General features: G+C 54.0%; 8 protein-coding genes and 1 pseudogene across 9 annotated transcripts; 3 read left to right on the top strand and 6 right to left on the bottom strand.

Annotated features, from left to right (window-relative positions):
* The first annotated feature begins 4,035 nt into the window (after nt 1-4,035).
* RASL10B (RAS like family 10 member B) lies at nt 4,036-14,130 on the top strand. Of its 2 annotated transcripts, none has more exons than XM_028521139.2 (4): nt 4,036-4,259; nt 7,156-7,512; nt 12,486-12,610; nt 13,076-14,130. In XM_028521139.2, exons 2-4 carry the CDS (start codon nt 7,297-7,299, stop codon nt 13,344-13,346), a joined length of 612 nt encoding a protein of 203 aa, XP_028376940.1. In that variant the 5' UTR covers nt 4,036-4,259; nt 7,156-7,296; the 3' UTR covers nt 13,347-14,130. The 2 variants fall into 2 exon arrangements, with proteins under 2 accessions (XP_028376940.1, XP_035889953.1); XM_036034060.1 differs by having other exon boundaries at nt 7,151-7,512.
* Nucleotides 13,528-24,186, bottom strand: GAS2L2 (growth arrest specific 2 like 2). Its single transcript, XM_028522122.2, has 6 exons — nt 23,305-24,186; nt 21,648-21,889; nt 20,562-20,669; nt 19,402-19,498; nt 18,567-18,816; nt 13,528-18,000 (listed from the first exon to the last, which is right to left on the bottom strand). The coding sequence occupies exons 1-6, from the start codon at nt 23,720-23,722 to the stop codon at nt 16,443-16,445; spliced, it is 2,673 nt and encodes an 890-aa protein (XP_028377923.2). The 5' UTR covers nt 23,723-24,186; the 3' UTR covers nt 13,528-16,442.
* Nucleotides 24,187-28,173: 3,987 nt separating this feature from the next.
* C8H17orf50 (chromosome 8 C17orf50 homolog) lies at nt 28,174-29,229 on the top strand (the record flags this gene model as incomplete). The annotated part of the gene is made up of 2 exons (XM_036009068.1): nt 28,174-28,496; nt 28,578-29,229. Coding segments are annotated over 2 exons (753 nt in total), but the record flags the coding sequence as incomplete, so codon positions are not given.
* Nucleotides 29,230-30,043: 814 nt separating this feature from the next.
* On the bottom strand, nt 30,044-52,769 carry MMP28 (matrix metallopeptidase 28). Its single transcript, XM_028521461.2, has 8 exons — nt 52,323-52,769; nt 43,018-43,094; nt 42,587-42,771; nt 36,704-36,928; nt 34,202-34,447; nt 32,390-32,539; nt 31,887-32,054; nt 30,044-31,060 (listed from the first exon to the last, which is right to left on the bottom strand). Exons 1-8 carry the CDS (start codon nt 52,431-52,433, stop codon nt 30,651-30,653), a joined length of 1,572 nt encoding a protein of 523 aa, XP_028377262.1. The 5' UTR covers nt 52,434-52,769; the 3' UTR covers nt 30,044-30,650.
* Nucleotides 52,770-63,441: 10,672 nt separating this feature from the next.
* On the top strand, nt 63,442-93,771 carry TAF15 (TATA-box binding protein associated factor 15). The gene is made up of 16 exons (XM_028519548.2): nt 63,442-63,579; nt 70,109-70,148; nt 71,633-71,684; nt 71,768-71,852; nt 71,937-72,042; nt 75,118-75,308; nt 76,761-76,881; nt 84,168-84,202; nt 84,823-84,855; nt 86,244-86,353; nt 87,903-88,032; nt 90,185-90,277; nt 90,835-90,916; nt 91,239-91,327; nt 91,450-92,038; nt 93,431-93,771. The coding sequence occupies exons 1-16, from the start codon at nt 63,573-63,575 to the stop codon at nt 93,468-93,470; spliced, it is 1,803 nt and encodes a 600-aa protein (XP_028375349.1). The 5' UTR covers nt 63,442-63,572; the 3' UTR covers nt 93,471-93,771.
* On the bottom strand, nt 89,141-89,802 carry LOC114502524 (annotated as a pseudogene).
* A 7,425-nt stretch (nt 93,772-101,196) lies between the features above and the next one.
* On the bottom strand, nt 101,197-111,485 carry HEATR9 (HEAT repeat containing 9). The gene is made up of 15 exons (XM_036034059.1): nt 111,398-111,485; nt 109,735-109,784; nt 109,051-109,232; nt 108,671-108,797; nt 108,396-108,452; nt 108,134-108,190; nt 107,377-107,434; nt 106,869-106,999; nt 104,737-104,919; nt 104,305-104,397; nt 104,076-104,195; nt 103,050-103,123; nt 102,539-102,590; nt 102,005-102,091; nt 101,197-101,765 (listed from the first exon to the last, which is right to left on the bottom strand). Exons 1-15 carry the CDS (start codon nt 111,483-111,485, stop codon nt 101,382-101,384), a joined length of 1,743 nt encoding a protein of 580 aa, XP_035889952.1. The 3' UTR covers nt 101,197-101,381.
* A 1,359-nt stretch (nt 111,486-112,844) lies between these two features.
* On the bottom strand, nt 112,845-118,097 carry CCL5 (C-C motif chemokine ligand 5). Its single transcript, XM_028522048.2, has 3 exons — nt 117,874-118,097; nt 116,620-116,731; nt 112,845-113,323 (listed from the first exon to the last, which is right to left on the bottom strand). The coding sequence occupies exons 1-3, from the start codon at nt 117,947-117,949 to the stop codon at nt 113,236-113,238; spliced, it is 276 nt and encodes a 91-aa protein (XP_028377849.1). The 5' UTR covers nt 117,950-118,097; the 3' UTR covers nt 112,845-113,235.
* A 10,828-nt stretch (nt 118,098-128,925) lies between these two features.
* Nucleotides 128,926-129,721, bottom strand: LOC114503990 (60S ribosomal protein L7-like). The gene has a single exon (XM_028521600.2). The coding sequence runs from the start codon at nt 129,611-129,613 to the stop codon at nt 128,987-128,989; it is 627 nt and encodes a 208-aa protein (XP_028377401.2). The 5' UTR covers nt 129,614-129,721; the 3' UTR covers nt 128,926-128,986.
* Between the last annotated feature and the right edge of the window lie 7,255 nt (nt 129,722-136,976).

Genomic DNA, 136,976 nt, shown 5'->3' with positions numbered 1-136,976 from the left:
TCTTGAGGGTCAGGGTCAAAGCTCTGAAGGGGGTCGGGCCTTACCGAGGTCACCTTGGCTCGCTCACCAGCTAAGCGCTTCAGTGGGGCCCAGGGAGTCTCCGTGGGGCAGAGGCGCTCAGGTGCACGTGAACGTCTCACCTGAGAGCCCTCGGGACAGGCTGGCGGTTCTGTTTAGCCAGGCTGGGGTGGGCTCCCCCCTGGGGGGGGTCTGCGCTCTACAGAACCCCACTTCTGAGGAGTGGCGGGGCCGAGACCACCGCCGCCGCCGGCCGGATGGGGTTTGTCCACTTCGGCTTCCGCAGCGAGGCCCACGGGTTTGCGGGGTTGAGAGCGGCAAACACACTGTTATGCTCAGGATAACCTGACCGTCCCGTAAACTGAGCATTATCTTTTTATTTTAATCCTCGCCCGAAGATATGTTTATTAATTTAGGAGACAAGAGGAAAGAAACACAGATGCGAGAGGAAAACATCCATCGGTTGCTTCCCTTATGGGCTCCAGCCAGGGATCAGACCCCCACCCTCTTTGGTGGACGGGGGGGCGATGCTCCAGCCAGCCCAGCCGCCTGGCCAGGGTGCAGGGTGCGAGCATCATCTTCATTTCCCGGGAAAGGTGCTGCAGAGCCATGCCTCCTGTGTCCTCGCCCTGTAGCTGCCCCTTCCTTCCCCTGAAGGTCCCCTCACAGGCCCTCCCCTCCCTGCACTCGGCCACCAGCCAGCGGCCACCCTTCCCAAGTCCCCAAGACAGCGGCACATCCCCTCCCCAAAAGCGGGGCCCGCCAGCTCCAGACTCCACCTGCGACTGCGTGATCCTCCTCCGCCTGCGAAGGGCCAGCACCGCAGTACCGAGGCCCGACCACAGCCGAGGACTCCTGGGCCGGATGGAGCCTCCCCACTCCCACCACACACACGGATGCTTTTTCTGACGCTTCGGGGACCCAGATTTCTTCTCCCTGCCACCCCCGGCTCCAGGAGGCAGGAGCCTGTTTATTTTAATACCTGGTGTGGCGCCTGGGAGAGAGGACACCTCCCCCGCGGTCCCCCATCGCCATCTCCTGAGCACTAACCCTGGAGCCCCAGCCAGCCCCCGTGCATGTTACCAGGAACAAGGATGATGCTTCTTGACAAGTTTCCAGACTCGCCGTCTGGGTTTCTCAGCTCGAGTTGGCCCTGCCATCCGGGATGCTGCCAACGAGGGCAGAGCTCATGCAGAGACGCTCCTGCGATGCAGAGGGACCTCACTTCCGGCAGTGCCCTTGGGAGATGGGGGCACCCCAATACTCGGGCACTGAGAGAATCCCGCTCCTCCCCTGCCCCCTGCCGTGCTGGTGATGGAGGAGGATGTTCAAACCCAGCCCCTGACTCTCCCTCCCTTGTTTCACTCTGTCCCCACTCAGTGGTCAGAGGCTCCAGGATGTGGCTCGCGGCCTCTGGAAGCCGGCGGGGTCCTCAGCCGTGGCAGAACAGGGCAGCGTGGGCAGGCTTGGCCTTGTCTGTCCTGTCCCGCTGTGCGTCTGGGTCTCAGATGCCTCGGGTGGGCCCGCGTGTCTCCTGGGGAACCTGGGCTTGTGCCTCAGCTGTCTGGTGTCCTCAGCTGAACCACGGCCACTTGAGGCCTGATTAAGGTCAGACAGGCCCAAGGACCGAGGGCAATGAGCAGGCCACCGGCTGGCACAGGTCCTTCGCCCAAAGTGACTCTCAGAAAGCCAAGATGCCATAACTGCATCTTAAATTCAAGCAAATAGCATTTTAGGTTAATATGATGGATTTTTTTTTAAGATTTAGAGAGAAGGGAGAGGGGGGAGAAAGAGAGGAAAAGAAACATCAATATGTGATTGTCTTTTGAGTGCCCCCTACTGGGGGCCTGGCCCACAACCCAGGCATGTGCCCTGACTGGGAATCGAACCAGCAACCCTTTGGTTTGCAGGTCGGCCCTCAATCCACTGAGCCACTCCAGCAGGGGCTGATGGTGTTGTTTTTTTTGTTTTGTTTTGTTTTGTTTTTAAAATAAATAATAATGTTTTAAATGACCTACCACCAGAGGCCAGCAGGAGGCTCCGTAATTAACCCGTGGCTCTGTGCTCCCTCATATAACAAGTCAGGAGCCTTGGAGAAGCCCGGCCCCCAGGCACAAGTGTTGTCCAGTGTCTCACTCGCAGTCCACTTGGCCCGAAGTAGACCCGGAGTGGAGGGTCATGGCCCCCGGGGAGTAGCGGTAAAGCTTAGGGTCCTCCAGAGAGTGAGGGTTAAAGACTTGCAGATACACTGGTGGGCTGGATGGTGCCCTGGGCGGTTGAATCAAATCAGGAGGCACTCAGTGACCACTGTGGTCCCATGGGGCCAGTAAATCTGCCCCCTGCCCCCGCCACGCGCGCACACACACACACACACACACTCAGAAGCCGCACTCCAGGGGGAAGCTGTGTCCTCCCCTGACCTGCGTTTGCTTTTAGCTGCTGCCCTGAGCTTCCTCCTCCTGCCCTCACGCTCACCTCCTGGGAGCCCACCCAGAGCACATGGAAACTTTCCAGCGTTCAAACTCCTCTGCGAATGGCCATGTGGCCCTAAGAGAGAAAAATGAAATAAAATGAAGGCCACACATTGAAACTCCCGACACGCCAGGCACGGTGTTCAGGGCTGCGCACCCCGCAGCTTGGTTTCACGGTGGGGATCCCCACTTTATGAATGAGGCCGTTGGAGTTGGGGGAGTCCCAGTCAGTCGCCTTGGGTCCATAGGAAGTGGCCAGGTCACGATTTACATCCAGGTCAGCCTGCTTCTGAACCCCGGCTCAGAGCCGCTGTGCTTTCTGTCGGGACAGGAGGGAACAGGGAGCCGTCGGGAAGGTGCCCAAAACGCAGAGCCCCAAGGGAGGAGGAAAACTGGGGTCCACGAGGAAGCCGTGGCCCACAATTAATAGAAAGCTGTAGTGGGGGGTGCTGGACCCAGGAGGTAAAACACCTTTCAGAACGGCCCCCTCCCAGCCCTCCAGGGAGCTGCAGTGGTACAGCTGTGACCAGTTGCGGCCAGCCTCAACCCCCCCCATGCCTTTCAGCCCCGCACAGGCTCCATGCAAGTTGGCCGGCAGTCAAGGCCTCTGCGAGGTGGCCCCAACCAGCCCCTGAGCCTCCTGTCACTCTCCGTGGTCCTGCCCCCTGGGCCAGGTCTGGCTCCGGGACTCACTGTCAAGCCTCACCTGCAAGCGGGCCCCACCCCACCCCCCAACCCCCTGCTTCCAACAACGTGCCCCACCTTGCCAAGCCGAGTCCATTTCTTTCAAGGCTCCTTCCCTGACAGTCCCCTCTCATTCGTCGGGCCACGCCCTCTGCGCTCCCCCAGATCCTTGACGGTTCACGCAGCACCCGTCCGCGAGGCGGGGCTGCTCCTGGTCACCCCGTTGGCCTGTGAGCACCCGTCCCACGTGCAGCGGGTGCCCAGCTAGGGACTCGCAGCCTTTGCGTCGCGCCTCATGCACTTCAGTGACACGAGTTACTCAGCCTCTCTCGGCCTCAGCTGTCTCCTCTGTAAAACGGGGGGGAGAGACTGGACCTCGCAGAGCTGCCAGGATGAAATCTGGGGATACAGGCAAAGCTCGGAGCACGCCGTCTGGCACGTAGCAGATGCTCGTAAAATACTAGCTATTGATAATAACGCGCTGAAGACGATTGTTTTAGAAGAAATACTTGAGTAATTCTGCCCTGAGCCCCCTGGTATCTCCCAGGCAGGAGAGGAGAAGGTAGCGGTCGCGTGTAGGGCTGCGGAGGTCACCAGCTTTGCTCTGAGCTGCCTTGGCCCGGAGTGAAGCGACAGGCACTAGGGCCCCTTGGGTCCCTGTCCCCCCACCCCTCCAGGTTAGAGCTACAAATATCGTAGGAAGGGTCAGGGGGTGAAGGTCGCGTCTAGGGCTTAGAGAAGAATTCGTCTAGGGTCGCCCAAGTAAATGTGTCAGGCTCAGGGACCCAGCGGAACGCCAGCACCCCCCCTCCCGCGCCCCGCCCCGCCCCGCCCCGTCCGCGCTCCCCCCGCCCGGCTCCTTCCAGCGCTCGCGGGCGGCGCGCTCCGCAGGGAGAGCGGGGCTGGAGGTGTCTACCCCCTGGGCGCCCGCACCGTCCCCGCGCCCGCCTCGGAGCCCGCCCCCACTGCGCAGCTGGGGCGCCCCCTCCCCTCTCCCCCCGGGCCGGGGAGCCAGGGCGCAGCGCCGGAGCCCGGGGGGAGCGCGGCCCCGCCGGCCAGGGCTAGGGGCAGCTAGGACAGCCCCGGGTAAGCGGCAGGAGGAGGGGGACGCGGGTGGGGCCGGGCTGGGTCAGGCCGGGGGCGGCACGGTGTCGGGGTAGGTGAGGGGGGAACGACCCGGGCGACTGTTGCCGCGGCGAGGACGGAGGAGGGGGCCGGCGGGCAGGCGGGGAAGCGGCGCGGGGCGGCCACGTGAGAGCTGGAGCTGGGGGTTGGGGGGTGCTTGCAAGGTGCTGGAGGCGGAGAGCAGACTGGGCTCCGGCATCCCCCCGCCCCCCAGACTCCCACCAATCAGGTCATGGGGAGCCCAGCATCCTTCGAAGCCCCCACCCACCCATTCCTAAAGGAACGTGGTGGGGACAAACAGCAGGCAGACGTGTGACTCGGCCCATCGGGACAAAAAAGGAGGCCCGGTCCTCAGTCCGAGGCAGAGACTCGGGTGTCCAGGTGGAGGGGAAGGGACGGGCTTTGGCCCCTGTGTGCGTCCCGGGTTTCTCGAAGCGGACCGACGCTGTCTGCAGACTCACTGCAGAGCGCGCAGGCCTTGGGGAGGGAGCGCTCCGGGGCTGGGCCCTGCTTCCCTGGGCAGCCCCCTTTCACCTCCACCCTGCTGGGCAAGATGGGTTAATAGACACTTGGACCCAGGAACCCCTGCCTGGGAAGAGGGAGGGGGCCCCGTCACCTGGGAGTCAGGGATAGGGCCCCACTTGGGCCTGGTGAGTTCCAGGAGGCGGCCCCGGCTCAGGGGCCTCTCCTGCATGCACCCTTCCCTGCTCCAGCACCGGCCCGCATTTATCCCCCTGGCCGTTCCCCCAAAGGGGCTGACCTGTGGGCAGGAAGGGTGGTGTCCACGAGAACCTGCAGGTGGGGAACATCCTGGATCCCTCCAAGTTGCCACACCCAGAGAGGGGCAAAGGACTCAGGGTTCCTCGGCCTCTCCTCCTCCCCCAGGATGTCCCCCTCCCCACCTGCTGGTGCTGGTTATGTAATTAACCCGGCTGAGGCTCTCTGTCACGCGACCGACCGTGTCCAGGGAGGCCTGAGGGGCTGAGGACCCGGAGGGTGTGATGGGGAGGAGGTGCTCTCATGCTTCCCCCTTGGGGGAGCCCGGGAGCACCTGTTGAGGAGAGGCCCCTGCACGGGGCAGGAAGGGCATCGAGGCCCTGGCCTTAGTGGACAGCTCAGCTCCCTCTGTGGTGTTGACTTCCCTAAGTCTCTGTTTTTTTGGTTCTTGCTTTCTTACCTTTAATGCAAAGGGGAAAGAATCTCTCTCACACACACACACACACACAAACACACACACAGGAGTGTATGGGACAGCAGTGGATAGGGGCCCATCTCGGGGACAGCTAGCAGGCCCCAGCAGCCTCCGATGAAGGAAGGACTGTGTACACAGCAGTGGCCACTCCTCATGGAACACCCGCTCTGCGCCAGGCACCGCAGGCCCCGGGCTTTACCTGCACAACCTCCCTCCAGCCTGGGAAGCTTCTTGCCCAAGGTCACACGAGAAGCGACGGGCCGAGCTGGGACTCCAACCTTGATGGCTCTCACTGCACGTCCTGCCCTTTGTTGATACTATTTCCGCACGTCTGGTGGACCGGGCCCGCGGAACCAGGACGAGCCCAGGCGCTTTCAGCTAGCTGTGCACTGCGCACACGTGGAAAGAACATGTGTCCACACGGGAAACACACACAAGCCTGGCGAGCACGGCCCTACCGAATCCCAGCAAACCCACCTGCCCGGGGCCCATGTAGCAGGCGCTGGTGTCACCCTTCCCGGGAACAGTCCCCAGACAGGGAGTCTCAGGCATGCAGCCTCCCTGGTCACCATCGGCCCCCCGAAAGGAGAAGGCACCCAGCTAGGAGATTTACGTAGATTATTATCTCAGAAGTTTGGGCCGCTGACCCCCAGTTAAATACATGTGCAGGGCATGCCTCCGGCCCGGCGGGTGACTCGCGGGCTGATTCACAGCTGGGAACATCACAGCGGGGGTCCTCGGCCAAGCTCTGAAGTCGCTGAAACGGAGCAAGCAGGGAGCTAAGGAATCGATGGCAGGGCCAACCTCGTAGCAGCCCTTTCCTGGCTGCCGGCACACCTGCGCTGTGCCAGGCCCTCCGCGCTCGGGGGCTGCCAGGGAGTCGGACACGGCCTTGGCCTGTGGGCACGGGCCAGCCGGAATCACCGAACGGGAAGTTGGAAGTGCTGTGGCGCTGTGGGAAGGAGCGGCTGGCACTCCCGGTGGTGTGGCTTTGGGTCCGGTCCTTACTCCCTCTGAGCCTTCTCTCGGGATGGGAATGCCCAGCGCTTAGGCACGCTGTAGTCACTGAGGACGGGCTGTGGGCACGCATGCTAACAGAGCAGGTGGGAAAGCAGCGGTGTCCTCCGGAGCCAAGTGGTCATCTGTGCAGGGGCTCTCAATGGGGGCATGGGGAAATGGAGGGGGGGTGGGCATCTGGGGTCGTCATGGTGACCGGAGGCTGCTGGCCGCTGTGGATGTAAAACCTCCTGCAGCATGCCAGCAGTCCTGCCCAACGACGAACTCACGCCCTAAGGCGTGCCAGGAGGGCCTCCCCTGAGAGGCACTGGTCGGGCCTCACCCCTGAGGAGGAGACCAGGCCTGGCCCGGGCTCGCGGGCAAGCTCAGCTGTTAGCGCTCTGTGCTCTCTCCGCTGCTCCGCAGCCTGCCTCCGCGGGCCTGTAGTCAGGTCATGATTCAAGTCATGAAAGATGGATTTCCTCTGGTGGAGGGCAGGGGGGAATGGAGAAGGAAGGATGGAGAGGGTTTCGGTAGATGAGACGGGGGCTCTGGGCAAGGGAAGGCGGTCCGAGTGGCAGGAGCGGCTACAGCGAAGGTGGAAAAGCGCGGCCGTGCCCCCCGGAAAAAGCCGGCCCACCCAGCGCACCTCTTGTCCCCACAGCCCAGGTGGAGCCTGCAGAGGGCCCGGGGCGGGCAGGGCAGCAATGATTGGAACTGACGGAGGCTGAGCCCGCAGCCCCTGGAATATGCAGCCCAGGGGAGCCCCACGCATCGGCGAGGACTTGGTGGCGGCACGGGGCGGGAGGCATGGTCTCCACCTACCGGGTGGCCGTGCTGGGGGCTCGAGGCGTGGGCAAGAGTGCCATCGTGCGCCAGTTCCTGTACAACGAGTTCAGCGAGGTCTGCGTGCCCACCACCGCCCGCCGCCTCTACCTGCCTGCTGTGGTCATGAACGGCCACGTGCACGACCTCCAGATCCTGGACTTCCCGCCCATCAGCACCTTCCCCGTCAACACGCTGCAGGTAGGCGGGGCCCCGGAGGGGGCGGGGAAAGGCTGAGCTCCAATCCTCTCCCTGCTCGCCCTGGCCCGTGGCCAGGCCTCCATCTGGGGCTTGGAGAGCTCTGCGCTGCCCTATGGGCCACCCTGCTTAGATCCATCCCAGGAATCCGTTCGTGTGCTGGTGAATTCCACCAACATTTTTTTTAAAGATTTTATTTATTCATGTTTAGAGAGGGAAGGGAGGGAGAAAGAGACAGAGAGAGAAACATCAATGTGTGGTTGCTGGGGGCCGGGGCCTGCAACCTAGGAAAGTGCCCTGGCTGGGAATTGAACCTGCGATGCTTTGGTTCGCAGCCCGCACTCAATCCACTGAGCTGTGCCAGCCAGGGCTGAAGTCCACCAACATCTGATGAGCGTTTTCATGTGTGCCAGGCCCTGTAGTAGGCTCCGGGGTAGGATGGTCTGTAGAAGGGACAGCAGAAGAAAAGGCCGGCACCTGGTGAAGGTGTGTTTCCAGAGACAGGTCTCTTGCCCGAGGGCCTTAAGCAGTGCTCTGCCCCTGCCCTCAGGACTGGCCTGCCGTGCCCCTCCCTGTAGGGGGAGGTTCCAGATGCCCCCAGGGCGCTGGCTGACAGCGCTCCTCCCCTGGGCTGCAGGGACTAGGTCCTCCTGGCCTCTCTCTGCCTCTGGCCAGAGAGGGGGAGGGTGCGTGGGGAGGCTGAGCTCTGAGACACGTTTGCCCACCGACGGCGGTCCCTGACCCAAGTGCGCAGAGGCTTTGCTCAGAAGGGTGGGCACAGTGGTGGGGACAGGAAGGCGGGGCCATGGTTGGCTCGTTGTGATTGTGCAAAGGCAGCGATCTCTCAGGTAGCGGCTGGGGAGGGGCGGGGGCTCAGCCCTGCTCCGCAGCCCTGGGCAGGAGGGCCTTGGCCCAACCCCAGGGACCCGCGTTTCTGCCGTCCCAGGTGCAGGCGGTCAGCACCAAAGACGAACACCTGACCCACGCACCCCGCCACCCCCATCCCTTGGGAGCAGCGAGGTCAGGGCTGCGGGTCTGGGGTCAGGGCCTAGTTCTCCACGGGAGACTTGAACGGCGGGCAGGCTGACACTCAGATTGCACTGCGTCCTGCACTATGAGCTTTTCGTAGTTTTCACTTGGCGTAGTTTTCACTCTGTGTTGTGTAGTTACTTTTAACTTAATTTCAAGTGTGGCAGAGGTGAGGCACGATGTAAAAGTGCAGACTTGGTGGAAAGGTGCAACGAGAAACCTCAGGCCGCCCCTGCCCTCCTCACCCTGGTTCCTGCCCCTCTCTCTGTCGGCTGTTCTGATTGTTGCTCTCAGCTCACTCTTCCGGCGTGTCTTCACACCAATGAGGGAGAGCAGTCTCGTTCCTCTCCCTCTCTGCCGTTCAAGAAGAACTCCTCTGCCGCTTGCTTTTTCACCTCCCGCTGTCACCTGGAGGGCTCCCCACATCAGTACCCCGGGGTGGGGGGGGGCATCTTCATTCTTTTCTCCCGACGGTGCTGGACCCCGCTGCAGAGACCAGCTGTGGAGCTCCCCTCCTGCTGGACAAGGGGGCTGTGTGCGGTCTTGGGCTGTTTCAAACAGTGCCACGGCGGGGTAGCCTGGTGCGTGGGGAAGAGTGTTGTGGGGCGGATCTCTGGAGAGGCCGTGCTTACATCAAGGGGCAGATGCCGCCGGAGTTTGGGAGGTGTCAGAGTCCCCTCCTGGTCCACAAAGTTCCAGTGTATGTGAGCGCTGCTTCCCCAAAGCCTTGCTTCCAGACTCTGTTGTCCACCTTCTGGATTTTTGGACAATCTGATGAATGAGATCTGATCGTTTCGGTGTAGTTCTTATTCGCATCTCTGATTACGAGCGAAGTGGAGCATCTTTTCTTGTGTTCAATGGCCTTTGAATTCCTTTTTCTGACAACTGTGAGTGCCCTTTGCCCATCGTTCCACTGGATTCTTGGCCTGTTTCTTTCTGCCTGAGGCTTGGATTCTTCAGGATGTCCAAGACCTCACCCCTAGAGCACAGGTAAGGGACGCTGAGCAGAGATCAAAATAAAAAACCCCAGGAATCCTGCTGGTCACCATCTGAAAATAGGATAAAAATACATTCTTCCCCAACTCCAGTTGAAAAGCAGCCCAGGGGAGTGCTGTTTCCCGGGTCTGAGCCTCGGTTGCTCCTCCCACAGCCCCTCTCCTCCCATCAGAGGAGGAGTCTGAAGTTGGCGGTGCAGCGACCCCCAGCGGTGAGCGGGAGCCGCGTGGTGTTGAACCTGCCTCATTCCCCCGTCCTTGGAGGGGCCCCCTGCCTCCATTGCTCCTTCCCTGTCTCCACACAGCCCCACGGTGATCCTTTATTGGGCTGGCCAAAAAGCCCCTTACGTTTTTTCTCATACAATGGCTCTAGTGGGGCTTAGCTGTCTTTAATTTCATTTGAAACACTTTTGTTAGATTGTGTTATGACAGCTGTCCCTCCTGTCAGCGTCCATTGGAAAAAAAAAAAATCAAAATTGGTGTTTTTTTTGTGTAGCCATTTTAATATTGAAGATGGAAGAAAATATGCAACATTTTCAGCGTATTTTGCTTTATTATTTCCAGAAAAGTAAAGATGCAGCTGAAATGCAAAAAAATAAAAATAAAAAGACTCGTGCAGTGTACAGAGAAGGTGCTGTGACTGATTGAACGTGTCCAAAGTTTCTTAGTACTGTTGACATTTTAGCCAAGTAATTCTTTGCTCTGGGGCTGTCTCATGCACTGGAAGATGCTTAGCAGCACCTCTGGCCTCTCCCGCTAGAAGCCAGTAACTGGAGATAGCCGCCACACTCAAAATATCCAAATGAACAATGTTATTGGTGAAGATGAAAAGTGTGTCTTTTGTTGTACGTAACAAATGCACCAGACTTTTTGGCCAACCCCAAACAGCCTGGAACCCTGCGCAGAGTGAGGCGGAAGGAAAGTTGAGCTTTCTTGCTCCTTCCCGTCCACCAGGGTGAAGGGACAAGCCAGCCATCCGGGAGCCATCCTCCTGTCCCTCTTAGGAGCCCCCAGAGACAAGTGGGAGGGAGGCAGCCTGGAGGCCTCCCCAAGGAGGCGACACGCTGGGGAAGAGGTGGGCTGTCACCCCGGAAGGCTGGCAGCTGTTTCCTCTCCCGGCAGAAGAGGGTGGGAGCCGCTGTGCCCGTCTCCACATCCCTCCCACTTCCCACTATCCTCCACTCGTGTGTGGGTGGGGGGAGGGGCCACATACACGTGCCGGTCCTGCGCTGCCGGATCCCACTGTGACCTGCGGAGTGTCCTTTTCCCTGGCCTGAGACGCCGGTGAACGGTTTCCCTACAGTTTTAGATTCATCCTCGGCATCTCCCCCCTGCACCAAAGTTAGGGCTCGGCACAGAGAAAAGATGCCACATCATCTCTCTAAGGAAATCGGCTGCACCAGCTGCTAAGCGTGTGAGTTGGGAAGTCCTTTCCTGGAGTCAGACGTAACTCTGTCGCCGCCACCAAAGTCTTTTCCTTTCCACTCGCTCTCTGAGATGGAAAACCAGCCACAGTCTTCCTGCATGCCAGCTCTTTGCCCCAACTCACGAGCTGGCCCAGGAGACATGCCTGCCTCTCCTTCTCATTTTTTTTTTGCCTGGCCCCTCAAGGGAGAAGACCCTGGTTGCCCTTGTCCTGGAAAGCCTCCACCTCCCACAACTTCAGAGTCCACCTTCTTTCCACACACTGGCTGCCTTCAACTGCTCCTGTAATTGCCATCTGCTGGCAAGTTAATTAGCTAATTAATTCTCGAGGAACCTTCTCTTTAGTGCACTCAGCCTTTCTAGGGGTCTATTCATCTCGAGCTGCAACCCCACCCTGAGAATTTGTCATAAGCACGCGGGAAGCTCCGGCTCCCTGGAGCTGGCCTCGGGCCCTGCTCTGCATCAGCCCCCATGATGCATCCGGTCTCGGTCTGTTGTCCCCGGGCCTTTTCTGTCTCGGCGTTGCGGTGGAACGCACAGAAGGGGCACATCGGGCAGCAATCCAAGGGCGGGAATTACTGGCAGGAGTTGCATTGATCCCAGCATGGCCCGGCTGGGCTTCAGGACCATGGAGAGCTCACCCAGTCAGGCGGCTTTTAAGGAGCCCGCTAAAAAAAGCCCACACAGTGCAAGGCACTAAGTGGGGATGAGGGGGGGAGGCATGTAGAAATGAGGATGGCTTGGCTCTGGCCCTCTCAGGAGTTCACAGCAGGAGAGGGGAGCTGGGGATGGCAACAGCCCTCACCAGGGTACGCTCACAGAAGACAAAGGGAGGAGCCTCCTGCTTGTAGGAAGGCTTCGTGGAGGAGGAGGCATTGAGCTGAACCTTAGAAGCTAGAGACCACTTCAACAGGCTCAATAGCTAGCTCAGGGCTGGGTTCTTTTTTTTTTTTTTTAAGATCTACTTATTTATTTTTAGAGAGGGAAGGGAGGGAAGAAGAGAGAGAAACATCAATGTGCGGTTGCAGGGGGCCGTGGCCTGCAACCCAGGCATGTGCCCTGACTGGGAATTGAACCTGTGATACTTTGGTTCAAAGCCTGTACTCAACCCACTGAGCTACGCCAGCCAGGGCTCAGGGCTGGGTTCTTAGAGACACTATAAATATACCGGAACAAGGATGGATGGATGGATAGATGGATGGATGGATGGATGGATGGATGGATGGATGGATGGATTGAGGGGCAAAATGGCACAAGGCAGGCCTCAGCCCCATACAGGCACAGGGCCGTGCAGTGGCCCTCGAGGTCAGACCGTGTGACCTGCCCTGTCCGAGCACGGGGTGGGGAAGCCACAGCACTGAGCTCCACTCTGCTGCACTGGCCCTGGCCTCCTGGGCATGAGTGGGTGCAGAAGGCTTTGGGTGCAGTGGCTGCTGAGGGTGCTGTAGGTCTGTGGCTGGAGGTGGCTGGGGCCCGGGGGAGCCCTCGCGGCCGCCCTGACCTTGGCACTGCCTGGGCGTGTTGCAGGAGTGGGCGGACGCCTGCTGCAGGGGACTCCGGAGCGTGCACGCCTACATCCTGGTCTACGACATCTGCTGCTTTGACAGTTTTGAGTACGTCAAGACCATCCGCCAGCAGATCCTAGAGACGAGGTGAGGGCCCGGGTCCGGTCCGCTGCCACCTCAGTGGGTGCCCCAGCGCCAGCCAGCTCCCATGAAAAGGGTGCAGTGGAGGTGGGGGGCGGTGCAGACGAAGTAGCCTCCAGTTGCCCCCTCCCCCCACACACACACTCGTGACATTTGGCTATGAACTCATTTTGGGACCCTTACACCGGGTGGCTAGTCTGGTGCGGCAGTTAGATGGGGGGCTCCGGGAACGGGACTTCAGGCCAGTGACTGCGAGCCTCAGGCTCCTCGTCTGTAGAATGGGGATAACCGTGGTGCCCATCGTTTGGATCAGCCGTGCAGCTCCGAGAGCATAACGTGTCTCCAGAGCCGAGCCCTGCTCCTGGAACAGACACGTGGTAGTTCTGTGACTGACTAGGCACAGGCTGCCCTCACGGAAGTCCCGAGGCTGCCACACGGGGGGAGTTCTGAGAGTCCCACCTCGTTCCCCAGGGTGATTGGCACCTCCGAGACGCCCATCATCATCGTGGGGAACAAGCGGGACCTTCAGCGCGGACGTGTGATCCCGCGCTGGAACGTGTCTCACCTGGTGCGCAAGACCTGGAAGTGTGGCTACGTGGAGTGCTCGGCCAAGTACAACTGGCACATCCTGCTGCTCTTCAGCGAGCTGCTCAAGAGCGTCGGCTGCGCCCGCTGCAAACACGTGCACGCCGCCCTGCGCTTCCAGGGCGCGCTGCGCCGCAACCGCTGCGCCATCATGTGACGCGCGCGTCCCGCCAGCCCCGAGGCCGCCCGCGGGCTGTGGCCGCCACAGCCCGGGCCGCCTCCTGATGGCACTGCGGGGCTGCAGCTGCGAGTGGCGGGAAGAGAACTCTCCAGTGCCGGGCCTGAAATGCCCCCGTGGCCACGCGTCTCCCCGTGGGAGGCAGAGGGCAGAGAGGGAGCCACCCCGTAACTGCCCAGTCCTCCCCTCTCTCGCATCTGTCTTCCTGGGACGGCCTCCCTTAGGGCTGTGGTTAGTGCAGTTCCCAGCCCGGCCCCTAGGGGCACCACAGCCCCGCGGGATTGGGGTGAGCGCCGGAAATGGAGGGTGGGGATGGGGCGGTGTTGCCTTAGCTGGCCCCCACCCGTGTTCTCCGAGAGTGTGTCTGTCGTTTCCCCGTGTATTCCTTTCCCGTGTCCATCTGTCTGCCCAAGTGTCTCTCGGTCCTTCGCGGTCTCATCCACCCCTTGGCGCCCCGCCCCGCCCCCAGCTCCGTTCACAGGGCTCGCCTTTCGTCCACCCCGTTGTGGCACACCCTGGCGGCTTCTCCGTGAGGTCCGCCTTCCCACCCGTCGGCGCCACCGGCACAGGACAGAGAGATGCGGGTGGCCCGAGGCCCGACCGCAGTCGGGCCTGAGGGTTGAGGTCCCAGATCAGTCAGGGGGGCAACACTGAGCTGTACCCCCTCCAGGGAGACCTCCCCGCCCAGAGACACAAAAACCTACCTTCCAGCCTTAACTCGATGGTCCGTCCCTGCCGGGTGCCCCTCACCCCTTTCCTGACCCCAAAGCCAGATCACCCCCTGGGTTAAAACTTTTTTTCTTGACAGCGTGTGGAGAGGGACCCCCCCCCCGCCCCCCGCAAAGGGTAGATTTAGTTCCAGGACGCCGGGCTCTAGCGCTGGGTGGTCTGTTAGAGTGGGGGATGCTGGGCTTGGGGGGCTATAGGGGACAGGCTGATTCCGTGGGTGGGGGTTTGGAGGCCAGGGGGTGGGAGTGCAGGCTCTGTCTCCCCATGCCACCCCAGGCTGACGCCCCAGACTCCGCCCGCTTGAATCTCAGATTACCCTGATTCGTCTGGGGAGGGGTAGGGCCAGAAAAAGAATTATGGGGACCCCTTGCCGGAGGGAGAGGTGCCTGTGTTCCCACCTCTAGATGGAGGCCCCCAGGACCTACGTGTCCTTGTCCCGACCCCAGTTGGCTCTGTTCCCCGGGCTCACTCCACCCCCTTTTCTCCGGCTGCCTGGCCGGGTTTCTACCTCTCCTCCCCGGAGCTGGTTACTGTCAGTTTTGCACCCATTCAGAAATAACAAAAATAACGGAGACACCGGGAGCAGCCTGAGGGGTTCCTGGGGGGCTCGGAGGGCACAAAGCAGTGCGTGTCCCCTGCTCCGTGGCCAGAGTTCTGGAGGATGAGCCCTTTGCCCCGGTCTGGTGACGAGGGAACAAAATCCCCGGTGAGAAGAGAGAGGCCCATGGAACAACCCAGCCTCGGCCTGGCCCTGCTGCGCCGTGTAGACCAGGAAATCGGAGCCTGGAGCCGTGATAGAGAGGAATCTGGGGGAGGCACCCAGATCCAGGGGGAGAGGGAGTCTGTGAATGCCCCAGCTGATGCCCCTCCACCCACCTGGGTAGCACAGCCTTGCAGTGACCACCACGGCCTTGGCTGGGCGGTCCGGCATCCCCGGGTTCTAGTCCCTGACGTGCTCCGTGACAGGACGAGTGACTGCCCTCTGAGTCTCCCTCTGAAGCAGAGGAGGTGGCTCCCCTTCCCCACACCTGGGAGTGGTGGGAGGGTCCGGGAGAGGGCCTGCCCCCCTCCTTCCCCCGAGTCCTGCTGCCTGGTTCTCCAGGCGGGTAGGGGATAGGATGGCAGCATCTCACGGTCACCGCGGTCCCCGGCTCTGAGGCACCGGAAGTGGGGGTGGGTGGGGGCCCAGGCCTCTGGCTGCCCCTGTGGCAGCCACTGGACGGTACTGCCTGGCTGGCCCACCTCACCCCCTCCGCTTCACCCCAGGTCTTTGATTTTGATTTCCTGCACCCTCATTCTGAGTCTCTCTGTCCTCCCCGCCCCCTCCACCCCCCCACAGGGTTCCCCGCCACCACAGGGTCTGGATGTGTGTGTGACGCCCATTGCGCGATGATCGGAAGTCAGATTAAAAATCAGGGAGTGTTTTCCCTCGTTTCTGTACCCAGGCGTTGGCTCGGCTTCTCGCAGTGGAAGGGAGAGGGCTCTGCTGGGCAAGGAGGGCGAGGGTGATGGGGTGGCCCTGGAGCCTGACGCCCAGGTCACCCAGGAGAACTGCGGGCACGAGTCTGGGACTCCTCCCCTTCAACTGCCCCTGAGTCCCCCTCCCCCTGATCCAACCCTGCCAGAGGGGAGGCGTCCCGTCTCCCTCCGCTACTGTCTCAGGAAACCTTTTCATAACTGCCCTCGGCCCTAGCCTCTGCGCCTGCGTCCTTGTCTCACCTGCTGCCGAGCCGCTGTGGCCTCTGTCCTCACTTCGAGGCTGTGGACGTGTGAACTCTCTGGACCGTCCCTGTGGACCGCTGTGATCTGCGTTCCCGAGCCCCAGAGCGCAGCTCTGCAGCCGCGCAGGAGGAGCCGGCGGCCGTGGCCCTGTCCGTGGTGCTGACGCCCCAGCCGCTTCCCCCGGCTCGGCTGTGCGGGGCCACGTTGGACTGGCTACCTCACCCCCCAGCTCCCTGCCCTGGCCCCCTGCCCCTGCGCTGGGAGAATGTCCGAGGCCGCACGTTCCTGCATCGCTGCGGTCCTAGAGAGAGGGACTCGAGCCGGATGGAGACTCAACGACAGACCCTCGAGTGTTTGATAACTTACAAGGGTCGTGGGAACGAACGGTGGGCGTGGCCAGAAGACGGGGGTTCGGGGAGGGGCCCTGGGGCGGGGTGGGTGTTGATCGCACAGAGGGTGGCCCCGCTGCCCGCATCCTAACTGCGTTGGCACGGGAGTGATGGGTGTCCCGTTCGCCGGTCCGGGCCGACGGAGGCTGTGTCTGCCTCCCCTGGCCAAGGCCCCGTGTCCAGGCCTGGGACCCTCCCTCTGCTCCCGCAGGCTCCAGGAGGAGAAGCCCCCCCCTTAGACCCAGGACTCCTCTTCAGGAGGGCGTGGGGCTCGGTCAGGCTGCCCAGGCCGCAGGCCCGAAGGTTGGCCTCTGCTCTCCAGGGGAGCGAAGCGCTCTTTCCCCTTTCCCTCCTCCTCCTCCCCCGCCGAGGCCCCACCCACCAGGGCCGCCTCGCCTCCCCGGCCACCCAGCGCCGACGCTCTCTCCAGCCCGCCCCTAGGGGGCGCCCTGGCGGGGCCCAGGCGGAGGTAGGCCAGGGGCTTGGGGATTCGTGAAGGCTGCTTCTCGGGCCTGTGGTCTCTCCGGGGCCGGATTCTGGGCCTCAGCTTCAGCTTGTAAATAGACGGCACTCTCCGGGGCTTCCGGAGTGTCCTCCTGCCCTTGCCCGGACAGGCCGCGCCTTTGTCGGAATCTGGGTCCGGGGGCGAAGGTGTGGGGGCCTCCAGGCTGGCAGACAGAGTCGGGACCGGGCAGTCCGGCCCTCCTGGAGCCGGGACCTTCCTCGTCCGGGTGTCCCAGGTGCTCTCGGCTGCCTTTGTCCTTGGCGCACTCTCGCTGGCTCCCGGCTGCCCTTGTGGGCTTCCCGGGCCGGTGGTAACAGCCAGCTTAGGGGACCCGGTACAGGCAGCCTTCCAGGCCCCCAGGTCGACTTTATGGAGGGGTGGGGGGCCCTGAGCCAGTTCTTGGATGACTTTGTCATAAGGACCCCCAGGCTCAGGCCACCGCGCACCCAGGCTGGGGACGTAGACCCCACTGCGAGGGATGAGCCCAGACCCTGGGCCCCGGGGACGAGCGGGCCCCACCTCCAGCAGCTTCACGTGGGTCGAAAGCTCCTCCTCAAGGCCATGGTAGACGGCTGGCTCCTTGGTCCCATCCGAGGTCGGGGCAGTGCACCCCCGGCCCTGCTCCTGTGGGCTCCGGCCCCGGGACTCTCCAGCTCCCGCAGGCACCCAGGTCTCCGGCTTCTGGGCCCCTTGCCTCCCTCCCACAGAGTAGCCCCCGTGTCTGGACCCAGCTGAGACTCCAATGACAGCTCTTGGTGTGACGGAGCTGATTCTCACTGATTTTGTCTCGGGACCTCTGCTTGCAGTACCAGGGAAGCTTCCTCCTGGAGTGGGCGGGTGGGCTGGGGGCTGCTGGACAGGGGTCTCAGTGGGCCCTTTACCAGGGGACAGAGAACAGACGGATGCTGGCTCCCTGAGCTGGAAGGAGGCACCCTCAGCTTCACCCTGGGGTGGCTGCCTGGGGCCCAGGGGCGTGGCGAAACCAGAGTAGCGAGGCAGGGGGGATGGTCCTCTTGCTGGTGTCCCTGTGGCGGTGGCCTCAGGAGCTCCAAGTCGCTGTGGGGTGGGGACCGTGGAGTGGGTTTCCCAGCCGTCTGTGTCCTCACGAATCCAAGCTGTAGGGGTCCTCCTCCTGGGGAGTTCAGAGGGTCTCCCTCCGCCCTCCCTCTTCCCTGAAGAGGGGCATCGTGGGTCTTGTCTCCTAGGGGTGGGTGAGGATTGGGGGCTGGGTAGACTGTCCCCAGCTGCCAGGTGCTCCCGAGGTGGGACGAGCGGCTTCTCCTGGCACCTGAAAGGGAGAATGACCAGGCTGGCAGGGCCACCCAGTCCGGCCCCCTGGCTCTGGGAGGGGAGGGCCTTTTCCCAGCCAGAACCCCCAGGGGGCCAGATTCGTGAAGGACACAGACGCTCCTCCCTCTGCCTCTGTGCCTGTCCAAGAGTCTCCCTTATGGCAGACACTGTTTAACTTCATGCTCCACCCCTCCCTGTGTAGCAGGCAAAAAGCAGCCTGGTCTGGACCCTGGGTCACTTCAAGTGCAGCAACCACAGGTCACCAGACTCGGGCGGCAGGGGAGTCTTAGTGTCTGCCCTACCACGAGATGGCAGGAAGGCCTTGGGTGGGCCTGTTCCCCGTGTGGGCCTCAGCTTTCTCACCCGTGAAATGGGAGGGCACGTGAAGTCACTAGATGACCCCAAGGCACGGGTGCGTTTTCTGTTATGAACTCCTGAGGTCTGGCTGGGGGCAGGGGCACTGCCAGGAGACCTGCCCCCTTTGTCTGGGGGGGGGGGGGGGGGGGCCTCTGAGAATGTGGACCCCCAGGGAGAAAGAGGCCCTGCCCTGCCCCTCCCTGGTACCTCAGGAATGGTGCTGTCTCTCGGGGGAGCCCCGCCCCCACTCCCCAGGCACTGCGGGGTCTGGGGGAGGAGGCAGGGGGCCTCAGCTTTCGGTTGCCAGAGGTGTACGTCTTCCAGTCCACGGGGGGCGGCGGGCTCTGGGAGCGGCTGACGGTCATCGTGGGCTGCGGCTGCCAGGGCTCGTCCTGCACCCTCACCTCGTGCTGCGCCGGCGGCCCCGGGGGCTTCAGGGAGCTGCCTGGCTTGTGTGCTGCCAACCCAGCCCCCAGGGAGGAAAGGAGGACAGGGTTCAACTCCTGCTCCACACCCCGCATCAGAGACAGGGGGCCCACGGCGGCCGTGACGGGGACAGCCCCCGTGCCAGCATCTCCTCACGGCAAGGGGGGGCGGTGCCAGGGGATGAAATCTGGTCAGAGGGCTTAGCAGGGGGGTCTTGTTTAAAGCTGCGTTTGTACTGCAAGCCCACGCGTTTTACTTACACTGCGTGCGTATTTGTGGGCTGGAGGCGCTGATGGGCACTGTTGGAGGCTTGGTGCCACCCCTGTGGGCGTCAGAGCCGGACTAAGCCCTGCCTAAGAGGCACCCCGAGCAAACGCTGATTCGCTGGGTGTTTGGCGCCATCCTGTGGCTATACTGGGTATTGCACACGATGCCAGCTCGGCTTTCCTTCTAGGGCTGCGGCCGCGCCACACCTGTACCTCCTACACTGTAGGATCTGCAGCACCTGCCAGTCTCCGTGCACCCCTCCACACCTCTTGCCCCTGGAGGCCCAACCTGACTCCCACTTTCGACCTCCCGACCCACAGCACAGGCAGGGGACACTCCAGGCACTCACACAGGGATGTACACCGGCAGGGGTCGTGTTTGTCCAGGTAATGGCTGAGTGTGTCCCAGCCGCCCCCCACACGCACCATCACATGGTTCCGGAGGACCTGCAGGGGGCAAGGGTGAGATTCAGGGCAAAGTAGGCAGTGTCCCCTCTTTCCGGACCAGCCTGCCGTTTTCCAGCGCACACCCCCGTCCGAGTACGTGTGCACGTGCAAACGCTCCCTGGCACGCGTGTGTGGCTGCGTCTGTCTCCTCCGTGACGGCGTCAGATGACACACGTTGTCCAGGGTGGGGGCGGGCTGACAAACACAAGGTGGCCCACAACCAGACAGGGGCCCTCACAGCCCTCTCTTCTCTCCCTCCGCTGCAGGGTTCCCCTGCACGTGCCTGTGTTAGGAATGGGGCCCTGGCTCTGCCTGCAGTGTGTGTGTGTCAGAGAATGGGGGGATCTCAGCCCCACGGCGCTCTGGGTCGCATCGCCTCTCCAGGCTTCCGTCTCCGTCTCCGTCTCCGCAGTCCCTTGCCCCAGCCCACCTCCCGGGGCTGTTGGCTCAGGGTCAGGGAGGCCGCCGGAGCTGGCTCCGCCTCCTCCCCCCGCCCCCTCCGGGGCTCGGCCACGCCCCTGGGTAAGGAGCTGCCGACCACGCCCCTGGGTACAGGCTGTCTCCGCGATGGATAGACCAGCGCAGGGGTTGGGGAGGCAGTGGGCGGCACGTTTTGGCTCCTACTCCCGCTCACTCTGCAGAATGCACCCAGTCAGGCCTCAGAGGGGGGACCGTGAGGTCCGCGTGCCTTGGGTCCCGCACTACATGCAGACTTGGGGTTCCCAAGCCCCTCACTCTGAATGAGCCTGTAGCCGGGGTGGAGATGATGGGAATAAGGAGTACCCCTCACACCCCGCTTCTGCCTGGGGACCCCTGAGAGTCAGGCTGAGCTGCAGGCAGATAGTGGGGGGGGGGTGGTCCTGGCTGCCCTCATGGGACCAGGGGGATAGATAGGCCTGCCAACTGTGAGGAATCTTCTGGAATTTTTCCAAGGAGAGAGAACAAGCCCCAAGGGGTGAATGGTGACTTCCTGTCCTTACCCTCCGGCCTGGGCAGGGTTCCATGGAGGGAACCCCGAGTCTGCTGACCTTGGGGGCCCTACCACCTCTGTCCCCGCACTTACCCGGATAAAAATGAGGGTGTTGGAGTCCCCCACGCGGTACTTCCCCTCGGACACCTTGACCATGGAGAACTGAACTGGGCATGTGCAGTGGCTCACGAGGTTCTGAACCTGCGGGCAGCGTGCACGGGCTCAGCCCTCCCTGTGCCCCTGTGCCCCAGCTCCCCACCACCCACACCAGGTCAAGCCCAATGGGATGGGGGGGGAATCTGCCTGCCCCCCAGAGCCACCCCAAGGCTTCCAGAGAGAAACATCAATTGGCTGCTTCCCACACACGCCCAGGACCAGGGACCAAACCTGCCACCCAGGCATGTGCCCCGACCAGGAATCAAACCCGAGGCCTCACGTGCAAAGGAAAAGCTCCACCCAAATGAGCCACACCAGCCAGGGCTGGGTGGGGGAGACTTTTAACGACCCAGCCAGAACGAGACCTATGGCCCAGTGCCCTTGGGGTCAGGTGATGACGGCGGTGGTGGGGTGTGACGGTGAAGAGGTGGGCCTTGGAATCCCACGGGGTGGGTCAGCGCCCCACTCGGCTGTAACAGGCCTCCCCACCCCCAGCTCCGCGGTGGTGGCACGGGGTTCATCCCAGCGAGAGCGAAGTGCTCCGGCCGACGTGCCCCTCGATCAGACACTGCCCCGAACACTGCATGTGTGGGTAGGAGGCGCTGGGTACTCCTACTGCACCCTCGCCGCAGGGAGGGAACGGAGGCACACAGGGGTTAACTAATTAGCCCCAAGTCCCCCTGTTGCGAAGCAGGGGAGCTCAGGCTCGACCCCAGGGGCCAGAGACAGTGCCAGCGGCTGGGTTCTTACAAAGCGCGCTCCCGGGGGTCGTTAGGTGCGGGAGGTGCGGAACACTGGATTTGTAATAAAAACGTACCAGGCGGCTTAGCTGCTATTATATGTATTAAGACTGAGGCTCAGAGCGAGACAGGACTTAAAGTGACGCAGTGGATTGGTATTGGGGTGCGGAGTGGAGTTCAAGAAAAGGGTGGCCGGCCGGGGGCGGGGCAGGAGTGGGGGGGAGGGCAGAGGAGGGCGGGCCCAGGGGGGCGGGGCCTGGAGGGCGCATCCCCAGAGGCTCACCATCTGGTCCAGGTTTCGGAAGTGGCAGGGCCGCCGCCTGGGGGGCGCGGGCGGCGGGGGGTCGGGCGGGGGCAGGGCCAGCTCCTGCCGCAGCTCCTCGTCGATCTCGTCCTCCAGATGCACCAGGGTGGGCGCGGCGACGCCGAAGCGCCAGGCCCGGCGACCCAGCTCCAGCAAGCACAGCACCACGTTCCTCACGTTCTTGCGCCGAACCAGGTCCTCCGTCTCGAACAGGAGCACCTCTGGGGGGGGGGGGGGCGAGGGGGGCGTAGGGAGCGGTGGGCAGCCTGCGGCCGCGGCTGGCCTTCCCGGAGCCCAGCGGGCCGGAGAGCCCTGGGGCCGCTCCTGGTCCGGGGCGGCAGGAAGTCTGGCCCTGGGGCTCCCCAGGCCCTAGGGGAGGGGTCCGGGCAGAGGGGCACTGAGGGTGGGAAGAGGTGACACAGCCAAGCACAGGACCCCGGGGCCTGGCTGTGAGCCGCGGTGAGAGAAGGGTTAACTCCACCTCCTCCCCCCTCGGTTGCCAGGACGGGCCCAGGAGCGGGAAGCAGTTTGTTCTGCTTGCTCCTCTGCCCTCAGTACCTGCCAGGCACCTGCTACTCAGCCTGCAGCCCACGCACAACCAGGCGGGTGGGGTGCAGGCCCTGCCTCCCGGCTGCCAGGGGCCCCTGACACTCCTGCCCACTAGCTGTGCCACTTGGGGCCAGTCCCTGAGCCTTGGTCTCCTCCTCTGTGCAATGGGCACACAGCCTGTCTCACCGGATGGTTGCGAGGACAGTCGCTAGTGTTTGCAGAGGAAGCGAAGCACGTAATAAGTGCTAGATGAAACCCTGCCTTTGCTCACCCCTCCAGTCCTGCCCCTTGCGGCCTTGCCACCAGCCAGTAGCCCCACCTCACCCTGCCCCCACACACACACCTTGTGGCCTTTGACCTGGAGGATGTGACAACATCTAGCTCCATCCCACTGCTGGGTCCAAGGCCAAGGAGACAAGGGTCCCGACGGGTCGCTTTCCTGAGTCTCATGAGCCCCAGCGCGCCTGGCCCCTGCCTAACCCCCAAGTCTTCGTCCCCTGCTTTCTCGCCACCGCAGGCCGGCCGGGCCCACCCCCACCGCAGCCCAGTCACCAAACGCCTTTGCCCCTGCGGTTCCCCTGCGTGGAATTCCCTTCCACGTAACTTCTCTTTATGCCTCAGGACCCAGCTCACATCCCCTTCCTCTCTGTGGCCGCTCTCCGCCCTCACATTCCACCCCACCGGGTCACCGTGTCCATCCCGGCCCCCCAGCCCACACGCCTCTGCTCTGAGCGTGTGTCACACGCGGCTGGGATTTGCGAGTCCACTCCCTCGCCGCCTCCCTTCCTCCACCCTGAGCTCCTGGGACGCTGGGTGTCAGTGTCCCGTCCTCAGGGCCCAGCATGGCGCCTTACACCATGGAGAGGGGCACTCAGAATGTGCTTGTTGAAGGAATGAATGAATCATTCAATGAACACATCGGTTTATCGAGGATTTACCAGGAGATGGGGAAACCGAAGAATGAAAGGAAAGGGGTGAGCTGGCCCAAGGCAACTCTGGAAGGAAGACCCTGGCTGTAGCCCTCAGGGCAGCCTGGGCCTCGGAGGGGAGATGGGCGCCCAGCGAGGTAAGGGTCCGGGGCGGGTACCTTGGATGCCCATCTCCTTGCGACACCACTGGATGAAGTTGGAGACGTTGTCCCGGGCCTGGAAGGTGCCTGGCTGGGCGGCCCCGTTGCAGGAGACCCCAGCCCGAGGCATGGGGGTCCGTAGGGCCCGGGCAGGCGCCTCCGCCAGGAAGGCCAGGGCAGCCTCGGTGACAGCGTTGGCATGCCGGCACAGCACCAGGCCCGTCTCCAGCACCTGCAGGAAGTTGGCCGCGTCGATGTCCAGCCCGTAGAGGTCCCGGAGCCACTCGGCCAGGTCCTCCTTCATGGCGTCCAGGTACTGCTCGCTGGACTTAAAGGGCCGGATGCTGCACAGCGGCGGCCCTGGGGACCTGGGCCTCCTCCCTCGTGCCCCGGGCTGGGACATGGCTTGACCCTGGGCAGGGGAGGAGGTGGGCATCTCCTTTCTCCTGCTGCTTCGGCTTCAGCCCCGCCGCCTGCCGTGTCTTGGCTGGTCCCCCGGACTCCCGGTTCCCCTCGGAGGGAGGGCCTCAGAATCGGGCTCAGCCACTTGCCCCTGGTTTCCGCTGCTTCCGCCAGGCTGGCCGGGCCCCTGCCCAACCCACGCTCCCTGGCATTCCTGTCTCTGCCGGAACTTTCCCCACTGGGGGGCCCTCGGTGACCTCAGACCCTTCCAAGGCCACCCGCCAGGACGGATGGAGGTGAGGACACTCCTGTCTCCCCTCTGGGCTGGACAGGCCGCTCTGGCTGCCTCCCACCCCCCCAACAGCCAGCCAGGGGGCAGCGGAGCCTCTCCACTCTCCACTCTCCTCTCCCCTCCTCTCCTTGGAGACGGCGGCTGCTACAAACACTCCCTCGGGTCAGCCCTCCCTGGCAGGCGAGGGCTGCCCTGCAGTGCCGGCCAGGAGGAGAGGTGGGGTTGAGCACGGTGGGGCTCCTGAGGAGTGGGGGGAGGGAAAGCGGGGCCGGGGGTGCTGTGGCCCTTGGTGTTGAGTGAACCCTGCAGAGTGGGGATGAACTAGACACGGTGATGGACTCTAACGACAGGAGTTCAGCCCTGGACCCTTGGCTAAACCCTTCTGTGACACTCATGTGCTACCTAGCCTCTCCGGGCCTTAGTTTTCTCAGCTGTAAAGTGGGAATAATAATTTCTACCTCTCTGGGGCGGTGTGGGTGTGAGGAATACAGGTATAATGCATGTGGCCCTGACTGACATGGCTCAGTGGGGTGGACATTGTCCCGCAAACCGAAAGGTCGCCGGTTTGATTCCCGGTCGGGGCACATGCCTGGGTTGCAGACCAGGACCCCGACTGGATGTGTGTGAGAGGCAACTGATCCATGTTTCTCTTCCTTTCCCTCTCCCTCCCTAAAAATAAGTAAGTAATAAAAGGTATAACATCCATGGACAGTGTCAGGCTGAGAACACACACATGCCCAGGACTAGGCGGGTCCCAGCTGTCAGCGACTGTCCCGGCACCCCTGTCTGTGCCCCCCCAGCCCCCCCCCTTTCCCAGGAGAGCCTGCCCACCCCCCCCCCACTCTAGGTTCCCCTGCAGTGGGCTGTCGGTCTCAGTACTGTCACCCAGGACCACAGCAGCGCACTCACTCAACCAATATGTCTTGAGCACCTACTGTGCACCCGGCACTAATACAGGCCTAACCACGGAGAGGAAATGAGCCTCGTGGAGGCTGCCTGCATATCAGCGGCTGCCGGGTGATGGGTCACAGGGAAATCTGGGCTAAGTCAGACGGCGATCCATGCCAGGGGGCAAACCGAAAGGCTCCGGGAGATGGGGGCGTGTGCCGAATCTCCCGTACGGTGGCCGGGAAAGGCCTCCGGGATGCGACGGCAGTGAACGGGGAGAAAGACGGGAGCAGGGCCCCCTCCCCCCCAGCGGCTGTCTGCGGGAGGGGCGCTCGGGCAGAGGGAACAGCCAGCGCGAGCGCCCCCCGGCGGGAGCCTTGCATGGCCTGCTCCGGGCACAGCAAACACGAGGCAGAGAGGAAGTGGGTCTCAGATGATGCGGGGCTTTTCTTTTTCGTTGAGAAGGGAAGTTTCCTTCTTTTATTTTTTTTTTTTTAAAAAGATGGTTCAATATCTTTACATTTTTTAAAAAATACATTTATTGATTTTAGAGAGATAGACATCAGTGTGAGAGAGAAACATCCATTGGTTGCATCCCATATGCACCCCATCCGGGGATCGAACCTGCAGCCTAGGCATGTGCTCTGACTGCGGGCAGACCCCCAACCTTTTGGTGCACGGGGGTGATGCTCCAACCAACTGAGCCACACGGGCCAGGGCTCAGGGACCTTCCAAGGCATCCAGACATGGTTGCGGTGCCCGTGGTGCAGATGAGGGACCAAGGAAACCAGAGCGGCCGGGAGGCCTCAGCTCCTCACGTTCACGACCTTCTCCACAGGGTCGACTGCGCGTCCTCATGACCGGGCGGGGGGTCTCCCCTGAGCTAAGGCAATGATCCAGCAGTGGGCGGAGCGGGGAGCGGGGTTGAGGAAGGACGGGGGTAGAACAGAAAGGGGGGGAGAGGAAAGAATGGTACCAATAAACAAGGCTCTACGTGGTTTCCGTGGGCCAGAGGAAGTGGTGCGCACCCCCCCATCCCCGCCCATCCCTGACTCACAGAGGAAGAGACAGAGGGTCAGAAGGGTAACACATGGAGGCACAGACACCTCTCTCGTGTATGGGGCGAGTGTGAGCCCCTTCTATTGGGCGCCAAACCCACCCTCTATTCTCTTTGAATGCCTCTTCCCGAGGGGAGGTAGGGGGCGCCTGGTTGGAGTGCTTTGGGAGGTTCTAGAAAAGGCTGATTGGAACCCTGGGGGCAGGTGAGGTTCTGGCCCCACCCCTTGTGACCCGACAGAGGCCCTAGAGACCAGACAGGTTCCGAGGGCTCTGGCTGCCCGCTCTTACCCTGGGCTCCGGTCAGGAGAAGAGGGTGGCACGGCCTTGGGGAGGATGGATAAGCACGGTGAGTGGGCTGCAGGCAGGGCGGGCCCAGGGGACCAGGTCCCCTGACCTAGCGGGGTGGACGCTGCAGCTCACCCCCAGAGTGGACGTCAGCCTTTTTTCGATGCTGCCCCTCCACGCACAAACCCTCTCCTTGCTCTCTCCGGAATGTCTCGATATCTGCTCCCTCGTCCTGACCTCCTGCTGCTCAGGCCTGTGACTTCTCCGGCCTGGACCGCTGTAGCGCCTCCTAAGTGGGTCTCCCTCTGCGGGAGGGAGCGACCTAAAACGCAGCTCTGAGTGTGCCCCTGCGTCGGAATGCCCCGTGGCTTCCCACTGCCAAAGGGCCACTCGGCCTCCGGGGTTGCGTGAGCGCTGTAGGGCGGGCGTGGAACAGACCCGGCAGGGGAGCCCAGGCACGCGAGTTCAGCTCTGGGCCCTTGGCCGGGTCCCCCCAGGAGCTCCAGAGGCTGCTCAAGCCCAAACTCCACGGCCCGGCACCCAGAGCCCCAACCTTCCTTTCCCATTCCCCCACTCCCAAAAAGGGCCCAGCACCCACCCCTTTCTGGCCACGCACTCGGTCCAGCCTCTCACAGCCAGAGGGCCCCTAGATATGGTTTCCTAAATAAAAGCAGAGTGGGCCCCAGGTCTCCCACTTGAGCAACACCAAGAGCTGGCAGAGTCTTGGGAGTAACTTTTCCTGAAAGGTTTCCCAGAGTCTCGGAGGAAATTCAGAGGCCCCTCTGTGACCTACCTGGTCACTTGCCCGAGGGGTATGAAGATGAGGGGACCCGATGTGTGAATGAGGTTGGGGCGGTGACGGCCTGTGGTGGGTGCCTAACACCCGTGGGCTGGAACACGAGTTTCACTGTCATTCTCCTTTGTCTCCAACCTCTTTAGGCTGGGCAGGGTCCCTGGCAATCTTCCCGGACCTTTTTGGGGCGAACCCCAGGGGCCGTGCCTTCTCTGCCCTCCTCCCCCTTCCTATCACGAGGCCAGCTCCCCAGATGCGGCCGAGGGCCAGTGTCTGCGGGGGCGGTGGACCCCTCCCGGTGAGGCAGGTTACTTTCCCTGGGGGCCCAGGAACTTCCAGCCTGCAGGGGCCACCACCTGGAGTCGTGGGGTTCGTGCCCTGGACAAAGGCATCAGCTAGAGGGGTCAGCGGGGGCTGAGATCTGCCCAAAATTGGGCTCAAGCCTGGAAGGAAAAAGAGACACCTCCTCCTAATCGGTCTGCCCACAGGGGACACGTTTTCTGATTATTCTGCCCATGCGAGGTGCCTTTTTCCAGTCCCAGGGAAGTGCTTCGCGCCCACCTGTCCACCCACCCTGCCCCAGGTGATGCCGGGCTTCCTTAAGGCAAGACCTACTTTAAAGAAGGAAGTCCCATCTTTAAAGAATTAGAATTCTGCCACATATTAGAATTCCAACCAGTGCACTTCGTGTTCATTGACAAGCTGCACAGGGACCAGTGCCCACTGCGGGCCAATCAGAAGGAAGGGGAGGAGCCTCCCTCGGTCCCAGGGCCACACCTCTCATTGAGGCCCCCGGTGGATGGCTTCCCGCAGGCCCAGCCCCTGGCTGGGCCCCTTACCCACAGCGACCTCGTACCTACCTCACACCTACCCTTGAGATAGGCACTACTCCCCCCATTGCACAGATACGGGGAAACGGGGCTTGACAGGAGCAACGTGACTCCACTTAACCCTGGGACGTACAGAAACCCGGGAAATCGCGGCGGGCAGCCTGGCGGGCCCTTCTCGGCCCTGGAAGTCCTGGGCACTGTAACCCTCTTGGGGTCCTGCTGGCTCGTAAGCACCATCCTTTAGGTGCCTGACTTGGGGGAGAGGGGCTGGGGGACGAGGGGAGTCGGGTCCTGGGTCATGGTCAGGGTACCCAGGGGCAGTCAGTCCGCACTGATCTCTCCGCCGGCCCGCAGGCGTGAAGACCCCCTTGTGGAAGAAGGAGCTGGAGGAGACCGGGGTCAGGGAGGAGGAGGCAGCGGAGGAGAGATCGGAGGAGGAAGACGAGGGGAGGCCGTCGCAAGAGAGCACAACCGAGAGCGAGGCCGAGGGCCAGGAGGCGGAGGGCGGCGAGGGCCGCGAGCAGGGCTCGGTGTCCTACTGCCCGCTGCGCCAGGAGTCCAGCACCCAGCAGGTGGCGCTGCTGCGAAGCGCCGACCTCGGCTTCTGGGGCTGGCTCCTCCCCTTGGCGCTGCTGGGCGGCCTGACCGCGCAGGCCGACAGGTGAGGGAGGGTGCGCCCCTCCACTCCGCTGGACCAGAGGGGACGGCGCGGCGCCCTGAGTGTCAGGGTCCCTGTTCGCAGGAGGCGGAGCCTCCCGGAGGAGCAGTGCGTGTTGCAGACCAGGCAGCGGCCACCGCGCGGCGGGGGCTGCGGGCTCTGCGAGATCCTTTTTTGCAAGAAATGCGGGAACCTGCACAGCAACCCGGCCTACATAGCGCACTGCATTCTGGAGCACTCGGATCTGGGTAAGGCGCGGGCTTGGGGCGGGGCGGGGGCGGCCGGGGACCCCGGAGCGCCCCCCTCTCAATGCCTTTGTGCCCTCCATTCTCACCGGATCCCACTCCCTAAAACTTCCTCCTGTCCCCTGACGCCGAGCGCTCTCCAGCACGTGCCAGCGCCGCCCCCTCTCAGAGTCGCTCTCCGGGAACGCCCCCTCTTACACAAGCTGACCCACCTTCTGTGTGGCCAATGGCGGGACCCAACGTCACCTGGAGCTCCATTCCTCCCATAGAGCTCCTGGGGGCTCCCGTCCCCTGGCAGCGCCCAGGGCCGACTGCCCACCTGACTCGCGGCCCCTGGCAAAGCCTCACGTTCATCTCTCCGGTGTTGCAGGACCTTCTGGCCCGCTGGGCAGAAGCATGCCTGGAGAAAATGACCTCGGGGCCGTCTCACTCCTCTGAGAAACCTGCTCCTTCCGCTCAGATCATTCAATAAAGCTGTAAGCGAAGTGTCAGTGCCTTGAGGTGGGGGTGAGGCGGCCCCCGGGGGGGGGGTGGTGACATTGACCCTCCTTGCCCTCTGCAGGGCTTCAAGCCAGAGAGAACAGGGCGCGCGGAGAGCCTCCTCCCTCCGCCTCCCCCAGGGCAGGGCGGCGCAAAGCACTTGCATCCAAGGGCAGTCAAGGGCCATGGTCCCCACTGCACAGAAAAATAAAATAAAAAGCGAAGGCACAGAGCCAGGAATGCCCGTGGGGAGCTGAGGGCTGAACCTTGCCAAACCATTCTCCCCGTTCTCTGGCTGAGGTCAATGAGCGCGCAAATGAGGCACCTGCAGATGTGGCGGGCGGGGGCGGGGGCGGGGGTGCGGGAGTGGGAGGTGGAGGACCTGACAACCTGATGCTAAAACGCTGAGACTGGCTGAGGCTGAAGGCGCGGCGGCGCCGGGAGCTGGTTCCTTCTCCAGGAATCCCAGCTATTTTTGCGCAGCCAGCCGGAGCTCCCAGAATGCAGCGTGTGCGGCCTGGAGAATGGGGCGACTGTGCGCACCAGGCCTCCCCCCGCCTGCAGAGCCCACAGCGCCAGCAGCAGTGCAGACCTCCGGGGAGGCTCCTGCCCTCTCCCTGCCACACGTGGTTCTCCATCTGGCCTGAGGGCTGGGGGCGGCGGTGCAGGGCAAGCACATTTCGCTTTTTGAAGAGAGGCAGGCCCCCTCTCCCCATCAGAACCACCCCGCCCCCCCACACACAGCCTGCCAGCCCTTGCTTGGTGCAAAGAGCATGGTCTCCGCCTCTCCAGCATCCATGCCCACCTGCTCGCACCGGAAACCAGTCCCAGGAAGGCTGATTGGTGCCCTCAGGCCCACCAGCCGGAGACACCTCTTTATTCCAGGCTCCCGCAAAAAAACTGGGGCCCAGCCGCACGGCAGGTGTCTCCCTCTTGCTCTGGGTCCTGATCCTCCCCAGGGCCTCTGAGGTGGGAAACCCTTGTACCCAACCCTCCAGGCTTCCTGGGGGCCGGGCCTCTGATTAAATACAATACAGTTCTCCAAGAATTGAGCCCAAAGGTCCTGAAGGGAAGGCGACAACCTTGCAGAGCGGTCCCAACCCCTCTGCAGACACTTGAGTCCTCCCTGGTCACCCAGTGCTGCCCCCTCACGGACAGGAGCTGCGCCCTTCCCAGAAGAAAAGAGCAAAATCCCCAAGGCCTGGGGAGGAAAGAGTATCCGGCAAAGAGGCTGTGGAGTCTGGGACCCGTTTTGGCTTCTCCTGGGATTGATCCTGGGATGGGGACAGCACCAAGACGATGCCACATTCTCCAGGGAGCAAACACGGACAAACTTCCGTGCTGGGTCTTCGGCAGGGAGGCTCCGAGGCTTCAGCAGCAGCTTCTGCCCCCAGGGCAGGGAACCCACGTTGGCCACCAGAGCACCCACAGTTCACCGCGAGGCAGGCGAGAACAGGGCGCCCCCCGAGTTGACGTGCCAGCAGCCCATCCAGGGCAGCTCTGCCGCCCAGTGGCCGGAGGCGGTCACCTGTAGTTTGTTCTGGTCCAGGCGCCAGTAGCGGTCATCTCTGAAGAAGATGACGGAGCCGTCTGGCCGGGGCAGGGCACCGCTGACCTCTTCGGGGACACCGCCCCAGTCCTGCAGGCCTCGGGGGTAGTAGGGCTCCACCTGCAGGCCCCCCCGGGCCAGCACGTAGTAGCGGGCGCCCTTGAAGAGGACGAGGCGGCTCAGAGGAGGAAAGAAGAGGGCTGCGTCGGGGTGACGGGGCAGGCCCCCTGCACGGCACGGCTGTGGGGACCCCCACACTGGCTCGGAGCCCCGGAACCTCCAGCATCGACTCCCTGTGGGGCATTGCGAGAGCTGGGGTGAGCTGGCAGCTCTCAGCCTTTGGTCCTCGCCCCAACTCTGTGCCCAGCACCCCCTACTCCCTCTGGTGTTGGAGCCCAAGGTGGTTAGTATTGGTGATAAAATGGGCCACGCTAATATTTAGTTACACGCTAATATTGGAGAGTAGGGGACCGACTATTGTGGCCTGGACTTCCAGCAGGTGCCAGCAGAGGGCAGACAGCACTGAAGGGACATGTCTGCCCCCAGACCCTGGGTAAGGGCTGGACTCCAGGGAAGGCCACAGGCTCCCCTCACTGCCATCGCTACTAACAGTTCCAGGAGGGCAGGGAGTTTTGCATAGTTCACTAATGTATCCCAACACCGCCATTGTGTCTAGGGCATAGAGGGCATTCGATGTTTGTTGAATGAATGAGTGAACTATTTACTGAATGGGCTGCACACTGCTCGGGCACTATGTTCTTTTCATCCTTCTCCCCCACATGCCTGAGGGGCTGGTTTCCCCATTCAAGAATGCCAGGCTCCGAGAGCTAAGTGGCACGCCCGACCCTGCAGAGCCAGAATTCCAAGGAAGGTATGACTTTCTGCTGAGTTGCAGAGCTCAGGAGTGGCCCTTGGCTTCCTTCTAGAGTCTTCTCTGAAACCCTCCCACCCCATCTCTTTAGGACAACCTTGACACCCCCCTCCTCAATCCACCACAAAAGGAACCTCCTGGTAGCGTCTCCCGAGTCGCAGACTCGGGCTGGAATTGAGAGCCCTCCCGTTCGGCTGCACGCCTTTCCTCTCTGGTCTCAGCTTTCTCACCTGCCCCGGGGTCGGTACCTTTGAAGAAGTAGAAGTCTCCGCTCTCCAATGACACTGCAGCAGCCTCGATGTTGGGGGGCAGCCCGGCCCACCTTTCCTGCAGGGGACGGGGCTCTGAGACGTTGCCATCAGCTGCCACCTCCCAGAAGTGGCTCCCTTGAAAGATGTACAGTCGCTGTTGCCCGTCTGCCCAGAGAGACGAGAGGGGGGGGGGGGGGGAGAGAGAGTAGAGCTGTGAGCCGCAGCCTCCGGCCTTTCTTCCAGGAAAGGTACATTCCTAGAACGCAGTTCCCCAAACTGACCAGAGAGGGCGCCACGTGCACGGCTGGGGCAGGAGGGAAATCGCGCAGGAGAAAGCAAGAGGATTTGCCTGGCTTGCTACCTTGCAGAATCCTTGCGGCTTGGGATTTCTGAATTTTATCATTTGTACCTTCCCCTACCTTGAACTCCAGCTCTGCAGACCCCTGGAGATGTGGGGCGAGGAGGGAAGAAGGAAGGAAGGCGGGGGTGGAACCACTTACCGACAGTAATGGCATCGAAGGAAGAGTGGCAATATTTAGGAACTTGGGTTTCTGGGTGCCGTCCCTGAGGTCTGTGGGGGTTCCAGGCCTCAAAGTCCGTGAACAGCTTTCCTGGGAGCTGGGTAGTCACAGAGCGGCCCTGGGGCTTTCCTGCATGGGTACGGGGAAGAGGGAAAGAATGCACCGTGTTTGGGGTGGGGGTGGGGGTGTATCCAGGGCTCAAGAAAACCCATCCTTGGTTCCTCTCATCCTTCTCTGAGGTGAGGGGCAGGGAAGGGGAGCAGGGGTTGGGGGGTACCGATGTCTTCGTTTATGTTAGCCACAGCACTGCATTCCGAAGCCTTCTCTCCTATCCAACAGTCTGGGAAAGGGGCGCCAGCTGAGATGACATTGGAGGGGGACCAAGCAAGGGTTTGGGACGGAGAAGGGCAGCGAATACTCTCCCCCGAGTCCAGGACAAAGCGGACGGCGTGAAGGCAGGGTTCAGCGGCCCAAGCTGTGTGGAGGACAGCACTTAAAATAATCACAGCACTACACTTAGGAGAGTGAGGCAGAGTACGATAAGCTTAGAATGTGGCAGCAGCTCCTGAATCCTGGGCTGCAACTTCCTAGCTGCGTGACCTCAGTCACCTAACCTCTCTCACCCCCACTCTCCTGGTCTGTGGACAGAAAGACCCTTGCCTCGCGGGTGTGCTGTATGTGAAGGGCCTGGCCCGTGGTAGACACTCATGACATACCCATATTTTTGCCGTGCACAATGCGCACTTTTTTGCCCCACTTTTTTAGGGAAAAGTAAGGACGTGCATGATACATGGGTAATACTAATTCCGTACCGATATAAATGTTTTTAATTCTTTTATGCTATGCATTAAAAATGTAACGCTAGAAAGCAATAACAATAACTGTATGCAAAATAATACCCTGGAATAGGATCATCGGTTTTGTTTTTAAATATAAATAAATAATTGGATTAAAAAATTGAAAGATTTTTTCCCTCTGAAAGTTTGCGCCCAAAACGCGGCTGCGCATTATGCCCGGGAGCGCATTATACACGGCAGCCTACGGCGCGGTGGCAGCTGCTACTGCGTTTGTGCCGGTTTCTTGGGCCACGGCGCACGTTCATACTCACGTGAGTACAACGAGCTTGTGAGGTTCCCAGGGCCTCAAGTATCATCCATTTTCTCAGAAGGTAAAACTTTCTCAGAGGGAAATGCTTTGCCCCAAAGCAACTACGGGTCGGCAACGGCACTCGGAGGGAGACGGCCCCAGACGCTGGGGCCGGGCCGGTCCCCGGGCGGCAGAGCCGGCCAGTTCGTTACGGGGGAGCTCTTTCCGAATCCACCACCAAGCAGAGGCCCAAGCTTGGGGGAAGGTTGGGGACTAGACAGAAAGCACAGCGGGAGCAGGAATGAGGGTCCCGGGGCCTCGGGTGGGGGAAGAGGTGGGGCTGAGGATTGGGCCTGGGTGGTGGGCAGGGCCGTGAGAGGAACTGCGGTGCGGGGCAGGGGGAGCGGGGGGTGCAGGAATCAGAAACTGGAATGCAAAGGACTGTGCAGAGGAATTCGCTGGCGTTGATGGGGGCAAGCGTGGAGGCCACGCAGGAGCTCGAGGTAACTCTAAGTTTCTCAGATTTCAGTGGAGCCTGCAAATTGGGAAGGACCCGTGACGGGGGCGGCCGGATTCCTGAGCCGAGGATGGGGGATCCAATCCGAGGAGCGGGCACCCAAGCACTGCAGGCAACAGTCGGGGTCTGGGTCGGGGTGGGGGGTGGAGGCAGGGGCGGGACCACGGCGGGCACGGCCAGGGGCTCACCGTAGAGGCTCTGCACCGCCAGCACGTCGTCCCAGCTGAGCAGCGCGTCGCGGCCCAGCCTCTTGTAGTAGGGCGCCATGAGCGCGCGCGGCGCGGGCGAGTGGGCCAGGCCGAGCGTGTGGCCGATTTCGTGCGCCAGCACCACGAACAGGTTGCGCCCGCGGCAGCGGCTCAGGGACCAGTGCTCGTCTCCGTCGAAGTGAGCTTCGCCCCGGCGCGGCAGAAAGGCGTGCGCTAGGGCGCCCCCTGCAGGCGGCGCGGAGAGTCAGGGGAGCCAAGGCCCGCGACGCCCCCAAGCTCCCATCGCCCACGGGGTGTGCGGGGCTGTTTTCTGCTGCATAACTTCCCTCCTCATTAAGTCTGGCAGAAGCTGACGTGTGGAGCAGTGGACACATGGCTAGGCTGTGGGGGATGGACGCGGAGAGGCAGCGTGGTGCACGTACAGCATGGGGTCAAACTGCCTGGGTTTGGGTTCCAGTTCTGGTTTTACCATTTAGTAGCTGTGCGACCTTGGGCAAGTGTCTCAGCCCCTCTGCGCCTCTCTTCCTGACCTGAAAGTAGCAGTGATGATAACAAGGTTCTTCCTCACAGGGTTTGTTTTCCGGAGGATTCAAAAGGGACGTGTGTATCTGCGTGTGGCACATATACTTAGTGCCTAGCACACAATAAATACATAATAAGTGCTACATAGAAATTAATTTCTCAAAGATCTAGGAGTGGGCACAGTGGCTACCCCCAAATGCAGCACAATGGGACCATCTGGGGTGTCGATAATGCTTGTTTCTTGATCTGGGTGCTGGGCGTGTGTGTGTGTCTGTGTGTGTGTGAATAGTTTCTTTTACAAAAAGTGTCCATATTCTTGCCTTCCCTCTGGCACGGCCCCTCTGTGGCTCCCTACCTCCCTGCTGGGGGTAGGAGCGAGCGGAGGGAGTTGGGCTGGACCAGTGATTCTCCAGCCTGCAGGTGCCCCCCGCCATGGGGCTCATCAGTCATGCAGTTTTCAGGGCTCGCCCTCACAGTCCACTTTGCGCAGGGGTGGGGCAGGGGCAGGGGCAGGGGCAGCAAGCTGCACTGTGGTGATGTTGGCCCACAGGCCTGTTGAGGCTCCTGCCAGTGAGTGTTGCCTCCAAGGGGCCCAGGCCAGCCGGGACTGACACAGGCCGGGAGGCCAACCTCAGAGGAAAGCCTCATGGCCCTTCGAGGTGGCTCAGTTGGTCCTGTGCACCAGCAGGTTGTGGGTTTGATCCCTGGGTGGGGCACCTACCTAGGATACCCAGCTGGGGCGTGTACAAGAGGCTACTGATCAATGGTTCTCTCTCTTTCTCTCTCTCCCTCCCTCCCTCCCTCCCTCCATAAAATCAGTTTTTTAAGAACACACATCCTTAAGTGAGGAGAAAAAAAAGGTAGAGAGCCTATGGGGCATGGAGAGCCAGCCCTGTGTGGGAGGGATACGCGCCTCCTGTTTCAAATGGACAGTTGGGAGCAATGCTCTCCTCTCCATTCGACTGTCACAGTGACCTGGAGGCACAGACCCGCAGGCAGGGTTGTGACTGAACTCAAAAAGGCAAAGTGCCCGTCCCACACCAGAGCCCTGACTCCCAGCCCGGTGCTGTCTTAGCTACCAGCCGCCCCCTGGGGACGGACATAAACATCTCACTCATGTAGATGTCACGGGGTGAAATGAGTCGCACGCACGCCTGTGTGTGTCCTACGTTGTGGATGCTCAAAAAGCCCCGATTTCTGCCAGCCCTACCCTGGTCCCGGCCTGGAAGTGGCTTTGCTCTGAGTGGGCTTGATGGAAAGCAGGAGAGTGTGGGGGCGTGGGGGCCCGAGTTCCCAGGCCACACGAGGGCGTAAGTCCCCACCGAGAGAGGTCTGACCAGGTTTCTGCGTTCCTTAGTGGGGAGGCGCGGGAGGGTGCATAGATGACCTACAGTCGGCTTCTGAAGGCCAGCGTTGGGCTGAATGGGGGAACAGTTTAAATTTAAAGAGCCAGGAGCCTTCAGGCTGGAGGCAAACAGGAGAACCAGGTGGGTTGTGGGCATGTGGAGCACCTCTGTGGCAGGTAGCGGGCTGGATGCCTCTTGCTCTGGGGCAGGGACAGTGACAGCAGGTTGGGGGAGGGCAGGAGGAGTGTAGTGACGGCCTTGGGACGTTTTTAGGGCCTCGGTCTGGGGAACGTGCACTCCTGGAGAACAAGAGAGGCACGGGCTTGTCTGGAGGCAGAGGATGGATGTCTGGACCTCAGGAGATTCCCCGGGGTAGCTACTACTCTTCTGAGTTTGCAACGCACGTTCCGTGCAGAATCTCGCCCGACCCGACAGCCGTAGGGCGCGTGACGGGGCAGAGGCCGCCATTCCCACCTGAGAGACGAGGAGACTCTTTGCAGGGGGTGCAGCTCGGCCAGGGCCACAGGGAGAGCAACGCCCCACCGCCCTCCGCGCACTGCCTCTCCTGGCTGGGCTCCCCTCCTGCCACGCGGGAGGCAGGCTCTGTCAGCACCTGGGCCATCGAAGGCGTTGCTCAGCCCGTCGTTGTGGTCCCCTTGGAAGAAGGTGAGGCGGATGTCAGCGGGGCCGGTGGCCGGGGCCTCCCAGAACTCCAGCGCCGAGACGTTGCTCCACACCTGGAAGGCGGCGCGCACGGCCCCTCGGACTGCCGGCTCCGGCAGGTGCTGCGGCCAGTTCACCAGGCGGTAGGAGAGGTGCTGCTTGTACCACTTGTTGCCTGCCACGGAGAGAGGCCCCGTCAGAACCCGGGGCTGGGCCCAGGGCAGGTTTGACAGAGAGGTAACCACTCCCCCCACCCCGCAGGGAGCCCCTGATCTCGTGGGGGAGACTCAGCCGTGGCCCCGGGAAGGCCCCTCGCCTGGCCAGGGAGACACTGCTCTCAGACAGATGGGGCTACCCTTGTCCCGGACAGTCCCCAGTCTACTGGGTTGGCCTGAGGAGGTCCCTTAGGGCCTTGGCCAAGCTGCCTCCGCCTCCCAAGCATGATGGGGGAGAAGCAGCCTCGGCCCAGGAAAGTCCCCGGCTTGAAGGGCACTCAGGTCCCGCTCTCCTGCCCCACGGCCTGGGCTCGGCCCGAAAAGCCCCCTGCACCTCCTGCTGTAGCAGGGAGTCCCAGCCCCTGCCTACTGTGTCAGGGTGGAGGAGGGTGGGGGGGGGTGCACCAGGGTCACAGCCTGCCCCCGCCCCCTTCCTCCTCTCCACCCCTCACGCCCTCCCTCCCTCCGCCTCCCTTTCTAGCGCCTGGGGCAGCGACCACAAGACCCGTGTATGCGAGGTCCTCCCCTGACCCCTGGCCCTCGCCCTCCCCCTCACTTCCTCAGGGACTCCCCAGCGAGCTCCGAGGTAAAAACAAGTAAGAACAAAGGGTGTGTTGGGTCGATGACCCAGAGAAATTTTTCCATCTCCCCTTAGTGAAGTGTTTCTATTCCTTTGCCCAGAACTGCAACGGGCCCCCCGAGGCCTTGAGACTCAGGCCTGTTGCCTGAGAGCCCCAGGTCAGCCAGTCCAGGCCCAGCTCCGGCCCACCGCCGCTCCCCCGGGACCAGGGTGCTCAGGAGGTCCGTGTTCTGCGTGGTGTTTCTCGGACTGTTTCTGAGCCCTGCAAGTGCAGGGACTGAGACTGCGGCCCCAAGAGGAAGACTCCCAGCTTGGAGGCGGGACTCCCCGGCTCAGGATCACACAAGACTCATGCTTTTGGGGCCTCCGTTTCCCAAATGGACCACATCCCCGGGGCACGGGTGACAAGTGGGCAGGGCAGGCCTGAATGTCCTAGAGTGGGCTCGTGGGCACAGCTCCCCGCCCCCTTGGCGGGGCTGCTGAAGGTTCTGGCCTCCTGCCCTTTGACCCAGGGAGCCCTTGCCTGAGCCACGCGAGGGGGGTGATGTCCCAGAAATCCAGCCACTTCCTGATTCCACCTCTCCACTGTTGGGGGGACGTGAGACCAGGGAAGACGTGTCCCCAGGGCCACAGATTGAGCAAGAGCCCCGGCCCTGCAACTCAAGTCACTGCATTTTTCTGCACACCACGCAGCTCGCAGGCGTAACTGCTAAGACTCACGGCTCGTACGTTTGCCTGAATAAGGCTCCCGTGGGTCAGAGCAGGGGCCGTGCAAGTGCTAACCTTCTCTGGGTGGGAGGGAGGGCCTTAGGGAACGGAGGAGCTGGGCACCCTCTCCCTCTTCCCATCCCCTGTGGGGGTGGGGGAGGGGAACGTCCCTTCTCTCACCCCTGAGCCAAGCTCCATTCAAGGCAATGCTGCCTCCGGAGCCTGTTTGGCCTGGCAGCCACCCAGCCCCTCCCAGCCAGTGACCGGCCCTCAGGGAGGGAAGCGCGGAGGACTCTAAGGGAGGAGAGGCCCGGCGTCCAGAGGCTCCGCCACGGACACTCCTAGTGCGTTGTGAGTCTTCCCTGGGCGCTGGCTAGGCCGGGCCCGGCTCCTCCACACCCTGCCGTGGGTGACCGACGCCCAGACTCCCCCTCCCCACCCCCAACTTTCCACACAGTTTTCTAGAAAACTGTGAGGCAGCTCCTGCAGCCTCTTTGCAGTTAGGGGTGCCCCTCACTCCAAGGGCAGGAACAGGGAGGGAGAGCAATCCTGTCATCCTAGGTAGCTTTTGAAGGTGACAGCCCTCAGGGTAAAACTTCTCTGTGAATCTGTGTGTGTGTGTTGGGGCCATGGGGGCAGGGCAGTGGCAGGGATAAGGAGGACAACTAGGAACAGGAATGGAGAGAAAAGGACTGGTTTTCCTCGGGACAGGAGCAGGGTGGAAGGTTGCTGGGATGCCTGCCAGGAGGGGAGGAATTCCCTGGCCAGCAGCCTGAGCCCTGTCCCCTGACTTGTGTCCCTGGAGCAGCCTGGCCACCCTGGGCCCCATTCCAGTCTCCTGGCCCAGCAGGGCTGGTTTCCACGGCGACCCCCAGGCCACAGCAGCACCCCACACCCTCAGTCCAAAATCCAAAAGGGAAGAGGAAAGAACAAAAGATGGGGAGGGAGGAGAGCTAGATTCCTTGCGGGGGGAGGACCTGGGCTGGGGTCCTGGCTCCCAACGGGCACCTCCTACTGTGGAAAGAACAGGGTGGGAATCTCAGTACCTGGACTTACAACCTTTATGTAACAAATTATAGAACCCCCCCACCCCGCCAAGCCTCCGTGTCCCTAGTTGCAAAGTGGGGTTGATGAGACTTATCTCACGGTAGAAATGAAATAGCAACCTGCAGCTGCCTGGCACGGGCTGGGTGCTCAGGGAGTAGCCATTTTTCCCTTTTCCCTTTTCCACCCCTTTTGCACCCCTGAGCCCCCCACCCCCACTCCATGAGGGGGCGGGGGTTGAAAACCAGTCCTGCAGGCACAGAGGGCCGCAGGCACTGGGACTGAGGTTGCCAGACTGAGCAGATAAGACCATAGAATGGCTGGTTCCATTTGGATTTCAGACCGACGACAAGTAATTTTTCTAAGTATAAGTACGTGAAAACAAGCCCCTTATTTGTTGTTGACCTGAAGTTGACTTCGACTGGGAGTTCCAAGTTTTATCTGGCAGCACCACCCCGGAGGCCGGCTTCATCAGCACGGCATTCACCGGCGTAATGGGTAGGGAGCCACGTCATTTTTGAAGCACCCGCCCATATTCTGGGGGGTTCCACCTCTGGACGCCCACTTAATCCTCCCAACGACAAGGAGGCTCTTCGGCCCTGGGAAGGTCGCCCGTCGGGCTGCCCCTCTGTACGCGAGGGTAAAACCAGCAGCTCTCCCCCAGCGTGGTTACAGGGGCAGATGAGTTCATCTACTTACGGCTGTGCTTGGCACGTCGCAAACGCTCAGTAAGTGTTCGCTGTTATTACTACGTTGTCTCTCCTCCCGCACAGGAAGTGCTCAGCGCCTGCCAAGCCCACAGCTTCCTTCTAGGAAATATTTTCCCACCCAGGAGGGAAAGAAGAGAAGCTGCCGTGGGTCATATTGTGACCAGGAGGGAAATTCTCTTCCCCAACCTGGCCACCGGCCACCGCTGTCTGGACCAGGGGTCAGTGTCAGACAGGGACATGGGGCCAGGCTGGTGGGGGGAAGCCACTTGCCTGGGAGGAGCCTTAACACAAACCTCCATCTAAAAGGGATGCTTCAGCCCTGGCTGGTGTGGCTCAGTGGATTGAGTACAGGACTGCAAACCATAGGGTCACCAGTTCAATTCCCAGTCAGGGTATATGCCTGGGTTGCAGGCCAGCTCCCCAGTAGGGGGCGTGTGAGAGGCAACTACACATTGATGTTTCTCTCCCTCTCTCTCCTTCCCTTCCTCTCTCTCTAAAAGTAAATAAATAAAAATAGCAGGGATGCTATTTTTAGGGATGCTTCAAAGTGGACAGTGATGGAGACTCCATCACATTCTCCCTTGGGGCATGAGAAGATGAGATGTTACTATGAGGAAGCACCCCGGGTGCTCAGGCGATGCCCAAAATGCCCAGGAGGCATGGTGCCAGTTCTCCACAAACTCTAGCCTGGAGGTGTCGGTGATACTGAGACTGCATCTGGCACTGCCCCGTTTTCCCCTGCATCCTCACAGGCCCCTCCCCACTGGTTGCCAGGGCTCAGCTCTCCTTTGCGGTCTGAGAGGGCCTGTGTCTCAGATGAGGAACCGGAGCAGAGAGACCAGCCCACGGCCATCGCTCTTCCCGCTCTGCAGGCACCTCCCGTGCTCCTGCCTGGCCGTCTGCTCTGCTGCCCAGAGCACGGGGGTCAGTACCCGGGACCCAGAGTGGCTGGGGGATAGCCACAGTCGCACTGGACTCGCAAACGCCTGGAAGCAGCCTCCTCCCACAGCTGGGGTGGGACATGCCCACGACTTCCTTGCGGATTAGCTAAGAAACAAAAGCAATGCGCCCTCTGCCCTGGTTGTCGCCGGTAGAAGCCATTAACACAAATTCAAAGAGGCAGCAGTCCAAAGGGCTGGTGGTAAAACGAATTACAGATGAAAAGCTGACTCAGGAGCCCCATTTTGTTAGAAATCTTGGAAATTGCAAAAATTGACTAGAGGAAAATTTAGAATTTAACACAAGCAAGATGTGAAAATCCTACACTGCAAACTTGGTGACGAAGAATTGACAAAAGAATATAAGCTTTATAAATCTTAGATCAGGCCCTGGCTGGCGTAGCTCAGTGGATTGAGCTCGGGCTGTGAACCAAAGCATCGCAGGTTCGATTCCCAGTCAGGGTACATGCCTGGGTTGCAGGCCACGGCCCCCAGCAACTGCACATTGATGTTTCTCTCTCTCTCTCTCTCTTTCTCCCTCCCTTCCCTCTCTAAAAATAAATAGATAAATAAATAAAATATTTTTTAAAATCTTAGATCAGGAACATTTGACCTTGGAAGACTTAATTTGGCCAAAAAAAGAGGAAGAGGAAGAGAAGGGAAGAAAGAAAACTAAATCCCTGCAGCAGGAAGCATAGTGGGTAATATGTGTTGTGATGAAATGTCCAGAACAGACAAATCCATAGAGACGCAAAGCAGATGAACAAACAGTTACTAGGAGCGGAGGGCAGGGCACATGGGGAGTGACTGCGAATGGGCCTGGGGTTTCTGTCTGCAGGGATGACAATGTTCTGGCATTGGATTGTGGGGATGCTTGCACAATTCTGCAAACACACTGAAAGCCCTGGATTGTATGCTTTCTTTTTTTCTTTTCTTTTTTTTTAAAGACTTTTATTTATTTACTTTTTAGAGAGGGAAGGGAGGGAGGGAGGGAGAGAGAGAGAGAGAGAGAGAGAGAGAGAGAGAGAGAGAAACATCAATGTGCGGTTGCTGGGGGTTATGGCCAGCAACCCAGGCATGTACCTTGACTGGGAATCGAACCTGCGACACTTTGGTTCGCAGCCCGCGCTCAATCCACTGAGCTACGCCAGCCAGGGCGGATTGTATGCTTTCAATGGGTAAATTGTATGCCATGTGACTTGTGTTTCGATAAAGCTGTAAAAAAACGTGCCATGGACAAAGTCAAACTTATCGATGAATCACATCTTTGTTGCATAATTCTTAGGAAAAAAGAACGGATTCTGATGAAAATAACTCCGGTAAAATAGAAAGGAAAATGTCGACCACCCTTTAATGGCCACGCAGGGCGAAGTGATCCGGGAAGTAAGCGGACTCGATGGGGCTCACTCTGGAAAACACTTGCACCGTGAAAACTCGTCAGCACAGGGAGAAGTCTGGTTTAAATGTCTGTGCTCGCAAACGGGGTCTCCAGTCGGAGGTGCTCTTTGCCCGCCTCCCCTCCCCCTCCCCGGGGAAAGGGGTTCCTGACCACGCCCAGTCCGAGGCTGAGCCTGTGTTCAGGCCGCTGGGCTTACAGGTGGCGGGGAACCATCCTCGCTACATTTTCACAGCGCTCACCTGGCTTTGCAAAGCGCTTCCTACGCATTTTGGCCCGGCGTCCAGCAAACAGGGCACTGACCCTCTCGCTCCAGGCTGCCTGACCGTCGGTGTCCGCAACCCCGCAGCGGGGCCGTGCCATCTGGCGCAGCGTGGCGGGGTCCAGCACGCCGCTGACAGGCAGCTGGGACAGCCACTGGAACTCCCTGTCAGGGGGAATTGAGTGAGAGGAGCACGAAGGGAGGGTGGGTGGAGGGGGTGGGGGCAGGGAGCTTCCCAGGAGACGGTAGGAGGCTGGGACAGGGTAGGGCGTGAGTGGGTGGATAGGTGGGAAGAAACAATGGGAGATGGCCCCCTGGACCCACCTGGGGGGGCAGCCTTCCCTCCAGAGGGAGGAGGCACCCCACGCTTACACCCCGCCACCCCAAGTGCTCCGTGCCCCTTCACCCTACCTGATGGCGTCGCTGAACCGCAGGGAGGGAGACTTGGAGGCCTGCTCGCTGAGGTAGCCGTACCTCTCCAGGAACGCCTGGGGGAGAGGGGGGAGCATTAGCCTTCCCCGCTGCGCGGCTCCCTTTCCCGCCCTTGGTTTCCGTGCCTCGTCCGTGCTGCGTAACATCATGCCTGGTCTCACCCCTCGTCCCAGCGGGGTCTAAGAGCCCAGGCAGAAAAAATCCTGGGACCAACGGCAAATGGACCTGGACTTAGCCCCAGGCCGCCAGCGGCTGACAAGCTGGACGGTCTTGGGCAAGTCACTCGATATTTCTGAAAGTTAGCTTCTTCGTTTTTAAAACTGGCCAAGCAGCCCTGACTGGTTCGCTGGGCTTTGTCCTGCAAAGTGAAAGGTCGCAGGTTCGATTCCGGTCAGGGAACGTGCCGGGGGTTGCAGGTGTGGCCTCCCCATCGCAGCACCACAAGAGGGGCAACTGATCGAGGTTTTTCATGGATGAAACACATCCATGTTTCTCTCTCTCTCTCTCTTTCTCCCTCCCTTCCCCTCTCTCTAAAAATAAATAAATAACATCTTTAAAAACTGCAAGGTAACTAGCCACGCAGCAAGGTGGGAAAGGGGGTTCCGGGCAGGGGGAGCGGCAAACGCCCCCGCTGAGCTGGGAAGGGCCCTGCCTGTTTAGGGAACGGAAGGGAGGCTGGAGCGCAGGGGGCAGCGTGAGCAGCCGGGCACGTGACGGCGTCGGAGAGAGAGGTGGGCCGCTGCCGGGGTCGGAAGTGTGAGTTTTATTTTCGTCTTCCTGATGGATGAATTGTGGCGAGTAAAAGGAAGGGAGGAGTCCTGGATGGCTCCTAAACGTTTGCCTGGGAAGATGGGGCCACGGACGGTGTGGGAAAGCCCGGAGGAGGGGCGGACTGGGGCGGCGCGGTTCAGACCGACTCTGCCTAAGTCACGTGGCGCTTGGCTGTGTGGCCCTGAGCTCAGGGGAGAAGCTGGAAACCCAGCTTTCAGGGGTGGCCGACCTTTTGGCGTCTCTGGGCCACGCTGGAGGAAAAAGAGCTGTGTTGGCCCACGCATTAAATACACGGTGACACGTCATCGCACGCACGAAACTCTCACAATGTGTTCAGTACATTTACGATTCTGTGCGGGGCCGCATTCACAGCCATCCCGGGCTGCACGTGGCCCCGAGGCCGCAGGTCCGATGCCCCTGACTGTGGGGTCTGGCTGCGATGCTGCCGGGAAATGAGTATAACAAGAACGCCCCGCCCCCACACGCCTGTACTCCCCGCCCACCCCCGTAAACCCGGAAGCTGCTTTCTCAGGGCCCACGTGCTTGGAAGCCAGTGGAGAGAAGCTTGTGACTCGTTGCCCTTACCTGTCCCCAGGCCTGCCCCGAGGGGGAACCGATGCAGGTGGGTCCCTGCAGGCCCTTCTCAGGACGCAGCTCTGCGAGTAGGTTCTCCAATGTCCCCTCGGTTGCCTAATTCTCGTACAGACACATGTCGCCGCTTCCGTTTTACCCCTGCTTGCTGTGTCACCCATACAGAAACGATCTTCTGATCTCTGACTCGCTTTTCGTTGCCGCGCATCTTAGCTCAGATCACCCACAGTCGCAGCTGCTGCCCCGAGGAAGGGCACGGAATGGGAGAGAAGCTAGGCACTGGGCCAGGATCACCAGCCCCTCCAGGTCCGCAAGTATCCAGCCTTCTCTGTGTGGGTTTCCATCCTCCGTCAGCGACCTCTGACCTCTGCAGCCTCTTCCCAGTAAACCCGCTTTCCATATGGGGCCCTTATCCTAGACAACAGGACACTCCCCAAGTCTGTTTTATTGTTTTTCTGTGCTACCTTATTAGAATTTCAGCACCATTGTTTTGGGTTTTTACCCTCTTTGCTCGCGTGCACTGTTGGGGTGTGCAATAAGTTAAAGGGGTTCTAGATACTTAATCTGGAAGACTGTTTCCTGCTTAAACTAGTGTGGCCTCATGGAATAGCCACCGGGCTCGGAAGCCAGAATCTCTTCCTAACCTTGACCCTGCCAGGTGGCTAGGGACAGATTCCTTAAACTACCTGAGTCCCCATTCCCTGGCCCGCAATGTGAGAACAAGGGTAACCCCCAAAGGATGCTCAGAAGGAGTAAATAAAGCAATGCACACCCAGTATAGTGCCTGGTATGTAGTAAATGCTCAATAAACAGTTAAACGAGCTGATTGAACTTACAGGGAAAACTAACAACAGACTTTTGGAATGCAGCTCATCCGCAAGATGGGAACAGCTTTGAATAGGGTTCTCAACTCAGGTGCCCCGTCCCGGGATTGCCTCGCCCCAGCCAGGTGCCTGGCCCTCTCTTCCTTTCCCCTCGTGAGGACGGAGCGAGTGGCTTTTTAAGGGAAGCCAGGGAATTAAAGTCTCTGTAGGAGCAGTTTTGCCGAGTGAGTGAATGATTTGGAAGAGACTGGGCCACAGGCCAACAGGCTGGCACTGCCTGCGTCCCTCCCCCCAATGCCACCCAGCCCTTATCAGGGAGTTGGCCGCGGGTCTGGAACTGAGAAGCCTCAGACAGCGCGGGAGGCGGGAGGGGAAATCCACGGACCGGCGGCGTCTCCTGTTTCCTGGCTGGGCCTGTGCCCGGTACTTTGGCAGGCGCGGTGGGGTGGGGGTGCGATAGATGAGGGTGGAGGTCGTTTTCAGGGGTCTGTCAGGGGGCGAGTCTTTCTCCTGACTGGCCTCTGGGACCCTGCGGGCTGCGAGGCATCACTGAACTCCCGGGAAGCCGGGGGCTCATGTTCACGACACCAGCCAAGAGACACCGAAAGAATGAGAGGAAGAAATGTTAAGAATTTGACATTTCGTATTTCCATAAAAGCACTGAAGTGTTATTATGGGGATGATCAGGACTTAAGAACACTCTTATACTTACTTTATGTTTAATATATCTGTAATTGGAAAGATTTTCATTACAAGGAAGGGCTCTCTTAATACTGTCAGCGCTGAGTGCTCTAAAGGCCCGTCGAGGTGGGTAGACCTCTGTCCCTGGTGAGGCAGCGTTGAGACGCCTCTGCTCCCGGAGCTGTCCCTGACCTCCTTCTGCGAGTCCATTCGCAGTGCCTCAGTTTACCCCTGCAGAGGCCACAGAAGCACCTCTGTGCATGTCTGAGTGGGGCTGTGGGGCAGGGGGCTGTGTGGCAAAGGGATCCCGGGAAAGGAGGCTGGAGCCCTCATTCTCATCCCAGCTGGACACTAATGGCCTTGGAGGAGGCGTCTCCCTCCCAGGCTGCGGTTTTCCTGGGGCCCTGTGTCCGCCCAGGACCTGCCTGAGCTCCACCCCGGGTTCCCCATCCCTCTTTGTGGATGTAGTGCCTGGGCTGCTCCTCTCTGCTTTGCAGTTCAAACACCAGGTTTTCTCTCGTTCCTGTTCTCCGCCCCTCCTCTTGGGGGGCGGGGGGGGCCAAGGCTGTGCCCCTTTGGTGATTCACCCTTCCTGGGCCTAAAAGCTGCTGCCAGCCTGCCTCACCCACCTGGCCATGGCTGGGGCCACTTTCTTGGGAAGTCGCCTCTGACAAGCCCCGGGAGTGGCTGGGGTGTTTGGGTAAAACCCAAATGGTTCTTCCTGGGACTCAGCAAGCCGGGTGGGATCAGAGCGCTGGGGGTTCTAGTCCTGCATCCGTCCTAACTTGTCCGGGGAGGGTATGTAGGGCCCAACCCATCTGATGCCCTGGGGAAGGGGAAATTCTGCCCGTTTCCGAGCAGGGCGAGACTAGCAATAAGGCATAGCAACACAAATCCGGGCCTGAGCCCGGGACCCAGTCTGAGTCAGGGACTCTGAGTCGCTGACCTGGCGGGACGAGAGCCCTGGCTGCACTGACCATCCTGAGTTGTATTCCAGGGGCTGCTGCTAGCTGTGTGTCCCTAGGCAAGCCCCGTGCCTCTCTGGGCCTTAGTTTCCTCTTCTGTAAAATGCAGGGGTTGGATTAGAGGTAAGATATACTCCACTTCTGTCTATTCTTGTGGCCTGGCTACTGCCACCGATTCCCTGTGTGAACCATGAAAAGGTTATTCAACCTCTGTCTGTGCCCCCCAGGTATAAAACGGGGATAAGAATACTGCTTATGCTTCTTATAGGAGTGTCATGAACATCCAGCAAGATGATGCTCTGGGGAAGCTTGATGATAACTGTCCCATTAAAAACATCATTCCCCCTCTGTCGTCACAAAGCCTTACGGCTGGAAGTCTGGGAGGGGCCGGCTCTCGGTCTCAGGTCCACGGTGCAGCTGTGACACCCTCCCTATCAAAGAACCACGGCAGCAAAAATGAAACCAGGAATTGAACGGTTGCAAAATGGCAAGCTCAACCAGAAACCATGTTGCTTCCCCTCTGATTTATTCCATCTCGTGTTATGCTTCATCGGAATTTTTGTCGTTTCATAGGGACGGTTGGTGACTGTGCTCATCATTCCTACAGCTTTTGCACTACTAGCGGAGAGCAGATGCAAGGGACGGCCGTCAGCACGCTGCCGTGCATGTCCCGTGGGTGAGAATGTCTCTGACAGTCAGGGGACACAGTGAGCTCTTCCCCGCTGGAGAGCTTTCATGGGGCTACGGCTTCCTTGGGCTTCACAACCGCCTTGCGAGAACGTAGACAGCAGAGGTGTTGTCCTTCCCGTTTTGCAGACGAGGCAAGGAAGTCTCAGGGGAGGGCAGGGTCTTAGTGAGCGACAGACCCAGTGTGTGAGTCTGGCTCCTGGGACACGGGGCGTTTTATTTCACCTTTACACAAGGGACTCGGGGGCTTTAAAACAGGAGGGGCAGGCAGGGGCCGAGCGGGTCTCCCCACTGGGAGGACAGCCCTGCAGGAGGAAAGAGGCAAAACTGGGGCTCCTTCCCGCTGCTTTTGTTCTAACTTCTCTGCCAGCAGGTCCAGGGGCAGAGCAGAGGGAAGAAGCTGCCCCGGCCGCGGACTCGGCTTTCAGCAGAGGCTGGGACCCCACCTCCCGTCACAGCCCGAACCAGGCGTCTGACAGCCACAGGCATTCAATGCACCGAAGCACACCCCTTCACAGAGCAAACCCAGGGTGCTTGGCTTTTGCTCTCTGGCCCCTGGGGTCCACCGAAGGCCTCAGGGCAGTGGGACCAACTTGGCCGCTTTCTGTTATTTTGGGCGAAGGTTTGCCCTTCCTTCTGATTCCCTTTCTCTGCTCTTCTTTCCCTTCGTCCCTAGTCTCACAGGCACAGAGATCTGTCGGGGTGTTAGCTAGATACCTCTTACTGTACCCCCTGCTCCTTCTTTCATCTTCTGTCCTTAAGGATGTTGGAAAACTTTAGCTGGCCGGGCTCCATCCATACCCTATCTTGTACATTTTTAAAGATTCTTTTTTATTTACTTTTAGACAGAGGGGAAGGGAGGGAAGAAGAGAGGGAGAGAAACATCAATGTGTGGTTGCCTCTCATGCGCCCCCTACTGGGGAGCTGGCCCACAACCCAGGTGTGTGCTCTGACTGGGAATCGAACTGGCGACTCTTTGGTTTGAAGGCCTGTGCTCAATCCACTGAGCCACACCAGCCTGGGCTCTTGTACTTTTTCTAATGTCAAATAACCATGCGGTAGGGACCCTTGGTTTTCACTAGGCTCATGGGACTAAATTTAAGGCACAAAATGATGCCCTAACCAAGGTTGGGTTGAGGAAGCATTATCCACCTGTCTCTGTCTTCCTTGCTCCTGCTTCCACCGTGCAGTTTTCACTGGATTTCTTGGTTTTCCAGCTGGCTTGACAACTGCTTTCTTGCCAGCTCATGGCCCTTTGGGACCTTTCCAAGCCTCTCCTGCAATTCTATTCACCCTGTACCCATGAGTCACTGAGCCGAGTTCTTGCGAATGGCTTCCACACCCGGGCTTCTGGGTTTCTGACTCACAAAAAGTCTAGTGAATGGCCCTGGGGATGGGAAACAGACACTGCATGGCGGGGGGGGGGGGGGGGGGCGGGTACCTCACAGAAGCTCCAGTGTCTCCCTGGAGAAACAGACTCCCCGGCCCCTGTAGCGCGGCACTCGGGGAGGAGCTGTGCACACACACGTAGACCACTGAGTGGAAGGCAGGTCCTGGATATATTTGCCCGGTGGTTCTAAGGAAGGTCTGAGCAAAACACGGTTGACAGGTCCCTCGGGATCATCTGTGTCGCCCAAGAACAGGGGAGGGCCCGGCTGGGAACAGGAGCGGGGCCGGGTGATGTCATTCATTAACTCTCAGTCTTGTGTCTCAGCGGTAGAGGCCCTTCCTACTCACTCGTGTTGTGAGCAGCCCTAGCTTTCCCACGTGGGCGACAATGAACTTGTTCACAATGCAGCTTTGTAAGCAGTCAGCCTCCTCCCAGGCGAAGCCCACTCCAGAAAGCCCTCAAGTTGACTGTTTTGTGTGCCCAGAGGGGACACGTACGGCCATGCACTTGGGGCACAGGGGTGCACACAGAGACGTGGGGACGCAGACACGCCCAGCCGGACGCACACACTGGCAGATGAAATGTAAACACACACGCACGCACAAGCATACAAATGTGCCGAAGCCAAAGAATGTCAGCACTAGAGAGAATCCTAAAAGTTCTCCAGAAAATTAACCCCCTTGTTTTACAGTGGAGTAAACTGCAGCCTGGAGAAGTGAAGGAAATAACAAGCTCCCACCGCTTGTTTGTGTTAATTCTTTCCTCTTACGTCCCGAAATCTGACCTTTGTCTGTGAGCTCAGTGGGACGCTCTACCCCGCTGGGGTCTGGGCCCTGCCTGCGGTCAGGGACTTGTATCTGCCCAGGAGCTGGCGCGATCGCAGGGCTTACTTCGTGTAGCTGGATTTCCCTAAATGGCCACACCAGTTCCCACTTCTGTGCTGTTCTTAAGGTGTGACTTCGACATCCCTCCCTCCGATTGTGGGATCCATGCCCCCTCCCCTTTGTGACTGCTCCCGCAGAAGGGATGCTACCCAACTTCCTAGTGTTCTAGGTCCTAAGGAGGGTGCGAGTGCTTCTGCCTCTCCCCCCCCCCCCCCCCCCCCCCTTTCTCTTGCTCCCAACACTCAGCTTGGAGACCCAGCCACCATGGTTTGAGGCAGCCCAAACTAGCCAAGTGGGGAGGTCCTGTGGATAGGCCCCCAGCGGAGAGCCAGCACTAGCCACGAGGTAGGTGAGCAAACAGCCTACAGATGGCTCCACCTCCAGACGCTGTAGAGCGGAGACAGGCTGCCCTGAAGCGCTCTGTTTGAAATTCTGACCCGCGGTATCTATGAACATAATAAACGGCTGTTTTACTTTACTGGGTTTCAGGGAAATGTGCGATGTAGCCATAGTAACGACAACAGCCTCTCAGGAGCCACGGCCCTGCGCTGTCTGGCGTCCAAGGCTGAAAATAGCCGCCTTACTACTCTCTAAAACAGCGATAAAGACACGAACAACAGCCCCGGGAGCAGCTTCCGTTTATAGACAGCTTTCCGGGTCCCCGGGGGCAGTGCTGCCAGCCAGCACCGTCTGGATGAAACCACACCGTGGTCTTTTGCAATAGGCATTCTTAGTGCCCCTTGTACGGAGAAGAAAACAGCTCCAGAGGAGGTTAAACCTGTGGTTTGCACACGGGTCTGTCTGACACTGAAGACCATGCCACGGGCCACATGCAGAAACACATATAGACATGCTGACGCACACCCCAATTTACATGTACACACATATGTATATACATGCAAGGGCACATGGAAATACTACACACCCATTACACATTTCCAGAGATCTTAACGTCTTTAAAACATATCTTGTTTTCAGAGTTAAAAATCCCCTCCCCCCCAAAATTATGTTAAAGAGACTGAAAGAGACTCAATCTGCTAGATACTACATTTCCCAAGCACACCCCCCGAGATGACATCCTCTCCCTCTGGGGCTGCCGCGGGCGTGGTGACACAGACACGGTCTCTATTCTCCTGCCAAGGATCTCCTGGGACCTGGACTTGGGGGGGGAGGTGGGGCGGGGCTCTTAACAAGGCTTGGCTTGGTAGATAGAAGCTTTCTCCTGGGACCACAAAGCTTCTGCACTTGGTGTTGTAAGATTCTAAATTCGGAGAGACGGAGTGATTCCTAACTGTCCTGAAGCGGAGCCAGACACCAGTGCTTGGGAGGGGACTTCGAGAAAGGCCCTCCTTGTTAAAGCAGCGACATACCCAAGGCGTTCCGGGACAGGGACCCGGGCTGGCTGATGGGAGGAAGAGCCACTCAGTGAGGGCCTTCCTCAGTCTCCCCGATTCAGCCCACCTCTCTTCTAGGGAAGGAGAGTGGGAGGGTGCTGAGAAGTTCTCAACGGGCAGTTTTAGAGAAAGAATAATAATTATTATTATTATTTTAGGAATTATGTTCTTAGGTGAGCGAGAGTCTCAGGAAAGAGCGCTGGGCTCAGTAATTTAGAACTTAACTCCTGTCTCTTCACCTCCCAATAGCCGAGACCCCAGTCCTGTTCCTGAGAACACAGACAGAAATGCTTCTTCGGAGAAGAGAGAAACGACACTGGTGTGTTATTGCAATCGCCTGCATCTAAGAAGGAGCTGTCCCAAGTCCATGCCCACTCCTACCTCACAAAAGTTCTCCCTTAGGTATATCCTACAGCACGCCCTTGAGTGCAAAGGAGGAAAATGAGGTGGGGAATCTTCAAGGCTCATTGCCACCTTCCTGCCCTCACTTCTCCCGAAGTTCAGTCGCGAAGCACCGTTTCAAGCCCTGCAGAAGCAGCTCTCCGGAGTAGTGCACCATCTTACAACGGAAGAAACGAGTTCTGAGCTCGGGCGCCGACTTGCCCCGGCTGGTTAGGGGCAGCACCCGCCCGGACAAGCCAGTTCTGTCACCGGCGTCCCAGCCCAGTCAGCGGTCCCCTCTGCACCGCACCAGCCCAGGGGCCTCCGCCGTGTTTCACACTCGGGGAGGGCTTGAGGCGTCCGATGAATGAACCTCCGAGTCTCCCCAGCTTAGGCGGCGAGGGGCAGTGGCTCCGTGCCAAACTGGGGTGCAGGGGGTCCCCCTTGCTGAGCTCTCATCTGTCTGTCCCATCTTGTCTCTCCCTCCTTCCCCCGCCCGGGAAAATCCACGCAGAGCCGCGTGCCCGTGCGGTCCCAGCCCGGACTCGGGGGAGAAAGCTGCCGCAGCTTCTTGGTGTGCAAGTGCGAAGGGTGCGGAGGGCAGGGGCAGGGGTAACCCCGCCTGTCAGCTCGGATAGGACAGCTGCGGGCCTGGATGCAAAGGTCTGGAAGGTCTCGGTCAGGCAGCCCCGCCCCGCCCCGCACACACCCCTTACCTCTGCCTCCTTGCGCAGCTCCCCGCCTGCGCGCTCCGCGAGCTGAGCGTCCAGGCCGCCCCACAGCAGCAGCGGCAGGGCGCGCAGCAGGAGGCCCACCCGCGCGGCCATCTCGCCGCCGCCCCTGCGGCGGAGCGCGGGGGAGTGGGGAGCTGCGGCGCGCGGGCAGCCCGTCAGCGGTCAGCAGCGCCCGGGGCTCCGCGGATGCTCCGGCTCCGCACCTCCGCGAGCGGAGGGGGAGGGTCCCAGGGGCTCGCCAGTACCCGGGCTCTGCGCGCTGGGCGGCTCCTCTGGGACGCTTCGCCGGGAGCCAGTCGAAGTTTGTCCAGCCCCGGCAGTGTCTGCTGAGTCGGTCGCCCGCCCCGGGACCTAGAAGGCGAGGGAGGGAGGGAGGAGTGGGGCGGGAGCGCTGCCTGCGGCCCCACCCACCTCACTCCGCTGCTGGAACGCGCGGCGGTCCTGGAGCCTCTTCCGCTGGCCGCGCCCGTGCCCGCTGCCGCCCCGCGGACCCCTTCTCTCGCTCGCCGCCTGGAGTTGATTCAGATCTCTCTGGGGATAGCGGTGTAGGGTGGGTTGGGCGGGGGGAAGGGTCTTCTCCTGGCGGTTACAGCTACCGACGACCTCTATAAGAGGGGCCCTGGACTACCTGAGGGTCATTGATTGTTTCAGCCAGGCTGCAGGCGACGAGAACCTGGAGTGTGACAACCGATTTTGAGTTCCTATCTGCCTGTTTTGCAAGCAGTGTGAATCCTGCCTCCACTCCCTGCTGTGTGGTCTTGGGCAAGTCCACCACCCTCTTTGAACCGGTTTTTCTCATCGCCAACCGGGGGTAATAATACCAGCATCATGTCCTGTAGGGAGCATTTAACGAGAGAGTAATTAATGCCTGTGAGTCACTCAGCACCGTGCCTGGCATCACGAAGTCCGCGTTTAATGAGTGGCAGCCGGCAAGCACTGTGACCTTTTAGCAAAGGATTTAGCTAATGTGTCAGCTTCCTCATAAACAAAACGAGAGCAAATGATATCTAGTTCCTGGAGTTGCACGAAGGTTAAAAGAGAAAATGAGTATCAAGTGCCTGGCTTTATGGATCCCACACGATCGTAGTAAAGGTGGAGTGAAATGCTTTACGTGAAAGCCTTGGTTACCTAAACTCACACGGAGCAAAAGTCACCTGATTCCATCATCTGCCTTAGTAACTGAAAGCAGGTGACTGTCTCTCTGGTCAGTCTGCTGGTCTGTAAAATGCAAGTGGCACAGTGCCACCTACCTCTGGAAATTGTGCGGATTAGATGCGTTGATGTATGTCAGTCATTTGTAATCTACAAAGTGCTAAGCAAATGTAATGAAGTGTTCTTATCCTAAGGCTTAGGGCCTCAGGAGGTTTGTTAATACACAGAGTGCTTTTGTGATTTAGGAAAAGGTGCTACTCTGGTGGAGAAATGTTTAAAAATTTGTATTTATTCATTGATTTTAGAGAGAGGTGGAGGAAGTGAGGGAGACGGGGGGGGGGGGGGGGGGGGAGGAGAGAGAGGAGCACCGATTGGTTGGCTCTCCTACGCACCCTGACCAATCCGAGGCCCAGGCATGTATCCCGGCTGGGAATCTAACCAGAGACCTGCAGCTTTGCAGGACGCCGCCACACTGGTCAGGGCTGAGCCACACTGGTCAGGGCTGGTGGAGGAGAACTTAAAAGGCTGCTCTTTGATCAGACAGCCATCTTGGAAACAGGAGTTCTCTAGGCGGAGTAATTAGAATAGGCCCCACCCACCTCCCAGTCAACCAATGAAAATGGGGCACTCTTCCGGGAGAACCAATTAGACGTTCCTCGGGCAGACCAATGAGAAGAAGGCGCCTTTGGATTGAGCGTTGCGGTGCCAGGACTCCGCTGGGGCCCAGAGCTGAGGGTGGGTTTCTGGGCCCAGCCTGCTCTCCAGGGGTGGTGCCCTTGTGCGCGTCTGTAAAGAGAGCGCTTGCCTGGAAAGGAGCCTCAGATGAGACTGTGGACAAGGCCTAGGCCTTACTTTCAGAGAGCTTTCAGTCTAGCGGGCTAGACTGGAAGGAAGATTTCTCAGCTAAGGCCAGGGCAGACTGTGACACAGACAGCTACATGCTCAAGTGAAGTCCTGCGGTCAGCCTGGAGGAGGGAGACTCAGAAGGCCAGTCCAGTAAGGTTGCTAGATTTAGCAAATAAAAATGCAGGATGTCCAGTCAACCCTGAGTATCAGATTAACGACGAGTGATTTTTTTAGAATAGGTATGTGGCAATGCAATATTTGGGACATACTTAAACCAAAAAATTATTCATTATTAATCTGAAATTTAAGTTTACCTTGGCGTCCTTTATTTTATCTGGCAATCTCTGTGTGTGTGTGTGGGGGAATGTCAGAAGGTTGCAAGTAGGCATGATATATGGTGCTTATGACCAATAGGTGGATTTTTAAAATTTACTTATTTATTAGAGAGAGGGGAAGGGAAGGAGAAAGGGAGAGAAACATCGGTTGCCTGTCGTATGTGCCCCAATTTGGGAGAAGATACTGAACTGGCAACCTAGGCATGTGCCCTGACCAGGAATTGAACTAGCGACCTTTTACTTTGTGGGATGTCGCCCATCTGAACCACATCGGTCAGGGCCAAGGGGTGGATTTTGATAGGCCAGATACAACTCTGCTTTGGGGCAGAGAGTTCTGAGGAGAAGCAGCTGGTAAGCACACTGTGGGCCAAGCTGGAGTCGACCCTAGATTGGCGCATTTTTCCCTCAGGAAGGATTTCAACATCCCTTCCTCTGGCGCATCGCAGGGATTCTCCGTTTCCGCTGTGCTGGCAGGAGGGTGGGAGGCAGAGGGTCTCTGGGGGGCTGACTGGCTGGGAGGAGACAGGCTCGGCCACTCGGAGAGCTGCCCCTGCCTTCCTCTGGGTCCCAGGTGAGCCCTGGTCCCTGGACCTCAAGAAACGAGCACGCAACTGTGTTTGAAAGCTGACTTCCCCTGTTTTCCTTGTGTGTCCTTGGCTGGGTGACTTCCCTCCATCCTTTCCCCTTCCCATTCCACCTCTGCTTCTGGTCGCTTGGCAATGCCATCGAGACTTGGAAGTGCCCGCACGACTGTGTGCGTAACATTTCCTTTGCCCACACACTCGCCATGGGCTTCGACCAGGCCTCTGCACAGGAAGTCTCTGGTTCCCAGGAAGACAGCGCGTTTCCATGGTTGGAGCCCGGGTAGCAGCAGTTTCTGTTCCCCTCTGCCTCTGCAGTTTACTCACAATCCCGGAGCAACCCATTCTGTGATCTTCTTCCGGAATCCAGGGGTCTACGCAGGTCCACAACTGACTTGCTGTTTGGTTTTATCACCCAGGACACATGCTGAGCCGAGTAACTTTCGATGGGGTGGAGAAGGAAGGCGGCCTGCCGTGTGAGAGGGACCCGGGAGGAAAGGAAGATGGGACGGGAGGGGTAGTTTACTGGAGGAGGCTCAGTCCACAGCCAGGGGACCAGAAGAGTGATGGAGGGAGAATGGCTTTGGGGCGGGGATTCTCAAGGCACAGCCCAAAGGTGGCCCACATCTGGAACTGGACTGTGGTGACCAACGGCTATGTCCATCCCGTCCCACTGTTTCTCCCTCTGGTGGGAGGGGGTGTGGGGGTGGGAGTGAGGAGTGGGAACAAAGTAACAACGGTAAATACTTGTCAAGAAATGAGCAGGAGCCATGACTGTGTTGTGTGCTTGACCTAAATCATATGATCGAATCTTCGCGGCTACTGTTACAAGCATCCTTATCTGAAAGATGAGGAAACTGAAGCACAGAGAGATATCACTTGTCCAAAGTCACAATTCTGGGGATGGAGTCAGGGTTCAAACCTGGAGTATAAGTCCAGACCTTGCACCCTTAAGCACTCTACTATCTTGCCTCAAGTCAAATTTATAAAATGTGATTCTTAGATCACCTGCACTGAGTCACCTGGAGGCACGTATTAAAGATTCTGCTTCCGGAGCCCTACTGCAGACCCACTTAATCACCAACTACCAGATACCAGTGCTCCAGAGGGAGATAATACCGGGTTTCTCAAGGATCTGGCTCTCTCCTCCTCTCTCTGTCTTTGGCTGTACAGGTTCCCGACCCAGCTAGGCTGTCTGCCCTCTCCATCCCTCCTCCTCAAAGAGATCTGCGTGCCTCCCCTCCCTCTCCCTGCTGGGCTTTTGCTTCAGACCCACAGTGCCTCTCGGCCTTCCCACAGTGGACGGGACTTCTGTGGGATTCAAGCCGGGGCTTGAACGTGCTGCCTGCCCAGGCTGGCAGCTGCCCGGGCCATTCCTCCTTCTCTGACAGAGGACGACAGTTGGCCAGCAAGCAGTGTTCCTGACCAGGACCTCTTGAATCGGGCAGGATGTGTGGACCTGCACAAGGCCCCTCTGGGCCTCAGTTTCTCTCTTCCTAACACAAGAAACAATCAGCTTTGTCTCTGCCCCTTCCTCCTCCCCAGGAAGTGTGCAGAGCACAAAGCAGATTTTTATCAGAAGGAATTCTGGGCTCCAGAGAAAGGCACTGACAGAATGACCAACCTCCAAAATCCACAATAATGGGAATAAGAAGACAAGGCCACGAGATTAGCTCAGGAGAGCTGACAGGAGGCCCTCCCCAGAGTTCTGAGTTTAGCTCTGACCATTTATTTGGATTCATCATTGACCCTCATCTCTTCATTTTTAGCTGTGATTCCTCATTTTCTAGCAATCACTTCTGCCTCTGAAACAGTAGTTTGCCCTCTCCAGCCCATGTGGATGTGATTTCATCAGCCTGGGTCACATTCACAAGTATACCTACCCGCCCACCCGCCTCCCTGGACGTATGTACATACACACATCTTTGTGTGGGACTAGAAAATCAAGACATTTGCAGCAAGACAGACCTGGGTTCGAATCTTGGCTTTTCTGCACTCTGTTGACACTTGCAAGTCAACTATCATATTTGGCTGTGTGTAATGCACACTCACATTTTGTGTGTATTCTACACGGGATTATTTTGTCCATTATTATACCTGTGGTATGTAATTGTTATACCCAGGCATATATAATGCACATCCTTATTTTCCCCTCAAACATCTGGGCAAAAAAGTACGCATTATACATGGCCACATATGGGCAATGTCTCTGAGTTTCTGCCATCTTTGTTTTTTAAGATTTTATTTATTTGTTTTTAGAGAGGGAAGGGAGGGAGAAAGAGAGAGAGAAACATCAATGTGCAGTTGCTGGAGGCCATGGCCTGCAAACCAGGCATGTGTCCCGACTGGGAATCGAACCTGCGACACTTTGGTTCACAGCCCACACTCAATCCACTGAGCTACACCAGCCAGCAGTTTCTGCCATCTTGAAATGGGACCCTGGTTTGCTATGGGGAGCAAGCTGGACAATTAATAAATGTTAAACCCTATCAAATGCTGGGTATGGGGGGCACAGAACAAGGACGCCCACGTGTATTCTCCACACAGGTTCACACTCGCGTGTGCTCACATCCGCGGGCAGTGACATGCGCATCTCCTCACCAGGCAGTGCTCATTGGCTCAGATGGGTCCCATCTCCCCCAGCCCTCGTGAAGTAAGGTTTGCAGGGTGTCCGCCTCTTCTGGTCTGTTTTTCACTCATACCAGGTCCCAGGGGACCGGCGAGGAGCACAATAAAATAAAAGCCTGGCCAGTCTGGCGCTGCGCCCCACTTCCCTTCCGCATAAAGGCTATCTGACCGCCAGGCATCTGGCCTCAGAGGCCGGGCCGGGACCTGCTCGGAATCTGCTGCTCTGCTCAAAAGACCTGCTAACAGGAAGCTGTCTGCTTCCTTTCCACCCCGAACAGGAAGTGCCTGTCCCTGTCCTGAGGACGGGGTAGCCTGGTCATTTACAAGGAGCCTTCCCCTGCCAAAGCCGTATTCTTCGTGGGAGGCTCGCTCGCTCTCTAGGACGGCTGGAGCAGCAGGGAGGGGCAGCTCCCAGTGCGTGGGGGAGGGGGTCGGTGTTGGCCACTACTGCTTGTGGCACCCAGCACAGAGCGGGCTGTCAGTCTTTCAGCACACACTCGCCAAACACTTGGGGCACTAGGGAAGTCCTAGATAAGGTCTTTGAACTTGAGGAGTTTACAGACAAGTGAGAGAGACAGGTCATACCTTTCCACCCCCTTCACCGCCCTATTTATTTACTCATGGGTTAAATACAATATTTTTCTTTTTCGTTTTTTTTAAATGCCTACTGTTCCAGGCACCGTGTGAAGCACCGAGGAGGGGTTCAGAGATGAACTATGCAACCCAGCTAGAGAACAGATCGGCCTCTAATCAGGTAGGCAAGCCTTGAATTACGTGGCACAACTGTGAATTCCATTGGCTTTCGCGTGCGAGGCGAAATCACGGCGGGCTGGGTTTTCCCTCTGCTAGGACCAATGACCGGGACCTCTCCCTGCTTCCTCTTTTGCCCCCTACAGTCTATTCTCAGGACAGCAGCCCGAGTAATCCCGGTAAAATAGGTCGGTTCCTGAGAGGTGTCTCTCTGCTGGATGGCTCCCCCTAATGGCTTCGCTTCTCACTCTCCGTCAAGTCAGTCCTTGGAGCGTCCTGCAAGGCCCTAACACCAGTGGTGGAAGGGTTGAGAAGCCAAACAGGGAAGGAAGGCAAGTCAGAAATGATGCTTCCTGTTAGACAGCAAAACGTAACTGAGCAAGTCTGAAGACCTAATTGGCTTTATTAAGCAATTCATGAATCGCTAGAAGGATGCTCAGATGAACTGTACAAAATAGAAGGCTCGTATAGGAACAAGGACGGTGGGACTGAGTTAAGGGTGGATTGTTTCAGGCAAAACACCTTCCCCAGGGGCAGGGGTTTTCTGCCTTTTTCATCTCGTGGCAAACCTAAACGCATTGCTGAAATTCTGCAGCACATCAGAACATTAGGTATAATTTTACTCATTCACACTGGGTGGCTATTGTTGTTTTGGCTGTTGTCATTTCTTAAATTGGATAATCTAAGGGAAAAGAAGCCGTGCTCCTAAAAACCGTATTTTGCCATGTATCATGAACATTGTTTTGCCCAAAATCTTGCGGGAAAAATAAGGACGTGCATTATACATGGGTACAATGATCACATACTGTGGCATGTATAATGCACACAAAACCATGGGTGGGTATTATACACAGCAAAATACGGTAGTCAGGTACTGCATGTTTTAAAAATTCTTTCATAGGTCACACTGGTTGAAAATTGCTGCCCTAGAGGAAGGTAGGGGTGGTTTATCAGGCAGATTACCTCACTAACATGGATCAGGAAATTCCAGGCTGATTGGTTCAAAATTCCACTCCTGGGGGGAGCTGAAATTGCAGTTAGGTTTGTTATTAGGTTTCGTTTGGTGCCTTGGTCTAGCAAAAGTGACTTTATATTGGCCTTTTCTCCTTCCTTCCTTCCTTCCCTCTTTCTGCAATAAATAGATGCCTCTACCAGTCCTAGGCTGGAGGAGTGGAGGGGGGAGTGGGGTTTCTGGAGCCCAAGATCAAAGTCAAGGACAGGAACTGGAGCTCTGGAGAAAGACAGTGTTGCCTGAGACCCCACCCCGCCCCTCTTCCAGGGAGGGACAGGGAGAAGTGATCCTAGATCCTTTCTTTCTTCCACCGTCCACTTTCAAAAGAGGACACCCATTGGCTGGTTCTAGTTGGAAGGTGCGGCCTGAAGGAATCTCTGAGGCTGAGATGCAGCCGGCAGGGGTCAGCTCCCCACCCCCGGTAGGGGGAGCAGACCAGGGGCTAACAGGCCCAGTACCAAGACATTCCCAGATACATTCTGCTAAAGGTGGTGTGTGAAATGCACCTGCCTTCCCTAAATATGCAGGCCGAGGCTGGGGTCGCGGAGGGAGCAGGGTCTCGTGGCGTGAAGAATGACTGGGTCAAGTCTGTTGCAGATAGTTATCCCCAGGTAGAAATCCTGGAAGGCAGGAGAGCACAGGACTCGATCTGCGAGTCCCTTTGTGGTAGAGCAGGGGCCCTGGGAAGGAAACCCCAGGGCAGTGCAGGCCTGGGAGGAGTTCCCTGTCTCAAGTCTGGGAGACCAGGGGCACTGTAAAAAGAACACCGGGCGTGGTCCAAGGGCCTGGGTCTGAGCTCTGCTTCTGTCCTGAACCAGCTATGTAAATGTGGTAAAGAATTTCACCTTCAGTGTTCTCATCCACAAAACGTGGGTAACAGCAATACCTACATCTCACAGGGCACCCTGAAGATTAAAAGAGATAATGGATATAGAAAATTAAATTTCACTTCATGGATTAGATGAATCAGAAGTTCCCCAATGTTTTAAATTTAATATCCAAACTCCTCTGTGAGGCACTTAAGGCTTTTTAAGCTGAAGCTTCTGCCTACTTCTTTCAGTTCATTTACCATCACTCCCCACCCCTGCGACTCCACAGACCAGCCAGAACAAATCCACTTGCAATTCCCGGAACTTGGTTCTCTCTCTGTCTTTGCAAATACAGCCCTTTCTCTTTGGAGCACACTTTTCCTGATGTACAACCCCCCCGGTGAATTCCTGTTCTTTCTTCAAAGCTCAGTTTAGGAGGTATCTCCTGTGGGAAACCCCCTCCACCCTTCACATCAGCTAGATGCTCTTCGTCTCTGTTTGCAGAGCATCCTTCGCATCCTCCAATTTGAGCACATTTAGTAACTTCTTGGAATCACAGGTCTATACTGTCCCTGTTATGTGATTGCAGTTCCTGAAGGGCAGGGGCCGTGGTGCTTCCTATTTTTCTTTGTCCAGGGTCTTCCAGGACCTGACACCTAGTAGACATCAGGGGATGACAGTTGAGTGAAGAATACATATGTGCATGAATGAAAAAAATAAACCAACCGATGAGTGGTGGTACAAACTTAGGGAATTGATGATGAGCAACACTTTCTGTATTCCCGTGCTTTCAAAAATCCCAATTCTGCCCTGGCTGGTGTGGCTCAGTGAACTGAGTGCCAGTCTGCGGGCCAGAATGTCACCGGTTCGATTCCCAGTCAGGGCACATGCCTGGGTTGCAGGCCAGGTCCCCTGTGGGGGCCGTGAGAAAGGCAACCACACATTGACGTTTCTCTTCCTCTCTTTCTCCCTCCCTTCCCCTCTCTCTGCAAATAAATAAATAAATAAATAAATAAAATCTTTTAAAAAATCCCAATTCTAAAAATATTAAAAAGAACAATCTAGCCCTGGCTGGCTTAGCTCAGTGGATTGAACACGGGCTGCGAACCAGGCATCGCAGGTTCGATTCCCAGTCAGGGCACATGCCTAGGTTGCAGGCCACAGCCCCCAGCAACCGCACATTGCTGTTTCTCTCTCTCTCTCTCTCTCTCTCCTTCCCTTTCCTCTCTAAAAATAAATTAATAAAATCTTAAAAAAAGAAAAATAACAGGCTTTTAATTGCACACAATTAAAAAAAAAGAACAATCTAGAAGTCTCTCTCCCTCCCCATCCCCCATAACCCAATTCCCTCATGCTGTTTATTGCACAAGCCCATCTCCTCGTCCGGGTTGCCCTCCTTGGTATTCAAGCTGGACAGCTAGATTGTTTCCAGTCATGCGAGAATTTCTGTTCCCTCAGCCTTGCTTGTTCGGACCTGTCTGGAGAGCCCCGTGACCCACTACCTCCAGAGCCGCAGGCACGAGTACTGCTGCTATCATGGAGAGATGACCTCATACCTTTTCTCTGACCTGAAGGCATTCATTCTGAAGGTGCTGTTCCACCTCTGCCCAACCTGTCCCTCTGCTTCCTGTTCCCTGTTCCCGTGGATACACCCCCACCAGTCCACCTGTGGAAGTGGGGAACCCAGAGCTCAGCCCAGACTTCCTTCTCTGTGCCAGGCCCTCCCACCCACACCCGTCTGGCCTTCCCTCGGGGGTCTCTTCACTTACCTCCATCTTCCCAGATGCAACCTGAGCCCACTCCCTCCAGAGTGATTGTACTGGCTAGCTAATTGGGCTTCCTGCTTTTAGGCACTTTTCATCGCTATACTTTCGTTTTTCGTACTGCAGCCCCCAAAGGGAAATCTGATCTTCTTTAAAAACCCTCCAGTGAGGGGTTCCCACTGCCTTCAAGGTAAAGCGCAGGCTCTACTGTACTATGCAAGGTCTCGGCTACTTTTGTGGCCTCTTCTACCATTCTCCCCTCACTTGGTCAACTCCAGACATAACTGAATTACTTGTTTGGCAACGAGTCCAGAGCACTTTCCCCAACTTGTTCAACTTCTGCTCGCCACCTGTCGTTTGCTTCAGATGTCACCTTGCCCTCGGCTAAAGTGTCCTTGTGTGCTCTCTCTCGGCGGTCACAGTTTTGTCTCACACTCGAGTTCTAGTTCCCGGTCTAATGGTTAAACCCGTAGAGAGTGGTATCTGGTTTCTAGGACTCGAATTCCACGTTGGCCATTTACTGGCTGTGTGACCTAGAGCGAGCAAATTCTGCCTTCTCCTCTGAACACGGGGAACACGGTTCATCAACCTGCTGGGAGCACTGAATGAGATGATGTGGGGTGCCTGACAATTAAGATATCATGATAGCGCTGAAAACTAAAGCTCTGCGCCCCATCCCGCCGCATCCTGAGTCCGGTCCGTGTGTGACTTCATTTTAATGCACACGTTTGTCCCAGCATTCCCTTGTAGCCTATTTTTTCTTGACAAGCTAGGTACGACAAACCGGGAGGCGATCGAGCACCTGAGCTGGTCACGATTTTTCCGAGTTCGTCGACTCCCAACGCCCCCAGGCGGCTCAAGCTATCGGCCGGCGAAGCGGAGCGAACTAGGGCATACCATTCGAAATTTTAGGGGGAGGAAGGCCATTTCTAACCAAACAGTCCGTGTTTGTAAGTTTCTTTCGCTTCCTAACCTCAAATGTATCAGACCCAATAAAGTAGGAAATAGCGCTGTAAGCAGGACAGAGCGAGCAGTTCCACCTTCCTCTCCCACCCCGATCGCGGCATTGGTACTTTCTCTTCTCAATTCCCTCTCAATAATGGTACCGTCCGCGGAGGGGAGGACAGACAGGGATTCCCAAGTCCTCAGGCTTCGGAGGCCGGTACCAGTACAGAACCACCCCTCCCGCCGTGACGCCGTGGTACCGCCCACCGTCCTCTGATTGGCTGCCGAGGCCCCGCAGTCAGGCTCTGCCCGCCGCTCCGCCCTCAGTACCTCTCCGGCCGCCGCGCCGCCTGTTTCTCGTATTCCTTGTTCTCGGCGGGCTGTGGGGGCTCCGCGCCGCGGCCGTTAGTCATGTCGGGTAGGTGATGCCTTCAGCGAGCAGCGGCAGCGGCGAGAAGGGGCCTGGCGTGGCTGGGCCGTCTTCCCGCCCACCGGAGGGCCCCGAGGAAAAGCCTCCGGCCCTGAGGGAGGCTGGGGGTGGGGGCGCGGACGCGGCCGCCGCCGCCGCCATGTTGGACTGGAGGGACGCACGCTCCCAACGCTCCGCGTCTGCAAATCTCGGCGGGAGTGCCTCGGGCCCCTGCCTTTCCGGCCCCGTCCTTGGAACCTGAGGCGACGGGCTGTTCTCGGGGGAGGGTGTGTGAATCGGGGGGCGGAGGCCGTCTACGCCATCGCAGGGGCGGGGGGAAGCCCGTGATTAAAGCATCAGCGTGAGAATCGGTGCTGCCGGCGCTCCGCTCCGCCTCCGGTCTTTTCAGCGGGGCCTCTCGGGCCGTCGTCTCTCCGCCTCGTGCCTCAGTTTCCCCAGCCGTGAAGCGCAGCTGGGCCTCCTGACTCAGCCGTTCATCAGGTGGGGGCCTTTTGCCGCCCTGGGAGCCCTTTGGAAAGGACGTTGCCTTCCACGAAATGCTACTTACCGTCCTGCCTCCTGTCGTAACGAGCCGAGTTCCAGTCGGGGGTGTTTGTATAAAATCGAGCTTGCCTTTCAGCCTTCTTTGTCATTCTTCTCCCCTGTTCGGTTGTGTGGTTATTATTTTTTAACCCGCAAGAGCTCGGAATCGAGCCTTTTCTGTGGTCGACAGGCTCCCGTAGGTACATGTGTCACGTCCCTGAAAACGGATCGGAGAAAGAGGCAGTCTTCCAGGAAACACGTAAATCGGCAGAAGCCCCCACCCGCCCTTGAGTGGAAGCGAAGAGGAGGCTGGGGTCTCCTTAGGACGGCCGGTTTAAAACCCGCTGGCCGGGAGTACGAAGTCGGGAGCACAGGCGTTCTTTTCGTTAGCCGTCCGGCCTGACCACACCAGGTCCCCGTGTTCGGGGCATCACAGGTCGCCAAGACCCCGTTATCCACTTGATGAGAGTTGGATACTCCTTTTCTGGTGCAAAAGCAGAACATTTCTCTAAACACGTGTGGTCGGGATGAAAATGAGTGGTGATAGAGGCTTGGAACTTTTTTTTTTTTTTAAGGGAGAACCCGTTGGTATTCCCCGGCCCCCCCACCCCCCACCCCCAGGCAGTCTTACAGAAGGACGGAAATGTGACAGAAAGGAAGCTGGAGGCTAAGAAGAAATCAAGTTAGCGAGAATGGTTGGACAGGAGCGTGCAGAACATTCCTTAGTCAACCTGGGTGTTGGGTAGCCAGAGTGTGTCTTTCCGGGAAGGGGGCATCTCGTCTCTGCTTTCAGTGTCTTTGTAATCGTTGCTCAAACCAAATAATTTCTTGCCCTCAAGTAGATATTGGTACATCTTTCACCAGGTGCATAATTTGGGATGAAGTCTGGTAAAACTCCACAGAAATACACAGAAGTACGTACACCCTTACTTAGGAGGGCGTGTAACTCATTCATGCTAAAAAAAAAAAAAAAGGTAATTCGGTTGTGTGGAGAAAGTTACCAGCTTTCCAATGGATACAGTGCTCATTAAAAACTTGGTCTGTCTTGATTTTTAACATAATGTTGGTATAAAATGATGGCGTAATTTTATAGGTGTAGGTACCTGCTACGGAAAAGTAAATTCAACGGTAAACTCCCCCTGATGAACTAATGACATTAAGTTTGATTAAGTCCTTTAAACATTCCAAACTACACATGTAAGTTTAATCAATCAGATTGACTTAACCATACAAGATGCCTGACAGGGCAGACTTATGAAACCTAATACAATATAAGCACTTACGTAATCAATACATCAGAATTATAAATATTGTCAGACTCCCAGACATTCAAATACTGTTTACAAATGTGAATTATCTGACACCTTTAAAGTTAAAATTATAAATTGAATATCAGTTCGGTAAAAGTTACAAAGTCCAGATACTTCTAATTTTTGGCAGTATGGCAGACAAAGATAACTTGAAAATCCTCTTATCTATAAACACCTAAAAATATAAGAACTTAACAAAAAAATAAAATGGAAAGCTCCAGCTGTGAGGCACAGCGGAGGTTGCCCAGGGTGGGAGGGCGTAAGTCTCATCATTTAGGAACTGGATTTTATTGCTCATATAACTAAAGCTAAGGACAGGAGCTGAAGCCTGAGACCATTACAGCCAGGTAGTGGAAACTAAGACACTTACGTAAGACTTGGATGTTTGAAGGACTGTTCCTTTGGTGAAAGAATGATGTAAAAGAAACTTGTACCAGCATGAAATAACAAGGAAGCCTGGACCCTGAATGAAAAAAAGTTCTGAGAATTTGTAAACTGGAACCTGTACTTCATACATTTTGGGTGTACCTTTAGGCTAGAAATGGGGTCCAAGAACCCTAAACCAAGAAATCAGTATAAAAATTGGTTCCGATAATAACCTTCAGGTTCCTGGTAGAAATAAATGAAAACTTTCCTGGAGGAAATTTCACACCCTAGGTCACAAGGAGTCTTACAGAAAAAAAAACATGCCTTGGAAAACAGGAGTTTACAGTAAAATATTGCAGAACTCTAGGACACAATTCAGAATGAGAGTGACAAACAGGATTACAACCCCCTAATAATCTGAAAGTGAATATTACATATTGAAAATATAAAAGGAAGAATCAACCCTAAGACTAATGTTATGAAAAGGCACATACAGATTTGAAAAAGAACCAAGTACAAGTTCTAGAAATGGAAAAAGGGTAAGTTAAATTGTAGATAGATCTAGCAGAAGAAATACTTAGTGAAGTGGAAGATAGATGTGATACAATTTACCCAGAATTTAATTCAGAAGGATACAGATGAAAAGCGAAAGGTTAAGAAACATAGCAAGTAAATTGAAAAGTGCTGTCATACACCTAATACGAGTGTGAGGAGAGAATGGAGGAATTAATCAGTGGTTGATAATTTTATAAAGTTAGTGAATTTTTTAAAATCAAGAAGCAGTAGTTTCAAATGTAAGAGTGAATTTATAGCTCTATACATTGATCTGAAATTGCAGATAGAAATACCAATAACAGACCTATTAGAGGAAATAGGGAACTAGTATGATAAAAGGTTTGAGAAACTGGAAAATAATGAAATGATCATTGGAATTTAGAGGAAACGTAACCATTGATCTTGAAATTTTTACCTAATAAGACTAAGACTGCCACTTTTCAGGTCTTTGCTGAGAGAACTAATAAGTTAAATCTGGACTGAAGGAATAGAATGCAAAACAAAAACCCAAAATGTAGGGGAAGCAAACACAGGAAATAAAAAGCAAAATATTGAAGATAAAAGTGAGTATACTTAGTTTTAAAAAACATGGAAACACCCTGGCCAGTGGCTGGGTTGGAGTATGGTTCTGTACACCAAAAGGATATGGGTTCAATTCCCAGTCAGGGCATGGACTTAGGTTGCTATTTAACCTGTCAGTGTCCTGCCTCCCTCTCTCTCCCCTCCCCTTCCTCTCTCAAATCAATAAACATATTCTTGGATGAGGATTTTAAAAAAATGGAAGAAAAAGGACGGGAAAAAAGTGGAGCAAAATTATAGGTGAAGGCTGTGATTGGCATTGTGTTACTAAGATTCTAGTAGAGGTTGACAGTCATTTTGAACTTTCTTGAAAATGCACGTTAAAAATTGAACATAATTAAATTATGGATGGTGACTTATTAAGAGAACAAGTTGAATATCACTTATGAAGTAGTAAAAGGAAAAAGTTAAAATTCAAAAGAAGGCAGGAAAGTACTTTAAAGGGAATAATAAAACCAACCCTGATAAGTAGAAAGTCAAGTATTGGTGGGTAGAATTCAATAAAAAAGCAATGGTGGTAAAAGTACAGAAACAATTTAAAGATAAAAGATTCTCACCTTCGGGAAAAATATATGCTGTTCAGAAATGATATGCCTAAAACAGGAAGTGTTGCAAGTATAGAGATTAAAAAAGATGAACTGGATAAACAACCAAAAGGAAGATTATGTTATCAGAATAAAATGTGGGCATTTTAAATGATAGTTTTTATGTTATCAATGTTAAAAGGAAATTTACCAGGAAGGCATAAGTCTGTACTTTATGTGCCTAATATTTACTATAGCCTCAAAGTACAGGAAGCAAGCAAACAAAAAACCCACCACATTTCTAGTCAAATGCATTTTTATTAAACATGCATCTCTGTGTAATTACTAGATTGGGTAGACCAAACATTACTAAAAATGTGGATAGAACTAGCAAGCATCATTTAACAGAAAATACACAGTACTTTTAAAACTCATAGGGGACATTCATGCAAGTAAAATACCAAAAGGGAAAAGTGAAAAAACAAAAAACAGCAAATCCTAATAAATACCAGGAATAATACAGAAAATAACCACTTTTGGCTACAATGGAATATAATTAGAAGACAAAAGCAAAGAGTCAAAACTCTTAAGCACTTGGAAATAAAAGCACTTTTAAATAATTCATAGGTCCAGACACAAGACTCAAGTGTCAAGAACTCATAATGAACAGTTTGAAATGCCCTAAATATTTACAAATTGATTTCTTCTGATGAGTGTAAACATCTGTACTTTCTCAAGTCTGTATACTAAAGGTCAACCTCATTGCTCAATATGCTGATTTCTGTGTTTGCAGTTTTAAAGTCAGCTAGCTCACAAAGTCGGGTTGATTATTTGAGGGCTGAAGTGACGGTTACAGTAAAGGATTCTGTTAGATTCGAGCCAGGGTCACATGACTTACGTGTTGTATGCCTCTATAATTTTCCTTGAGCCAAAGCCATACATACTGAGATCTTGGACGCCACTGTTGTCTCTGGGAGAACCCATGTTTATGCCTTTGGATACAGTCTAACCCAGTTTCATGCATTCCCATAGTATCTTAGGTTTTATTCACATTCTCCCTGCTCCCCGCACCCTCAAGAATCTTTTTCAGTTTCTGATTTGGTTGAAGCTAACTTTTTCCCTCACACATCTAATCTCTATGGTCCAATTAGATTCTATATCCTTTTTATATATTTGGTGAGCTATAAATAAATCAATAATCATTTTATTATCACGCACTTGGCAGTGATGCATTTTTTTTCTTTTTCATCTCAGGTAGTGTTATGTCCTTCACATTCATATAAGTGGTGTCAGGGTTGCATTCAGTATTCTTACAATAAGGATTCTAAAAAATAATCTTGTTCAGTCGGTTTGGAAATCTCTACTACAGAAAAGTGCCAAATTTGATGTTACCTGCTGATACAGTAATATTTTCATACTGTAGCTTTATTGAACTGAGTGAAAAAGTTACTGATTTGATTTGAATTTTTTTTTTTTTGGAACTGTCAAACAAATGGTTTTGTTTCAAATTGGATGAGGTTGGGTTGAATGGTCAGCAGTTTGAGACTCTTAGAACTTTTTTTTTAAGGTTTTATTTATTTTTAGAGACAGTGGAAGGGAGGGATAAAGAGAGGGAGAAAAACATCGATGTGCGAGAGAAACATTGATTGCCTCTCCTATATGCCCTGGCCGGGGACTGAACCCGTAATGCAGAGGCATGTGCCCGGACTGGGAATCAGCCGACAACTCTTCCCTCTGCAGGACGATGCCCAACACACTGAGCCACATAGGTCGGAGCTCAGTCATTTTTTTGCAGTTGAAAGTATTTCGTGTAATACTCTTTAAAAATTATATTTTAATTACATTTTATAGTCAACATTATTTTGTATTTGGGTCCAGTGTACAGCGTTGCGGTTAGACATTGTATATTCTTACTCATCACTAATAAACTTAGGTCATTCATTTGACTCTGACTGGAAGCCTAAAGGATAGAGCCTACTCAGAAGTTTTTGATGAAACCCGTATTGAGAGAATTTGAGGTATATTAATTTTTAATTTGAGGTATATTAGTTCGTGCCTTTGTAGGTTAGGTTTCATTGCTAAAAAGGAAGCTTGAAATAGATATTTGCTGAGCTGGTGTATCATTTGGCTAAGACCCTGAAAGCCTGGTAAAGTTTCAGTTAACCAGCAGCTGCTGTTACCAAGTCTTCACGGGTGTTCCTGTTGCCACCAACTGCTGCCGCGGCAGGGCAGTGCCAGGGAGTGCTGGGAGGAAGCGGAAGGACGGTGATCCTGAGAGTGATCTGGCCAGAGTGTCTTTCCCCTTTTTGGTCCTGGTTGGTTTTAACGTGTCTTTTTGTATGTAAAGATAATACAGCTTGAGCTTTAGGTTTTTTTGTTAAAAGGGTGGCTTTTTCACTGATTATTTCACGTTTGTTCACTTGGTTCTTGTGACCATCAGGATACATTTGTATAATAGTTGTTTTCAAAGACATAGTTACTGTAAACAACAGATACTATTTGCGCAGAGGTCTCCTTGTGCAGTATTTTTAACCTAGTTTTTCTTTCTGTAGTTACTTTTTATGACATTTTCTTACCCCATTTCACCTGTAAGATCTAAAATCAGCCTTTCAGGGAAGCATAATTTTAAATCAGATTTAAAATTCTTTTTATGTGTTTTAGATTCTGGAAGTTACGGTCAGTCTGGGGGTGAGCAGCAAAGGTAAAGTATACATACATTTTAATAATACCACGAAAGAGTAGAACTGAGAAAAAAGGATGAATTTAATCAGGCCTTCCCACTTGAGATTTGGTATCTGGATGCCTTAAAGAGTTAAATATTAGCTTGGCAAATGGAAAGAGTCAGCCTATGTAAATAGGTGGTGTAAAATGTTTCTTCTTTTTTTTAAAAGGCTATTTGAATTAGTAAATATAGGTGCCCCCTAGAGATTAAAACAAATTTCACAGGTATCATACATTGTTTTCTTTGGGAAAATTTTAAAAAGAAACAATTATTAAAAGGATTTAAGCACTGAAACTGTAACAGGCTCTTAGAAAAAAGCATTTTATTTTTTTACTGTATATAATATGCTAATACACTTTTTGGGAGCAGATTTTGTAGAAGCACTATAATAGAAATGTTTGGTATTGTTTAAAGACTTCTTATCATGCTCACAATAAAAAGAAAAGCCTGTTTTTATGTGAATGTTTACATGCAGTAGGGTTCTCTTGCTTACCCGGGTACAGTCTTCAGCTTTTACTGTCAGGTTTTGCAGTTGAGTGTGAGATGCTCAGAATAGCGTCTCAAGATTCAGTTTATGAAAACTGATGTGACTTTTTTATTCTCATAGGATAGTGCTAATTTCATAGTAGGCAACTAGCAAATGTTTATTCAGTGAAATCGATTTTGTAAAGTTAAATTCTGTTAGCACTTGATAATTCTAGTAATGAACTATAAAAAAATGATACCTGAAAGTATAGTACGGTCTTAGCACTTGATAACTCTAAAGTGGTAAAAAGATTTTCTTGCAAATGTTTTATTTTTCTTTGGCATATATTCAGAAAGTTTGTTTCTGACTTGTTCGTGCTTGCATGCTATAAAATTGAAGATACTTCAAATCTGGGAAGTTACGTTTATTCAGTCAAACTCTATGCCAGGCTGTGTTCTGAAGTACAAAGTAATTTCATTTTATGGTAGTGATCTGAAGATAAACATATCTCTAATCACTGAGGCACAAAAATTAAACTTTTAGTGCCACCCTGTGCTTTGTCCAGGAAGTTGAAGGCAGATTTAAGGCAAATGGTTGGAAGAAATTAATCTGTCAAAACATAGCTAAGCTGAATAAAGCGCTAACTGAAACTTGTCATTTTTCTGCATCAGATAGTTTGTTACGAGTCTTCCTGCCTTATTGTCCATTCCCTCCTCCACCCCCAAGCAAAATTCTCTTGGGATTTTCTAGCTCTGGTGAAGTTTTATTTATTTGCGGGAGATTTTCAAAGCAAAATATCTGGTGTTTGGTGTCTAAACAGTCTTGGAGTGACTTTATTTATGTCTTTAACAATCTCTGGTCACCCCCTTTCAGTTTAGACTCGAGACAGGCAGATTGACAGTTTCTCAGAAAAGAAGCTTGTATGAAGATAGGGTTCTCTAAGCTGTTCAAAGGGCTAGCAAATTTCTTTCAAGTAGCACTTTTCTTTTTTTTACAGTTATTCTTCCTATGGAAATCAAGGCAATCAAGGTTATGGACAAGCACCACAAGTAGGTTAAAATACAAATTGCGTCCTTAAATAGTTACTTTTATCTTAAGTAGGTGATGAAACTTGTATTTACCTAAATTTCAGAACTATTCTGGCTATGGGCAAACCACTGATTCCTCATATGGACAGAACTATGGTGGCTACTCCAGTTATGGACAAAACCAATCAGGTTGGACTGGTTTGTTAAATTTTCTACTTTGCAACTTTAAAACATCAGAACTCTTTCTAAGTGGTATATCCATCCAATCTTTAGGTTATTCACAGTCCTACGGTGGTTATGAGAATCAAAAGCAGAGCTCATATGGCCAGCAATCTTATAGTAACCAGGGACAGCAAAACACGGAGTCATCGTCAGGAGGGTAAGGAAACAGTGCAAGCACTGAGATCGTGTTGGGCAGAGGAAGTAGTACTTGGCGGATGCAACAGGTTTCCCCAGCAGACTCCTAACTTGAAACATTTTTTTTCAGAAAAGTTTTGGTGGAATATGAATTTCAGTTTTGTGTTATGAAGAATGCGGAAATTGTCAGCATTGTCATTTGATTCTTATGATGTGTTATTGGTAGAATTATTGTTTAGCTGTAAATTAGTGCACATGATTTAAATGTTAAAAAGAAAAAATTGAATCTCTCCTTTATACTTGAGATTAAATAAAATCTTAACCTATGAAAGGAGACTTTTCATTGCTTACTTTTATTTCTATTTTATTGTTTTATTTTTAAAAAAGATTTTACTTATTTTTAGAGAGAAGGGAAGGGAGGGAGGGAGAAAGGGACAGGAACACCGACATGTGAGAGAAACATCGGTAGGCTGCCTCTTAGCACACCTCCAGCTGGGGCCTGGCCTGCAGTGCAGGCATGCGCCCTGACTGTGATCCAGCCGGCGGCTTTGTGGTTTGCAGGCTGGTGCTCAATCACCTGAGCCATACCAGCCAGGGCTCTGTTTTATTCTTTAACCATTTTAACGTATTACCTTTTCAGAGACAAAAATATTAAAGAAAAATATACCAAAAGCTATCCCCATATTTCATATTTTATTTATTAATATAGATACATGAACATTTACTAGCAAATTTACAGGTTTTATAGTTTTTTAATCTTTACATTTGAGGAGCCTGTTTCTTATTACTAATTTTAATAGTAGCAATTTACTATTTTTCTATTGTACATTACATTTTGTGAAATGCTTTTGTATATTCTAATTTAATTGACCCTTAAACACCACTATGAGACAGTATCAGTAATTATCCATTTTATAGAAGTAAAGTTAAGATTCCATAGCTTGTGAGGTTATTCAGATAAAAAATGAAAAAATGAGGTCACTAGTATTTTTTCTTCTGCAGCAAAGAAAATTCTAAGTAAAACTCAAAAGCAGCAGAAAAAGGTTTGTAAGGTCAGTTATCTAATATATATGAGAGTCCTTTGAAAAATAGAGCGAGTACAAATGTAGGGAATAATATCCAGGAATTACGTTACATTAGAAGGAAGAACTCTTCAAGCCCTGATGGTTAGTTTTGAATTTAAAGAGAACCTTTTTATAAGGATAACATCATTTTTGGAAGCGTGACATAATAAATGTAGTCCAAAGAGAAAGGTTAGATTTGGTTTGACAACATTTTTAAAGTGAAGTGTTATGTTTCTGATCACTGATGCGGTGTGCTTTTGGGTAGGGAGTTGGGAGTAAGATGTGACTATTTAGTTATGAGACTTTTTAAAAAAGTGAGCATTAGAGCCCTGGCTGGTGTGGCTCAGTGGTTTGAGCGCCGGCCTGTGAACTGAAGGGTCGCTGGTTGGATTCCCAGTCAGGGCACGTGCCTGGGTTGTGTGCCAGGTCCCCACTTGGGGGTGTGTGAGAGGCAACCCATCGATGTATCTCTCACACAGCGCGATGTTTCTCTCCCTCTCTTTCTCCCTTGCTTCCTCTCTCTAAAAATGAATAAATAAAATCTTAAACTAAAAATAAAAAGTGAACATTAGAACTCAAATCCAATTACGTGTTCCTTACAACATTCCCATTTTGAAAACAGGTAATTGTCATATTTCCCAGAACACACTTTGAATTTTTTTTTCTGAATTGCCAGAGATAATAAGAAAGTCTTGCCCTGGCTGGTGTGGCTCAGTGGACTGAGTGCCGGCCTGCAAACTGGAGCGTCGCTGGTTGGATTCCCAGGCAGGACTCATGCCTGGGTTGTGTGCCAGGTCCTCCTCAGTAGGGATGCACAAGAGGCAACCACACATTGACGTTTCTCTCCCTTTCTTTCTCTTCCCCTCTCTCTAAAAATAAATAAAATCTTAAAAGAAGAAGAAAGCGATCTTATTATTTGGGAATTAGGCTGCTTTTCAGATTAAAAAATGACATCACAAAGCAAGTTCCTTTTTTTGCATTCAGACCAAAACCCCCTGAACCCCTGGGTGAATACTGTTTTATAAAATTTCTCATCATTGAAGATACTTAAAAGAATGTACTGGAAGGTGAAAAAGAAGAAGATGATGATGAATAAGTTGGTTTTAGTGCAGTTATTTTTCTTGTCTATAAAGCATTTAACCCTCCTGTGCACAACTCACTCCTCTTAAAGAAAAAAAAACAAATATAAGGCTATATGAGATGTGTTTTTAAACTGCGCAGCGTCTTTTTCTTTTTTCTTTTTTTAATAGTTAACACACTATCAAATGTGTCTTTAGCTCTGTCCTGGTGGTATTTTCAGTAACCACTAACGTTGCCTGCTACGGTGTTGGGCCGTGCATTGGCGTGGAGATTTACAGGAGGCTCCTGTCGGTGCACAGCACAGATTAGTTACTCGTGGGGTGGTCGCTTTCATCTGCAGTTGTCTCCGATGCCGTTTATAAGAAACAGTTGTTATTCTGTTGACTGAATATCACTCTGTAATTGCAAAAATAGATGTAGCTGTTTTGTTGACATTCTGAGTGCTTCTAAGTAAATATTTTTTTATTAGAAATGTACTGTAGGCTCTAAAGATAATTATAAGAAAGTATAGTCTAAAATATTATGAGATAACATTAAAATTAAGTGATGTAGAGCCTTTTAATATAACTTAAAAGGACACAGTACTTGTGGCATGTTTGTTGAAGAATCATATTTTACTGTACTTTGTGGCACCTTTAATTTTTCATTTTCAATCTAAGGAAATGTAAAAACCATAGTGATCTTTATTTTTATTTTTTTGCTTCACTGATATATTTGCATATTTTTTTCATAATGTGGTACTTCTTCAAGCATAGTGAAGTTGTGTTTGAAGGGCATTCCATTGTTGAAAAGGAGATTCTGTAGGTAAAAGAACTAAGCGATTCCCACCTGAAAATACTAGTGAATATGGTTGAGGTCTAGCTGGCGAGGTCTTCTGTATCAGTCTCAGTCAACGCGCTACAGCAGATATAATCCTTCTATAAAAATCTCTCAAATTCTTGATTTCTGTTTAGCCAAGGTGGAAGAGCGCCTTCATATGACCAGTCAAACTATGGTCAACAAAATTCGTATGACCAGCAGTCAGGCTATGATCAACAACAAGGTTATGATGATCAGCCAAATTATGATCAGCAGCATGATTCCTATAATCAAAACCAGCAGTCCTACCATTCACAAAGGGAAAATTACAGCCACCACACACAAGGTAAGATATACTGACTGCCCCCCTCCCCTTACAAAATTACTTGTATATTGAGTTTTGGATTAAAAGACCCAGATAGGGTTTCAGCTATAAAAATTTGGAGTGACCTTGAACATACGGTCTCACAGTCATCAAAAGTAGTTTATTAGATTTCTATTTCTGAACTTTTTGGAGATTCCCAAATGGTGACATGACTTTTGATGGCTGATACATCAGTTTCCTTCATTGTGTCAGACAACTTTGATTTTTTGGCATATGCTTCTGCTACCAGTTCTCTTCGTAGTGGTGGTGTATTTGATTCGGGGAAATTATATTCTGTATTAGCCTTCTCTAACCTCAGGAGGACTGGTCATTCCTTCCTTTGGTTTTTCTGTAGCACTGTGTATATACCACTGATAATCTAGGGATCTGCTCTTGCTAAGAAAGGGCAAAGGTCTTGTTTTACTCAATTTTATACTTTTATTGCATAGTATAGGGCTTGGTTCATAGTAAATGCTCAATAAATATTTTTGAGTAATTGAATGAACGAGTAAGTGAATGAATAAAAGTTGGAAGCTCATTCATTGAATATCTTTTTTCAGTGAATATATGCACTCTCTCTCAGTTTGAAAATCTGGTCATTTCTTGTCCATGCTTAATTTGCATTTAAATATTTTTGAGGTGAAGAAAGTAATAACTTTTCAGCCCTGGCTGGTGTGGGTCAGTGGATTGAGCGCCAGCCTGAGAACCAAAGGTTCACCAGTTCGATTCCCAGTCAGGGCACATGCCTGGGTAGTGGGCCTGGTCCCCAGTAGGGGGCATGCAAGAGACAACCACACATTGATGTTTCTCTCCCTCTCTTTCTCCCTCCCTTCCCCTCTATCTAAAAAATAAATAAATAACATCTTTTAAAAATATCTTTAAAAGTAAAGTAATGACTTTCAGATTTGGGTTATGTTCTCTAATTTATTAGGGTTCTGTACCTAATGTGCTTCAACTCAAACTATTCTACGTCACCATCACCATTTTGCTGTCTTTGACTTTAGCAAAGTGGAATTTAACAGATGTAATTTCCAAACGCATTTTTTAAAATATTGGTTGTTCAAGGAAATATTTATTTAATTATTATTATTTTATTTATTGATGTTTAGAGGGAGAGAGAAACAATGATTTGTTGTTCTGCTTATTGATGCATTCATTGGTTGCCTCTTGTGTGTGCCCTGAGTGGGGCGAGAGCCCACAGTCTTGGCGTATCGGGACAGCGCTCTAATCGGCTGAGCTGCCTGGCCAGAGCTTCCCCAAAAGATTGAATTCCAGTTGGTTTTATAATGGCTTGCATTTGAGTTCTGTGCACATTGCCATTTTACAAAGGACGTGATGTGTGACCTAAAGAGCCATTTAAGATCGTCATAGGAAGCCTGTGTCAGAAATCACAGTGGTTATTTACTTATGTATGTATTATTTTCTTTTTCATAGATGACCGTCGTGATGTGAGTAGGTATGGAGAAGATAATAGAGGATATGGCGGGTCACAGGGAGGAGGTAGAGGGCGTGGGGGATATGACAAGGATGGAAGAGGTCCTATGACAGGAGCAAGGTAAGTTTTTGGGTATAGGTGTCTACATTTCTTGTCTCTGTCTGTTTTTTTTGTTTTGTTTTTATTTTGGTTGGTGCTTAGCTGGTTTACTTCCAGCGTCTAATGTAGTTAAGAGGCTTTAAAGAGATTATATTTATTTATATTTTTAAATAAATTAAAAATTTATTTTCAGTCTTAAGATGTTACATAAATTACCTCAAAATAGGTTTATGTTAGCAGTTTATATGATGTACATTAAACATCAGGGGAACTAAGTCCCCTACTATGTTTGTGGTTAAACCACTTAACTATATTTTTTCTGCCAGAGCTTTAGTGTCTAAACTTCTTTAAAAGCTAACTCTGGGAAATCCACATGTTTTGTTTGTAAACAGTAAAAGGTAAGTTAACTGTAGATGGAGGGTAGAGAAGCTTTTCCTCAGTCTTGAATCCCCTTGGGAAGGGAAGATAGTAGGGGGCAATGGGATGGAGGTGTGGTTGGCAAAAAGAGGAAGATTTAATGTAACCAAACTATTTTGTCCCTCTTTTTAAGTGAATAAATAGTGAAATAGTAAATGCAAAATCACACACCATTGTGTATGTTGTCTAGACTAAGCTGTGGAAAAGGAATGACTTTAATCTATGATCTCCATCGTTAGTGTTACCAGGTTTGGTGTTTACTATGGCATTCTTTATGAAAGCTGGATTTAAAATTATTTTTAAATTTATCTGTAAATTTAGCACTTTGGTCCTACAAACAAGAATGAAAAAGTAGTTGTCATTTACTGTCTTCAGATGAGGTTTGCAGGGGCAAATTTGTGTACAAAATGCACAGGCTTCAAAGGTAATTTGTATGCCTTGGGAATTGAAATTGTCAGTGGCCTGTTAACTGACAGTATACGTCAGCCCCAGTTCACTCTTGCTCTTCAGGGATTGAGTGGAGCGCCTCCTGTGGTGACCTGAGAAACAGCCAGTTACGTACAACAGTTACTTCTTCAAGTGGGCCAGGAATCTGATCTCACTGACTCCCACTTTTCTGTGTTTGGTGTGCATTGCTTTGGTATTATGGCAAGACTAGAGTCTAAACATAAATGATAAAATTTTGTAGGACTTGAACATTAAAAGCCTCTATTGGTAGCCAAAGTCAGTGTCCTAGCGTAAAACAAGTATATCGTGTGCCTCTTCAATATCAAAGAGCAGTCGCTCTCACATGCATGTAAACGAGCAGTGTTCAGTGACACGGTGCTTCCCTCAGAGCCTCCTGCTACCTCAAACACAACCGCAAACAAGACAGCCCGCAGGTATATTTTATTTTCCAGTTAGTGTGCTTTGGATCATTGGCTGCCTTGGAATGCTCTGCATTTTATAGTACATCGTAGGTTTAATTTTCTTGATAAGGAAGTTATAATTGTATCCTATAGATTATCTGTTAAACTATGACCATGTCAGAATGGTAAAAGGAAAGTGTTTAAGTGTATATTTTCATCTTTGAGAGATGATTTGTCTTAGTATCAGCAAGTTGAAAGGATTTTGAATGATCCTCCTGATAAAGGAGCAAAGATCCACACCATAACCAACCTGGAAGTCTCATTTTTAACCTCTTTGGCAACATATTTCAGTATAAGTTTTGGTCCACATACTGAATCATGAACTAAGTTTTTGGTTTTCATATCTTTTTATGTAGCCTTAGAGCCTCTTTGAACAAAATCTTGTGCAGGAGCCCACTCTATATTAATTAGGTCAAAATGCCAATGGTGTTCATGTCAGGGGAGGAATGGAGGAGGGCCCTTGCCCTGGGGCCAACTGCCTGAAGCGGCTCCCCTCAACCAGTAAATAGAAACCCATATATATGGATCATGATAATTACTCTGTATTGGGTTGGCAAACTTTTTATGTGAAAGGCCACATAGTAAACAATTTAGATTTTGCAAGTCAGCTCCTGTTGCAACTGCTCAATTCTGCCCTTGTATTGTAGCATCAAAGCAGCCATAGACAGTATATAAATGAATACACAGGATTGTGTTCCAATAAAACTGCATTTATGGGTAACTGAAATTTGAAGTCGTATGCTTTTCATGTGTTACTATCTCTTACTCAAAGATGTACTTTTTAAAGCTCATTTATAGAGGTAAAATATTTTGAAATCAAATTAAAAGCCTAGTTTTAGGATCTTTGTCACATGTGGTTTTACATTTAAGTATCAGAAGACCCAAAACTTTTTTTGTTAGTCTTCATTAACACTCACATTTGAATTCTGTTCACCTTACTTAAAAACAGAAAATACGATCCTTTCGGGGCTGTGTGAAGACTATCTGGCATTAGTTGGTTTTATGTTTGAAAAAGTAGGGGGTGAGATGAGGATATGGTAAAGGATGGAACACTTAGACTCAGGTTGTATGAGTGCTTGCCTGTAGGGAGAATTCAGATGGAAAAGAAACTGTCAGTTTCCAGAAACTGGGGAGAAATGTGAAGGTTATAGGGATTATAGGCAGCTATGCTTTCCTTTGAAAAAGCAGTTGCAACAAAAAAGATTGAATTTCTTTTCTTTTCTTTTTTCTTATTTAAAAAGATTTTTATTTATTTATTTTAGACATAGGGGAAGGGAGGGGGAAAAGGGAGGGAGAGAAACATCAATGAGTAGTTGCCTCCCCAGTACCCCCTACTGGGGACCTGACCTGGCCCACCACCTAGGGATGCGCCTTGACTGGGAATCGAACCAGTGACACTTTGATTTGCAGGCCAGTGCTCAATCCACTGAACCACACCAATCAGGGCTGAATTTCTAATTGTCATTTAAAATTGATCACTAATAACCTCTTAGTGCACTAGAAGTTTAAGGCCATACATTCTGTTTTTCATTATTAGTATGTCATCAAGTTAAATAACTGTTTCAGGCTTTAATATCTCAAAGTTACATTGAATTTTGAGTGTTTTTTTTTAAGATTTTATTTATTTTTACAGAGAGGGGAAGGGAGGGAGAGGGAGAGAAGCATCAATGTGTGGTTGCTTCTTGTGCGCCCCCCACCCAGGACCTGGCCTGCAACTAGAGACCCTTTGGTTTGCAGGCCAGCACTCAGTCTACTGAGCCACCCTAGCCAGGGACCTTTGAGTGTTTTTTTAACAGAGTGTTGATGAGCTCCCTTAAAAAGGTGCACGTGTTCTGTTCTGGCGATCATCTGGAACAGTGCCGCTCAGTAGAAATATAATGTGTGTTACAGATGTAACCCGCAAATGTTATTTAACATTTTCTAGTAAAATGGAAAAGTAGGTGAAATTAATTTTAATACTATATTTTATTTAATCTATTATATCCAAAATATTTATTAAAGAATCAGTATAAAATAGCATACATTCTTTTTTAAAAAATAATATTATTCTTAGGGGCTTTTTTTCCCCTTAAGATTTTATTTAGTTATTTTTAGAGAGACGGGAAAGGAGGGAAAAAGAGGGGGAGAGAAATCTCGATGTGAGAGAGAAACATTGGTTACCTCTTATGCCCCCAGTCGGAGGACCTGGCCCGTAACCAGGCCCATGCCCTGACCTGGGATTGGACCAGCATTCTTTCACTTCACAGGCTGGCACTCAGTCCACTGAGCCACACCAACCAGGCCTCGCACGGTCTTTTTTTCATTCTAAGACTTTGAAATTCATGTTGTATTTTACATTTAGAGTATGTCTTAATGTAGACTATCCACATTTCAAATGGTCAACAGCCACGCATGACTAGTGAATAATGAATTGGACAGTGCAGCTCTGGAATGATAGATTCTTGGCCTCCTGAAATGTTGGTCAATGCTGAATCCAGAAAGCCTTTTTAACCACACATACACGACATGGGAAGAGATGAAACACATACAGCTACGTTGAGAATGGTATTTAAATCCATAGACTCATTTCTGTTTGGAATTAATGTTAGTGTTCTTTGTACCCCCAAAATTGTATTTTGGATTTACTAGTATAAACACTTAAGCACAGCACAGTTTTACTTTTTAAACTAATCTTTTTCAATTTTTAGCCAAGTCCCTTTTTCTGTTTAGATACAGAATTTTCTGGTAATAAAGTTTACTGCATTGCTCTCTTACTTCTTGGTAGTTTTAGTTCTTGAATAAATGTAGTTAAATTTTTTTGAAATTATTGGTTGGGAATAGAGATGCTGTCAAAGAACTTTTTTTCCTTTTGATAAGCACCGGAAATGAAGTCTGTCTTGTGTGAATATGTCGTGTAACAGTGAAAGAGCCCTCAGCTCTGCCCTAGGACAGAGTGGTCACTGTGATTTTGAACTTTGGGGCGACCATTTCTGCAGCTGAGTCAAGAATATTTTGTTGGTTTTCTTATGCAGGGGGCACTTACCTATCAATTTGAGTGTGCTTGTGTCTCTACTGTAGTAAATACCTCTACGACTTCACTTTAAAATGTTCTTTCTTCAGGAATTCTGTATGTGTACAAGTTTGCTTCCTTTTCTGGGAGGAAAACATTTATTACTGCAATATTTTGATTCATAGATGTTCACATATACTCATGTCTTAATTTGCTGTCAAGGCCTTAACTTAGTATATGGAAAAGGGACCTGTAAGTTGACTACAGGTTTGAAAGAAAGATTCTTTTTTTTTTTAAGTTTTTTTTTTTTAAGATTTTACTTATTTTTAGAGAGGTGAAGGGAGGGAGAAAGAGAGAGAGAAATATCAGTGTGTGGTTGCCTCTCATGTGGCCCCCACTGGGGACCTGGCCGGCAGCCCAGGCATGTGCCCTGACTGGGAATCACACCTGCGATGCTTTGGTTCGCAGCCCACGCTCAATCCACTGAGCTACGCCTGCCAGGGCAGAAAGATTCTCAATCATAGGCCTGTCTTCTGTTAATTATTTAATAGTGAGTAATACTTGAAGTTTTTTTACTGTATTTATTGTAAGTTTCCTAATAAGGGATTATGATATAACTAATATGAAATTTTCTAATAAAGATAAAAATAATTGATACATTTGAAGTTGGAAGAAAGCATCACATAGAATTTTAGATGATCTAGACCAGTGTTTCTCAAACTTGAATGTACGTATGAGTTTATTTGGGATCTTATTAGAATGCGGATGTTGATTCAGAGGGTCTGGGGTGAGGCCCAAGATCATGCTTTTCTGAGACACTTCCAGGCTCTGCTCATCCTGCTGTTGCATGGATGGCCCTTTGAGCAGCAGGGATGGAGACCCATGTTTTGTGAAGGAGGAATCTGAAGCCTAGGGGGAGGTAACAGCTTGTCCAGATTTCCAGGATCGATTAGTGATAGTTAAGACTATACCCTGGACCTCTCAGTTTGAAGATCAGTACTTTTGCAGATGCGCTAGGTGTTTTCATATTTATGGCTGTTGTGGAGAAATCTTCCGCTGCCGTATTTTCAAAGGAAATGTTCAGTAAAGATGATTTAAGTTAAAATGTCACTATGTGAAGGAATAGGAAATTATGAACCTATTCAGATGTCATTGGTTTTATATGCTTTTTATTTTGCAGTGATATGTCCTTTTTAAAAATTGTACAAAAATGATATTGCTGGCCAGAATAGAAATTGTAGGAATTAGCTCGCGTATGAAATTGTATGTTTTCTCTACCTGTTGGCCAGTTAAACAATATGGTACTCAGTTAAGATGACAGCAGAATAATTAAGAGGTATTTCTTTCAGCACTTAATTTGTAGAAATTTCCTTTTAAAAAATCTGCTTTATTCTGGGGACTTGAACTTCCTTATGTAGGAATGTGAACTAAATATTTTCACTGGTTCTTTTCTCATCATTTTTTGGAATTCCAGTGATCATCTTTGATCATTAGGTGTTCACAGCTGAGATATTTTGGTTTCCAATAATAAGATTTTTAGTGGTTTAAACTCAAGAACCCTGTTGGTTTCCCTTTCCGAAAGAGTTAAGTAGTGATATACAGGTCATTCCGAAGTTCAGGGAGGGCTTGGGTACTGTTCTGGAAGACAGGTCTTAAGAGACTCACTAGAAAACCGTATCTATAGGAAGGACCTGAGTGTCTTATTGTCTGCATAGCCTTGAAGTAGCTTTATTCATTCTCCTTTTTAGGCTGCCTGAAAAATCAAACAGAATAAATAGCAAATTAAGATGTATTAGTATGTATCCATATCTGTGCTGATTGCAAGGTGGAATTTTTTTATATCAAGTTAGTAGAAAAGACTGATGATAAAGGAAGAATACTTCCCCATTTAGTCGGAGTGGTTTTTTCAGGGTGGCTTAGAAAAGCCATCTGGAGGGCATGGGTATCCCTAGTGAGGCATCCGAGCAGTGAAGAGACATCAGTATATTGGGCTCGTTTATTGGGTTATAGTAGAAGATTAGATATCACCATCTGAAAACTTCGGGTGCTTTTGTTTCCATTTCAGCACTTGAATCTTAGAGGGTTACCTAATGCAATCCAGAAAAACACGTTTTCAATGTATGGGTTTTTAAAAGAGGTTCTTGATAAGAGAGATCTTAGATTTCTTATGTAAAACTGTCCACACAAGGACCATTAACTTTTACCTGACAGTGGAAGTTTGCCAAATAAGCGGTCTCCTCGTGGGAAGCTGCACCGTTGGAGTGTATTGCACTCGGTCTCTGGTGTGGCCCGCTGACTGGGGTCAGAACATTTGACAGCACGAACCTCAGGAGCTCTGCTGGGAAGAGATGGAGTCCACTGTGGTGGGTGTGGGGTAGGAGAGCAGTTTTAAGTTAAGCTTTTTTTAGTGCTCATTTTATCAGCTTTCAGAAAGATTTGCAATTTTTAAGACTGCTTTTATTCAGGCTTACTTTGACATTTGCACCTCATTTTCTCTTCATCTCAGAAAACCCACTGTTTGATACCACAGTGGAATGCAGTACTCAAGTGTTTACCTCTCCTATTCTGCTGTCTAAATCTTAACCTTGCTTTATATGGGTTTTCTGGGGTTTTTTTTTCTTTTTTTTTCATATTTTAAAAAATATCTCCTTGGAAAGAATGTTTCCTCTAGCATTCTTCATGCTGTACCTCCAATTTTAATTTGTGATTTGAGTAGTGTCCCTTTGGCTTGGGGTTGGGAAGACTTTAAAATAAGGATATTAGATGTGTTCTGTAATACACTTGAAAAGGCATCCGTGTGGAAAGAGCTCACTGGGAAAACACTTAGGTGAAAACAACATTTCGAAGTCTATGAAATGGAATTGACTGGAAAGTTAGAGGTGCTGCTGTTTTCCTAGGTGCTCTACTTGTGACAGTTAAGTGTAGACTGAGCCCAGGGCTCAGCACATTAGAGACTTAAGGAAGAAATCATTTCTTCAATTTTTCCTCTGCAGTGGTGGTGACCGCGGTGGCTTCAAAAATTTTGGTGGTAAGTGCTGAGTATCCCAAAATGTTTCAGTGGAAATGCTATATAAATCTAAAAGCCACCAATATCGTGCAGACGCAGTCTAAGCCCTTTCTTACTTACTCTGTTGAGGCTGGTGTGTGTTGTATGCTTAAAAACAAGATTTTATATATATACGTGTATATGTATCAAAGAAAACAGTAAAAAGCCATAGTTGATCTCAGTCCAATGGATTTCTACACAGTGAATTTGCATGAAAGAGTCTGGTGACCAATGAATAAGACCCACTGGATTTTGACAGTACGTTGTTTTAAGAAAGGTAGCTGACATGGTGTTTTTAAATTGTTAGGGTTTTCCAGTAAGCCTTCACAACCAGAGCTTAACAGAAGTGATACTGGCGTAATGCCAAAGTGGCAGGTGTTGTTTGGGACAAGTTTAAGGAAGTACTGACATTCATCTTGATTTCATAAACTATTTATAAAATTTAATTTATATATTTACTTTGTAAATCTGTGATGGTTGACTTTCGAGGATTTTGGAAGTATTGACTTTTCATGCCTTGGTTATTATTACTGTTTTATAATGATTTCTTAACAAGTTGTCTTAAATAGCTTTGTTTTTCTTTTTCTTTTTTTCCATCTTAGGTCACAGGGATTATGGCCCCAGACCAGATGCTGGTAAGATTTATGGTAGTTTGTAACTTTGCTGTTAAGAGAATGCTAGTTTTCCAATTTTTTCAGGAAAAAAAAGTGTGTGTTTGAAAGAGTTAGTTCAGGAGGAAGATTTAATTTGATGGTGCTGCCAGAACTGGGGAGCTTTACCTATAAAGACACACCAGAAAGAAAAAGTCATGGGAAGTTTGCTGGGCAAAATTGTTATGTTTGCATTTTCCCATGATCTACGTTTTCTTTTGCGACGTATTTGGTTTTTTACTGTTAATTAGTGCTAGTTATTTAATCACTGCAAATCAGATTGGGGAGAATTTGTATTATTGAGGAATTAGAAGTAGAAAAGCTTTAAGAAAATACTACATTGGATTGGTAGTCTCCATAGTGGGCCTAAGGAACCTGGATACATATACATTAGAGAATTGTCTTATTCTAGGCAGAAGTCACTAGTTTCATGTGGCTTTTATTTTTATTTTATTTTTTATTTTTATATTTCATTTATTTTTAGACAGAGGGGAGGAGGGGAGAAAGAGAGGGACAGAAACATCAATGTGTGGTCGCCACTCACACGCCCCCTACTGGGGATCTGGCCCCGCAGCATGTGTCCTGACTGGGGCTCCAACAAACGATCCTTGGGTTCGCAGGCCAGTGCTCAGTCCACTGAACCAGACCAGCCAGGGCATGGCTTTTATTTTTAAATGAAATTCAAGGCTACATGGAGCCTTTTGAAAGTTATGATTTAGAGATTAATATATATTGAAATCAGAACTTTTGTTTTTATTAAGATGCCAAAGTATTCTATATGGAAGGCAATTTCTGAATTACCCCTTGATGGACTGAATTTTTTACATCTTTCTTACTTTGTTGTACTAATCCAAAAGTGTGCATGTAAGGTAAGGTGTGTGTCAGGGTGCCCCGACCCTCTGGTGTAACCGCGCTGTTGCAGTGAGCGGGGCCCACCAGTTCTGCTGGGCTTGCTTGGAAGTCTGAAGTGTCCGATTTGGGGGCTTGTCTACTAGAGAGCCTTGAAAGTATTGATTACCCATAAACAATGAAAGCTCTCCAAAGAGAGGAGCGCTAATTTATAACCCTCCGTCTCTTCATGAGTTTGAGTTCTGTATCTGATCTGAAGAGTGAGATTTATAAGATCTCCCTTCGTTGGTCTTACGTATTTTATAATGTGGACTTGATCCACTTTATCTTCAGTTTAGTTGTAAGAATTGACCAAATAACTATTGTGACCACTTTGCATATGTACATAAGGTTTTTCTTATGTTGGTCCTTTTTTTGGTCATAGAAACAGTTGAATATTGAACAATAAATTATTATTGATTATTAAGCAGGATGTAGTAAAACCAAGGAATTTGTAAAATTAATCATAATTTTCTTTCCCTTAGATTCAGAATCTGATAATTCAGATAACAACACAATCTTTGTGCAAGGACTCGGGGAGGGTGTGTCTACAGATCAAGTGGGGGAGTTCTTTAAACAGATAGGAATTATCAAGGTGAGTGAAAAGTATGGCTTGTGTTAAAAAAATCTCATAATTATTAACACATCCTGGTTAATATGTATAAGTTACGTAATAAGCCTGTATTCTAGTAAGGCTTGTCTGTGAAAATTCACTGATGCACATTCTCACCCTTGTCTATGCATTTGCTAAATACATGATGGTTTTATTCCTTGATTGTGTTTGCCTTTCCACAGCCTTTTACAGCTTTAGCTTTCGATTGTGGGGCTGTAAAAATAGTCTCTGACTAGCTCCTACAATTGTGAGACCACATGAGATTGTGAGAACATTTTATAGATTCTGAAATATAAATACAGGCAAATTCAGGTTGTTACTAAACTACTTTTTGTTTTGATATTCCATGCTCGTGATATATATTAGTACATAATGCTTTATTTCATAACTTCATTGTTTATTTAAGTGTCTTGTATACTGTTTATTTCATACAAATATTGGGTTGGCCAAAAAGTTTATTTAATTTTTTCTGTACAGTGGCTCTAGTAGTGCTTAGTTGTCTTTAACTTCATTTGAAATAATTTTGTTAGATTGTATTTTGGCAGCTATCATATCAGTGTGCATTATAAAAAACTTACTAAAAATGAATTTTTATGCAGCTGTTTTAATATTGAAGATGGAAGAGAAAAGCAACATTTTTTGATATTATGCTTTATTATTTCAAGAAAGATAAAAACGCAACTGAAATGCAAAAATGATTTGTGCATTGTATGGAGAAGGTGCTGTGACTGATCAAATGTGTTAGAAGTGGTTTGTGAAGTTTCTTGGTACTGTTGACATTTTGGCCAAATAATTCTTTGCTGCGGGGCTGTCTTATACATTGGAAGATGTTTAGCAGCACCCGGGCCTCCACCTACCAGAAGCCAATAGCGGGAGATAGTCTACATACTCAAAATATCCAAATCAATAAACTTTGGTGAAGATGAAAAATGTGTTTTATTTTACAGGAAAAATGTAATGGACATTTTGGCCAGCCCAGTGTTTTTCACCTCTTCTGCTAGAAAGCATCAGTCAGAGCAGTGTTAGTAGATTGTAGCGTTTCATTTGCCTGAACAGTTGACAGTTGTCTCGTTTTAATGTCTGTGGAATTACTCATTTTTTCACCCTCTTCTTGGGAAGTTAAATTAATTACACAATGAAATATGAAAAATTCATACTTCTGATTAGGGAAACATTCTCCCTTGTCTTCCACTCCCATCCCAGCCGGATCTACGTGCGATGTCAGTGGTAACTTGTTGATTCACTCAGTGAGCATTCTTCCTGACCTTTTTGTGTTACAAGGTGGACATTCACATAAAGCATTATTTGTATAACTTGTATGTTTAAAGGAATTGTACGTAGGTACAACAGTATATACTATGTATTATTTTTAGCTAGGTTTTCATTTAATGTGTCTCAGGGTGTTTTCCTTTTTAATAAAAGGTACATAGTATTTTGTAGTATGGATATGTGAATTTCTTTAAAACAATAAATTACATGGTTCTTGATCACTTTTTCTTAAAATGCAAACACCAACTTGTCTGTTCCTCAGACAAACAAGAAGACCGGAAAACCAATGATAAACCTGTACACAGACAAGGACACGGGGAAGCCGAAAGGAGAGGCAACAGTGTCATTTGATGACCCTCCTTCAGCTAAGGCCGCCATTGACTGGTTTGATGGTATGTTTCATTCTTGTAATGTCAGCATGCCATTTGGATAAATGTTTTCTAGTCTTGAAGTTAAAATACATTTTGGCAGACAGTGGTTATTTTCATGTTTACTTTCATAGCGAATTTTGTTAAGAATACAGGCTGGAGCTTTTACTTACCTTTGGAAATGAGATGAGCTCTCTTCTTGTTTTTGTCTGCACTGTGTCCGTATGTCACGACTCATGCTTTGGGCCACCCTGGTCTGGGTGTAAGGGTTGGCCTGGCTGACCCTGTATTCTTTTAAAATTTAGATTAGTTTTTCTTTCAAATACAAAGTTAATAAACAGAAAAAATAGTAAGATTTTTTTCCCCTGTGAAAATGAGAAAGTTTGGGAAAATAAAAGAAAGGAGTTAAAGCAACCATAGTCCTCTACTCAGAGATAACTACTGATAATATTTTTATTAACTTCCAGTCTTTAAAGCTTTTTTAAAAATAGTTTTATCATTAAATTCCAAATGTAGTTTTGGCCCATGTTCCTTTGGTGGGGGTAAAATTTTTTTTATTGGAAAATAGATAATACAACTTGAAATGGATTTGAGGCAAATTGTGTCATAAGTAGATTTTTATTTAAGTGGCTAAGCAAAGTTTAAAAGCTAGTAACAGTAAAGGGAAATGTCTCTGGGACAGGACCAGCAGTGCAAGAAATGAGCGTGCGAGTACCTGGGTGATACACCCATTTGCAGTAGTGCGGCTCTTACGCTCACGCTGTTGACCGTCCACAGCCCACACGGAGTCACAGCCCCGCACTTCAGCAGGCACACGCTGACAGGTCTCGAGGAAACTCTTTTTAAAGAGCCATAACCCAGGCGTTCCCTCATTTGGCCAACTCTGTCTAAGTTTAGGCGTGCGGAAGGGCTCGCGTGTATCCAGAGTAAGCCACGTGCAACATGTTACTTGGTCGGTTTTCTAAAATAAGGTTTCAGGACAGTGCAGTAAGGTTAGGGAAGAAGACGCGGAGGAATGAAGCCCCAGTTACTGTACATGCATATTTTTGACAGTAGGGGAAACCTTGTACACAAGTTACAAACAAAGAAAAGGCAAATGAACAGGAAAGGTAACACACTCTGCACAGTGTTTTCACTTTGCTGTCATCATTTGTACAAAAACCCTTCGTAGTTTACTCAACCATCACCATCTGTATCTGCCTCCTGGTCATTTCATCAACTTCTTCATCTGTCACTTTCTGTCCAAGGCCTGTCGTCACATGGCGAAGGTCGGCTGCTCTGATGCAGCCCTTGCCATCCTCACCAGACACCTGGAGTGCTTCTCTCGTTGCTTCACTGTCCGCGTCCTTTATTTTGCTTGTCATCCTTGTCAGGAATGTCGAGAAGTCAGTTGTGCCATTATATCCACATCTACTCCATTAATCGTGTTCTGTAACTCTGCTTCTGTGGGGTTCTGCCTGAGAGGCCCCTGTACGGTTCCCGGTTCCTTCCTTGTTCCAGCCCCCTCGCCGTCCTTGTCAAATAGTGAGAGCGCGCTTTTGAGCTCTGCAGCCCGTCGGCCGGCCGTGCTGTGAGGGCCGTTGGTCCCCGGGCCGTGACCGCACAGCCACTTCACTTGGCCTTCGTGTTCTTTCCCTTTACCGTCTTAGCACAGTCCTTTCCCCGTGTTCCTATAGATTCACCTGTGTCTTCCAAAACATCATTTCATGTTTTTACTTCTTCCAAGATGAGATCGTGATAGCTTCTGTGCCCTCACCTCCATGTTCTTTTTTGTACTAACCCGTTAGGCCCCATCACCTTGCTGTTACCTCGGCTCTTTGGGACCCTAGTGCGTTTGAGTTTGCATGAGGGCATGCCAGCTAGTCCTCTGAAATTAAAAATATTCAACACAATTTAACATTTTGGTTGAGAAGTGGAGATAGGGAGTAGCATTTCTTTTCTTTTCTTTTCTTTCTTTCTTTTTTTATTCTCACCACAGGGTGTGCTCATTGATTTTAGAGGGGAAGGGAGGGAGAGAAACATCCATGTGAGTGATGCTGGCCAGTTGCTGCTTGTATCCTTCCTGACCAGGAATCGAACCCATGACCTTTCGGCTTATGGAATGACGCTCCAACCAGTTGAACAACCCAGCCAGGGCTGGTGTAGCTTTTCTTCAAAATCATTTCCCTTTTTTTAGGGAAAGAATTTCATGGCAACATCATTAAAGTGTCCTTTGCCACCAGAAGACCTGAATTTATGCGAGGAGGTGGGAGTGGAGGTGGGCGACGAGGTAAGATACTTGTTGCTTATGGCCTGGATATTGTATAAAGGGTTTAGGTTCGAGCCTGGCAAGTCCCTGCGGTGTGAGCTTGATGCTGCTGCCTTCTTCTCTCCTGTGTTGTTTTCCCTTCTGTGTTATGATGAGAGGGTATTAAATAGATTAGGTGAATGAGGTGTCATAGTACCTGAGAGAGTAGTAGAAGGTTCTAAAAATTGCTTTGGAAGGCTGTAGAGCAGTTTGTTATTCACCTGGAAATCAGGAGACGATCATTAGATACCTGACTAGGTACTCAGTCTGACCAGTTTATAAGTTCTCTGATAGAGGTAAACTAAGGAGGGTATTATAGAAAAAATTTTAAGTGCGTTATTGGCACTATAAAGTGTGACTAGGGTCTTTTCCACATTTCCTGCATTTACTCTGTAAAGCCCCAAGTCAAAGAATCACTGAGACCTTTCATAAGGGGGGTGTAGTCTGGTTTATGGTGGGCTCATGCCCTTAGTTCTTCCATCTGGTACTTTGTCTCTGCTTTGTTATGTCTGCTGCTGATTTGTCCCTTCTCTCCCCAGGCCGTGGAGGATATAGAGGCCGTGGAGGCTTTCAGGGGAGAGGTGGAGACCCCAAAAGTGGGGACTGGGTTTGCCCTAATCCGTAAGTATCCCATTTACTTTGGTGGTAGTAGAAGTTAGGATTGAAGTCGGAAGGTGTAATGGGGGTTCTGAATCCGTTGGAAGCTTTTGAGGAGCATCTTTATTTTCCTTCTTTCTTTTTTTTTTTTACTTATTTTTATTTTTAGAGAGGGAAGGGAGGGAGAAAGAGAGAGAGAGAAACATTAATGTGCGGTTGCTGGGGGCCGTGGCCTGCAACCCAGGCATATGCCCTGACTGGGAATTGAACCTGCGACACTTTGGTTTGCAGCCTGCGCTCAATCCACTGAGCTACACCAGCCACGGTTATTTTCCTTATTTCCCAGGTCCTGTGGAAATATGAACTTTGCTCGGAGGAATTCTTGCAATCAGTGCAATGAGCCTAGACCAGAGGATTCTCGTCCCTCTGGAGGAGGTAGGTTGGCTTTTTGGGTCAGCCTTTTAATAGCATCTACATGGTATTTATTTTCTGACAAGCATTAAGGAAACTTGACTGTTACTTTGCTGACCTCATTGGTTTGCATTTCTATCTTGCAGATTTCAGGGGAAGAGGCTACGGTGGAGAGAGGGGCTACAGAGGTCGTGGGGGCAGAGGTGGAGACCGAGGTGGCTATGGTGGAGACCGAAGTGGGGGTGGCTACGGAGGAGACAGAAGTGGGGGTGGCTATGGTGGAGACAGAAGTGGAGGTGGTTACGGTGGGGACAGAGGAGGTGGCTATGGAGGAGACCGAGGAGGTGGCTATGGAGGAGACCGAGGAGGCTATGGTGGAGATCGGGGAGGCGGCTATGGAGGAGACCGAGGAGGCTACGGTGGGGACCGGGGAGGCTATGGCGGGGACCGAGGAGGCTATGGAGGAGACCGAGGAGGCTATGGAGGAGACCGAGGAGGCTATGGTGGAGACCGAGGAGGCTATGGAGGGGACCGAGGAGGCTATGGTGGGGACCGAGGAGGCTACGGCGGGGACCGAGGGGGCTATGGAGGAGATCGAAGTGGAGGGGGCTATGGAGGAGACCGTGGTTGTGGCGGTGGCTATGGTGGAGACCGAAGTGGAGGCTACGGAGGAGACAGGAGTGGTGGCAGCTATGGAGGAGACCGAGGTGGCTATGGAGGCAAAATGGGAGGAAGGTAAGTATCAAATACACCTTTTACCTCACTGCTCCTCGATGTTCATGTCTGAGCCCTTTTTGTCTCATTTCCTCCTTGTCCAGTGTTTTGGAACTTGAATTTCCTATTGGCAGTTCTGTCAGGGTGGGGAAGGTCCAATTTCTAAAAACTATTGTTTTGAAAATTCTTATTCATAAATCTTTATATGAGTGTGTGTACTATTCATTCTCATAGCTAAAGATACTTGAGATAGAGAGGTCACTTGAAACTGTGAGTTAGGGATTCTTAATCTAAGTGGTGGGGAGAACACACCTTTCATAGTGGTGTGCTCTTCCAAACCACACGTGCTGTGTACCCTGCGGTGGCTTTCTGGTGATTCTGGCAACACTTTTTCCAGATGAACATCACCGATGGTACTGATGGGAGTGCGTTGTGCATTGCACACGAATGGTGTAGCTGCAGGAAAAAAATGAGTAACCAGCGACAGAAAGAAATTTCAGTTATTATACTAGGCATTTGTATGCCAGAGGCAGTGCGGGATACCGAGAATGAGTGTAGCGTGTGGTTCCGAGCGCGGAGTTCGGAGACAGACTGATGGGGTTCAGGTCTTGGGTCCACAGCGGTGTGGCCTTAGGCACGTTACTTGCCCCTTGAGCATCAGTGCTGTCGTGCGTGCAGTGGGGCTGGCGGTACTTCCTTCATGGGGTTGTACTGGATTACGTCATAGAAGTTGCTGGCCCACAGTAAGTACTGTGTGATTGTTAGCTGTTAATAATTATCATCATCTATTCAATACTTGTTAGCATATAGCAGATCCTGCGGAAGTGTCTGTATATACCAGGTGGGGCAAAAAAAAGTAGGTTTACAGTTGGGAGTATGCCTAACACAAGAGTTTATTATTGTATTACTGTTTATTAAGTATTGTATTATTTTCCATAACATCTGTGAAGCTGCTTTTGCCCCACCCCATATCTTAGTTCTGGTTATCCTGTCAACCTCATGAAGTGGGTTTTTACAGGTTAGGAACATTGAGTAACTTTTCCAGGATCACGGTAAGTGGCAGGTCCAGAATTGTACATGAAAGTGTTTGTTCGCTTGACCCACTATGCTGGTGGCCTGTGCAGAGCACTGGACCTCCTGAGACACCACAGTGGTTTGGAGTCCTTACTCTGTGAGGAACTTTCAAGACAGTTGATGATAATAAAACTGCTTTTAGGAACTTCATGGGTCTTAAAGCTCATAAGACATGTATTACACACCTTCTAGGAGTAGAGAAATAAGTTAGGCATGGAGCCATCCTTGCAGAAATTGTCAAGCTGATACCAGTCAGCAGCACCCTGAAGAAGTGTTTGTTTGATACCCCTCTTTGGTGGAACATTAGAATTTAGTCTGGCTCTTTATTTTCATTCCTAGAAACGACTACAGAAACGATCAGCGCAACCGACCGTACTAATGACTGTTTTGAATGTTCCTTTGTCTCTGACATGATCCATAGTGAAATTGCCAGAGTTTTGCCTGCTGCTTCCCTCGTGGCCTCTTCTTGGGTAGTGAAATTAAGTGACATTTGGAATTTTATTTGGGGGAGGGGGCGCTGGGACAGTTTTTCTTTTAGTAATGTTTGTTGAAATTTTCCCCTTTAGTTTCCAACTTCCCCCTTCCCAACCCTTGAAGCTAAATGCGTTGTAAAATATTGCCAAAATGGAAAGTGTTTTGTAATAACTGCAATAAAGGCTGCTCGTTTTGTGGATTTTTGTGCATTTAGTGCATTGTTCTGTTACGCTCAGGATTCAGTTATAGCAGATTCTAACCCTGAAGAATTAGGAAATGAATTCTACTTCATTAAAGTAAAATGTTACTTCCAACATTTATTGAACTTCTACTCCGGTTAGAAGAGCAGTTTTTCAAGAACAGTTGCACATCAGAATCTTCCGAGAAAGTTGTCGAATTACAGGTCCCCGGGCCTCATCTCGGGTCTGTTGGGTCAGAACGTGGGGGAGTGTGGGGATGCAGGACTGAGACTCGATGTCAGGCTCACCAGGTGGTTTTGGTAGCCACTTCCAGTGCATGATTGAGGGCCATTTCTGTAGAGCAGTGCTCTAGATGCTGGGGATATGGAGGTCTAAGGGCTAGGGAAGGAGAGTAAGGACTCAGTAAGGGCACACGGTGTGTTGTTTGGTATTCATTAAAAACTGTTCCTTCCTCCCTTACCAAGAACCCAGGACAGGCACTGTACCAGATGCTGGGTGTTGCCCACCACGCAGATGTAACATACAGTGTGGTAAGTGGTCCAATCAGAAGAAGTCAGGGTACTTTTGAGGGCTGATTTGAAAGGTACTTCATTCAGTCGTGGGACTGGGAGGGCTTGGTGAGCCTTGAGGGAAGAGTAGGAATTGACTGAATAACGAGGCTGGGGTTGAAGTGGTGTTCTCAGCAGAAAACTAGTGACATGAACAAATTACTGTATTTTGCCTTATATAATGAACACCCATGTTTTTGGCCCAAACTTCAAGGAAAAAAATCTCTCATTTTAATTTTTTAAATTCAATTATTTATATTTAGAACAAAACCAATTATCCTATTCTGGGGTATTATTTTGCATATCAGTATCATTATTTCTTTCTAGAGTTACACTTTTATTATTTTTACTTTTTAAAGATTTTGTTTATATTTTAGAGAGAGGGGAGAGGAGAGAGATAGAAACATTGATATGCAAGAGATAAATTGATCAGTTGCTTCTCATGTGCCCCCTACTGGGGACCTGGCCCCTCAGCCCAGGCATGTGCCCTGACTGGGAATTGAACTGGCGACCTTTCAGTTTGCAGGCTGGTGCTCAATCCACTGAGCCACACTAGCCAGGGCTAGAATTACACATTTACTGCAAAAACATAAATAAAATAATTATAAAAGCATTTATATAGTTAAGGAATTAGTACTACCGATGTATAATGCACATCCTTATTTTTCCCTCAAAAATTTGGGCAAAAAAGTGCACATTATACACGGCAGAATGGGGTAATTAAGAGAGATGAATAGGCACTGCGCTTGAGAAATGTGTGTGGTGCGTTGTGGTTGGCGGGGGTTCAGGGATGGGCGTGCGGAAGAAGACAGGAGAGCTAGAAAAGCTCTGTGAGGTCCTTGCATTTTATTTCATCTTTGCTGCCCCTAAATAGGGAGTCATGAACAGATTGTAGGCAGGGAGTGGCCTGACCTGAGTGGCACCTACTGAAAGACACTTATGGCTGCCTCGTGGAGAGGCTGGACGGGAGACAGGATGGTAGGCTGGGGAGGAATACTGGTCTGAGCTCAGCCATTGACCGGACGAGGAGGAGCTGGGCCAAACGGCAGAGGTGGTTGGGAGGGAGGGAGGGGGTCTCTGACCTGGCAGTTGGATGGACGTGCTGTTCCTTGAAGTGGGAAACGCTGGGAAATGGACAGGTTTGGGAGCAAGGTGGGAATGAGCTGTTTTAGGTGTGTGGGGGGTGGGGCACTCGCGTTAACAAGCAGAGACATCCGGCAAGCAGCTGGGTGTGCTCATCTGCGGCTCCGAGAACAATGACGGTCCACATTGTGCTCCCCTGATTTTAGGACTTGTTCTTGCTAACTTCTCTACGTGATCTTTACATGCTGGAAGTTCCGCAGGGCTTGTTCTGATACCCCTTCTCTTCTTTAAATTTATCCTCACTTTTATCCTGGGCAAACTCGTTGAGGTTACTGCTTTAAATGCCACCTAACACAGTGATGACTACCGAGTATGTCTTGAGCCCTGACCTCTGCCCTTCCCTCTGGGCTACGCCGTCCAGCTGCCTAGTGGACGTACTGAACTGAACTCTGCTTTCTCTGGGCAGCTCCTCCAGGACGGAACAAAACTTTTGATCCCCCTTTCCAAATCGGTTTCTCTCTTCCCAGTCTTGCTCATCTCAGTAGGTGTTGTTACTCTCCACCTGGCGCAGGTGGGATAAACAGCTTTGCACTTGCACTCGATTTCTCTGTTATTCGTTCCGTACCTGTAGGTCCTTTTAATTCTAGCTTCAAAATATATCCTGAAACCATCTTGGTGACAACCCTAGTCCAAGCCACAGTAGTATCTTTACTGGACAATTGCAGTAGCCCATTACTAGGGCCCCTTGGTCTTGCCCCTCTAAGATCTGTTGTTTCATGCGGCAGCCAAATGATGTGAAGGCGTAAATCAGACCACGTGTCATGCCTCTTTAAAACCCTTCCTTTGCCTTTCCGTTGCACGTAGGCTGTGGATTCCTTCCCCTGGCTTACAGAGCCCTATAGGATCTGGCTTGTCTGCCTCTCCAACTTCATTGTGTAGCGTGTATCCATACTTACCTCGCTTGAAGCACACTGGTCAAACTCTTTATGGTACCAGTATGCTTCTGCTTCAGTGTTTTATTCGTGCTGCGTGTAGGATTCTCGTTCCTCAGATATTCATACAGCTCATTCCTTTTCACTGCAGTTCTGGGTCATATTCTTATCCTTGCTCCCTCCCAGGTCTTTCCTGGCTTTTTAATTTAATCACTGCCTCTCCCTGGTTACCTCTTACATTGTTGTCACAGTACCTCTCAGTGTTAGAAGTGATCTTTTTTGTGGTGGTTCATGTCTCTGTCCTCGATCAGAATACGAGCTGCGGGAGAGCAGGGACCCTTGTCTGTTGCTCCCTGTTCTACCCCAGGGCCTGGACCAGCACCGGGCACAGAGTGGGGACCCAGCGAACACTGACTCCGTGAGGGAATCTGGTACAGATACAGCTTTGAGACTCATTAATACGTAAAAGGTAACTCAGTTGATGAGAGTGGCTGTGATTAAAATAAGACTGTCCATAGCAGTGGATCTGTATCTTAGCTGTATGCTGGAATTAACACTTTTTTTTTTTTTTTAGAAAAGGAGACCTGGGCTTCACTCCAGAATGACGAAGCCTATGAGTGAGGCCGGGGCGTGTTTGAAAAGAGCCCCACCCAGTTCATTCTAAAAGTTCTGGGTTGTAGAGAGAGAAGAGCCGAGGGCAGAACCGTGAGACACACTGATAAAGAGATAGAAGAGGATCCTGAAACAGAGACAGAGTGACCAGTGACCCAGGGGAAAGGGAATTTCAAGGAAGGAGACGCTGTCGATGTCAGGTGCTCAAGCCAGGCTGAACCGCGTAGCATTCATTATACGTAGCAGTATGGAGGTTATAGTCTATGTCTGCACAGGGTTTCTCCACCTCGGTACTACTGACGTCTCGGGTTGGGTAATTCTTTGCTGTAGAGGGCTGCCCTGGGCACTGTGGGATGTTTGGCAGCATCCCTGGCCTCTACTGGGGGGGACCAGTAGCAGCCCCCCAGTGGTGGCAACTAAAAATGTCTCCTGAATGTCCGTCCCTCTGGGGGGCAGAATCGCCCCTGTTGAGAACCAACTGCCTTCGCAAAAGCAGCTTTGGTGGGGAATTGAATTCTGGACCCGAACTGAAATGGGGTAGTGAATAGCCAACTGGGGAAACAGAGACAGAATGTGGGCAGTAGTTTAAGAATTGATTATGAGTGGTGTGGTAAGGAGGGAGGAGTCACCTAGACAGAGCCATGGGTGTGTGGGAGGTTATTTTTTGTTCTCACTCAAGGACATGCCTATTGGTTGTAGAGAGAGGGGAGGAGGGAAGGAAACATTGATGTGAGAGAGAAACCAGCTGCCTTTTGCATGAGCCCCGACCGCTCATTGAACCCGCGACCCACTCACTGAGCCACCCCTGCCAGGGCCGTGGGAGGTTATTCTGAAGATGGGGGAGGGTTGAGGATGTTTATATTGCAACCTGACAGGGGGATGATCGGTGTTCAGATCCCCGGGAGGAACGGCGTCTAGAGCACGGGGTGAGAGACTTGCCTTAGAAGTGGAGGCACCTCTTGTAAGTGGAGGTGAGGGTAGCTGCGGATGCTGATAAGATACCGGGTCAGTCAAAAAGTCCATTTAGTTGTTTCCATAAAAGAGAAGTCACATTTTTCATTTGCACCAATAACTATTGATTTGGATATTTTGAGTATGTCGGCCACCTCCTGCTATGGGCTTCTAGTGGGTAGAGGCCAAGGGTGCTGCTAAACATCTTCCAGTGCATGAGACATTCCCACAGCAAAGGATTATGTGCCTAAAATGTCAGTAGCACCAAGAAACTTGGCAAACCACTTTTGACACAGTCACAGCACCTTCTCCATATATTGCACAAAATATGCCGAAATTGTGTATTTTCTTCCATCTTCAATCCAAAATGGCTGCACAAAAATTCACCAATTTTGATGTGTTTTTTAATGCATGCTGATATAAACAGCTGTCACACTAGAATCTAACAAAATTGTTTTGAATGAAGTTAAAGGCAACTAAACCCTACTAGACCCATCGAATGGAAAGAATGGAAACTTTTTGGCCAACCCAATCAATAATAGTAACAAATGACTGACATTTATTGGGAGCACTGTTCCAGGCAATGTGTGGGTATGCGTGCCAACTCAATTCTCACAACATGGCTGTCGGGCAAGGTGGTGCAGGGGAAGATTTCACGAGAGAGGTGAATGGTGTAAGTGATTTTGATCGCCACCGGGAAGGGGCTTTCTGGAGGCTACCGTGAAGAGCGGAGGCACCGAGAGGTTTAGCAACGTGTTCGCGATCACATCTCTAGCAAGCGGCAGAGCCAGGCCTCTTGCTCAAGCACCTGGCTTTCCCGCCTGTGCTCCCCACTACGTACAGGGTGCTGATGGAGGTGGCAGGAAGTTCGGGTAGTTCCATCTGAAGGCTTTTTGCTTTTTCTGAACAGTATAATGGTCGATTGAGTAACAGGTTAGAGAGTTTGAAGAGACTGTAGGAAATGTGAGGATAGCAGAGGAAGCTCGAAATAACCATTGTAGGAATTCAGAAAATTGCCGGACAATAATAAGGGCTTGGTTCAGGTAGGAGGCAAGTATTCGGGGGGGTGCCAGTCCGTGTGGATGTCTGATTTCTCTCTGGCTCTGATCAGCAGCCCGGTTCTAGGCTCCAGGGTTGGGTGTGGGAATAGTGAGGCCAGGCTGGGCCAGGGGAAGAGGAGAGGGGCTAACGGGGACAGTGTAGCGAAGTCAAGACCCGTGTGTTGCCGACGAGATCCGAAGAACTGGTAGTGGGGATAAAAAGCACAGGATAGATGGAAGGTTTAGGTCAGAAAGTGTGTGCTCAAGATTTCGGAGGTGGAGAAATTCCTGGGGGTGACAAGGGCTGGGTGTGGCCATGGGGGTGTGGGTGGGGGTGACAAGGGCTGGGTGTGGCCATGGGGGTGTGGGCAGCTGAAGAGGAAGGAGGGGCAAGAGGCCTTTTAGGTGACACCAAGGACCAAGAAGCTGGGTGATGGGTGGCTGTCCAAAGGCACACGGTCAGGGTGACACAGGACCAGGGTTCAGGCAATGAAGGAGACAAAACAAGGAAGTGGACCAGAGGATGGTGTAGCTGGTCGGAGAGCCGGGACCCTCAGAGAAACGATGACATATTTATATGAAGGTTCCGGATGGTGATGGCATTGGAAGGAACGTAGAAGGGCGGGCAGCCCCTGAGGTTCCAGAAAGATGCCGGTTCGAGAGAGCCCCATGGCGGCAGCAGCAGCAAGCGCGGAGGTGAGGGAGAATGCTCTAGGAAGAGGCGGTGGGGGAGGGGGTGTTGATGCTATTTGTATCCACACACCCCATCAGAAGACGAGAGAGAAGAGGAAGAGGGGGGGGTTACATTTTGGATGGTGTCCCAGGATCATTCCCAACAGATCTTGGTGCTGAGAGGAGTGGGCACTTCAGGCCTCCGGGGGACTCCGGCCGCAGCTGGTGGTGAGCCAGAGGGGGGGGCGCTCTGTGCAGACCCCCAGGCTCAGCGCTGTCTTAACTCTTCCAGGGAGACTTGGTGGAACGAGGATTGAGGTGCTACTGAGCAGGGATGGGTTTCTGGCCAAGAAATAAGACGTCCTCTGCAGAGACCCAGAACTCTGGGGGAGGGTGGGCTGCAGAGCTGCGGGCAGGGCGTTGCCGGAGGTGAGAACGACGTAGTTCCTGTGGCCTTGTTTGCACGGAAGGCCTGGGGAGATTTGGGTTACATTGCTGACGGGCCCGACGCTGGGGACTGGGCAGGAGAGGAAGATCATTTGTCCTGTGCCTGGTCTTTGTGCCATACTGTGAGAGGCAGCGTTGCTGGTACTCCAGCACGATTCTGTTATTTTGTTGTTGTGTTTTTGGTAACTCTCGATGGGGCAAAACACGAATCTGGAAGTGGTAGGGCGGGCGGGGAGATAGATCTGAATGAGAGACACAGCGCCGTGTTCAGAATGACTGGGCTACGCCTGACCATGGCGTGTGGGGAGGGGAAGGGAACATCTATTTAACCTTGATCTCTCTTTGCTTGATGGGAAAAGCTTGAGCTCCCGTTAGACTGCTCGAGTTAGTTTGGGGACGTGAAGGGGAGTGGCAGGGTGCTTTCAGCCCCTGGTTGTCATGGGCGCCCGTGACACCACTGAAGAGGAGAGGGAAAGAGAACGAGCTCACGTCTGAGAGCGGGCTGTGGAATGCCAGGCACCGTCGGGCTTAACTTGAATCCTTAGGGGGCCTCTCGGAAGTCACGCCCACTGTCACTGGCTTCGTTGCGCAGGCGAGGAACAGTCAGAAAGGCAAGTCGCTTGTCCAAAGATGAAGTCAGCGATGGAGCCCAGATTTCAGATGATCTGGTTCCAAAGTGCACTTTTGTTCTCGCCGGGGAGGACGTAGCCTGTTGGGGTTGCTGCAGCAGGGCCTATGAGCAAAGGGGACTGAAGCTGTTACTAAACGGGAGAAACTAAAGCCGTTTTGGGGAATGAACAGCCTCCGTCCAAGGGAATGGCCCGGGGGGTGGGTAGAAAGTGGGCGCGGAGGGGAGACAGCAGAGAGGGTGGTGGTCGGGCCGGAGCCCCTGATCTCCTGACGGTGGCAGAGAGGTGGCGGGCTGGGCACGTCTGTAAGAGGAGATTGTCCGAGAGCCAAGCTTGCCAGGATTTTCTCCTGCCTTCCCTCCAGCAGCCTGCCCTGGGCGGTGGCTCAGCTTTTCAGCTTTGTCCTTAAGTTCTGGGCATAGACGGGGGCTTGATCTGGGGAGGTAGGCTGGCCATCCCGAACGAACGGCTTCGGTTCTGCTCGCTCTCTCCCCCTTCCTGAGAGAAGGACACGTGGCCGAGCGGAAGGAGCGCCCAGCCGGGAGCGAGGAGGCCTGTGTTCCGGTGTAGCCGCCGAAGACGGGACCCGTAGTGGCAGGCAGGGGGGACCGCGTTTATTCAGGGGAGATAAGCGGAGATTGTTTCCTCGGGGCAGCCCGAGACGCAGCCTCAGGAAGCGAGGGTTAGGCGCAGAGAACTGACCTACGTGGAGGTTTTGGCAAGGACCTGGAGCTGCTTCCTGATCGCCAGCGTCCAGAGCCCTGCCACCTGGGGCTTGTGTTGTTGGGGCTCAGGGACGAGGGGAGGGAAGGCAGAGGCGAAGTAGCAGGTGGACCCCTCCTGGGCGCTTGGCTTCTCCTGCAGGCTGGCTGCGGCGCTGGCCTTCGCAATGAGCAAGGGCCTCAGCTGTACAAGTCGGAAGTCCTGGATGTCTAACTCCTCTGGGCGGTCGAGTTTTGGCCTGAACCTCGTGGGCTCCACCTTCCCGTCGTCCTTCGGTGCCTCTTGTACACAGAGAACATTGTTTTTCACCTTGTTTTGGATCCAGGGATCAGTTGAGGCCAAAACGACGAATGCTTCTTGTAGCTGCATCGAAATAAAGGGCCTGTGGCTGGCTCACTTCGGGCTGAGGCTGGGAGTGGAGGGAGTAACCCAGGGGAGCTCTGGCCACAGGCCACTGTGGTCCCAAGGAATGAGGTCAAGGGACAGTGGCTGAGGGCTTATTCCCCTCTCCCCCCTCCTGAGAAAGAACGTGGCGCGAGGATGGGTGGGGCAGCCTGGGAGGAGGGGTTGAGGAGAGGAGGAGGAGGGCAGGAGCGCCTTACACTCTTCTTCACAGACTGGCTGTTCTCCTCGGCCAGCATGTCCAGGAGCAAGTTGAACACCGGCAGGCTGCGGACCCCCAGGACGCCCTGGCGACGGCACAGGACAGCGCCTGAGGAGCCAGCCCCGCTGGAGGGCACCTGTGTGTGCTCTTGCCCCTGCTCGCCCCCTTGAGGCGGCCCTGTGGCCTGGAGAGCTGAGACAGGCCCCCCGCCGAGGTGTCCCTTTCCTCACCTTTTCGGGCCACCGCGTTGGCTGCCAGTGCGCACTGCTCACCACCAGCAAGGGCTCAGACAGTCTCTGCGGTATCTCAGCAGTGCCCCTCACACCCACCTCCTGTCCCCTGTCCCACTGACCTCCGATCCCGAAGAAGAAGAAGTTACTCTGAGCTCCGGGCAGGGCTGGATTTGTGGGATAAACAAGCCAGCAAACAACCTCCCCAACCTTTACAGCCCTGTATTGCCCTCAGTGATTTTGCTCAGGTGCCTGGTGCCCCTGCCAGCCGCCCACCTGGTCAGAGAAGCAGAGCGTCTTACCAAAGAGATGACTGCCTCCCGGCGGGCAATGGCGTTGGAGCTCATCAGTTGCCTGTGTCGAAGGGAGTGAGCGTGCAGTCCAGTTTAAGGGGCAGTGGGAGGAAGGCCGATTGTTTCTTATTACGGCCCAGAGTGGGTTGGACATGAGGCTGCTGAGTGATGCTAATTTCATTAATTTCTCCTCGTTTCTTGGGTCAGGAGAGGGGCTGGGAGGGGAAAGGCAGGTACTGGAATTGGCGAGGAGGTGCTTAATGACAGTCACGTCTGTCCAGAACTTGACCTTTCGTGCCCTCATCTCAGTCTGAGCTTTATAAGGACAGCCCTGCGTGGTCGGGGTAACCAGCCTCTTTTCAGAGTTGGAGGAAAGTCCAGGGGTCAAAGCGGGACTTGGCCAGGGGCACGGGCAGGCGAGAGCTGGGGGCTGGCAGCAGATTCTGAGCTCTGCGACCCTCTGTCCCCTCCCCCCAGCCTAGGACTTGACCCTGGCAAGCTCCCAGCCCGAGCCACTCACGCCTCCACCAAGTTCAACATCGTAGGCTTCATCTTGAGCTCTTCCACAGTTTCAGCCACAGCCTGCCTCATAACCTGGGGAGGAAAGGGTTGCAGGGGTGTGCCCTGCAGTGCTTCACACACCTTTGTTGAAGGTTCAGTTTGTGCTGCCCGCACCGTGGGCCTTGCTCGTGGTCTGGGGGTGGGAGGGAAGCAGACCGGTGAGTAGGCAAGGACGTCGCCGTGATCAGGGTCACAACTGAATGAAGAGCGTGGGGTGTGCACAGGAAGGTCCCCTAACGCAGTCTGCGTACCAGCAAGATTTTTCCTAGAGCAGTTAATTCCTCAGCGGACGCCTGAAGGGTGAGTGGCAGTTAACCAGGCAGAGGCCTGGGGGGGGGGGATTTTCCCAGCAGAGGAGGGGGGGTCCAGCGAGAGGGCACAGAGTGTTTAGAGAACAGAAAATGGATCGGTGCAGCTGGGTGACCAAACTGCGACCCTTGAAAGTGCGGCACACGGGGACCCAGGGAACAGTCAGGATCGGGTGCCCTGAGCACAGCTGGTGTGTGGTTCTCAGGGGAGCGAGGTTGGGACGGAGCCAGAGGCGTCAGCAGCCCGTGGGCAGCAGAAAGGGCAGGGCAGACCGTTCTGAGGGCCCTGGGGAGCGGCTGCAAGGGTCTCACCCAGGGGAGGCACAGCCTGATTCACTTCTAACCTATTCAGGTAAAAGTCCTGCAGCTAGTTTTGTGGTAAGCTATTCCAAGGGTGAAAGCAAGGGGTCACAGGGGGGCGGACACGAGTCTGTTTTGCAATGACTTGGTGTGTGGGCTGGTCTCGAAGGGGCCCTTGCAGAAGGAGAGAGGAGTCCCTGGTGGGGGTGATGCGTTTTTCACCCTGCAGGGGAGGGAGGGAGGCTTTCGCTGGGAGAACTGCCTGAACAAAGGCGAGGTGGCTGGGAAACTCGGGCCACGTTAGGGAAACGGGGGGTGGGGGGAGGGCGAACGCCATCCTCTGGCCGCGCGGGCTGGGGAGCCCGGGCGTCACTTACGAGGAAGGGTTCATTGTGTATCTTGTTCCTAAGCAGGTCGAAGACGAGGCCCTCCAGTCCCTGCGCCTGGATCTGCTCCAGCCCCATGGCCTTGAGCAGCTGGGTGGCTTCCAAGCGGTGCTGAGGGCAGCGGTGGGGGGGCGTGAGGGACAGACCGTCTTTCTCGTCCGTCCCCCGACCCTGTCCTCGCGCTGCAGCAGCAAGGGCACGGGGCGGCCCCAGAGCTCACCTCCAGGACGTTGGAATGGCACAGCTGGTCCAGGATGGCCCTGATGGTCTCGGCTGAGTGTACACGCATCCTCTTGACCAGCATCCTAAGTGCCTGTCGGGGGCAGGCAGGGTGGGTGGGTCCAAGAGGCATCTGGAGGGCGGAGCGTAGGACTTGTGGGGGACGCGTGGGGTCCTGCCTGTCCCGTGTGCACGCACACAAATGGATTCCCACTCAAATCCAGTGTGCACAGGCGCACGGATGTTGAAGTCCACGTGGCCCCGTCCCCATGCATACACACATTCCCACGCGCACGACCCCACGGTACCCCCTGCTGAAGCTTCTCTCCCCCCGGGGCGAGGATGACAGGGCCCAGGCCCTGGGGACGTGCACACGGGGCCCGGGCTCCCCCGAGCTCCCCAGGGAGCCCAGCCGCCTGCCCCTCCCTCGCACCTTCATGCTCTGGGGCCGGGGCCCTTGGCGCAGGCACTGCAGCAAGAACTCGCGGACGGTGCTGCTGCCAGGCCTCAGGAAGCCCAAGCACAGGGCCGCCTCCAAGGCTGCTTCGGCCGGCGAGGCCTGCATCAGCTTCTGCAGCACGGACAGGAGTGCCCCTTCGTCCCCGACTTGGGACCTCTGAGAGGGAGACAGAAGGGGACGGGGCTGGGGTCAGAGGGCGGTGCGTCACTGCTTCCAGACCCTGCTCCCTCCCCCCTAAGCGAGTCTCTCATGCTGGCGGATTCTCCCCCCCCCCCCCCACTTCGCCTCGTTTTTGCTGTCAACCACTTGCTCCCAGGTCACACCCTCTCGTCTCTCTGTGACTTTATCTTCCGAATGGATCGTCGTCACTCTCTCTGATGCTTTAACTCCTGGCATTAATAAGAACACACATGTCACCGATGCAGCTCCTGTCCCCTAGCAGCCTGTCCTCCGCCCTGTCGGAGAGACAGCGCTCTGACTGCCACAGAGACACCACCGTCACTCATGGCTGCAGCTTCTCCGCGATCTCCGTTTCAGGGGTCCCCCTCTGGGGGATCCCCTCCTACCCTTCCAGCTTGCCTCCCATGCCCACGACTGTGGGACTCCACTCGGCCTGGGTATTCCTTTTCTCTGAACACTGGGGTGCCCCAAGGCTCGGTTCCTGGTTCTTTGGTCACCGAGCTCAGCCAGCTGAATGACATTCCATGCTCTCCCTATGCCGACAACTCCTCCTCCTTCCTCTAGTTCAGGCCTCTCTACGTAAACTCCAGATTGCGTATCCGTTAGACATCTCAAACATCCCCTGCCCCAAACTGGACTTGAGGCATTACCTCCCAAACGGTTCCACCCGCAGCTTTCCGTACCCTTCCATCGGGCTGGCCGGAAACCTTGGCCTCGTCCTTGGTTCCACGCCGCCTCTTACAGCTCACACTCAACCGGCCAGTTTCACTTTTAAAATCTGTCCACTGTCTTCCCACCAGGATTGCCTCAGTCGCCCCTCATTCGGCCTTTCTGCTTCCACCTTGCCTCCCGCCTCCCATCTTTTCTCAACACGGCAGCCAGAGTAGACCTTTCGGAATGCTTGATGGTGCCACCCGCTGCTTGGCTCCCGTGGGCCCCTATTCCACTCAGAGTCAAAGCCCCAGCACTTCACATCGGCCGGAAGGCCGTGTCGGATCCAGTGTCCGTTCCCTTTGACCCAGCCTCATGCCCTGCCGCTTTCTCCAGTCCCACTCCCCGCAGCCACACTGGCCTCTCCGCCATTCCAGTCCTCGGCTGGCCCTGCCTGAGGGCCTTGGCACCGACCGGTGCTTCTGCGGGAATGCCTCCTCTCGTGTCTGCAAGGCTGACCTCGCCGGCCTCTGTGCTGAGACACCTTCTGAACGAGGTCTTCCCTCTCTGCCCCGTTTCAAGTTGCGACCCCTCCCCTCCCCCACCTGCACGCCTTCTCCCTGGCGCTCGCTACCTCTCACGCTCGATGCAGTGAAGTGGGTCGGTTTCTACGGGCCGGCCCCCACTAGAATGTAAGCTCACAAGGGCAGGGATCTTTGTCGGGCTCACAGAGGCCTCCTCCCAAGGGCCCAGGGGAGAGCCTGGCGAGCAGTAGCTGTTCAGTGTGTGTTTGTCGAGCAAATGGGCGAATGCCGAATTCTGTTTCGCTTGGAACAGTGATCGGGTCAAAGTAAGAGGAGCCTAAAGGGGAGAAATCTTGAGCAGTGTCAGCGGACTCTCTTGGTCCCTGTCCCCTCCTGACTGACAGAGGCTTTCCTCGAATGGGATATTTTAGGGGTGACGACAACGGGGGGTGCCATTCAGAGAGCACGGGCACCGGACTGACGAGGCACTCCACGCGCATCGCCCCACCCTGTCTTCTCGGCGCTGCCCTAGGGCAGTCGCTATCTCCGACTTAGATGCCGGCGCACCGTGGCTCTGGAAGCTGGCTGTTCAGAGGTTGTGGGACTGCGGGGGGCCACGCCAGGGCTTCCGGTCAGGAAGGTTCCCCATCAAGGGAGCTAGGTTCCCTTGTCCCTGACCGAACCCCAAGCCAGCACCGTCGGTTGCCGTGTCCTGCCTCGTCCCCGGGCTACCGAGCGCCTCCCAATCACCTTGTCTTTGGGGACAGCGGCCCAGGAGCTGAGCGCTATTCGGAGTCCCCTCAGAGTATCCATCCTCTGCTCCTCGCTCTGCCCCTTCAGCTGCGTGATGAGAGCCTGGATCACCTCCTTCTCCAGGCAACCTGGTCGGGGAGGGTCCTCAGGCCAGGGCAGGGCCTCCTCTCCTCCAGGGGCCACCGGCTCCGCTGCGCCCCCGAGGCAGGTTGCGAGCACCAGGTCCCCGAGGCGTCGCCCCTTCTCCCGGGACGCCAGCGCGGTGGCGGCGGAGCACCGCCTCACTTCCAGTCTCCCCTTCCATCCCCCCCCCCGCGCCCGCCCGACCCAATGGTACCGACGGTACCGAGGTGAGTTCTCGGACCCCGCGGCCGGCCGAGGGCCAGGTGGGTGCCAGGTGGGAGTGGGCGTGCGCTCCGCCCCCTCCCGCCCTTACCCAGAGGGCTCCGCGGCCGGTCCCGTCCCACCTGCCCCGGCTCCCTGCCCAGGGAGCGGGCGCGCTCACCCAGCATGGCCAGGGTTCTGTAGGCCTCGCGCACCACTCTCTCCGGACCGGTTTGGGCCTGGGTTAAGAGGGAGGTGGTGGAAGCCTGCCGTGAGGCGACGGAATGTCAGAGCTTCGAGAATCTCGGCTTAACGTCATTTTCTAAATAAGCAGATGGAGGCCTGGAGAGCGACTGGCCGAGGCTGAAATACAGGCTACAGCCAGGATGGTGCAGGGGGAGGACTAAGGCAACCTGGGAGTCAGACTTCCGTTCCAATACCTGTCTGGGAGCTAGCAGCCCCGTGGCCTCGGGCAAGTGGCTTGGCCTCTCCGGGCTTTCGTTTTCTCGCTAGGAAAATGCAGATGCTACTATCTATTCCTAGCATGGTGATGTTTAAATAGGATCATGGAGGAGGGTGCGTGCTCTCCATCGTAAACTGGCAAATAAACAGGAGGCACTGACTGATTGAGTTAGGCTGGAGAATGAACTCAGTCTCAGTTCTCGCCTAGCTTTTCGGTTGTCTCTTCTCAGACAAAAGGGATCTTCAGACTCTGCCTTCCCCATCCTCTTGGGTCAAGCTGCCCTTTAAGGAAGCCAAGGGCGCGAGTGGTGTGTGCCGTGGGCTGGCGGCTCTCCTCCTGGGGGCTGACCCACCCTGGGCTGACTCTCCCTGGGGCTGACCCTGGGGTCCCTCTGGAGATTTGTATATGTCCACACACCCACGTTCCTCACGCCCTGTTCCCTCCTCTCCTGAACCCGGCTCGGCCCCTGACTCACCACCTGCAGCAGCGCCTCTATGACAAACTTGTCACCGACGCCCAGGCACCCCAGAGCCTGCAGGGGCGGGGGTGGAGGAAAGGGAAGGGACCTTGGATACTGCCCCGGGGTTCCCATTCTCCACACAGAGCCGGACTTTGTTCTTGGAACACCACCCCACCCTTGCCACCCCCCACCTCCACCTCAAGCGTCTCTCTGCTCTCCAGCTCAGCCAGCTCCCACCTGCGGCCGTCCGTGCTCCTCCACCCTCGCCATCTCTCACCTGTGCCGCATAGAACTGCTCGTCCTCCCTGGGGGCTTTCAGGCTCTGCGTGAGCTCCTGCCCGTCCGGAGGAGCCAGGGGAAGGGAAGAAAGGGGTCCGTGTCGTTGCAGAACTTCCAGCTGAAAGGAGCCCATCCCCTCCCACCCCTTCTCCTCTCCTCCCTCCCCTTTGCAGGCAGGGGTCTAAGGGCCGAAGGATGGAGTGAGCCCAAGGCAAGAGCATCCGCAGGAAGGGGGGCTCCCCTCCCTCCCTCCCTCCCACCGCGGTCCCTGACCTTTAATCTTTGCTGCTTCAGGGAGTCCCCAGCAGGGAGTAAAGACTTGGGCCCCTTCTGAGGTTTCACAGCCAGCTGCGTCATGGGGAGGTAGGCTTTTTGGGCGGCCGTGCCCTCTTTGAGGTTCCTTTGTACGAAACTGCACAGGCGGCCGTGGTCCCCTCACTGCCTCCCTCCCACCCTCACAAAGTCTCCTCGGGCCCCCGGTTCTCAGCCCAGCTCAGAGACCAGAGCAGAGGAAGGCAGACGGGCCCATGCCTGCCCCAGGGTCCTCCCTGGGGTCTGTGGGCTGACTCGCTCCCCTCCCGGCCCCACCACACTCCTGCCCTCTCCCTCCCTGGGCGGGGAGGGTGGGGAGAACAGGGAGGGCTTAGGCACACCTGGGGTGGGCCCTCATTTTCTGCAACATCTTCTGGGCCTTCCGTTCCCGCCGATGCTCATACAGGGTTTGCCAGTACGTGTACAGCTCGGGCTGCTCGGAGTAGCCGTAAGGCACCGTCTTCGAATGGCTCTGGTGCAGCCTCCAGCACTCTGGGCTCGGGGGATACTCCTCCTTGGGCAACTGCGGCGGGGTGGGTGGGGGCGGGCGGGCAGCGTGAGTGGCAGCGCAGTCCCCGGTTTAGCAGTCAACGCCGCACAAATGAACACAGGGCATTCAGGGGCATTGGGACTGCAGGTAATGAATGCAATATTGGGGACATATTCATACTAAACATGATACCGTCTCTGTCTGAAATTCAAATTTACCCGGGCACCCTGTATTTTAGGAGGGTCCCTGTGTTATGAATAAAAACGACTTATCCTTCAGCACGGCCCGCCCGTCAGCCCAGGCCCTGCAGACGCCATCTCCCAGCTCCTCCATCAGGGGCGCCGCCACGCAAGGCCTGGCCTGTGGCAGAGGATGCCCCTGGGGCTCAGGGAGGGAGGGACTTGTCCAGGAGTGAGTGGCAGCCCCAAGGGGGGGAGTGTCCGGGTTCTGTGCACTGGCCGTAACAGGACGGGACAGTCTGCTGTCCCTCCTGCTTCAACAAAGCTCCCGGGGAGGCAGAAGCCACGGGTCTTACCTGGAAGCAGGACAAGGGCAGGTGAACAGGTGCCATGGCTTTTTTGAGTTCTGGGGTAAGAATGAGACCGCGGTTACGAAGGCGGGTTAAAGAATTCGGGCCTCCTTCCGCTGATTTGGCATTGCGCGAAACCCAGTGCCGGGCACGGGGCGGTCAACAGGCTCCGACCCGTCCTTCGGGACTCCTCCTTTTCCCGCGCCTGGCGGCTCACGGTGCGCGGTGTGCGGGCGGCACAGGACGGCCGTCGCGCGGGAGTTTCTCAGAAGCGCAGATTCTCAGGCACCCCAACCCCCCCCCCCCCACCCCAGGCCTCCCACATCAGGATCTCCGTTTTAACAAGATGTCTATGTTCAGGGTCTGGCAGAAGCAACGCCGTTGCGTGCGGTTGGCGGGGTACCTGAGCGTCTGGCACGAGATGGACAGGGATTTGAGCGCTTCACCTAAAACATTGTGTGCTGTGCTGGAGTGTGACATCGTTGTGTTACAGAATTTCATGCTTACGATTTCATAAGAATAAAAGAGTTGGTATAGATTACCAGCTCATTAAAAAAACAAAAAACAAAAAAAACCTGGCTGGCGTAGCTCAGTGGATTGAGCGCGGGCTGCAAACCAAAGTGTTGCAGGTTCGATTCCCAGTCAGAGCACATGCCTGGGTTGCAGGCCATGACCCCCAGCAACCACACATTGATGTTTCTCTCTCTCTCTCTCTCTCTCGCTCTCTCTCTCTCTTTCTCTCTCCCTTCCCTCTCTAAAAATAAATAAATAAAATCTTAAAAAAAAAGTGGGGGGCGCTATTGGTGCCAGACCCCTGTCCCTCGAAGTTTGAGGTCTGCCTGGCAGAGGGACTCTCCGCCTTGGCTGCGACTGAGAAGTTTTGAGGGAACTTTGAGCAGCGTGCCTGGGCCCTCCGTCAGACCCCCGGAATCAGGGCGGGTTCTCTGGGGAGGGGGCCTGGGCGGTTCGGGAGGCTCCCCAGGGGGTTCTAACGTGCAGCTCCTGGTGAAAGCACTGGTGTCGCTCGGTGGGCCTCATGCTGGAGTGTGCGTTAGAACCCTCTGGGGAGCTTCTTGGAACGGATGTCTGGGACTCATCCCCAGAGTGTTGACTCAGGAGATCGGGCCCGAGAGTTTGCATTTCCCAGAAGATGCTGCTGCTGCCGGTGCAGGGACCACACTTTGAGAACCACTGGGCTAGCTGGTGAGACAGGACTGTTTGTGTGGAGGTGATTGCCAGAGGGACACAAAGGTACAGACAGGTTACATACAGACCAGGGGCCCTGCCCCTGGCTGGGAGGACTGGGGAAGGACTCCCAGAGATTATACAGGCCGAGTCTTCAGGCCAGGTTTGAGGGGGAGAGGCCCTGAGCATGGGGAACGACTTACGCAAAGATCTGGAGGTCTGAGAATCAGGTAGAGAGCCAGGGTGCAGGCATGGGAGCAGAAGCTGGAGAAACCCGAGGGGTCCCACCTTCGAGGACCCTGGAGACTTACCTCAAGGGCTGTGCGGAGCCACCAAAGGGTCTGGGGGCCTTCCTGCCCTGACTCCTTCCAGGGCGAGGCTTTGCTGAACTCACCCAGACCCCGCTGCCTGGGAGGGGAGCCGCCAGGGAGCTCTCCTTCTCAGACCCCCGGCCCCGATTCCGTCCTCTCCACGCCGGCCTCACCTTTGATCCTGTCTGGGTATTCCAGCCAGGGGTACTTGAGCATTGACCTGGAGATGTCGGAGATATGGACCCACTTTTCTTGGGCCATCCTTTCGTTGTTCCGGCGGGGCCGGAGGGAACTCGGGCAGGGTGGTGGTGAAGGTGGTGGTGGTGGTAGAACTCAGGGCCTTTGGGGGTGTGGGACGCAGCTCAGGGGGGCCTGTCTTGGGCTACACGAGAGGGACCAGCGAGGTGTCCGGGCCCCCGGAGACAGAAGCTTCCACGTGCCCGGCGGCCAGGTCTCCTAGGGGAATAGAACGCTACAGTTCCATTCTTGACCCCGGGCCCCGGCAACTACTTGGCCGTGGATTGAGCTGGTCATTTGACTGCTGGGGGCTCAGCCTCCTCCTCTGAAGAGTGGGGAAGTCATGACCGTCCAGCTAACTAGGGGGGCTGTGGGGAGGCATAAATTAAAAAAAAAAAAAAGAGCCAACACATTTGTCGAAGTGTCAGGCTCATGTCAGCCCCTGTTAGGGGCAAGGGTACTCAGGGTCAGTTGCCAGTAAAACGGCAGGCGGGGTGGGGGGGAAGCCCCCCTCATACACACGCCTCCCTCCTTGGCGGCGGGGGACTGCGAGAAATCTGTGGGAAGCCGTTCATACTTCCTACTTTGGCGTATGCTGTTGCCTCTACCCGTCAGGACTGTCATTTTCGTTTCCACCTCTTACACAGTTTTTGCAAATTTTTCAAACCCTATTTAAGTGTTATCTGCCCTGGCTGGTGTGGCTCAGGGGGTGGGGTGCCAGCCTGCGAATCAAAGGGTTGCCGGTTGGGTTTCCAGGCAGGGCGCATGCCTGCGCTGCGGGCCAGGTCCCCAGTAGGGGGCGCTGGAGAGGCACGTGGATGTTTCTTTCCCTCTCTCCCTCCCTTTCCCTCTCTCTAAAAATAAATAAATAAAATCTTTAAAAAATGTTATCTTTTAAGTCTCTTTTCTCCCCTAGGCACCGTACCTCTCCCCATTCAGGGGTGTAATCCCCCTACCCACAATGTGACCGCCACATTTTGTGTTGGTGCTTCTCTTTATTTATTTATTTTTAAAAGACTCTATTTATTTATTTTTAGAGAGGGGAAGGGAGGGAGAAAGAGGGAGAGAAACGTCAATGTGTGGTTTCCTCATCAGCGCCCCCTACTGGGGACCTGGCTCAAAACCCAGGCATGTGCCCTAGACTGAGAATCAAATCAGTGATCCTTTGGCTCGCAGGCTGGCACTCAATCCACTGAGCCACACCAGCCAGGGCTCCATTCATTCATTCATTCATTCATTCATTCACTTAAATGTTTTTATTTTCCATGGCCCCCAAATCTAGGGTGGACACCAGACGCGTGCCTGCCCTGGACCCCTGAGTGCATAGCACTCATGAGGAAGGCAGGGTCCCGAGGAGGAAATCAAACCAGGAGCCGGCTCTGCAATTGCCTCGATAACTTTAATGGAAAGATAGTTTGTCACTTTTGCCAGTCAGCCTGTCCCAGTGAGGGGCCGCGGGGAGCGCTCCGGCCGTGGGATATTTGCACAGAAGCCCCGTTTTTCACCCTTCTTCGCCTCCGGAGGCGCGCTGTCTTCCTTCCTCATTGCAGAGCCGAGGGGTCCGAAGCTCAGAGCCCGGGGAGGCAGAGCTTAGCGAGCTCTCCGAGGCTGCAGGTGCGGGACGCTTTTACGGCTGCTGCTGTGCGGCGGAATGTGGGCCCTGCAGGGAGGGGTGGGAGCAGGGGACTGGGGAGGAGGCTCCTAAGCTGGTGAGGACGAGAGCAAGAAGCAATAAGAAAGGTCGCGCAGGTTCGGCTTCGAGGCGCCCTCCGTCCTAGCTCATCTCCAGGGTGTTGATGTACTCCCGCACCCACTTCTTCTCCGGGTCGGCGCACACCTGGCGCTTCTTCCGGGTGATCAGGCTGCGGGAGAGGAGAAGGCGAGAGTGAGACCCGGTCCGCGCTCGGGCGCCCCGTGGCGGGAACCAGAGGGATGGAAGCGTTAGCGGGGAGACGATGGTGGTCCTGGGCGGGTTGGCTTGGGAGCTCCGTAAGACTGGATCTGTGGCTTTTAAGGAAAGGGCATTTGCTCTTCAGCTGATTTAGAGGGCCCCGGGACAAAGCAGATTGGTGTGCGTTGTGACTCACGCGCAAACACGTGCAGCCTGGAGAGATGAGGGGGCGTGGGGCCCGAGGACCCGGGGGTGGGGGCGCTGGTCCACCACTAACGGGCCCAGAGAGCGGTGCTTCCGACCGACCAACCCGTTCCTTTGCGGCTAGCCCCACCCACTGGGCCTTTCTTGTTTCGGCTTCTCCTTTGGGATGTTTTCAAAGGGAAGGCTCAGACTGTCTGGCGAGAAGGAGGATTTTTGGCCCCTTTCCGCGCTCTATCGAGGATAGTGTTCGCTCTCAGGGAAGCTGCTTCCCCTCCTCTGAGCCCGGCTCAGAGCCCTGCGGCCGCCCCGCCCCGCCCCCCACCCTGGCGTGCAGGGAAGAGAGGGGGAGCAGAGGGGGCGTCCTGGGCTCTTGTGCCCCCTGGTGTGTGTTTGCTCGTTTGGGGCGGGGAGGGAGCTTCAGACCCTGCCCCCGCCCTGGGTAGGTCACACAGGAAACCCTGCTGACTCACCGTCTTCTCTCCCCTCGGCCCCCTTGGCCTGTGGCCAGGAAGTCAGAAGGCCAGGAAACCAACGTCCTGGGTCAGGGCGTCCAGTGTGACACCGGAGGACAGCCCCCCCCTCCCCCACCCCCGCGCCAGGCCTTCTCTCCCTGCACCCCTACTGGCACCCTCTCCTCGCCTGGCTTCCCGCCTGCCTCTCCTCTTGCTCCATCTCCTGGGACCCTCCACCTCCACCTGGTCGGTGAGAATTACTTAGAAGTTGCTGCCCTTTTTCTTGTCCGCGTGCTTTCCCAAGTCCCTGGCCCTGGGGCGAGCGCCCAGCGGGTGGTTAATGGATAGCTGCTGAATGAGTAAGTGAGAGGGGGCTGCATTCACTCACCAAGTTTCACTTGTCACATTTCTGCGTTTAGTAATACATTTACGGGAGGAGAAGGAAATATTCTAATTCTATCTTTCATTTTGTTCTTCTCGCTTTGACCCGCTTTGGGTGGGGGAAAGAATTCTATTTTACTGCACTTGTCAGATGAAGCCAGGGAGAGGTTAAGAGATGGGCTGAAGCTCACGCGGCTCCCGGCTGGCGACGCTGGGGCTGGAGCAGCCCAGGCCTGCCGCCTGCCAGGATGATGCTCATTGCCACTCTTAGGCTGGGGGAGCCCTTCCTCCTGTATAACAGAATGTCGCACCCCAAGTCCCAGCACCCTTTCCCTAGCTCCAACCTCAGTCTCTCTCTCCCCACCCTCTCTCCCTCCCTCTCTCTCTCTCTCTCTCTCATTGCTCCTAGAGAAGGGAGAGAAAGAGATACTGATATAAGATGGAAACATCGATTGGTTGCCTCCCTTATGCACCCGGACAGGAGATCCTGCATGCGTGACTGGGGATGGAACCCGCAGCCCAGGCATGCGCCCTGACCACAATCAAACCCACAACCCTTCGGTTACCGGGCAAGGCTGCAGCCAACTGAGCCAGCCCGGCCAGGGCGGCCAGGGTGCTCCTTCCCCTTTCCACAGCACTTCTTCCGGGGGCTCCTCCCGGCTGCTGCGGCCATCTGGGCTGAAGCCCAGTGCCGCCCCCCGCCCCTTCTTTGCTCCTGACTCCACAGCATGAGTGCGGGGCTTGCAGACTGCTCCTCTGAAGGCACCCCCCACCCCCCGTCTCTCCCTCCCTTCCTTTCGGGTACTGCGCAGCCCTCAGTGCCACTCCCGTGGGTGATGACCGCGGCCCCCGCACGGGACCCCTATTTTCTGGGCTTTCCTGTCCCCGCTCATTCCACAGGTGGCAAGGCTAACCCTGTGGCTTCCCGGGGCTGCCACTCAAAGCCCCCCGGCTGGACGTAGACCAAAGGAGAGCCCCGGGGACAGGCCCTTGCCCGAAACACCCAGTCCCTCCGGCTGCTCTGCTCCCAACTCAAACAGCACCTTCTGCAGCAAACTCCCCTGCAATCCCGTCTGCTGAGCCCTGAAGCCTTCCGTCACGTTCTTATGCACGACCTGGTCTGTCTCATCCTCTGACCCGGCTGAGAGCCCCTGGGGCAGGGTGCAAGGTGCACTCCTCTCGGCCCGTCCACCTGTGGCCTGTCCGCCTGCCCACCTGTCCGCCTGCCTGTAGCAGGAGCTCAAAGACGGACTTTCCTCTTTTGGAAAACATTTGTTTTTAGAAACGAAACTCAGTGCTAAATATTAGCACTACCCTCGGAAGGGGTCTCTAGAACCAGAGGCCGACTCTGAACGCCCAGGACCCTGCCGGTGTCGCAGGAGCTTCTGGATGTAAAGACGTCTCCAGGATACAGGAAACGTCATGGCTGTCCCACTTTCATTCTTTCCATCTCCATCGTCTTACATTTCTTAAGCGGCTATTTCACTCATGGCCTGGCTACGGAGACAGGGCGTGTCCCTCACTTCCTGGGCGCCTCGGGGCAACTCAGCCCTCCCTGGGTCTCAGCTCCATCATCTGAAACACGGGGAGAGCCTCGCGCACCCGTCAGGGCTGCTGCGATGACTTGGAGAGACATGTGGCACACAGTAGGCACTTCCTAGGTAGTAGGGATTATTATATCCTTTTTTGAGTGATTTAGCTTGCATATTTAAAGGAGAATATAATTTTATTATTTCTTCACCTACTGATATATTTTTTTTTTACACAAGTGACTGTAACTGGGACCCTGACTTCTGACCGCTCCTCCCTAGGTCCCCTGGGGCTCTGGGTGGATTTGTCTGACCGGCTGTGGGGTGTGGGGGCTCCTTAACTGGAAAGTGATGAGTCAGCCAGCCATGCTTTGTGCAGGGCTGTGCCGGTGACCTGCGAGTCTAGAGTCACCGCTGTTGTAAAGACAGGAGGCCTGATCTAATCCCTCAGAGTGGGGAGGACCCTCCGAGAACATCTCGTCTAATCCTTCCTTTGAGGGTCTAATCCTTCCTTTGAGGGCTGGGGCGTCTGAAGCTGGAGAGGGTGGCTTTGTGGCTATATGAGCAGCTAGAGGATGGGAGGGAGGGGGTGCGGCACCCCCCCACCCAGAGGGCTCCCACAGGAGCGGGCTGTGCCACAGAAGAGGTCCCTCCCTCCCCCCTCCCCCCACCCTGGGGGGCTCCGTGGGACTGAGACTCACACGACCGCCGGCATGGAGCACTTGCTGCTGGTGTAGAAATACTCCTGGAGGTGCGCCCGGGGCACCGGGCGGGAGATGTAGGCGAAGCAGCAGGGGGTGGTGTCCGAGGCGTCTGGGAGAAGGAAGCAGACCCTTGTGTTCATTGCCGGTGCACAATGGGTGTTGTGCTGGCTACTTGAGATGATTTATCTCAGCTAAACCGTTATCCTCCTTGGGCTGAGGCTGAGGCTCGGAGAGGTAAGGTCACTCCGCCGTGGACACACAGTGACAGAGCGGGGGACGCCAGCAGAGGGGATTTCCGCCATCCCTCATCTGATCCTTGAGCCTGCCTTGTGTCCTTCTCTCTACACTATCCTTTGGCTCTCAGGACATGGCTGGGCCTCCTCCTGACTCGTCTTCTTCCCTCTGCCCTAATCCTTGCCCTCCTGGGATCCTCGATGGACTCAGAACTTGGTTTCTTTGAGACATGCGGTGGGCTGGGAGGAGGCTTCCAAAACTCAGAGTGAAGATGCGTACTGGGTGCTGGGGACCCTGACTGAGGCATAGTAAAATGTGCTCAGAGGAGGAGGATTTTCCTTGGTCATTCACTTCAGGATGACCCTGGGAAAGGTCAGTTGCCATTTCCCAGCGGAGCAGGGGGGTTTAAGAGCCAAATAGAGTCTGGGGTTTGAACCCCAGACTCTCTCCTTCCTAGCTGTGTGATCTTGGCAAGCTCCTGACCCTCTCTGGGCTTCCGTTTCCCCATCAAGGACAGCTACTCGAAAGAGCAGTTGTGACTCTTAAATAAGATGGCCTGTATAAAGTAACCAGCAAAACACTTGACCCAGAGTAGGCACCGTATTTCATTAGCTTTAGTCATCCTTCCCCAAGCCCCATTTTTCTCTCTCTATGAAATGGGGGAAAATGTCACTGTCCCAGGAGGGTTTCATTTCGGTGCCTGTAAGTGTCTTAGAAACCCTGATGGTGCTGGGCTGGAGCCAGCCGTGTTTGCAGCTTGAGCTGCCCCTGCCTTCTGACACCCCCCGCACCAGTCTGCCCCGGTGAGCCCCTGCAAGCTCGGGATGCAGACCCCGGAGACACAGACAAGCTAATCAGAGGGTCCCTGCCATGACGTGGCTCAGAGATCCATCAGGCACTCCTGGGCACCCGGGAGAAGCAACGAGGAAGCATGTAAACCACAGGGTCCAGACAGTACACATGCCGTAGTTGAAAAGAGGGCCAAGTCCGACGCAGGTGGCCAGGACAGGCACTTACATGGCGAGGCGGACGCGGGAGTGCACAAGGCGGCCAGGGCGAGGAGGACGGCCAGGGCGGCGCCGGAGACCTTCATGGTACCTGAGGGCAGAGGCCGTGGGAGCTCCCGGGCTGTGTGAGCAACCTCTACAGGGATGCTCTGCAGCCCGGGCCGGCCCTTTATAGGCAGTGCGTCAGGCCACTAGAGGGGGTGTCCCCCAGAGGGAGTTTCCAAAACAGGAGCCGTGCAATCGGATGGCTGACATCATAAGTGAAACTACATTCAGGGGAAAAGAAAACTGAAATAGCCTTCCGGAGCTATGAAGCTCTCTCCCTCTTCCTCGTCCTCTTCCTCTTCCTCCACCTCCACCTCTCCCTCCCTTCTCCGTTTCCCTCTCCCTCTCTCTCCCCCGGACTCTGTTGCTCTCTCTTCCCTCCCCTCTCCCTTCCCCTCTCCCTTTCCCTCTCCCTTCCCCTCTCCCTTTCCCTTTCCCTCCCCCTTTCCCTTTCCCTCCCTCTTTCTTTCTCCCGACTCTGTTGCTTTCTCTTTCCCCCTCTCTCTCCTCCTCACCACCCTCAGATCCAGAGGGAGCTCATCGGTCCCCCCTTAGCCCCCAAGGAGAGCTGGCACAAGCGCTGGTAGGAAGCCCCTTCCTCTGCTCCACCCCCAGCACGGTCCTAGGGGCAGGGTTCCTCGCAGAGGCCAGGGAGCCGCTCCCCTAAGGCCAGGAGGAGGGGCAGTGAGGGCAGACTCAGTAACACCTGGGTGTGTGTTTGGGTGCTTTCAAAGTTCTTTCTGATGCATTACAGGTCTGTGTCTTCTCCCTGTCACCCACGGAAGGTGGTTATGTCTGAGGTGTTCTACTGAGGAGGGGGTCCTCTTGCATACCGTCCCCAAGGGAGGTGATGAGGCAGTGGGTCTGAACTGGGCACTGGTGACCTTTCCACCAGATATGGGTCGGGGTGGGTGGTGGCCACAGGGTCACCCCCATTTACTTGTTGAGTGGTCCTTGGGCACCTTGCTTAATGTCTTTGTACTTATAGGCTTGTTGGGCGGGGGGGAGGGGGGGTGAGACTGTGATAATTAGCCACTTACTGAAGGCTTACTCTGTGCCAGCCACTGTTCTAAGGGCTTTGCATGTGTCAGCTCATTTACTGTTACGCCATTTCCCCAATTCTATTTTATTTTATTTTAATTTTTTAAATATATATTTTGTTCTGTATTTTTTTTTTTTGTATGGCAAATTGGTATTGGATAGAAAATACTAATAACATTAGGACCCATGAGAGACACTCAGACATCAGGGTAGACTTATGTCACGTAGTGTTCTGTATTTTTTTTAAAGATTTTTATTTATTTATTTTCAGAGAGGGAAGGGAGGGAGATAGAGAGAGAAACATCAATGTGTGGTTGCTGGGGGTTATGGCCTGCAACCCAGGATTGTATCCTGGCTGGGAATCGAACCTGGGACACTTTGGTTCCCAGCCCGCGCTCAATTCACTGAGCTATGCCAGCCAGGGTTATTTTTTTTTAAAGATTTTATCTATTAGCCCTGGCTGGCGTAGCTCAGTGGATTGAGCGTGGGCTGCAAACCAAAGTGTCGCAGGTTCGATTCCCAGTCAGGCCACATACCTGGGTTGCAGGCCATGGCCCCCAGCAACTGCACATTGATGTTTCTCTCTCTCTCTTTCTCCCTCCCTTCCCTTCTCTCTAAAAATAAATAAAATATTTTTAAAAGATTTTATTTGTTTATTTTCAGAGAGAGGGGAAGGGAGGGAGAAAGAGAGAGAGAGAAGCATCAGTGTGTGGTTGCCTCTCGCACACTCCCCGCTGGAGATCTGGCCCAGAACCCAGGTACATGCCCTGACTGGGAATCGAACCGGCGACCCTTCAATTTGCAGGCCTGCGCTTAATCCACATAGCTACATCAGCCAGGGCTGTTTTATTTTATTTATTTCATTTTATTTGTTTCCATTTTCCTGTTTTACGGTTGAGGATCAGTAAATGCTGGGATCCCATCCCATTTCTAAGACACCAAAAGCCGCAGACTGTGAAAGCTGCAGATGGACTTAGGGACCATTTCCCCATGTTCTTCAGTTGCAGACGAGGAAACTGAGGCCCTGGGAGTAGAAGTGACCCAGAAGGCACAGCAAGTGCATGAAGGGATCAGAGCCGCGAGTCCTAGCTGCCGCTCCAGCACTCTGCACCAAGCTCTGCTCTCCATGAAAAGGGTCACGGTTGGGGACACCCCTGAACTGAGCCCAGGGGGTGGTCTTAATTAGAGCCAGGGTTCTTACCCATTCCAAAGAATCGGAAATAGCCCTGGCTGGCGTAGCTCAGTGGATTGAGCACGGGCTGCGAACCAAAGCATCACACGTTCGATTCCCAGTCAGGGTACATGCTGGGTTGCAGGCCATGACCCCCCAGCAACCGCACATTGATGTTTCTCTCTCTCTCTCTCTCTTTCTCCCTCCCTTCCCTCTCTAAAAATAAATAAATAAAATCTTTAAAAAAAAAGAATCGGAAACAATAAATCCTCACCAATTCCTGTTTGGATAATTCAGAATTAGCAGCAGTTTGGCCTGGCCTGGAGTTGGCTTCTGACTTACCTAAATGAGAAGTGTCTGTTTCCAGGCACAAAAAGCAAACACATTTTTAAAAAAATATGGCGAAGAATGTGATCTTATACCAGGAACCTTTTCTTGCTATCTACTGTCACACAGGCAGCGGCGGCTGAGGGCGACTGAGTCACCCAGGAAGGGAAGACCTTGTGTTCTTTCTTTCTTACAGTGACTCTGAGGCCGGCTGGTGATTAAGCTCACTTTGCAGAAGCGGAAACCGAGCCTCAGAAGTGGTCGAGCAGGTCCTCAAGGTCACACAGCTCCTCGGGTGCTCCTGATGATGAGGCACAGGCTCTGGCAGGCACCCCCCGCTTACGGTGTCCTCTTGGGCACCAGGTGCTGTCCTCGGCTTGTCGCAAGAACCCTCTCGTCCCTTCCTCCGTAACCGATGAGCGGCAGGAACACGAGTGTGGAAGGCAGGGCCCCTCTCATTGAAAGGAATAAATTGCAAACACGCCAGAGACATTTGTCCACCCAGAGAACCATGTTCCGCCTGTTTCAATGGTGCCCTTCACACCCCGCCCCCTGAGTCGCCACATGCGGGGGAGGCCATGGGGCCTGCTGGGTCAGGGCAGGGGCTTGGGTGTTTCTCCCACCCACGAGCCATGTGACCTCCGTGTCATCTGTAAACTGGGGATAATCATGATGACCCCCCGCAGCTGTTGAGACAACTAAGTCCCAATAACTGTGCTCCTGCTCATAAGCTCTGCATGCAACGCCGGATGCACGTTAGCTACTTAATAATATTAGCTGTTGTTACCATGCTCTTGTTGAGCGTGAGAAAACGGCAGTCCCTGTAAGGATATGCTGTCCTCCGGGCCCTCCAGCCGTGGAGACAAGGCCCCACTTAATCGGGATCAGTGACGTCTCATTTCTTTTTCAGTGGCCTTGACTGACTTTTAAGCAAATGGGTCAGTTGAGGCTCAGAGAGGTTACGTGACTTGCTGAAGGCCCCATGGCCCAAAGAGCTCAACCTTGAACCCACGTCTGGGTTCAAGGACTTTCTACCGCACTGCTCTGTTTTTAGAGAAATCCTGAAAGCTTGTTCCTAAGGTTTGTTCAGATTTTCCACGTGGGCCCACTCCTGCTTCCTTCCTTTGGTCTGCGTTTCTCTCTTTAAGGAAGAAAAGGAAGTTGTTTTTTTTTCTTGGTTACCAACTGTGTGAGCGGGGACACTAGCTGAGGAGAGAAGTGAGGGAGCCAACCCACAGATGGACCAGCGTGATTTTTATTATTGACTTTTTTTTAAAAGAGTTTATTTATTTATTTTTAGAGAGGGGAAGGGAGAGAGAAAGAGAGAGAGAGAAACATCAATGTGTGGTTGCCTCTCACATGACCCCCACTGGAGACCTGGCCTGCAACCCAGGCACGTGCCCTGACTGGGAACTGAACCTGAGATACTTTGGTTCACAGCCCGTGCTCAATCCACTGAGCTATGCCAGCCAGGGCTATTATTGACTTTTTTTTAAAAAAAGATTTTATTTATTTATGTTTAGGGGAGGGAGGGAGGGAGAAAGAGAGAGAGAACACCAGTGTGCAAGAGATGCATCCATCGGTTGTCCTTTGCAGGCCCCTAACCGGGGACCTGGCCCCGCAACCCAGGCACACGCCCTGAATGGGACTCGAACTGGTGACCTTTCCCTTTGTAGGATGACATCCAACCAACCGAGCCACACCGGTCAGAGTGTGCCCCTTATCTCTAAGTCCCTGTGACCCTTATCTCTAAGTCCCCGTGAACCTTTCTGCTGTGTGTGTGCGTGTGTGTGTGTGTGAGTGGCAGTAGGAAGGGGTGGGGGCAGGGCGGCGAGGCTGCCGAGCAGGAATGGGCGATGAGTGCCCACATCAGGCATATTCCGCTTCCCTGTGGGTGGGCCCAGCGGGTTGTGGAGGTGGGAGCGGGCAGAGGGGGGAGGAGAACGTAACCGTCTTTCCCTTTCAGCCCCTCACTCTCTCCTGTGCAGGCTTCTCTGGCTTGCTGCCCGGGTTCCGGGAGGGAAGCAGAGGGCCTGCGTAAAATTGGTGGGTGTCCAACGGGTGGAACGTCATTACGATTTGCTCCGCGTGTTGCGTTCCTGGGAACGAGGGCCTGCCCCACCCCCTCCCTGCAGTGGAGGCGGCTGAGAGGGTCCAGGGAGGCAAGGACTGGGCAAGCTTGGGCGCCTGCCAGGTGACGCGAAATGTCACGAGGCCGCCCCTGCCCTTCCCCTCCAGCCAGGGGGCCTGGTCTGCACTGCTCACTCATGTCCTTTCTTTTATTATTATTATTATTATTTTAAATATTTTATTTATTTATTTTTAGAGAGGGAAGGTAGAGAGAGAAACATCAATGTGCGGTTGCTGGGGGCCGTGGCCTGCAACCCAGGCATGTGCCCTGACTGGGAATCGAACCTGTGGTGCTTTGGTTCGCAGCCCGCGCTCAATCCACTGAGCTACACCAGCCAGGGCTCTTGTATTATTATTATTTTTTAAATTTTCCGTTTTTAATAAAGGTTGTATAGAAGGTGACCTTATTCTCCTGCCTTCTCAATGGTTTCTGCCTTGCATTTGCCCTTTTCCTTTCCTGCTTGGTGAGATGTGGCTTTACGTTCAAGGATCTTTTTGCGGCCTTTGTCCGGCTCTCGTGGTGACCGCCCTGCTGGGGGGCAGAGCCCACACGGCCAGTCGTCCCGACAGCTTTCTCCCCTCACGCTCGCTCGCTCGGGGCGGATGGCGCGCTTCCCCCTGTGACCCCGGCCCGTGCTGCCAGGGTGCCACCGTGCCTAATGTCTTCACGTGACCTGAACTTCTGAACCTCACCGCCCTGCCGGACGGGCGTGGGCCGGACTCTGTCCTTCTGGCGCAGCTCCCTGGAAAGAGGAGAAGAGGTCATCGTTCCGCGAACGTGGGCAGGTGCACCGAAATGCCTCTTACGGTTCTTGCTCAGGTCAGGGGACGCGAAGGGCCTGAGCTTCGCTCGGGCTGCTGGTGCTTTGGTGACGGCGGCAGGCGGGGAGAGACCCACGCGCGGCTCCTGGTTCTGGAAGTTTCCCTCATGCGTTTCTGACTCACGCCGCTAAGTTGCTTCACCTGGAAAGTGAGCGCTCGCTTCCAGCTTGCTGTGGGAACCTTTTTTAAGAATCTGATGGGAGGAACCTAATCAACAAAACAAAGAAACGAGCAAAATATAACCAAAGACACTGAAATCGAGGACAGGCTGACAGTGACCAGAGGGGAGAGGGGAGGGAATTTCAGGGGAGCATGGGAAGGGTTTCCGGGAACAAATTTAGAGGACACATGGACAAAAACTAGGGGGAGGGTGGTAATGGGAGGGAGGTGGGGAGGGTTGGGTGGGTGGGTTGGACTGGGAGTAAAAGGGAGAAAACTGTACTTGAACAATGATTAAAAAAAAAGAGTCTGATGGAAGCTGGGAGCACTCTCCACAGACATGGGGAGACCCCCCCCCAGACACCCCTGTGCCGTTTTGCACGGGAGGGGCTCACAGGCCCTGCAGGCTAGCTGAGGGGCTCCTTGCGTTCGGGGGCTGGTTGTCAGCCACCTCCTTACCGCCCGCACCCCTTTCCCTAGGTGTTCAGCACTCAGACTAGACGCTTCCTGAGCTCTGCCGGCCGTCTGTCTGCCCGGCTGCACGCCGGCCGTCTGTCTGCCCGGCCGCACGCCGCCCGCCGTGGGGGAGGGAAACCACAGCAAAAAAAGGAAAGTGAAATCTCATTCCAGTTGGATTCCAAAGCTTTTCTCAGACTCAGAGTTTCCCCTGCGGCTGTGTGGGGAACCTGCTTGGATTTTTTGGCTGCTCGTAAAAAGGATGAATAAATAAAACGGCCTGGAGCAGGGAGAGTCCCTCCACCCTCCAGGAGTCCCAGCCTGGGTGCCGAGAGGAAAAACCTGAGGCGAGTTCATTTTTCTCCCCGTGAGCCTCAGTTTCCCCCGTTGTTTATACGTGTAAATGTTTCCTGCTCGGGCCAGTGGTCCGCTGTCGTCTCACCCTTCCGTGCCCCTAAGGGGCCCTGCCTGGGCAGGGGCTGTGCCAGTGCGGCTGGAGGGTCTGAATGAAGGAGGCTGCGGTGCAGAGGTGCCAGCTGGGCCTCCCGGCAGGCTCCCGGGGCCGGCCCGGGTGCAGGCAGCATGAGAATCCCTGTCCAGGACTCGGCCACACCCTGCCTTTGCCTTTGGGTCCCTCGAGGGCTTGCCCTTTCTGTGTTATTCTGTTCTGTGCCTCTGCTCCACGCCCCATCCGCTCACGTGCATCTCACCAGGTCAGAGCCGTGCGAACCACGACGGCAGTCCCCCCGCCTTCCAACCACAGCCAGGCCAGAGCGTTGCCGCTTTAGCACCTCCTGCCCCAGGCTTCTCGCCTTCACCACAGGGGACAGTGGCCATGCACATCCGCCTGTTTCCCGTCGCTGCAGGCCACAGGTGGCGTGCTGGCTGACGGGCTCACTAGGGCTGCTGCAGGGGCCCACCACACGGGGCCTCGGGGGGTGGGGTGGGGCAGGCTTGGGAACGAGACCCGGGGGGAAGCATCCGTTCTTTTAAAATTGCTAGGTGACAGACAATCGCAGGTCCTGACACCTGGGAGTCTGAGTTTTGATTTTGTGCTCCTCTGCACGTACCCCCAGAGCACACCGACCCCCTCCCCTCCGCTGCCCCCGGCCCCTGGGAGAAGAGGGACAAACTTGGGGGTGAAACCAGCCAGATCACTGGCTCTGCGCCCTCGGACAGGTTATTATTATTAGCCACGCTGCACCTTGGTTTCCTCTCTGGAAGTGGGGGCCAAGAATAATTGGCTCCTAGGACATCTCGTGGGATTGAGTGAGGTCATCAGTAAACCACTCTTCCCGGCACAGGGAGATGCTGGGGAAACGGCTCCGTCCCTTCCCCTCCCCAGATGTCCAGGCTACGGCGTTTCTGCCCTCCGCATCTCCCCCCCGCCCCCCCGCCCCGCCCCATGGAGGTGTCATCCTGGCTCAGTGTGAGGACATACGGGGGAGGTGAGGGGAAGCTGACGGTGATTTTCCTTTTAGCTCTTAGGCACCACGTTGGACACTGGGCATTATTTCTCTTACTAGGAAGACAGCACATAGGAAACGGTGATGACTCAGGCCTGTCCTGAGCCCTCCCGCCCTCTGTGCTGCAAGCTTCGGACATGGAGCCCCCACGCCCTGTCCTGCCCCGGGTTTCGCTTCTCTGAGTCTGGTCGGGGAGTGAGACGTGGTCCCCTCTTTCTCCCTGCGGGCTGTCCCTGCAGGCCCGCACACAGACCCTTTTGCAAAGAGTTTCACAGACAGCCCTGGCCAGGGAGCTCGATTGATTAGAGTGTCGTCCTGACCTGTCCCCCGCCGGGTCGTAGGTTCGATCCTCAGTCAGGCTACGGACAAGAAGCACCCAAGGAAGGCGTACATAAGTGGAATAGCAAGCTGATGTCTCTCTCTCTCTCTTTCCCTTCCTCTCTCTCTAAAATCTAGAAATAAAACTTAAAAAAAAAAAGAAAGGGTCACAGGCAGGCTGACAGAGGAAGTGACAAGTTTTGGAATTTTACAGCATTCTCGTGGTCGTGCTCTGGATTCTGACCTTTTTTAACTAGTCCCAGAAAGCCCCTTGGCCTGCTGCCCGCTGCATCTGCTCCCAGGGGTGGGCATTCTAGCCTCTGGCTCCTCCTGTGCTGCCCCTCCCCACCCCCCCCCCCCCCCCCCCCCCCCCGTGGCCCCACACCTGTCTCCCCCAGCACTTGGGCCTGTAGGGCATTCGGGCTACAACATCAGGGAATGTAGCGCTCCCTGAGGCATCTGTGTTTTTCAGGACACCCTCCCCTGAGGGGAGGAAGTCATTTTAGGGAATTTCCTCAGAATGCAATTTGGAAATTCTGTGCCTTGGTCATTTCTTTTTTTTCTTTCTTTTTTTCTTTTTTAAAGATTTTATTTACTTTTAGAGAGGGAAGGGAGGGAGAAAGAGAGAGAGAAACATCAATGTGGTTGCTGGGGGTCATGGCCTGCAACCCAGGCATGTGCCCTGGCTGGGAATCGAACCTGCGATGCTTTGGTTCACAGCCTGCGCTCAATCCACTGAGCTACACCAGCCAGGGCTGGTCATTTCTTACATGAGGCAGCTGTGGGAAGTGAGAAGAGCAGTGAATTGGTGGAGGGGGCGGTAGGAGACTGGAGGTTAGTCCCCCCCTCAGTGCCAAACCTCGTTGTGAGGTTTTGGGGAACCTCTTGCCCTTTGCGGGCCTCAGTTTCCTCTTCTAGGAAAGGGAGTGTCGACATTATTTTTGAAGGCTTTCTCAGTTAAAAGTTGCCAAACTAAAGGACGTCTGGTGTACTGAGGGAGGTTTGGGGCGTAGGTGTCCTCTGCCTCTTCGCCTAAAATTGGTTCCCGTCCCTCCTCCCTCAGGTAAGGCGGAGGGCACCGTTCTCACCCCTTCTTTCCCTCCTGTCTTTCCAAGGCCTGGGGCTCACCTGACCCCTGAGCCCCCTGAGGTCCTTCCATGGGCGGTGCTATGTTCGTCCATTTGTCCTCCTGCCCCCGCTCCACCCTCTCCCTCCCCAGCTCCCTCCTCCTCCTCCTCCATTCCTCCCATTCTTCTCCACCCGTCTTTCCACCGATCTACTCACTCATCACAACATCTGTGCCGCCTCGAATTCCCTGTCCGTGGGCACAGGAGCCCGCCCTGGCTCGCTGGCGCAGGAGGGCAGTGTGCTGGGGGAGTGTGGGCCGCGCGCAGAGCGGGCCGAGCGCCCGAGAGGCTGACCGGGAAGGGGGCGGGTGAGAACCTGGGGACGCGCTGGGTGTGTTGGGCCAGCAGGTGCTCACCTCCACTGCACGCCCTGGGGCGGGGGAAGGGACCCCACCGAGGGTATCCGTTCAGGTGGTGTTTGAAGGGGGAATGGATGCTGTGCAGAAATAAAAAGACAAAGAAACAAATTAAACCAATACGCAGCCCTGGCTGGTGTAGCTCAGTGGATTGAGGGCGGGCTGCGAACCAAAGCACCGCAGGTTCGATTCCCAGTCAGGGCACATGCCTGGGTTGCAGGCTGCGGCCCCCAGCAACCGTACATTGATGTCTCTCTCTCTCTCTCTCTCTCTCCCTTCCCTTTCTAAAAATAAATAAATGAAATCTTAAAAAAAAATAGTGTCAATGAATAAGTTTAAAAAAACAAAACCAATATGCCACCCGCCCACCCAGCCACCCATCCAGCCGTCCTCTCGGCCAACTGACTGACCTACGTGCGTTCCTCGAGTGCCCGCCACGTCGCAGAGGCCAGGCTAGGCCCCTCAAAGGACGAGTCTCTGGAGCTGGAACAAAGAGGAGGAGCCAGGGAGAGGAATTCGTGTGTGTACCCACGTATCGGAAGGTCCCAAACAACCCTGCTGGGGACACGGGGACGTGTGGAGATGCAGGCAGATAAGAGATGGTTTGGCGGGCACCTCACATGGCCAGGAAATCACTGACAGTGGGCGCAGAACAGGGGGTGGTGGGGGTCGAGCCCCAGAAACCGTGGGTGGGTCTGCCTCTAGTCTCTGCTCTCCAGCAGGGGGCAAGGTCACCCCCCCTCTTTTTCTTGTCTATCGAGTGAGGAGGATGCGTGTGAGAGCCCCTGCCTTGTTTGGTTCAGGTGAAATGAGTCGGTGGGGGCGAGGGCGCTTTCCAAGCACAGAGGGGCGGACTGTTTCCACTGTCCTTCCTTCTGTTTCCAGTGTGGCCGATGACGACGGGATCTGTGGCTCTTGTGCCACTCCCCCTCCTTTCACACCTTCCCTGCCCACTGGTTGCCATGGAGACGACCTGCCGAGCTATCCGTTTCCTTCTGCCGGAGGATGAATGTCCAGGGTGCTCGCTGCCACCCACCTCCGAGAAGGGGACGGTCCAGGCCCTGTGGGTCCCGCCCGGGCTGGAAAGAGTGGCGGGGTGAGTGTGTCTGTGTGGGCACAGGTCCTGGTTTCCTGTGGGGGTGGGGGACGAAGTGACAAGGGGAAGCTTTTCACCCCGTGGGAGTCCCAGCTCCTTCCAGGTCGCAGCAGGAAGGGGCCGGGGTCTCCAAGGTGTGGCCAGGTCAGCACGGCTGACCACAGCCGAGATCAGGGGGCGAAGCTTACGCTGCCTCGAGGGATGAATTAGCCTTGGACTTGCAGGGTTCCCGGCCGTGACCCTGGGCGAGGCGCGTCAGCTCTCTGAGCCTGTTTTCTCATCTGTGAATTGGGTGTCTTGCCTACAGGAAGTGGCCTGTCGCTGGGGCTGGCTCGTCTCTGTCACTCGTCCCAGGGGGGGAGCGTCTGGGCCAGGCGTGGGCCTGCCCGCCCACCGGCCAGCTGGTCTTTCCCAGCTAATGGTCTTACCTTCCTACGGAAAGCGCTCCTTCGCTTTGCAGAGGGCAGTTTGTCAAAACCTATGACATGCAAATGCACCAGAAATCCTACTTCTAGGGATTTCTCTTTTTTTTTCTTCAATTTTTTTCCATTTTAAAGCAGTTCCTGTTTATTAACTGACCAGATTACAAAAATGACCAAGGTAGATACCTTAGTTCATCCTTCCAATAAGCCTATTGATCTGGTCCTCCCTGTTACCAGCGTCTCCACTTTCTACAAAGTGGGTGGCCTTTATCTTCATTCCGCCTCGTGGAGAAGATAATTCGAAGGGCCACAGGAAGTTGTTTGCTTCCTTGAAGCCTTTTCCACCAGTACAGACCGGGTGAGTCAGATCCTCCATACAGATGATGTCATACTTGCCAAGAGATTGAGCAATCAATGTGTTCTCTGTCAGAGCAATTCGTTTTTTGTTGATTTTGCCATACCCACGGTTGGAGATCAATTCATTTACTGACTTCAGGTTAGGGTACCCCCATGCAACATATGGTTCCACAACCCTCAGCATGTTCATGGAAGCCTCGTTGAGCTTAACAAAGGTGCCACTGAAGATCTGGCAAAGGCGAAGAAGCTGCAGCACCTTTCGGACCTTTGGGCTCGCACCGTGGATACCTCTGATCCCGATGACAGATGCCAATGTGGGTTCTGCAGGTCCATAGAAGTTGCCAGCTCTTCTTGCCATTCTAGCCATTTGAATCTCAGTTCCGTACATCTGCCTGTATTCCTTGTGGTAGCGCTTAGCTTTTTCATAGGTAAGCTTCCTCCTTGCCTTCCGAAGCATCTTTTGGGCCAACTTCTTTCTCAGGCGCTTGATTTTCAGCTCTGAGAAATTCCTTCGCTTTCTCTTCAGGGTTTCTGGCACAGCAGGAACCTCCTCCTCCTTGTCCTTCTCTTTCTCCTTCTTCTTCTTCTTCTTCTTCTTCTTCTTCTTCTTCTTCTCCTTCTCCTTCTCCTTCTCCTTCTCCTTCTCCTTCTCCTTCTCCTTCTCCTTCTCCTTCTTCTTCTTCTTCTTCTTCTTCTTCTTCTTCTTCTTCTCTTCTGTATCCTCCATGGTTCCAGCTGGAAATAAAAAAAGAGCGGGATTTCTCATACCCATACTCACATACATACAACAGGATGGATACAAGATCTTATAATGTGTAATAACGGAGACTGGAGACAGCCCAAAGGAGACTGATGGACTGACAGTCCATCAGTAAGGGGCCCATTAAATAATCCTGGCACTTCCATATAACGAATGGAATGTCAGGCAGCTACTGGAGAGACGGAGGCAGCTCCCTACGTGCAGAGGCGGAGTGATCTCTAAGGTACAAGCAGTGAAGAGGGCCGGGGGTGTACCGTGCTGCGTGGGGGTGAAGGAAAAGCAGGCTCACCTGGGCTTGGGCGGAGCTTCACCTGGAGGCTGGTAAGAAACTGGCCGCCGCCACTTTCCCTTCTCATCGGCGAGGATAATGCAGGGAGACCCGGGTCCTGGCCAGGAGGGGGCGCTCCTTCTCACTGCACGTCGTTTTGTATCTTCAGGATCTCACGTCGTGCGCACATGGGATCGTGTGTCCGACCTGCTGGTAGGAAGTCACAATGGCAGGCCGTGCCCCCGTGCCTGGGGGACAATCCACCTGGAGTTTCCGTCCCAGCCTCAGAGACTCTTTCATCCCGGGTCCTCTCAGCGGGGTTCCCTGAGGTGGGCTCGCCAGGCCAGCGGCTCGCTCTTCCTCCAGCCCCTTCACCCCACCCCTCATCCCATCGGGCACGTGGGCCTTTAGAATCGCACTTTGGCCCTGGCTTGTGTGGTCCAGGGGACGGAGCGCCAGCCTGTGAACCCAAAGGCTGCCGGTTCGATTCCCGGTCAAGCTACAGGCCTGGGTTGCGGGCCAGATCCTCAGATGGGGGTGTGTGAGAGGCAACCACACATGGATGTTTCTCTCCCTCTCTTTCTCCCACTCTTCTCCTCTCTCTAAAAATAAGTAAATAAATAATTAAAGATTTTATCTATTTATTTTTAGAGAGGGAAGGGAGGGAGAAAGAAAGGGAGACAGAGTGAGAGAGAGAGAGGGAGAGAAACATCAATGTGCGGTTGCTGGGGGTCATGGCCTGCAACCCAGGCATGTGCCCTGACTGGGAATCGAACCCGTGACACTTTGGTTCGCAGCCCGTGCTCAATCCACTGAGCTACGCCAGCCAGAGCAATACATAAAATCTTTTAAAGAATGGATCAGACCGTGACACCAAGCACACAGCCTTACATGCCTCATTGCCTCCTTCCGTCCCCCCCCCCACTCCCCCCCCTGCCGCGCCCTCCAGGGGCACAGGAGAAGAGGGACATTGGACCCCGGGGAAGGAGGAGGGCATCCTGTCTCCTCTGACGGCCGCTGCTGGGTAGTGCAAAGAGCCCAGCTTTGGACTTGCACAAGGTTCAGGTCAAGTTTCCGCGTCTCCTGTCGAAGCCGTGAAAGCTCACGAGACGGCCGTGGTCTCCCTGGGCGGTTTCCCCGTCTCCGAAACGGGCTGACTGCTGCTGGACCGAGGCCACGGGGGAGGGGAGGTAAGGCCACCGCCTGTCACACCTGGCCCATGCGCACGTGGTCGCTGGAGCCGGTCCACTCTGCTGGGGCCCTTTGTCGTGAAGGCGGGAAGAACAGCAGTGGCTGGGACTGGGCCCAGGTCAGCAGACACTGATGGTTCCCCCACAGCCCCCTCCAGCCTGTCCCCTGGCCTCAGCCAGCAGAGGTGAAACGGGTGCCCCTCCAGGGGTGCCTGTGGTTCAGATGGCCCCGGGGAAGCCCCAGGTCTGCAGCTGCCCCACGGCAGCCGTGAGGTCTGGAGACACTGCCATCTGCCCCAAGGCGACACTTTGCAGGCCAGGACTCGGCACTGGTGTTGGGGGGTGGGAGGGGGAGAGGGGGGTGCCCTCAGGGAAGAGGCCGGCTTGGGAAGGGGCGGGTGATCTGGAGGCAGCTCCCCGAGGATGGGGCATCGGCGCAGCGGGGCCTTGGGAGCAGCCTCCCCTGGCACCAGGGGTTCTTACGTCCCGGCCCCACGGATGGCCCTACAGTGCACTCACTGCCTTGCCTGCCACGGGGGGTTCTTCCAAAACTAGGTGCGCCCCACAGCCTGCCCTGCCACAGAGCCCAGCTGCTTCTCCCAGGGCGGGCAGTGGTGGGGGCGTGGGCACTAGGCAGACCGGGTGTGAGTTCTCGCCTGGCCGTTGATTGTGACCGTGACCGTGACCGTGACCGTGCTGTGTGTGTGTGACTGTGCCGAACCTCGGCTTCCTTGTTGGTCTCACGGGGTGCGTCAGGTCACTGCTGCTCACCGTGAGGACTGGAGGAAGCGTGTGAATCGGGCCAAAAGGGTCCCAGCAGAGCTGGCCAGCGCGGAGCTGGTCGGTGTGAAACGAGGGTGGAAATCTCCTTCGGGAGGGAGCGGTTTCTCTTCGGCTTGGGGGAAAAGTGTCTCACGGGCACGTTTGGTTGTAAAAGCGAGGATGCCCTGCCTCACCCGACACCCACCCGTGTCACCCAGACAGGGCTACCCTGTGGGCAGAGAAAGGAGAGGCACTGGGAGCTGTTTACGTGGGTGCGAGGCGGGGCCGGGAAGGAGAGGAGGGGAGACACGCAGTGCTCCCCGCTCTTGGGGAGAAAACTGGGCCGGGGTGGGGGTGGGGTGGGGGGAGACAGATTTCTTCTGCCAGGGACGGGCCAGCGGCTCCTGAAGGCTAATACCCGATTTCCGGTTCTCCTCTGCATTAGACCCTAGTTTCCGGCACAGCCCTGCTGACTCCCAAGGGCTGGCACGGGTGCTGGTTTGGGGGGAGACAGCAGGTGGGCCCCGATCCACGTGGGGGGCACAGCGCCTGCAGAGGTGGAGAGCTGGCAGAAGCTGGGTGCTGCAGGAACAGGCGCCAGGCCACAGCCCGAGCCTGCAGCCCTCCCTGGGGGTGGCATGGGGTGGGAGTCTCGGTTGCTGAGGTTTCTGAGACGGGCAGAGGGAGGGATTTTCTGGATATTCTGGGGGAGGCCCTGGACGACCCCATGTCAGAGAATGCCCAGTGGGTGGCTTAACAACGATGGAGGGGGCACTGAGAACCAGGTCACTCAGAACTGGGTGGGGCAGAGGCAGCACGGGAGAGACCCCAGGGCCCCGACCACCGCCAGAGAACATGCCGTGAATTCCCCCAGCGGTGGCCTGGTGGCAGTCAGGGTGTCACAGGCAAGGCGAGATGAGCCACGCCTTGACGCAACACCAGCTGGAGCCAGCGGGCTGAGGATGGTGTCCCTCACCCCCAGCCAGAGCCACAAGGCTGCTTAAGGGACCCCCGCACCCTGAAGCCTTCTTGGGAGGTGAGAGACAGCCCCAGCGGGGAGTGTGGACTTCACAGTGGCGGTGCAGGTCCCCTGGAGTGCCACTGCTTTATTCCAGATGGGAGGGTGTCCCAGGGTTCCCCCCCACCCCCACCTCGCCCAGCCCCACACCCCCGCCCCTGAGGGTGTGAGGTTTTCCAGTGTGAAATCAGTCACTGAACATAAAAAGAACAACTTTTTTCTGTGTTTACTTAAGTGGTAACGTGTGCATTTTTGACACCTACTCATGATTGCTGGTGAAGAAGCACCCCCGCCCCGTGTTATAGGCACACCCAGTCCTGCGGTCACAAAACCACACTTGTGCATCAGGGACGGCTGCGCTCTACCCTCAGTGCTGCAGACATGCGGGCCATGGCATCTCCCTCTTCAAAGCCTTTGTCAGTGCCCCTGAGAGCCCGGGGGACCGTGACCGCCAGGACCCCTTGAGGCCTGACAGCTGGTCCCTGACAGCTGGTCCCTGAGGGCTCCCACCCTCCTAAGGAGGCCTCATCCCCGACCCCCCCAGGGACCAGGCTGGAGATGCTCGGAAAGCAGGATGTGGAAGTGTTTTGTTAGAGAGGGGGAGAGGGGAAGGGAGAGAGGGAGAGGGGAAGGGGGAGAGCGGAGGGGGGAGAGGGAGAAGGGGGAGAGGGAGAAGGGGATGGGGGAAGAGAGGAGGAAAGAGAAAGAAAAGGGAAAGATGCAAACCCTGGCAGCCGAGTCTGGCCAACAGCTCGGGGGCTGGAGCCGGGCTGCTGGGGCGTCAGGCTTGATGGACCTCTCCTCGCTGCCCTGCGGAATCTGTGTCCCCCCTTCCGCTACGTGGGGGTCAGGCCGGACAGTCCCTCGCTCAAGGTTTGTTGGGAAGGTGAAGCGAGATGGCACAAAGAGTTTAACAGTGTCTGGTGCCTCACACGGACTCAGTAGGAAACAGCTGTTACTATTTCGATTATTCTCCCCTGCTCTCCACTTGGTTCCTTTCGCTCTCTTCCCCCCTCTTTCTCTCTCTCACGGCCACTTTCTCCATCAGTGACATGGTGACCGACCCCATGGAGCATCTCTGCTCTGAGGAAGTGGGGGGGAGGGGCCCGCACTGTGGGAAGCCGTGAGGTCTCTGCCTCCCCCGCTTTCTGCCGCGGTCAGCCCCGCCACGCACCAGCTCTCTCACCCTGAGCCAAAAAACGCCTTCACTTTTTCGAGCCCTCTTCCTTGCTGGTGACAGGGGTTGACACTATACACTACATGGTGTGGCCGGGATAATTCACTGGCGTGCTCTGTCACCGGCCCAGCGGCATGCTTGGCCTACGGCACATGCAGCTACCCGAGCTCAAATGACGCAGGCCGACCACCTAGGGGTCATTCTTGGCTTTCCTCCCCCCACCCCCCGGCCCACACCTTTCTTAGGCTGGGGTCCCCCCGACGCAGACCCCGCGTAAAGATTTGAGTGCGAGTGGCGTACTGGGAGGTGGTCCTGGAAGTTCTGTAGGGAAACAGAAATGAAACCTCAAAGGGAAGGGAGCCACTGCAGGGCTCTCGGGGGGCCGGGGGTGGGGGCAGGGGCAGCTCGCCACGGCCATGGGCCCCCTTGCTGGGGACCTCTGCGGGACTGTGCAGACAGCCTGTCTCAGAGTAGTCCACCGCCGCCCACGCCCACCCACCTTGGATGCCGGGGAGGGGCTGAGCGATTTGCTCACCGCTGATTGCCTGTCGGCTGGAGAGGAAAAGGTCTCCACTCCCTCCGACTCCCTTCCCCACTCCGCTGGCAGTAAGGCAGGAAGGGAAGCCGGTGGGCACCCTGCCAGCCCTGCGGCAGCCCTGCCAGCCCCTGCCAGCCGCCAGCCGCAGGCGGCTGCTGGAGCCGAGCCCAGGAGTGGGGCAGCTGGAGGTCTCATTGTTATTCAACCTCAGCATTGAGTCAAGGGAGCCCGGTCAGACCAGAGCCAAGGGAAACCACAGGGCAAGTGCCTTGTTCCGTATCTGCTCTTGTGTCAGCTCCAAGCGCAGCTGAGTCTCTGTCTTTTTGGCAAAGCGAAGGGCCACCGTTCACTGGGCTGCCGGTCAGGACTCTGATACTTGGCCTCCTTCTCTGTCACCGGGATCCTGCTCCTTCTCCCCGGGCATCTCGGGGGGGCTTATTGATTTTTGGTTGCAAGCGGCAGAACTCTGATTTAAATTGAGCTCAACCAAAAAGGAAACTTAATGACTCCCCTAACTGGAAAGTGTAGGAAGTGCCGGGTTTCAGGTCCGGTTTGATCCAGAGGCTCGAGCAATGGCATCAGGGGTTTCTTACACTCCACTTCTCCCCTCTGCTCCTTGTGGATTGCTGCTCAGTTTTCTTCTCCTAAAAGTGCCGGGGCTTCCTTTATCCAGTGGTTGGGGGAAGGGACAAAGCTGGAGGTTGTCTGAGTCTCACATCGTTGTAGCTCAGCCAGCCCCAGTAAAGAGCACACTCGGGGAGCGACTCGGCCCAGCCCTTGGTGGAGGCGTGGTGGGTTGTGTGTGCATCTCTGGGACCCACCTCTACAGATGGGCATGGGAAAGGCCGTGGGGACCGACACGGAGCTGTCCCCGTGCACCGTGAGGGCGAATGCGGGGTGGGGCCCTTCCCTCTACTGCCCTGACTCTTTCCCGTGCATGACGCTGCCGGCCGGGGGCAGGGCCACGCCAGACTCCTCTGGACGTTTCAGGGAGACGTCGGCTGGCTCGTACCGCAGCCGTGCGAGCCGCCGAGAGGGATGTGTTAGAGGTCTCTGGTCCCAGACGAGGTCTCTGGTCCTAGACGTCCTCTGGTCCCCGTCACCTGGGATTTCTTTTTGCCGATCAGTTTCCTCCCAGGTTGCCTGATCCTTTTGCTTGTTTTGCAACCTCTCTCTCGGCTTCCTGTCCCCTGTGTGTGCAGGACAGTTTAGTTTTCCCTCTCGTTCCTTTTCTCCCTTCTAACCTGTGCCCTAAAATTCCCGTCTTCCATTCACTCTTCAGGCGACTTTCCGAGGTATTTCTCTAAACAAAAGCTGTTCCTTTTTCAGGGACGACCCTGGTGCCAGCGGTCAGGATACGTGGTGTTTACAGCTCACTGTGTCACCTTCAGAACAGGCCAGGCCCGGGCCAGGAGCTGGATGGATGGGAATTCTGTGGGCAGACTTCCTGTGATTTAGTGAACCGCACCGGGGGAAGCAGCTGGCTGCACTTGGATGTATCCTGCGTCCAAGCTCCCGCAGCGCCAGGGGAGCCGGCTGGCTCTCGGCTCTGGTTGTATCTAAACCGAAGATCTACCTGCCAGATACCAGACACTGTGCTACGGGTGCCACTGGAGTTTAAATGGCACCATCTTGACGAGGAAGGTTATTACCGTTCTCAACACCTGAATGATCTGCAAGTGTAATTCGGAGATGATGCCGTGAAGGTTTTTGTTGTATGTTTTTATTATAGACTCAGGGCCCCCTATCCCCCCACCCCCTGCCCAGAGATTCAAAGTCACAGTCAAATACGAGGCTTGGTTTGACGGACAGTGACAGTCACCCCCACTCAGCTAGACTTGCTGGTTTGCACCTGCAGGCTCAGGTGCTCCTCGGTGAGCAAATCAAGGCTGCCTGGATGGATACCTGGGGGCTGAGAGTCCTTTTCAAAGCTGGCCCCTGGATATAATACCCTGTCAGTGGTCCCTGGGTCCAAGTCACCGAGTCATGTTGGCACGTGAACAGCGCTCAGTCACTAGCAGCAACGACTGCTCTGTATGCTCTCCTTCTTCTTGCCGTGGGTTCCAGTTAAAAGGACATGGCTCCTAGTATGACCTTGGTCTTGCCT

Source organism: Phyllostomus discolor, chromosome 8, assembly GCF_004126475.2.
Source record: "Phyllostomus discolor isolate MPI-MPIP mPhyDis1 chromosome 8, mPhyDis1.pri.v3, whole genome shotgun sequence".
NCBI classification, from domain to species: Eukaryota; Metazoa; Chordata; class Mammalia; order Chiroptera; family Phyllostomidae; genus Phyllostomus; species Phyllostomus discolor.
The sequence above is the reverse complement of the archived record's forward strand: the minus strand, read 5'-3'. Positions and strand labels throughout refer to the sequence as shown.

Coding starts and splice junctions, on each gene's coding strand:
- RASL10B (XM_028521139.2), top strand. CDS start 7,297: ATGGTCTCCACCTACCGGGTGGCCGTGCTGGGGGCTCGAGGCGTGGGC. Junction 7,513..12,485: donor TCCCCGTCAACACGCTGCAG/GTAGGCGGGGCC, acceptor GGCGTGTTGCAG/GAGTGGGCGGACGCCTGCTG. Junction 12,611..13,075: donor CAGCAGATCCTAGAGACGAG/GTGAGGGCCCGG, acceptor CTCGTTCCCCAG/GGTGATTGGCACCTCCGAGA.
- GAS2L2 (XM_028522122.2), bottom strand. CDS start 23,722: ATGCCCACCTCCTCCCCTGCCCAGGGTCAAGCCATGTCCCAGCCCGGG. Junction 21,890..23,304: donor CAAGGAGATGGGCATCCAAG/GTACCCGCCCCG, acceptor CCCCCCCCCCAG/AGGTGCTCCTGTTCGAGACG. Junction 20,670..21,647: donor TCCGAAACCTGGACCAGATG/GTGAGCCTCTGG, acceptor CGCTGCCCGCAG/GTTCAGAACCTCGTGAGCCA.
- MMP28 (XM_028521461.2), bottom strand. CDS start 52,433: ATGGCCGCGCGGGTGGGCCTCCTGCTGCGCGCCCTGCCGCTGCTGCTG. Junction 42,772..43,017: donor CGGTTCAGCGACGCCATCAG/GTAGGGTGAAGG, acceptor TCCCCCTGACAG/GGAGTTCCAGTGGCTGTCCC. Junction 34,448..36,703: donor CAACGCCTTCGATGGCCCAG/GTGCTGACAGAG, acceptor CGCCGCCTGCAG/GGGGCGCCCTAGCGCACGCC.
- TAF15 (XM_028519548.2), top strand. Junction 70,149..71,632: donor TCTGGGGGTGAGCAGCAAAG/GTAAAGTATACA, acceptor TTTTTTTTACAG/TTATTCTTCCTATGGAAATC. Junction 90,917..91,238: donor GACTGGGTTTGCCCTAATCC/GTAAGTATCCCA, acceptor CTTATTTCCCAG/GTCCTGTGGAAATATGAACT.
- HEATR9 (XM_036034059.1), bottom strand. CDS start 111,485: ATGGCCCAAGAAAAGTGGGTCCATATCTCCGACATCTCCAGGTCAATG. Junction 108,453..108,670: donor TGAAGCAGCAAAGATTAAAG/GTCAGGGACCGC, acceptor CCGGACGGGCAG/GAGCTCACGCAGAGCCTGAA. Junction 104,920..106,868: donor CCGCTGTCCCCAAAGACAAG/GTGATTGGGAGG, acceptor TCTCCCTCTCAG/AGGTCCCAAGTCGGGGACGA.
- CCL5 (XM_028522048.2), bottom strand. CDS start 117,949: ATGAAGGTCTCCGGCGCCGCCCTGGCCGTCCTCCTCGCCCTGGCCGCC. Junction 116,732..117,873: donor TCCCGCGTCCGCCTCGCCAT/GTAAGTGCCTGT, acceptor TCCTTCTCCCAG/ACGCCTCGGACACCACCCCC. Junction 113,324..116,619: donor TGCTCCATGCCGGCGGTCGT/GTGAGTCTCAGT, acceptor CCTCTCCCGCAG/CCTGATCACCCGGAAGAAGC.
- LOC114503990 (XM_028521600.2), bottom strand. CDS start 129,613: ATGCTTCGGAAGGCAAGGAGGAAGCTTACCTATGAAAAAGCTAAGCGC.